Raw genomic sequence first — 144179 nt, 5'->3', positions numbered from 1 at the left:
GCAATCCAGCAGCTATGTTCTCTTCTGTGTACACAGGACCTGTGATGAGGTCACAGGAGAGGAGGAGTCAGGGGTCACATGATCAGGGGCCTCAGTGTATGCAGGACTCTGCTGTGCTGGTTGTCATCGTGCTGGATGAGGGAAAGTTTATGTGTGGGGTCAGGAGGGGTTTACAGGGTAGATGTAGCAGAGCCGTGAGTGTACAAGGTGTACGGAGCAGAGATGTGTGTGTACGAGGCGTACGGAGCCATGTGTGTATGAAGTGTACAGAGCGGGGCCCTGTGTGTATGAGGTGTACGGAGCAGAGCCGTGTGTGTACCAGGACTACGGAGCAGAGCCGTGTGTGTACGGAGCGGAGCCACGTGTGTACCAGGTGTACGGAGCGGAGCCGCGTGTGTATGAGGTGTACGGAGCGGAGCCGTGTGTGTACCAGGTCTACGGAGCAGAGCCGTGTGTGTACGAAGTGTACGGAGCGGAGCCACGTGTGTACGAGGTGTACGGACTGGAGCCACGTGTGTATGAGGTGTAAGGAGTGGAGATGTGAACGGAGCAGAGCCGCTTGTGTGTATGAGGTGTAAGGAGCTGAGCCACGTGTGTACGAGGTGTACGGAGCGGAGCAGTGTATGTACAAGGTGTACGGAGCGGAGCCGTGTGTGTACAAAGAGTATGGAGCTGAGCTGTGTGTATACAGAGTGGAGCAGAGCCGTGTGTGTACAGGGTGTATAGAGTGGAGCTGCATGTGTATGGAGTGGAGCCGTGTGTGTACGGGGTGGAACCGTGTGTATGGGTTGTACGGAGCAGTGCCGTGTGTGTACTGGGCGTACGAAGTGTACGGAGTGCAGCTGCTTGGGTATGGAGTGGAGCCACATATGTGTGAGGTGTACAGAGCGGGACAGCGTGTGTACTAGGTGTACAGAGCGGAGCCACATGTGTATGAGGAGTACAGAGCAGAGCCGTGTGTGTACCAGGTCTACGGAGCAGAGCCCTGTGTGTACGAAGTGTACGGAGCGGAGTTATGTGTGTACAAGGTGTACGGAGCAGATATGTGTGTGCAAGGTGTACAGAGCAGAGCCGCGTGTGTACGAGGTGTACGGAGCAGAGCCGCATGTGTACGAAGTGTACGGAGTGGAGTCGCTTGTGTGCGAGGTGTATGGAACGGAGCCGCGTGTATATGAGGTGTATGGAGCAGAGATGTGTACAGAGTGGAGCCGCGTGTGTTTACAAGGTGTACGTAGTGGAGCCGCATTTGTACGAGGTATACGTAGCGGAGCTGTGTGTATGAGGTGTATGGAGCGGAGCTGTGTGTGTACAAAGAGTACGGAGCTGAGCTGTGTGTGTACGGGGTGAATGGAGCGGAGCTGTGTGTGTACAGGTGTGTGGAGCGGAGCTGTGTGTATGGGTTGTGCGGAGCAGAGCCATGTGTGTACATGGCGTACGAAACGGAGCCCTGTGTTTATGAAGTGTACGGAGCTGAGCCATGTGTGTACAGAGTGGAGCCGCTTAGGTATGAAGTGGAGCAATGTGTGTACGAGATGTACAGAGAGGGACGGCATGTGTACGAGGTGTATGGAGCAAAGCCACATGTATACAAGGTTTATGGAATGGAGCCATGTGTGTACAAGGTGTACCGAGCGTGGCCGCATGTGTACAAGGTGTACGGAACACAGCCGCATGTGTACGATGTTTACAGAGTGAAGCCATGGGTGTACTGAGTGGAGCTATGTGTGTGCGAGGTGTACGGAGCAGAGCCGTGTGTGTATGAGGCATAGAAAGTGTAACCATGTGTGTATGAGGTGTGCGGAGCCATGCGTGTACAAGGTGTATGGTGGGAAGCATTCATACCTCCCAACCGTCCCGGATCCAGCGGGACAGTCCCAATTTTGAGATAGTCTGCCCCACTGCCCCAGCCGGGAGCTTACTTTTCCCGCGGACACAGGAGTACACGGCGGAGCCCCGAGGAGCACTTTAAAATTCTCACGTGACGTTCCACTGGAAGTGACGTGCTAGAAGCTGACTGGAAATGAGGTAATTTCGGGAGGAGATTGTGACGGAACCATGGAGGCACTTCAGGGAATGCTTCAGATCCATCACCGTGCCCTCCTCCGACAGCAGGATCGCCTTGGACTCGGGGATGTCGGCTATGTGAGCAGATCATGATATGTCCTGCATCGGGAGGCTCAGGTCGGTACTACAATAGGAGCCGGGCTGCTATAGTATCTTTATATCTTTATATAATCTTTCTTTCTTTCTTTCTGTTTCTTTCTCTCTCTCTGTTCTTTCTTTCTCTCTCTAATCTTTCTTTTTTCTTTCTCAATCTCTCTATTCTTCTTTCTTTCTTTCTCCCTGTTCTTTCTTTCTTTCTTTCTTTCTTTCCCCTCTTCCTTTCTCTCTCTCTGTTCTTTCTTACTTTCTTTTCCCTCTTTCTTTCTCTCTCTCTGATCTTTCTTTCTTTCTTTCTCTCTCTGTTCTTTCTTTCTCTCTCTGTTCTTTCTTTCTCTCTCTGATCTTTCTTTCTTTCTTTCTCTCTCTGTTCTTTCTTTCTCTCTCTGTTCTTTCTTTCTCTCTCTGTTCTTTCTTTCTCTCTCTGTTCTTTCTTTCTCTCTCTCTCTATTCTTTCTTTCCCCTCTTTCTTTCTTTCTTTCTCTCTGTTCTTTCTTACTTTCCTTCCTTGTTCTCTCTCTGTTCTTTCTTTTTTTTCTCTCTGTTCTTTCTCTCTCTTTGTTCTTTCTTTCTCTATAATGTAGCCCCCGTTATATGGTATAATACAGCCACCCCAAAGAATATAGTGTAGCCCCTTCAGAATATAATGCAGCCCCCCCTCATAGGGTATTATGCTGCCCTCCCTTATATGGGGTATCATACTACCCCCTCATACGGGGTATCATGCTGCCCCCTCCCTATATGGGGTATATTATGCTGCCCCCTCATACGGGTATCATGCTGCTGCTCCCATACGGGGTATCATAATCATACAACCAGGACTCACTATATAAATAAAAAAAAAAAAAAACCTATACTCACCTCTTCTTGCTCCCACGCTGATTTCGGCGGCTATGCTCAGATATCAGGAGCTGCGCTGCAGTCAGACCGGCACACAGCGGGGAGGGTAGTAATTGGAGAGGGAGCCATTATTGCGGCACGCACTGGGGGGGCCGTGCTGACGCCACGTCCCCCTGTCTTTTGGCTGGCCCCATGGGCTGGGGGCCCCTAGGGGGTGCGGGGGCCCTGGTCTGTGGGCCCATATAGAGGGCAGTGTTAGCCGCAGCCTGCGGCAAACACTGCCCGCTGAATATTCGTTTCACTTTAGCAGCGGGAACAGGCTTTGGCTTCCTGTCACCCGCCGCTGCTCTGCTGGCATCGGGGGCCCCAATAGCAGCTGCTGGTGTGCCGATATTAGCGACACACCACTGGCTGGGGGCCCCAGGAGCAGCGGGGACCCTAGGAAGCTGGCCCTATATGCCAGCAGGTGTCAGTGCCTGGGCCCACCGGAGAATCCTCCGGTTCTCTGGTGGCGCAGTCCGACCCTGAATGTGGGCACTTTTCTAAGGCACTTGCACCAAGCATTACTATATTCTAGAGAGTTGCTTTAGAATTTAGAGGTCCCACAAAACCACACAGCCAGTTGTTATGAATGAGTCACCGTAGGAGGCAAAAACAGAAATACTAGCTAAGTCCAGAAAACTAGAGAAGTTGGCAGCAATCGGATTGCAGACCCCTGAACCTATCAACAACAACTAGCAGTAGCCGTGGGGGGTTCCTACAGTGCCCTAGACCCCTCGATCACAGCTGGAGAACTACATAGCCTAAAGACAGAAAGGGAAATCTAAACTGCCCCAGAGCAGACCCCAAAGCAATAGGCAGCCCCCAACATATAATGACGGTGAAGCAAGATGAAAAAATACTCACACAGATAGAAAGATAGGCTGAGCAAATGATGGGGCCCAAGCTAACTAGATAGGACAGGATAGAAAAGCTGCTGTCTGTAATCCGCCAAAACCCTATCAAAACAAGAGCCAACAGCTGATAGGGAAAAAAGCCCTGAAGACGCTAGGCTTCAAAAAGAATATATCAGTACTCAGGTATTTTCTGAAGACAGAGCAAAAAGGAATTCAGCTCACCCCAGCAGGGAATGGCAGAAATTAAGGAAAACAATGCAAAACAAAACCAAAACACAAATGCAAAAAGTAGAGCAGAAAACTTAGCTTTTGAGGAGCAGGAATCAGACTGGTCTCCTAGAATCCCTCAGAGAGATCACCAGCAAGGCAGAAGGGCGTCGGCTGCCTTATATCCAGTCAGTAATTCCCGTCACCCAGTCATCATCATCCTGCCCAGGTGCTTGGTAATCAGCCTCACTACCTTCCTTCACCAGAAGAGGGAGTTCATCAGACCTCAATGGTGAAGGGGAAAATGAACTCACAACAGTACCTCCCCCTTGAGGAGGGGTCACCGAACCCTCATCCACGCCACCAGGGCGATCAGGGTGAGCCCGATGAAAGGCACGCACCAATCTTTTGGCATGAATATCAGAGGCAGAGACCCAGGAATTATCCTCCTGACCATAACCCTTCCACTTAACCAAATACTGGAGTCTCCGTCTAGCCAGACGGGAATCCAGTATCTTCTCTACCTCATATTCCATGTTACCTTCAACCAATACAGGGTCCGGAGGTGCCACCCCAGGAACTACTGGTTCAACAAACCTCTTCAACAAGGACTTATGAAACACATTATGGATTTTAAATGTAACAGGAAGAGCCAAACGAAAAGAGACCGGATTAATAATCTCCAAAATCTTGAAAGGTCCAATAAATCTAGGCTTAAGCTTAGGAGAAGCCACCTTCATAGTGATATTTTTTGATGATAACCAAACCATATCACCAACCTTAAACTGGGGACCAATGGTCCTATGTCGGTTGGAAAACCGCTGGACCTTTTCCTGGGAGAAAGATAACTTATCCACCACTTGGTCCCAGATCTGGTGCATTCTCTCCACCACAGTGTCAACACCGGGGCAGGCAGAAGGCTCCACCTGCCCTGAAGAAAATCGAGGATGAAACCCAAAGTTACATAAAAAAGGTGACATCAAAGTGGCAGAACTAGCTCTATTATTTAAAGCAAATTCGGCCAAGGGCAAAAATGAAACCCAATCATCCTGATCAGTGGAAATAAAACATCTCAAATACGACTCCAAGGTCTGGTTTGTTCTCTCCGTCTGCCCATTGGTCTGAGGGTGAAAAGCAGAGGAGAAGGACAACTGAATTCCCAGCTTGGAACAGAAAGTCCTCCAAAATCTAGACACAAACTGAACTCCTCTGTCAGATACAATGTTCTCAGGAATCCCGTGCAAGCGAACCACCTGTTGCAAAAACAGGGGCACCAACTCAGAGGAAGATGGCAACTTAGGGAGTGGTACAAGATGAACCATCTTAGAGAACCTATCACAAATCACCCAAATAACAGTCATTCTCTGAGAGACAGGCATATCAGAGATGAAATCCATTGAAATATGGTCCATGGCCTCCTGGGAACCGGCAAAGGCATCAACAACCCACTAGAGCGAGAACAAGGTTTAGACCGGGAGCAAGTCCCACAGGACTGCACAAAATTCCTGACATAACGAGACAAGGCGGGCCACCAAAAAGACCGACTCACCAGATCTCTAGTACCAAAAATACCTGGATGACCAGCCAATGCAGAGCAATGAACTTCAGACATCACTCTCTTCTTCCACTGGTCAGGAACATACAACTTTCCACTGGGACAACGCTCAGGTTTGTCCTCTTGGAACTCTTCCAGAGCACGTCTCAAATCGGGCGAGACGGCAGAAAGAACTACCCCTTCGCCTAAGATGGTAGCAGGCTTGGTCACCACAGGAGAATCAGCAAAGAAGCTCCTAGAGAGAGCGTCAGCCTTGACATTCTTAGTGCCAGGAAGAAAAGAGACCACAAAATCAAAACGTGTAAAAAACAAGGCCCATCTAGCCTGTCTAGGGTTCAAGCGTTTGGCTGACTCCAGGTAAATCAAATTCTTGTGGTCAGTGAGGACCACGACTTGATGTTTAGCTCCCTTCAACCAATGTCTCCACTCCTCAAATGCTCATTTCATGGCTAACAGTTCCCGATTCCCCACATCATAGTTACGTTCAGATGAAGAGAACTTTCGGGAAAAGAAAGCACAGGGATTCATTTTAGATGTTACAGGATCCTTTTGGGACAAAACAGCTCCTGCACCAATCTCAGAAGCGCCCACCTCTACCTGGAACGGAAGTGAGACATCAGGTTGCCGCAAAACCAGGGCAGAAGTGAATCTTCGCTTCAGCTCCTGAAAGGAAGAAACAGCCTCCGGAGACCAATTCAACACATCAGCACCCTTCTTAGTCAGATCAGTCAATGGCTTGGCAATACTAGAAAATTTTGCTATAAATTTCTGATAAAAATTAGCAAAACCCAAAAACTTCTGGAGGGCCTTCAAAGAAGTGGGCTGAACCCAATCATAAATGGCCTGTACCTTGGCCGGGTCTATTTCAATAGTTGACGGAGACAAAATAAATCCCAAAAAAGAAATCCTCTGTACCCCAAAAAGGCATTTCGATCCTTTGACATACAGGGAATTCTCCCTCAAGATCCGGAACACAGTCCGAACATGTTCCACATGAGAATCCCAATCCTTGGAGAAGATCAAAATATCATCCAGATAGATAATCAAAAATGTATCCACAAAGTCTCGGAAAATATCGTTCATGAAGCACTGGAAGACAGAAGGGGCATTAGTGAGCCCAAAAGGCATCACCAGGTACTCAAAATGTCCCTCCGGAGTATTAAACGCCGTATTCCATTCATCCCCATGCTTAATGCGGATAAGATTATACGCCCCCTGAGGTCAAGCTTGGTAAACAATCAAGCACCTTTAACTCTGGAGAATAGATCCAAAATCAGGGGTAACGGATACTGATATGTAATAGTAATTTTGTTGAGGGCACGATAATCAATACAAGGCCTTAATGAACCATCCTTTTTGGCCACAAAAAAAAACCCAGCACCTAAGGGTGAAGAGGATGGTCTAATATGACCCTTCTCCAACGCCTCCTTAATATAGGATCGCATAGCCTTGTGCTCGGGTACAGATAAATTGAAGAGCCGACCCTTGGGAAATTTACACCCCGGGCTCAGTTCAATTGCACAGTCATAACTCCTATGAGGAGGCAAATTACGCAGACTCATTCTCACTAAATACATCATAAAAATCCGCCAAATAGTCAGGAACATCATGCGACTGAGGAGAGGTGGAAAAAACCGGAGCCTCACTAAGGGCACACCGACAACCCCAACTCACCACAGACACAGATTTCCAATCCAAAACTGGATTATGAATTTGCAACCAGGGAAACCCCAGAACAATGGTATCATGCAAATTATGCAACACCAAAAATCTGCAATTTTCTTGATGGTCTGGGGCGACCCGCATTACCACCTGGGTCCAAAACTGAGGTTTATTTTTCGCCAAAGGAGTAGCATCACTCCCCCTCAAAGGGATAGGCATCCGCAGAGGTGTCATAGGAAATCCACAACGTTTAGCAAAATCCAAGTCCATTAGGTTCAGGGCTGCTCCCGAATCCACAAAAGCCTTGGCGGAAAATGTGGACAGGGAGCAGATCAGAGTAATTGCCAGAAGAAACTTAGGTTGAACACCACCCACAGAAAACGTGTGTGCAAAACGTTTCTCTCATTTAGGACAGACAGAAATAATATGCGAGGCATCTCCACAAAAAAAACAAAGCTTATTACGCCTTCTGAACTCCTGATGTTGCTCCCTGGACAAAACTCTATCACATTGCATAGGTTCAGACATTTGTTCAACAGGTGGCAACACCTCTCGTGCAGTCCTGCGTTCACGCAAACGCCGATCAACCTGAATGGCTAATAACATAGAATTGTCAAGACCAGAGGGAACAGGAAATACAGCTTCTGACAAACCCTTCCAAAAGAGAGCTGCCAAGGCATTATCATTCCAGGTAGTAAGGACGGCCCACTTTCGGAATTTTTGACAGTACAATTCTGCAGAATCTCGACCCTGGCTCAATGCCAACAGGGTCTTTTCAGCCTGATCAATAGCATTAGGTTCGTCATACAACAACCCCAAGGCTTGAAAAAATGCGTTCACATTAGTCAGAATAGGATCATCTGGTTTCAAAGAAAACACCCAATCCTGGGGATCGCCACGCAGCAAAGAGATGACAATTTTAACCTGCTGTGCGGGGCTCCCTGACGAGTTAGGCTTCAAGGCAAAAAATAATTTACAATTATTTTTGAAATTCAAAAATTTAGACCGATCCCCAAAAAACACATGAGTAGTAGGGATCTTTGGTTCAGCAGCATGTGAATGAGCAAGGTAGGCGGAAATTCCCCGCACTTCCGCAGCGAGCTGCTCCACACGATCAGACAATTGCTTTATCTCCATTGAGAGAAAAAAAATTCCCCCTACAGCCTCAGATATATAGAGGAAAAAATATACACACCTTTTTTTTTTTTTTTTACAATTCTTTCCTGCTATTGAGTACCCTAGGATCTGCAGTAGGGCTGGTGATTTTGTTATGAATGAGTCACCGTAGGAGGCAAAAACAGAAATACTAGCTAAGTCCAGAAAACCAGAGAAGTTGGCAGCTATCGGACTGCAGACCCCTGAACCTATCAACAACAACTAGCAGTAGCCGTGGGGGGTTCCTACGGTGCCCTAGACCTCTCGATCACAGCCGGAGAACTACATAGCCTAAAGACAGAAAGGGAAGTCTAAACTGCCCCAGAGCAGACACCAAAGCAATAGGCAGCCCCCAACATATAATGACGGTGAAGCAAGATGAAAAAACACTCACACAGATAGAAAGATAGGCTGAGCAAATGATGGGGCCCAAGCTAACTAGATAGGACAGGATAGAAAAGCTGCTGTCTGTAATCCGCCAAAACCCTATGAAAACAAGAGCCAACAGCTGATAGGGAAAAAAGCTCTGAAGACGCTAGGCTTCAAAAAGACTATATCAGTACTCAGGTATTTTCTGAAGACAGAGCAAAAAGGAATTCAGCTCACCCCAACAGGGAATGGCAGAAATCAAGGAAAACAATGCAAAACAAAACCAAAACACAAATGCAAAAAGTAGAGCAGAAAACTTAGCTTTTGAGGAGCAGGAATCAGACTGGTCTCCTAGAATCCCTCAGAGATATCACCAGCAAGGCAGAAGGGCGTCGGCTGCCTTATATCCAGTCAGTAATTCCCGTCACCCAGTCATCATCATCCTGCCCAGGTGCTTGGTAATCAGCCTCACTACCTTCCTTCACCAGAAGAGGGAGTTCATCAGACCTCAATGTGAAGGGGAAAATGAACTCACAGCAGCCAGTGCAATAATAGGGACACATACAGCAGCAGCGGCTCAGTATTGGGGTATCAGCAGGATGAGCAGTTTGTGCAGGTTGAGAATAGTCCAATTGGTGACAGTGCTGAAAATATGAGACGTGAAATGAGTCTTTGTTGTATTCTCTGTAGCCGAGTTCTGGCTGGAGGAGTCGTCATGTCGGTCTGGGCCAGATGGAAAAGACGGGAAAAGTGAATGATTCCATCAGAAAGAACGTCAGCGGTAAGACACTATCTGCAACTCTGCTGTAATCTTTTATATGTTCTGTAGGACTGGTATTATTTACCATTTACCACTGACCATATGGCGGTGATATCAATATTGGTCTTTTTATATATAGATTTTTTGGGCAACAGTGCAGTCATCTGCTGAGGTTCTCTGGTTAGGGGCCCACTCAGAAGTTTTGCCCCCCCCCACCCCCGAACCAAAACCCTAGCTACAACTCTGGTTAGGAGTCTAATATATTGCTAACAGGACCTCCTTAAATCTGGTTCCCATGTGTGATTTAAAAATGAAGAAGCCGTAATTATGATCAATTAAAGCTCTTTTGTAACAATTACATTTTTAACAATTTTTAAATAAAAGGGTTTTTCTAATACTATCAGTAATATTGGAAAATCCTAACACATACTAATCTATGGTGTTTGCTGTATTGAGCAGCTTAAAACCAGTCTTTACTGCCATCTTGTGTCTAACTTTTGTAGTTACACATATCTACTAGATAAGCCTAGTCTGCAGTGATGAGATTTGTTATGATGGGTCTATTACTGGATTTCAGAATACAAATTGTATACAATTTTAAATTAATCTCTTAGATCACCTGACATGGCCGATGAACTAAAATTGAAAATCCATGTCAGAATGGCTTTGTAATCTTTTTTTTTTTTTAATGTTGCCTTTCCTTTATCAGAATAAGTATGTTTGTTATACTCATTATAATGCAAAAGCTGGTAGGGCAGGATTCACAAAGTGCCCAGATTAAGATCAGGGTGATATAGCTATTCTGGCATGGATTGGATTTTCATAGTAAGTAAGTCAGCTTCATCATTCCCATTCGCTCACAAACTCCTGGAGCTGCACGTCCATGCTGAACTTTCCTCCCACTTCTCATCTAACTTGCTCTTTGACAACCTGGTTTCTGCCCCCATCACTTCACTGAGACAGCCCTGACCAAAATTACTAATGACCTACTTACAGCCAAATCAAATGGACAATACTCTATACTCCTGCTTCTAGACCTGTGCTCTGCATTCAACACAGTTGACCACTTCTTCCTACTACAGATCCTCTCCTCATTTGGCATCAGACCTCGCCCTATCCTAGATCTCCTCATACCTTTCCAACCACACATTCAGCGTCTCCCACTCCCACACTACCACCTCATCCCACCCTCTCTCTGTTTGAGTCCCCCAAGGCTCTGTTCTAGGACCCCTACTCTTCTCAATTTATTCCCTTGGCCTGAGTCAACGCATAAAGTCCCATGGATTACAGTACCACCTTTATGCTGATGACACTCATATCTACCTCTCCGAACCAGACTTCAACTCTCTGCTGTCCAGAATCCCGGAGTGTCTATCAGCCATATCCTCTTTCTTTTCCTCTCGCTTCCTCATGCTCAATGTGGACAAATCTGAACTCATCATCTTTCCTCCATCTCACAGATCTTCCTTACCTGACTTATCTATCACAATTAATGACATCATGCTTTCCCCAGTACCGGAAGTCCGCTGCCTCGGAGTAACCCTTCACTCAGCCCTGTCCTTCAAACCGCACACCCAAGCTATTTCTACCTCCTGTCGCCTCCAGCTCAAAAATATTTCCAGAATCCGTCCTTTCCTCAACCCTCAATCTACTAAAATGCTTGTGCATGCCCTCATCATCTCCCGCTTCAACTACTGCAACATCCTATTCTGTGGTCTCCTGGCTAACACCCTCGCACCCCTCCAGTCCATCCTTAACTCTGCTGTCCGACTAATTCATCTCTCTCCTCGCTTCTCCTCCGCTTCTCTCCTCTGCAAATCTCTTCATTCGCTCCCATTCCTTCAGCGTATCCAGTTCAAATTACTAATACTGACCTACAAGGCCATCTATAACCTGTCTCCCCCATATGTCTCTGAACTAATCTCCCGATACCTTCCTTCACATAATCTCCGGTCATCCCAAGACCTCCTTCTCTCCTCCACACTTATTCGCTTCTCACCCAACCACATCCAAGACTTCTCCCGAATAACTCCATCCTCTGGAATTCTTTCCCAACATGTCTGACTATCAACCACATTCGGATCCTTCAGACGGAACCTGAAAACCCACCTCTTCAAGAAAGCCTACAGCCTGCCATGACCCCGCTACCTCCTCACCACTACCGGAGATATTGCCTCAACCAACACCCGAACTGCAGCAACCCACCAACCTACTGTCTCCTTCCCCACCATCCTGTAGCATGTAAGCCCGAAAGGGCAGGGTCCTCTCTTCCCTCTGTATCAGTCTGTTATTGTAACTTTGTTTACTGTAAGTGATATCTGTAATTTGTATATAACCCCTTCTCATGTACAGCACCATGGTATCAATGGTGCTATATAAATAAATAATAAGAATAATGAGGTCTAATACATCAATTTAATAATGTTTATATGCTGTATTGTGAAATCCGCTGACAGATAACATATTAACATGTTTAAAGAGGTTTCTATTAATAACAATCACAATGAAATATTGGTTCCTACGTACAATAGACACCACCAGCACCTGATGAGCGCCACTTGTAGATGACAGATCCCAGAGCCTGATCAGGGTGTGTCAGGTTTCACCAAGGAGTCTTTTGATTTACCCCATCAACATCCAATGACGTCCATTGTCTGTCATTGGATGCCTCCCCCCTGCACCTTTTCCGGTACCTGACAGCTGATCTGATCTACTGTCAGGTGCCCCTAACAGCCGCAGCTGATCTGATATACTGTCATGTGCCCCTAACAGCCGAGGGTGGAATCGCAATTCACTTGCAGCTGTTAACATGTTAAATGCCACTGTTAAGCTCTGTCAGGAAGTGCGTCATTACCTTCTTCCATCATTGCCCGTGTCTCATGATCGCAGGTCGCCCAGTGGTCGTTTCATGGTTAGGACATGGTTAATGTCCTGTTCTCACAGGGTTAACTTTTGCCGGCCTCTCTTTGGATCTGGGAGGGGTATTTATACTCACTCCAGACTAGGATTCCCTGTCAGCTATACTGTTGTTCTGGCTGTGTGTCTGACCCCTAGTGTGCTTGTATACTGCATTGCTTGTTTGAGTCCCGTAAATAACCCGGTCTGTCCCCACACTCTGTTCTCTGTCTCACATTTTGGTACTATCGTCTTCTCTGATTCTGACCTCCTGGCTTGGCTATCATTACTTCATTACAGTTTGTCCCTATTGTACCGTCTATTGCCCGTTCTGGTTTTCTGATCTATTGCTATGTCCTGACTATCCGTTCTGTCTAACCCGTTGGTATTGTTGTGCTATCTTGTGCTTTGACCTCGGCTTAATCTGGTTTACGTCTCTGCCTATGCCCCTTAGTAACTTGTCCTGCAGTTACCTTTCTAGGAGTTTTCCTTCAGCTCCTAGCTCTGTGGAGCTTAGGCCACGCCCCCAGCAGTCACGTGCTTCTGGCCCTGTTAGTCTGAAGCATGCATCTTCACCACTGCTGCCCCGCTCCACAGGTATCTTTGAGTACCGTTTTTGTACTCAGGACACGCACACTGACAGGTTGGCACTCATAGCAAGTGAGCATTTCTGCTACATAGAGAAGGGCTGCAGCCCTCCTCTATGTAGCACAAACGATCAGATGATCGCAGCTTCTAGTCTCCCATGCAGACTATTGAAGCAAGTCAAAAGTAAAAGAAAAGTTTTAAAAATATTTAAAAAATAAAAAAATTATTAAAGTTCAAATCAACCCTCTTTTGCCCCATTCAAAATAAAACAATAAAAAATCAAATATACACATATTTAGTATCGCCGCATTCAGAATCAGTATATAAAAATAATTAATCCGATTGGTAGATGGCATAGCAAGAAAAAAATTCAAAACGACAGAATTACGTTTTTTTGTTCGCCACAACATTGCATTAAAATGCAATAACGGGTGATCAAAAGATTGTATCTGCACCAAAATTGTATCATTAAAAACATCAGCTCGGCGTGCAAAAAATAAGCCCTCACCCAACCCGAGATCATGAAAAATGGAGATGCTACAGGTGACCTTTTTTTTTTTTTTTTAAACAAACTTTGGATTTTTTTTTCACCACTTAAATGAAAAAGAACTTATACATGTTTGGTGTCTGTGAACTTGTAATGACCTGTGAAATCACAATGGCAGGTCAATTTAGCATTTAGTGTACATAGTAAAAAAAAAATCCAAAAACAATTGTGGAATTTCACGATTTTTGCAATTTCATCGCCCTTGGAATTTTTTTCTCATTTTCCAGTGCACAATATGATAAAATCAATGGTGCCATTCAAAAGTACAACTTGTCCTGTAAAAAACCAGCCCTCACGTGGCCATATTGACGGAAAAATGAAAAAGTTATAGCTGTGGGAAGAAGGTGAGCGAAAAACGGAAACGCAAAAGCGTAAATACCTCTGGTCCTTAAGGGGTTAAAGCAAAAAAAGAACACTGCATAGAGCACTGTTTTCCTCATCATTTATAAAGGAATCTGTGAGGTTGGCTCTGAATGGATACTACATGGCAGATGTGAACATAACCTACTATTTTTAGTTTTCTGTTAATTTTTAAGATTGTGTTTGGGAGATAAAATGAAAACATTGTGTTAGGCAGGACTAGACATGACAAGGACGGGGGAAAAAATCCAAAAAGACAACCTTAGGTCCAATACTTAAAATTACTTTATTAGTGGAAGGGCAAGGAGTAGTATATACATGCTAAAAGAACCAATAATCAACCTCAAAACTAAGGGCGCCGCACAGCAGACCATAGTCACCCCATAACATACAATAATCATCTTCGCCCCCTGATGAAGGTGTTCTGAAAGGCGTGTTGGGTCGGGCACATGGACCCTCTTTTGGCCTGCACTTGCCCATCTATCAGGTGATGTATTTAGTCTTATACTTTTTGTTCCTATATTTAACATGGAGGTCTGTTAGATAATATTCACATGACATTTTTGGTCAGTAGTTGTCTAAATTGTCCATCTATGTTATATAGGACTTACCGTATATACTCAAGCCCATTTTTAAGGCTGAAAGTGCCCCTTTCAGCTTATACTCGAGTCATATACCGGGGGTCGGCGGGGGAGGGAAAGTGTGGGTGTCAGAGATCATACTCACCCCCTCCTGGTGTGGTCTCTGCAGCCCCCCGGCTTCTTCCATGATCTCGGCACCCCAGCTCTTCCTGCATTCAGGGGTCACGTGGTACCGCTCATAAAAAGTCATGAATATGCGCATATTCCTGACTTTAATGAGCGGTACCACGTGACCGCTGAACCTGGAAGGGCTGCGACGCCGAGACCATGGAAAAAGTAGGGGGGCTGCAGAGACCGTGCGCCAGGAGGGGGTGAGTATGACTGGAGACGACGGGGAGCAGTGCAATATTCACCTGTCCCCGTTCTACCACCGCTCGCCGCTCTGTCCTCCGTGTCTTCTGACTGTGACGTTCAGGTCAGATGGCGTGATGACGTTGTCAGTGCGCGCCCTCTGTTGAACGTCACTGTAGATACCCGGGAGACAGAGTGGCGTGCGGCGATGGAACTGGGACAGGTGAACATCGCCAGTGCCGGGGGTCTGAGCCAGTGGCGACACCGGCACCTAGCCCAGATAGCATGCCGGTGTCCCCGCCTGCTCAGGACACGGACACCTGGCCCCCAGCGACGAGAGGTGAGTATGTTATTTTTTTAAAATGCAGCAGCGGCAGCAGCAATATATGGGCCGTATTTATCTATGGAGCATCTTCTTGGGCCACCATTAACCCTTGTGTAGCATTTTATGGGGGTATTTGGCTATGGAGCCTCTTCTTGGGCCACCATTAACCCTTGTGCAGCATTTTATGGAGGTATTTAACTATGGAGCAACTTCTTGGGCCACCATTAACCCTTGTGCAGCATTTTATGGGGGGTATTTATTTATGGAGCATCTTTTTGGACCACCATTAACCCTTGGGCAGCACCACCCTCAGCTTATACTCGAGTCAATAAGTTTTCCCAGTTTTTTGTGGCAAATTTAGGGGTTTCGGCTTATACTCGGGTCGGCTTATACTCAAGTATATACGGTAATTTATGGAATTCATCTATCACCTGATACCATGTTTATCGACTTAGGAATTATATCATATGATTATCGTATGTTATGGGCGACTCTCCATTGCTAACCTGTGTGTGCTTGATGTCACCTGACAATACAAAGGTGAAATCAACTCCACAAATATGAACCTCACTTGCCACCGCTATAGGGCAAGTGTGAAGAGCAAGGCTAAGTGCCAGAATTGGCGCATCTACAAGATGACCCATTTCTGGGATGACTGAGATCTAATGTTTTTAGCCTGGGGGGTGCCAATATGCATGGCCCCTTCTCAGGCTATTAATATCAGCTGTCTGCCTAGCCTTTGCTGGTTCGATTTTATAGGGGGACCCCATGTCAATTTTTTCCTGGGGTTCCCCTGTAAACTAGCCAGTAAAATATAAGCAAACATTGTCTCCTTCTCAGAAATATAACATCAGCCCTCAGCCATTGGCTTTCCCTCTGATAGTTATAAAAATTATGAGGGAACCCATGCAATTTTTTGAAAAATAAACAGATATTGCATTTCAAGCAGATTTCTGACAGTTGCTGTTTTGTTACATCATATGTAGGTTAATTATGTTAATGCTCCTACATAGGCTGGTGTGTCTGTGTGTCTTTATTTAACCCTTTATGTACTATTTTATTAATGAGCGTATCTGGCTGACACCTGTTCATTACTAAACCTCGGGCTTGGTATTACAGATATATTTAGGCTATGTGCACATGGTGCAGATTCTGCTGCGGATCCGCAGCGTTTCAGGCTCTGTGGGTCCCCAGCAGTTTCTGCTGCATTGTACAGTAGCATTGTTTTCAACGGTAATCTGAAAAACGCTGTGCACATGCTGCGGATTTTTCCGTGCGGATTTGCTGCGGGTTCAGATTTGCAGCATGTCAATCCTTTGTGCGGCTTCTGCTGCAGTTTCACACCTTCAACATTATAAAGGTGTGAAACCGCAGGGCTAAACCGCAGGCTAATCCGCAGGTAAACCGCAGGTCTTTTGACCTGAGATTTTACCCACGGATTTTTAGAAATTCGCGTGGAAAAATCCACAGGGCCAAAATCTACGTGTACACATAGCCTTATATTTGTTTTGTGTGTGTAAACATTACAAATTTGAACATGGTATGTAATGATATTATGGTCTTCAATGGAGAATGAAAAAGAAGAGGTTGAACAAGGAAATGAATGGTATCACAGTTCTTATTTTTTTTTTAATAATATATCTTTATTTAGCTCTGTGGATTTACAAAAACGCATGAAAATCTGCATGAAAAACCGCATCAAAACGCAATAAAAATGCATAAAAAAGCGCCTGATTTTCCACTGCGTTTTTCTGCCAAGAGATGCAGAAACTGTGCAGAAATTTCTGCAAGCAAATCAGCAACGTGCACACATAGCCTAAAGGTGTAATTTTTATAATTGTTAGGCTAGTTTCACACTTGCTTTTTTTTGCAGCGCGTTTTTCCCGCAAAAAAACGCATAGAAAAAACGCATACAAAAGCATACAACTGCTGCATTTTTTTCAAGCATTTTTATGAGCATGCATGGAAAAAACGCAGCGTTTTTAAGCGTTTGTATGCGTTTTTAGTGCGTTTTTACCGCGTTTGCGTTTTTTTCCAACATTTTTAGGTGGCCCCTCACACTACCCAAACCATGACTTTACTAACCCTAACCCTGACCCTAACCCTAACCCTAACCCTGACCCTAACCCTAACCCTAACCCTGACCCTAACCCTTAACCAAATCATACTTAACCCTAACCCAAACCCTAAACCCTAACTAACCCTAACCCTAACCCTGACCCTGACCCTAACCCTAACCCTGACCCTAACCCTAACCCTAACCCTGACCCTAACCCTAACCCTGACCCTAACCCTTAACAAAACCATACTTAACCCTAACCCTGACCCTAACCCTAACCCTAACCCTGACCCTAACCCTTAACCAAACCATACTTAACCCTAATCCTGACCCTAACCCTGACCCTAACCCTAACCCTAACCCTAACCCTGACCCTAACCCTAACCCTAACCCTAACCCTGACCCTAACCCTTAACAAAACCATACTTAACCCTAATCCTGACCCTAACCCTGACCCTAACCCTTAACAAAACCATACTTAACCCTAACCCTGACCCTAACCCTAACCCTGACCCTAACCCTAACCCTAACCCTAACCCTGACCCTAACCCTTAACCAAACCATACTTAACCCTAATCCTGACCCTAACCCTGACCCTAATCCTTAACAAAACCATACTTAACCCTAACCCTAACCCTAACCCTGACCCTAACCCTAACCCTGACCCTAACCCTAACCCTGACCCTGACCCTAACCCTTAACAAAACCATACTTAACCCTAATCCTGACCCTAACCCTGACCCTAACCCTTAACCAAACCATACTTAACCCTAACCCTGACCCAAAACCCAACCCTAACCCTGACCCTGACCCTAACCCTAACCCTAAACCCCCTTAACTAACCCTAACTCTAACCCAAACCCCTAAATTCCATGGTTAAAAAAAAAAACGCATATGCAAAAAAACGCTTACATGAGCATGCCAGTGCGCACATATGCGCATCCATAGGCTATAATGGCCATTTTTAGCGCAAAACGTGCGCATATGTGCGCATGCGCTTTTTTGCAGGGCCAAAAAATGCAACATGCTGCGTCTGGAAAATCCAATCGCACACCCCAAAAAAACGCAGCGCATGAAAATCGCATACATGCGCTTACAAGCGCGCAGGTATGCGCACCCATGTTAAATATAGGGGAAAAAACGCATGCGCAGGTTAGCGTTTTTTTCCAGCGCTAAAAAACGCAAATGTGAAACCAGCCTTACATGGGCTATGTCCCCTACAATCATGTGCTTAGTTTATACTGTCAGTCTGGGCTACGAGAAATGAGATGACTTGTAGCTACAGATAAGGTTTTTTTTAGTACCAACGCCTTTCGGTATTGGGTTGGCACCTTTCTCAAGATCAAATAACGAAATGAGCAGCTACAGTCTTTATAAAGGGTAAAGTTGGCAATAATAATAAACACCCATGAAGGAAGAGGGTGGAGAGACAAGAAAATTGAAGATACAGAGGAGGTGGAATAGTCAATAAAGAGCGGAAAATAAAAAACTCTCTTCTGTATCTTCACTTAATTATTTATTTTACTCACTTATATAGTGACATTAATCCCACAGATGCAGATACCATCTTTAGGTCAGGGTCACACGAGAAACTCACACGAGTCTCACGTCTCAATACCCGGCACTGCCACTGGCACTCGGGACTGGAGTGTGTGGCTGCATGTATTTCTATACAACTAAGCGCTCCGGTCCGAGTGCCAACAGCAGTGCCGGGTATTGAGACGCGAGACTCGTGCGAGTTTCTCGCAAGTGTGACCCCGGCCATAAGGTTGGACTTCAGAAAGGCAGAATTTAATGGACTCAGAAAAGGTTAGGAAAGGTCCAATGACTGAATGTTCTATAGGACAGAAATATCCAAGAAGGGTGGGAGATTTTGCCAAATGAAATTCTCACTGCACAATCGGTAACAATCCTGAAAAGTAGAAAAAATTTGGAAGCATTTAAAGAGACCAGGGTGGATGAACACAGAGCTTAATCACTTGTTAAAAGGAAAAAAAATAGATGTATGTTAAATGGAAAGAGGGGACATATCTAAAGAAGAATATAGTGCTGTTTGCAGGGAATGCAGGGCAAGAGTTAGAAGAGCCAAAGCCAGTAATTAAGTGAGGTTTGCAAGGGAGACCAAAAGCAGTAAAAAAGGATTTTGGGGTTATGTCAAAAGCAAAAGAAAAGTCAAAGATGCTATAGGGTTTTTACAAGATGAAAAGGGTGAAGTGGTCAAAAGTGGTCAAAAATGATGTTGAGAAAGTGGAACTTTTAAATTCCTATTTTGCATCTGTGTTTTCGAAGAAAACAATTGTAGCATCAACTGATCTTCATGGTGCCATCAAAGGAATAAAATAATACACACTATCTATAAACAGAGAGATGGTGAACACTCAGCTAATTTAAATTAATTTAAATCTTCTGGTCCAGATTAATGAAATCCTAGGGTATTGAAAGAATCAGCAGAGGAAATTGCAGAACCACTAGCCATTATCTTTGAAAAATCAGGGAAATGTGGTATATATAGTATATCTCTACTTCAGCAAAGCATTTGATAAAGTATCTCATACTACCCTTATTGAAAAAAATGACCAAGTATGGGATTGACAAGGCTATGGTTAGGTGGATTCATTACTGGCTCAGTGATCGCACATCCAATTGGAAGAATGTTTCTAGTGGAGTACCACAAGGCTCCTGGCAACATTGTTGTTCAGCATTTTTATAAACGATCTATATAAGGGAACTAAAGGTAAGCTAGTCAAAATTACAGACCATGCAATGTTAGGAGGTATAGCTAACACTAGAGAAGACAGAGAAAGGATTCAGAAGGATCTAGATAAGCTTCAACAATGGGCAACGACTAATACAGTGGTATTTTACAGGGAGAAATGAAAGATGAAAATTACATAGAATGGGAGGAATAGAACTAAAAGACTTTGGTATACTAATAGAGCACAGACTGCAAATTAGTCAACAGTGTGATGCAGCAGCACAAAAGGCAAACACAGTTCTAGGAGATATTAAGAGAAGCATAGTCTAGATCACATGAAGTAATTATCACTTTCTTCTCCTCAAGGGTCAAGACACATCTGAAATACTGTATCCAGTTCTGGGCACCACATTTTAAAAAAGACATTGAAAAACTGGAGCAAGTTCAGAGAAGAGCTACCAGGATGGTGAGCGGACTGCAAAGTATGTCCTATGAGGAACGGTTAAAGGATCTGGGAATGTTTAGCTTGCAAAAAAGAAGGTTAAGAGGAGACTTAACCCCTTTCTTACATCAGACGTACTATCCCATCCACGGTACCCGGGCCCATATGACCGAGGACGGGATAGTATGTCTAAGCGATCAGCGGCGCTCCCACAGCTGACACCCGGCACTATGTGTCAGGGACGGTCACGGACCGCCCCCAGCACATTAGCCCCTCGCACACTGTGATCAAACATGATTGCTGTGTATCGGGGGATTAGGGAAGCATCGGCAGGGAGGGGGCTCCCTCCGTGCTTCCCTGACACACCCAGAGCAGCGCGATGTGCTGCACTGCTCTGGGGGCCTCCTTCCCTGCAGGCCCCCGGATCAATATGGCCGCAGAGGCCTTCGGGGGCCTGCAGGGAGGCGGCTTCCTCAGTGCCTGCAGAGAGCAGGTAGTGAGGAAGCCTCTGCAGCGCCTGTCAGATTGCTGATCTGACAAAGTGCTGTCCAAACTGTCAGATCAGCGATCTGACACATTACAGTGATGTCCCCCCCGAGACAATGTAATAAAGTAAAAAAAGTGTAAAAATAATTTATAAAAAGTCGCTAAATAAATAAAAAAAGAATATTCCCTAATAAATTGATTTTTTGGAAATAAAAAAGCAAAAGTACACATATTTAGTATCGCCGCGTCCGTAACGAAGCGCCCTATAAAACTGTCCCACTAGTTAACCCCTTTATTAAACCCCTTAAAAAAATAAAAAACAAAGCAAAAAACAATGCTTTATCATCATACCGCAGAACAAAAAGTGCAAAAACGCACAATCAAAAAGATGGATATAAATAACCATGGTACCACTGAAAACGTCACCCCCTTAGGGTGAAAAATAAAACATGACATGACAATCAGAGGTCTCCTTGAGACCTTTATGTTTGTCACTGTCGGATTGCAATTAGCGCCACCCAGTGTTTGGCGTTCATGACAGCTTCTAGTCTCCCATGGAAACTATTGAAGCATGCCAAAAGTGGAAAAAAAAGTATTTAAAAATTAAAAAAAATAAAAAACATAAGTTCAAATCACCCCCCTTTTGCCCCATTCAAAATAAAACAATACAAAATATCAAAACTACACATATTTGGTATCGCCACGTTCAGAATTGCCCGATCTATCAATGAAAAAAGGATTAATCTGACCGCTAAACAGTGTAGCGAGAAAAAAAGACAAATCGTCAGAATTATGTTTTTTGGTTGCTGCGACATTGCATTAAGATGCAATAACGGGTGATCAAAAGATCATATCTGCACCAAAATGATATTATTAAAAACGTCAGCTCGGCGCGCAAAAAATAAGCCTTCAACCAACCAGAGATCATGAAAAATGGAGACGCTACGGGTATCGGAAAATGGCTCAATTTTTTTTTTAACAAAGTTTGGAATTTTTTTTCACCACTTAGATAAAAAAGAACCTAGACATGTTTGCTGTCCATGAAGTCGAAATGACCTGGAGAATCATAATGGCAGGTCAGTTTTAGTATTTAGTGATCCTAGTAAAAAAGCAAAACAGAAAAACATTTTGGAATTGCACTTTTTTTTGCAATTTCACCGCACTTGGAATTTTATTCCCATTTTCTAGTACACATCATGGTAAAGCCAATGATGTCATTCAAAAGGTACAAGCTGTCAGGAACACCGCAGTGAACTTGCTCACTGAGCCAGTGTGCGTGTCCTGAGTAAAGCGAATAGTGCTCAAAGATACCTGTGGAGCGGGCAGCAGCCGATTAGATGCGTACTTCAGAGCCGCAGGACCTGAAGCACGTGACTGCTAGGGGCGTGGCCTAAACTCCACAGAGCTAGGGGCTGTAAGATAACTCCTAGCAGGGTAACTGCGAGACAAAGTTACCAGGGGGCATAGACAGGGAGAATAGTCAAGACGTAGCCAATGAGTCACACTCAGAGATAGCTACAAAGGTACAAGAGGGGCGAGCAGAGAGTAGTCAGGTCACAGGCAATGAGTCATACACAGAGATAATAACGCAGTACAAAATCAACAGGCAAACTCACAACGGGAAACAGAACCGGGTCAGAACCATATAAACAAGCTATAGCAACAAACAGGCACACAGGGGTCAGCACACTAGGCCAAAGGCAAAAGTATAACTGGCAGGGATTGAAGCTTCCCAGGGGTTTAAGACGCTCTCCCAGAACCAGAAAGAGGCCACAAACATTAACCCCAGGCGTGCAGGTCAAAACCTGCACCGAGCTCCAGACATTAACCCCAGGTGTGCAGCTCAAAAACCTGCACTGGGATCAAGACAGTACCCCCCTCATACTCCAATTGACCCTCCACCAGTACTGGAGGAACAACAGACTCAGAGTTCTCTTTGACAGATCCTGCGGGTTTCAACAGAGATTTATGGAACACATTGGATATTTTTAAGGAGGCGGGGAGACGCAACCTATATGCCACTGGGTTGACTATCTCCATAATCTCTTACGGACCAATGAACTTTGGTCCCAACTTAGCTGATGGTACCTTTAAGTTGATGTTACATGTGGAGAGCCAAACCTTCTCTCCCACCTGAAACATGTCTCCCGAGGCTCTCTTTTTGTCAGCAAAATATTTGAATCTCCCCTGGGCCCGAGAGATATTACACCGGACTTCAGCCCAGAGGTTTTTTAACCGTTGAACGGACCCCTCTGCCCCTGGACAACTGGAATCCACCCGAGAAAACTCCCCAAAATGCGGATTAAACCCATAGTTAATCAGGAATGGGGACATGTTGGTGGACTGACTTACCCGGTTGTTAAAAGCGAATTCAGCCAACGGTAACGCATCACATCAATCCTCCTGTCTGGCGGAGGTCAGACACCTGAGAATTTGTTCCAGGGATTGATTGGTGCGTTCTGCCTGACCATTACTCTCCGGGTGATATGCCGACGAGAAGGAGAGTGAGATGCCCAATTTCATACAGAACGCCCTCCAAAATTTGGCCACAAACTGCACACCTCTGTCAGACACAACATTCAGGGGTACCCCATGCAATCGGACCACATGCTGCACAAACAACCTTGACAATGTTTCTGCTGAGGGTAATTCTGCCAAGGGAATGAAATGGGCCTGTTTAGAAAACCTATCCACCACCACCCAGATCACGGTATTGCCCCTGGAAGGTGGAAGGCCTGTAATAAAATCCATGGAAAGATGAGTCCATGGCCTATTAGGAACCGGTAAAGGTATGAGTCCCCAGCCGGTCGGTTATGCGAGCTTTTGGAACGGGCACACATGCCACAAGCAGAAACAAATTCCTTGACATCGGACCTTAATGAAGGCCACCAAAAACCCCTGGCTACTGCCTCTATAGTGGCCGTGATACCTGGATGAGCACTCAGCCTAGACTCATGAAACTCCTGCAGAAGTCTAGGCCGCAATTAATCTGGAACAAACAGTTTATCCCCTGGCCTGGTCGCTGGAGCTAGGGCCTGAGCCCTTAGAATTTCTTGTTCCAACTCAGTTGAGACCCCCGCTACTACCACCCCTGGGGAAAGAATGGAGGACGGCGGCTCAGGGGGGGACACTGGATCAAAACTTCTGGACAGGGCATCCGCTTTAACATTTTTGGACCCCGGTCGAAAAGTAATGGAGAACTGAAATCGTAAAAAAAAGTGACCAACGGGCTTGTCTAGGAGTAAGCCTCTTAGCAGATTCAAGGTATGCCAAATTTTTGTGATCCATGACAACCGTGATAGGGTGAGCCGCCCCTTCCAAAAAGTGCCTCCATTCCTCAAACGCTAGCTTGACCGCAAGAAGTTCTCTATTGTCTACATCATAGTTTTTCTCAGCTGAAGAGAACTTCTTGGAGAAGAAGGCACCAGGGTTTGAGATTGGTAAGGGTGGCCGGACTTTGGGACAGCACAGCCCCCACCCCCCCTTCAGAAGCATCCACCTCCCTAATGAATGGTTTGGACGGGTCAGGTTGTACCAACACCGGGGCAGACATGAAACATTTCTTAATCGCTGAGAAGGATTCCTTAGCGAGTACAGACCAATTTTTTACATCAGCGCCCTTCTGGGTAAGATCCGTGAGTGGTTTAACCACTTGTGAGAAACTTTTAATGAACCTCCGGTAATAGTTCGCAAATCCTAAGAAGCGCTGGAGCCCCTTGAGATCTCGAGGCTGAACCCAGTCAGCGATCGCCAGCACCTTCTTAGGATCCATATGAAACCCCTCACAGGACACAATCAACCCCAAAAAAGACAGCTCCTGTACAAAAAAACGAACATTTTTCCAATTTAGCGAACAATTGGTTCTCCCTGAGTCACTGGAGAACTGTCTTTAGATGTTGCAAATGAGATTGACTGTCCGGGGAATACACCAAAATGTCATCCAAATAAATAATAACAAAACGGCCTATCAGATCAGAAAACACAACATTGATGAAATTTTGGAAAATAGCGGGTGCATTAGTTAACCCAAACGGCATTACCAGGTTCTCAAAGAGTCCTTCTGATGTGAGGAATGCAGTTTTCCACTCATCCCCTTCCCGAACCCTTATCAGATTGTAGGCCCCCTGCAGATCTAACTTGGAGAACCATTGGGCCCCAGCTAACCGGTTACATAAGTCTGGGATGAGGGGAAGAGGGTAAGAGTTCCTAACCGTTATCTTGTTCAGTTCCCGAAAGTCGAGGTACGGCCGCAAACCACCATCTTTTTTCTTCACAAAGAAGAACCCTGCTGCCACAGGTGACACAGAAGGCCTGATATGCCCTTTGCGGAGATTCTCAGCTTTGTACTCCTTCATGGCTTGGCGCTCAGGCCCAGACAAATTGAACAATCGAGCCTTAGGTAACTTGGCTCCAGGTACTAAATCAATGGCACAATCGTAGGGTCTATGTGGTGGCAATGCCTCAGCCTCACTTACGGAAAAAACGTCTTCAAAATCCTTCAGGTACTCTGGAATACCTTCCAGACTGACAAACGACACAGACACGAATTTAACAGATGTCCCAGGTTACCACATTTATTATTGCATCCCCATTGAGTGATTTCCCCTGTAACCCAATCAATGGTAGGATTATGGCGTTGAAGCCAAGGCATCCCCAGTACCAGTCCTGCAGGCAAGTTATCTAGCACAAGACAACTTAGTTTTTCCACATGAGTGGAACCCACTCTTAGAGAAAAAAGTTTAGACCTGCAACAGATACCGTCTTGGGTAAGAGGCGACGAGTCAATTGCCACAAGTTTAACAGGATCGTGAAGCCTGACTGTCCCTATCTTATAAAGAGTCATAACCTTGGTATCAATCAGGTTCACAGCAGAACCGCAGTCAATAAAAGCAGTAGTCTGAACAGGACCATAACCAAGTTCCAGTTCCACCTGCAGCACCATTTTTGCACATGAGGAAAATTGTACCTGAAGGTCTGGGTAGCCTCCTCGACTACTACCCAGACCTAGTCATTTACCGCCAGGAGGGGCAGTCCTTCTTCCAATGTCCATATTTCCCACAATAGAAGCACAACTGCTTTTCCCGGTGGCGTCTTCTTTCCTTTCCCTCACAGGTGACATCGTTCACCTCCATAGCCATTGGAAGAGTCCGGGTCTCTTCTCCACTGAAGAATAATGGTGTTTCCCGTTGCATGTCCCTAGCCCGCAGCCTGCGATCCATGCGAACCGCTTGGATCATGGCATCCTCCAGGGAGTCAGGCGGAGGATGAAGTGCCAAAGCATCCTTCAGACATTCACACAGGCCTCTGTGGAACAGCCCCCGAAGGGCGGCATCACTCCAGGAAATCTCGGCTGCCCAACGTCTGAAATCAGTACAGAACCATTCGGCCGAGTGCTCCCCCTGACAGACACTCATCACCTTGTCCTCAGCCAACCGCACTCTATCAGGCTCATCATAAATAAGCCCTAAGGCTTTGAAAAACACATCCACAGACATTCTCTCAGGGGCAGAAGAGGAAAGCAAAAATGCCCAGGCTTGTGGGGACCCCCTAAGCAGGGACATCACCACCCCTACCCTCTGTTTCTCATCCCCAGAGGAGCGGGGTGTCAAAGAGAAAAAGAGCTTACAGCCCTCCTTAAATGCCCTGAAATCATCCTTGTTACCAGAAAATGTATCTGTCAATGTAACCGGGAATTCGGGTGGGACTAAAATGACATCTCTATTCCCCACCTTCTGGAAGCCTGCGGAAAGCACCCCCTGAACTGAGTCCTCCACCCGCCGTTGGGACTGGGCCAGAGCTTGGTGTTCCAAACTAAGCTTCTGCAGCGACTGAGTCAAGCATTTCACCTGCTCAGATAAAGCACACATTGGGTCCTTGCTGCAGAAGTGAGGAGAGAAAAAAAAATTGTAGGCCAGTTATAATGTCAGGAACACCACACTGAACTTGCTCACTGAGCCAGTGCGCGTGTCCTGAGTAAAGCGAACAGTGCTCAAAGATACCTGTGGAGCGGGCAGCAGCCGAGTAGATGGGTACTTCAGAGCCGCAGGACCTGAAGCACGTGACTGCTAGGGGCATGGCCTAAACTCCACAGAGCTAGGAGCTGTAAGATAACTCCTGGCAGGGTAACTGCGAGACAAAGTTACCAGGGGGCATAGACAGGGAGAATAGTCAAGACGTAGCCAATGAGTCACACACAGAGATAGCTGCAAAGGTACAAGAGGGGCGAGCAGAGAGTAGTCAGGTCACAGGCAATGAGTCATACACAGAGATAATAACGCAGTACAAAATCAACAGGCAAACTCACAACGGGAAACAGAACCGGGTCGGAACCATATAAACAAGCTATAGCAACAAACAGGCACACAGGGGTCAGAACACTAGGCCAAAGGCAAAAGTATAACTGGCAGGGGTTGAAGCTTTCCAGGGGTTTAAGAAGCTCTCCCAGAACCAGAAAGAGGCCACAATCATTAACCCCAGGTGTGCAGGTCAAAACCTGCACCGAGCTCCAGACATTAACACCAGGTGTGCAAAAACCTGCACTGGCATCATGACACAAGCCCTCAAAAAATAAAAAAGATATGGCTCTGGGAAGAAGGGGATCAAAACATGAAAATGCAAAACCAAAAATACCTCTGGTCGTTAAGGGGTTAAATGTGTCTGCCCTATTCTGTGTGCTCTGCCTCTCTCTAGAGTTCTTCTAGCAAAGTATTTGGCACCTAATGAGTTAACTTTTGTTACGTCCAAGTGGGTGTTATCAGATAGCAACTCATACAGGGAGGAGAAGCGCCCCACGCCCCCAGTGAGCTTGGTGAAGTTGACTCATTATGTGCCAAATACTTTTATTGTTAATATCTCTGCAATAGGGAGGCAAAAAGAGATAAAATGTTTTATTGTGCTCTGCAGCCAGTATTACATCGTGAGTCCATCTCAATATGAAAATTTTGGTGAAAAGTTCTACATCCTGTGGTTATTTAATTACTCAAAACTCCTACACTATCACATTCTGAATCCACATGTCTTTCCTGGAGGAGTCAGTACAATATTTTTCTGGTGACCATTAAATCTAGATGTAGAAGCTGGGATTACATTTATCAAACTGTTTATTGCCCTTTTATAATACTTGACTAAGGTTTGTGTGATCTGAGTGTACTTTGTGTTCTTGGATGATATCCTATGAGTCCGCCCCTTCTGAGATTGGCTTTTTACTTTAATGGTGTCACGTAATTATCCTCTTGGTCACAACTGTTTTTACTATAGTTTCTTGGCTCATATTCCTATGTGCTTTTATTTGTCTCCATTTGAATCATACACACCATCACTTTGTTCAGATCAATCGGTAACAGTACCATCACTGAATTCTCTGCCATGTTTCTAGATTTCAAAATAATATCATAAAAGGAATCAGTCCCATATAATTAAACATATGTTTCTTAGGTGATGTTCCTAAAAATGTGAAAAGTCAGCCACATTAATAAAATAATTCTAACTAAAAGAGATTCATAAAGCAAATTATTACTCTTTGACAGCTTAGGGTACCGTTACACTAGCGATGCACCAGCGATCCCGACCAGCAATATGACGCGGTCAGGATCGCTGGTGCATCACTAGGTGGTCGCTAGTGAGCTGCCACACAGGCAGATCTCACCAGCGACATCGCTGGGGACGGGGATCGCTACTTACCTGTCAGACGCGGCGATCCTGCGTCCTCCCGCCCGGCTCCATGCGTCGCTCGTCGTCACAGCAGGAAGCGCCGCAGGAAGTGGCCGACGAGGCATGATCCAGGAGCTTCTCGCGCGATCAGCGATAACCAGCGGGGGAGCCGGTCGGAGGTAAGTATCACATGCCGCGATATCGCTAGCAATATCGCTATAACGTCACAAAATCGGTGACTTTACAGCGATATTGCTAGCGATATCGCAGTTTGTAACGGGGGCTTTAGACATCTTCAAATTAAACAAAATTAGACTGGATGTGCCACATTTATCACACTATCTCATGATGATGATAAATTTGGTGCCTCTTTAGATGCCAGTGTCTAAATTTATACCACATCTTGGTTTATCTTTGTCAAAATTTTGGAGCAAAAATGGTCTTAGTATGTTGCATTATAAAACTATAACCCCTTTCACACTATAAACAAACCCAATAACAATGGAAGTGAAAAACCAACATAAAATATAAGGACCTTTATTTGTTAACTAATCAAAGGCAAAACATAGATGATATAGAGTATGAGACATAGTGTTCCCTCCCTCCCAGGAAGCCAATTGACAATAAAATTGCAAGTATACCATAATCATGCAATTATATAAAAAATCTGTATGAAGGTAATAAAAAAATAGGCCCAGTGGCCAATAAACTAACCACATACATATGTGTATAAAAACAGATAGAAAACTAACCACGGGTTCTGGTCCAGGTCTCGTCTATTGATTTATTATTATCTTATTCAAGCCACAGTTGGACACCATTGTGAATTGACGATATGTTTTTATTCACATATGTATGGTATGTGGTTAGTTCATTGGCCACTGGGCCTTTTATCTTTGTTATATACATATACATAGGTTTAAAAAGACCTAGGTCCATCAAGTTCAACCTTGCTCCACCAATTATACATTTATCTATAATCCACAATGTTCTGTGTACTGATGAAATTATCCCACCCTTTTTTAACAGCTGTTATAGCCATTAATAATAATCTTTCATTTTTTTTATATAGCACTAACATATTCCGCAGCGCTTTACATACATTATCATCACTCTCCCTGATGGGGCTTACAATCTAAATTGCCTATTAATATGTTTTTGGAAAGTGGGAGGAAACCCACGCATACACAGGGAGAACATACAAACTCCTTGCAGATGTTGTCCTTGGTGGGATTTGAACCCAACACTCCAGCGCTGCAAGGCTGCAGTCCTAACAACTGAGCCACCGTGCTGCTCGTATTACTACATCTTGTGGTCGGCATTCCACAGTCTGACTTCTCTAACTGTAACGAACCCTTTCCTATTTAGCTGTTGGAATCGCCTTTCTTCCATCCCTAATGAGTGCCCCCTGGTCCTTAGTAAGGAGTTAGGAGAGAATAAGTCATGTGCCAGTCCTTTGTATAGACCACATATGTATTTACACATGTAAATGAGATCTCCTCTGAGGTATCTTTTTCTAATCTAAACAAGCCAAACGTTGACAACCTTTCATCATATGAGAGGCCTCCATCCCTTATAATAATATAGTTGCCTGACTCTAACTTCTGGATATCATTTTTAAAATGTGCAGCCCAAAACTGGATCCCATATTCTAGAAGTGGTCTTACAGGTGATTTTATATAACAATACATTGGGATCACAGGATTGTATCTCTCTTTTTATACATCCTAAAATCTTGTTTGCTTTTGCAGCTGCTGCATGACATTGAGTACTGCTGCTCAGCTTTCTTGTAACCAGAATACCCAAGTCCTTCTCCTATTCTGTAGACCAGAGTATTCTCCCATTTAATATATATACAGATTTGCATATGAGTGTATTATTATGGTATAGATATTTATACCTTTCACACTATACCTGGTTTCACACATCCAATTTTCACAGTCTTAGTACAGACCGCGATGTCTGGACGCGTCACATGTTTCCTGTCCCATACTCACGAGTCACATATATACCTATTGGGACATACACAGCCGGTCCAGAAATCAGACCGTGAATTTCAGACTCACTCCTTTCCTACTAAGCCATACATCCATAAATGTCTAAACGCTTAATAAATGTGGTTCACAGCACGAATGTCTGAATTCTGGTTTGATATGAGCCACGATTCAGGTGAATTTTGAATGGTAAATTTGTCCTATAGTGTAATTTCAATATGTGGTGATGCTTCTTACTAACTTACCTTATGGACAAACAATACTTTTTGAAATTGCTGTCCTGAAGCTTAAAACATTATTTCTCCTGTATGAGCATATTCTGCCTCCTAACATGGACATTAGATCTTAATAAATCCTGATAGATTTCACTGACTTTTAATAGTCTTTGAGAGTTCCATTGTCCTTAATGGCCACAACAGCACTGCTCACCGTGCTATACAAGTTTTTGGTCAGCACCGTAAGTAATCAGCATTTATAAGCTGAGAGGTCCAAGATAAAATAAGAGTGAATCTTTCAATTTTCATTTTTCTCTTTGAAGGCCCCACTCCTGGTTTTGATTTACAATTACTGATGAAACACTGAGGAAAATAACAGACCTGACCCAAACATAATTCTTCCTTAGCCTGGTTTCAGATGTCCAGCACTCGTTGTCCGAGTGCAGTCCATGATGTGTGGACTGGCCGCCAGTCTCCTGAGCAGTCCGTCCAGATATAGTGGCTCGTACTCGGGCCATGAATAACCAAACTGCGAAAACGACCTTATAGTTTGTTTACCCCTGTGAACACTGTAAACTTGTTTTTGTTACAGCAACATTTTGCTATGCTATAATCTGCCGTAGTCAAGAAAGTCTTATAATTCACACATGTTTTGGCTACAGCACTGTCTGTAATACAGAATTTAAGAAAACAAGAAACAAGATATTGAGAAAAGTTAACTAATTTTGGAATTTGTCTGATTGAAAAACAAAGGTTTACTTTTGTATTGTTATATATGATGCAGTTTTCGAGAAGATTCTTTAGCCTTGCAGGTGAATTGGTGAATTCGACATTTTTACAAAATTCCATAGAATGTAATAATCTGAAATATATTGGTTCCCATTGATGCAAATAACAGTGCCGATATGCTGATTTTGGGGATTTGCAGTGTTTCTCTATTTTGTAAATCATAATTGACTCCCATTATATACGATACTTAACTTCATTTATTTCTTAACCCCTTAGCAACAGAGCCAGTTTGCAGCTTAATGACCAGGCCAATTTTTAGAATTCTGACCACTGTCCCTTTACGAGGTTATAACTCTGAAACGCTTTAATGGATCCTGCTGATTCTGAGATTGTTTTTTCATGACATATTGTACTTCATGTTAGTGGTAAAATTTCTTCGATAAGTCTTGTGTTTATTTATGAAAAAAATGGAAATATGGCAAAAATTTTGAAAATTTTGCAATTTTAAAACTTTAAATTTTTATGCCCTTAAATCAGAGAGATGTGTCACACAAGTTTCTTAATAAATAACATTTCCGACATGTCTACTTTACATCACCACAATTTTGGAAGCAAAATTTTTTTTTGTTAGGAAGATATAAGGGTTAAAAGTTGACCAGCAATTTCTCATTTTTACAACAAAATTTACAAATCCATTTTTTTTAGGGACCACATCATATTTAAAGTCATTTTGAGGGGTGTACATGACAGAAAATACCCAAAAGTGGCACCATTCTAAAATCTAGACCCCTCAAGGTGCTCAAAACCACATTCAAGAAGTTTATTAACCCTTTAAGTGCTTCACAGGAACTAAAGCAATGTGGAAGGAAAAAATTAACATTTAACTTTTTTTTGCAAAAAATTTACTTCAGAACCAATTTTTTTTTTCACAAGTGTTAAAAGAGAAAATCAACCACAAAATTTGTTGTACAATTTCTTCTGAATACGCCGATACCCCATATGTGGGGGTAAACCACTTTTTCAGCACACGGCAGAGCTCGCAAGGGATGGAGCGCCGTTTGACTTTTTCAACGCAGAATTGGCTGGAATTGAGATCGGACGCCATGTTGCGTTCAGAGAGCCCTTAATGTGCCTAAACAGTGGAAACCTCCAACAACTGACCCCATTTTGGAAACTAGACCCATTAAGGAACTTATCTAGATGAGTGGTGAGCACTTTGAACCTTCAAGTGCTTCACAGAAGTCTATAACGTAGAGCCGTGAAAATAAGAAATCCATTTTTTTTCCACAAAAATGATCTTTTTGCCCCCAAATTTTCATTTTTACAAGGGTAACAGGAGAAATCATACCCTCACAGTTATTGTGCGATTTGTCCTGAGTACGCCGATACCCCATATGTGGGGGGGAACCACTGTTTGGGCGCATGGGAGAGCTCAGAAGGGAAGGAGTGCCATTTTGGAATGCAGACTTTGATGGAATGGTCTGCGGGCGTCATGTTGCATTTGCAGAGCCCCTGATGGGCCTAAACAGTGGAAACCCCCCACAAGTGATCCCATTTTAGAAATTAGACCCCCTAAGGAACTTATCTAGATGTGTGGTGAGCACTTTGAACCCCCAAGCGCTTCACAGAAGTTTATAAATGCAGAGCCGTAAAAATAAAAAGTCTTTTTTATTTCCACAAAAGTGATTCTTTTAGACCCAATTTTTAGACCCAATTTTTAGACCCCCAAAGTTGGTAAATAGTGGAAACCCCTCAATTCTTGCTCCAACCCTAACCCCAACACACCCCTAACCCTAATCCCAACCCTAATCCCTAATCCTAATTCTAACCCTAATCCTAGTTCGCCCTAACCCTAATTCTAACCCTAGCCCTAACCCTAGTCCAACCCTAAACCTAGTCCAACCCTAACCCTAGCCCAACCTTAACCCTAGCCCTAACCCTAACCCTAATGGAAAACTGAAAAAAAATATATTTTCTTTATTTCGTTATGTTGGCCTAACTAAGGGGGTGATAAATGGGGGGATTATGTACTATTTTGTTTATTTTCATCATGATGATAGATTATCATCGTGATCAAAATGAATGAATGGAATCTGCCATTTTCTCCGGATCCAAGATGGCAGCGCCCACTGGAGGACGCGGGATCACCGGGAGGGGACCCTGGACCACGGAGAGGTACCTGGGGGAGATCGGGGACCCTAGTTCTCTCTCCTCTGATGAGCAATCACATCAGAGGAAAGAGAAATTTAATGCACAATCGCGGCTTTTTTTTGCGGTCGCCGTTATAGGGTTAATAACGGCGATCGCAAAAGCGGGGGCGGTAAAAACCGGACGATTCATGTTCTCTGGAGTCTCGGCTACCCCGGCAGCTGAGACCCCGGAGAAAATCCGACACTGGGGAGCGCTATTCACTTTCTCCACAGCGCCGTGAATTAGACATTGCTCCTACTGGCCAGTTTCCTACTCCACACTGATGAGGGGCAATACCCCGAAACAGCTGTCTGTGGATGGATACCATGTTTTGGCATAGGTGGTTTCCTTCATTGGAGACTACCCTTCCCGTGGTTTTTCCTTCCTGGGGAAAGACCTGGCTAGTCATTGCTTGCGTTGAGAAACATGTGATGGTGTCTCCGCGGCTTGTGTTTTGTATGTTTTTACATATTTCCCATAAGGGATGGGGGCATTGCTCTAGAATCACTGCGTTGAGAAACATGTGATGGTGTCTCCGCAGTGTTGGATGTTGATCTCCATGAGTTCATTCATCCTCACTTTTCACAGTCTTCTACTAGACATTGCTCCTACTGGCCAGTTTCTTACTCCACACTGATGGGGGGCAATACCCCGAAACAGCTGTCTGTGGATGGATACCATGTTTTGGCATAGGTGGTTTCCTTCATTGGAGACTGCCCTTCCTGTGGTTGTTCCTTCCCGGGGAAAGACCGGGCTAGTCATTGCTTGCATTGAGAAACATGTGATGGTGTCTCCACGGCTTGTCTTTTGTATATTTACCTTGTGGAGACGCTCAGTCTCCGGAAGGTAAATAGCCTACTCTATGTGTATGATGCGGTGATACCTCATATGTTCCGATGCACACATCTGGAATCACCGCACGTACAACAGGGGGCGGCGCTTTGGGTGGAACAGTCTTTCCGCTCCGTCCAAAGCGCAAGGAATGCCCTAAGTGGTAACATACCTTAAGGAAGTCAAAAGAGCTAACAAAAGACTGAACATGTGTACAGCAATGTCATTTTTACATTGTTCATTTTATTCAGCAGTTTTGTGGCGCTTTATCAGGCAGGTTCCAGACAGAATCCACCAGAAAAAGACATCATGTGCATATACCCTTAAATTGTTTTGGAAGAGTTTATTTCTGAAGCTTTTCTGCAGCCTTTTGACTGGCAGTGTTAGTTTGGAGAGGATTCCATTATGAACTGTGTCAAAGAAGTGACAAGCGCTTTCACTTTTTCCACAAGAAGTTTTTCAAAATTTGAAGCAGAAAAAAAATACCCAAAACATCTAACATCTGAACAGCAAAGTGGTTTTACAATAGTAATAAAGAGGAATAGGTTATTTTCAAGCGTTTTTAAGTAGACCCACTCCAGAGATAAAAATAAATTAATTCTTATGCACAAGCAAATAGTAAATGTTATTTAGCCTTTGCCAGAGTCACTATTTAAGGGGGTGATTCTGCTTTAATATGAGTTTATGGAGGCGGTCCTTTTTTCTTTCTGTAGAGTGGGAATAAAGATCTTCTCTCGACTTGGAGGACCTGTCATGTCCTGAATTACACAGACAACCCACTGATTTATGGAAATACTGAGTCATGCTTATTTTTTTCAGTGATGGTGCTATGCTGAAATTGAACAGGTTTCCTTGCAAATTACATCTGCTCACTGCTAATCACAGCAGGGGGACACTTGGTAATCATAGAACCATAGAATGTTAAGGGCCTTTTACACATAGCGATATCGCTAAAGCGTCACCGATTTTGTGACGCAACAGCGATATCGCTAGCGATCTCGCTACATGTGACACTTACCTCCGACCGGCCCCCCCGCTGGATATCGCTGATCATGCGAGAACATCCTGGGCCATTTTCTTCTTGCTGGCATGCCGCTGGCACCGACGAGCGATGCATTGATGCAGGAGGAAGTCGTCATCATCGCTGTGTGTGACAGGTAAGTAATGACCGCCGAGCATCGCTGCGTCGCTGGTGAGATCTGCCTGTTTGGCAGCTCACTAGCGACCATTTAGCGATGCACCAGCGATCCTGACCGGGTCATATCGTTGTCGGGATCGCTGGTGCATCGCTAAATGTAACGGGACCTTTAGAATTGGAAGGACCCCCCAGGGTCATTGTGTCCAACCCCTTGCTCAATGCAGGATTCATTAAATCATCTCAGACAGATGTCTGTGCAGCATCTGTTTGAAGTCTTCCATTGAAGGAGAACTCACCACCTATCGTGGCAGTCTGTTCCACTTATTGATCACCCTCACTGTCAAAAAGTTTTTTCTAATATCTAACCTGCCTTTTCTCCCTTTCAGTTTCATCCCCTTGCTTCTCGTGTTTCCATGTGCAAATGAGAATAAGGATGATCCGTCTACACCAGGGATGTCAAACTTAAATACAGAGAAGGCAAAAATTAAAAACTTGGACAAAGTCAAGGGCCAACTTTGATATTTATTAACACAATGTCTACAGTTGAGGATGTTTAGGATGTTTTTCCTTATCAACAAATTTAAGTACATTCATATGCTGTAAAGGAGTTAAAGGTATTGTTTGGTCTAAAATGACAAGTCTGCAGTCACTCTGCAAGTATGCATCATGCAAACTCCTGGCCAGAACCTGACTAGACTGTATTTGGCATGCTTAATGTTAGTATATTGCACAAAGCCAGAAACAGTCTAGTCAGATTCTGGCCAGGAGTTTGCATATCACTGCATACTTGTGGTCACGTGACCGGTGTTCCCAGCGCTGACAGCGGAGAAACCTCACAGCAAGCAGTACGCACTGGGAGGATTCACAAGTCTGCAGACAGATGTGTGACTTGTCATTTTGAACCAGACACCTCCTTAAAAGAATCTCAAGATGACTGAGGCACTGCAGTGTAGCTGATTGGGGTCTCCCAGGTGTGACACCAGGGAAATGCCATTACCCCTTCCGGTACACAACTCCACACTCACTATTTGTGTCAGGGGTGAGTGACCTCACAGGGAAGAGATCTAGATTCAGGCCCTTTATGCCTGACCCCACTGTATTGTGCTTTGCTACAGAACTTGTGTATGGGAGAGAGCGGGAGGGGTGGGTAGGCAGGGGTTATCCTGGGGGACTTCCTCTGGTGGTTTTTAAGATGGCAAATTTTGTATATTGAAGAAAACAAGTAAAACTTAAGCACACTAGAAATTTGACAAAACTTACATCAAAAGCCTCAAGAATGTAGTAAAGGAAGAACAAATGGTATGGAATGAAAATTTAAGCTAACCTACAGTGATGTAATCTTCAGCCCTGGAGAGCAGAACAAGTGAGGAATCCCTGATGTGTTTGTGAATGGCACAGGAGTGAGTACAATTCTCCCACCCCTTCCTCCCAGCAGAGGCAAGTTGTGGTCAGGTGGGGATTTACTACCTACAGAACAAAAAGGTCATATCTATTCTTACACAGAAGCATCTATTATGTGGTCACCTGCTGGGACTTCTCTTCTCCAATTGGGCAGTGCAGTGGGTGGTCTGAAGAAGTGCCAGCAAGTAACATTACATTCACTGTGCACAGGGCGCTTGCTTGTCTCTGATGCAGCTCCTTCAGACTGCAGGATGGGGGTGGGAGGGCTGCCTTCCTCGAGGGCCAAATGTCATCAGCCTGCAGGTATTTCCCCACAGGCCAAATGTGATAAGCCTGTGGGCCAGACTTGACCTGTGGGCCAGAGTTTGACACATGCCTTCAGATATTTGTAGACAAAGTCTTCTCTTAGCGTTTTTTGCACACTAAACATTCCCAGATCCTTTAACTATTCCTCATAGGACATAGTTTACAGTCTGCTTACCATCCTAATCTTTAATACTAGCCTGATTAAAGTATTAGCATGCTTGATATGAAACCTTACAATTGAAAAATCAAACCCACAGCAGCTATATTCCAGGTAAAACCAGTTCATATATTATAGGGTTGAAATAGAAACATATGAAATTGAATCTGTCTATCTTTATATATATCCATCTCATATCTATTTATTCCAAATCTATCAGATAGATGGCAGATAGAAATGAGATGATAGATATTTGTTTAATAATTCCCCTATAAAATACAAAAAGACAAAGAATATGGAGTAAAATTTGTTAGTATATTAGCAGCTCAAGCTGATGTTATAAATCACCTCAATATATTTATATTAGTCTAAATGGGGCCACTAAGACAGAACCAAAAACTGAAACGCACAATTTTGCTTTACAATCTTTAGATTTGATAATGATTATTATCAGACTATACATAATATACCAAACCTTAATTCTATATATACAAATACAAAGTTATATAAAGGTATTTCCATTAGTTCAACAAAAGTTCAACATAATGAATCATCTGTCTGTACAAGGAGATGACGAAATTCCACAGAATTTCTATGCGTTTATCTGTTAAAAATCCCGTAATTGTTTTGGGGTATCTTTTAAACCTTTTGAAATCCTTCATCAATTGTCTTTCCATTTAGACAAAGTGTACTATTCTGCAGATTATCCTTGGTCCCCTCATCTTCACTAAGTGCAGGTCTCTCTTCGTATCTCCTCCGGTAGAGCATTCGGCAGATCACTGTGGTCAGGAACATTTCAATGATTAGAAGTTGCTGATTCATGTCTGAAATAAAAATGACATTCACACAATATAAGATTTAAGGTGATTTATAGTCAATAGAGGTTTTACTTCTATTCACTGGAACTAAAATTTAATTTACCTGCAAATTTAAGTGTAAAACAGTTACATATTTGAACATAGTACTATAAAAAACAAATTCATAATTATTCTAGAGGCAGCTGTAGATATATCTTATATTTAAGATACAAGAAATTGTGTGTAATCACAATTTCAGGCAAGATATGCTCACAAGAATGGCCTCCAAGTGACTCCTGTGAGGTGGGGTATCATAGATAAAGAGTGTGGACACCATCTGTATGAATGGTAATTGCCCAGGTCAGCCCTTATTAAGGCTTGCACCCATAGCAAAGCTTCAAAAGGTTGTTTAGAAGTAAAATCTCCACTAAAGCCCCCGTTACACACTGTGATATCGCTAGCAATATCGCTATAAAGTCACCAATTTTGTGACGTAGCAGCGATATTGCTAGCGATATCGCTGCATGTGATACTTACCTCCGACCGGCTCCCCCGCTGGTTATCGCTGATCGCGCGAGAAGCTCCTGAACCATTCCTCGTCGGCCACTTCCTGCGGCACTTCCTGCTGTGACGACGAGCGACGCGTGGAGCCGGGCGGGAGGACGCAGGATCGCCGCGTCTGACAGGCAAGTAGCGATCCCCGTCCCCAGCGACGTCACTGGTGAGATCTGCCTGTGTGGCAGCGCACTAGCGACCACCTAGCGATGCACCAGCGATCCTGACAGCGTCATATCGCTGGTCGGGATCGCTGGTGCATCGCTAGGTGTAACGGTACCCTAAGATGTAAAAGTATAGGTAAGCATATGCTGGGCATCCTGAAAAATGGCCTCAGAAGGGAGTGTTGATTATAAGGGCCCACTGCGTCCTCAAGGGGGTAGAGGCCACAAGCTTTCAACCTTATAATTTAATGCTGACTCACTGGCCTACATCCCTGAGTGCCCAGCATTTTCCTCCTGCCTGCCACGCTTCTTTTCCTTTGCATCCCACTGCTCCGCATATGCCACTTCGTGACATTTTAAAGATCAAAAATCACAAATTGCCCCAGACTCTGACCAATGCCCACATGCCCAAGACTTCACAACAGTACTATTCTGGTCTGAAGCGATGAAGTAGATTTAGTTTGTGAGCCTGTTATGATGTGTATGTACCAACTCCAAATAGTTAAGACCTAGCTTATGTTCTTGACTTCAATTATCTGATGCACTCTCTGTTCTCTCCTTGGTCTTCACTTATGACTGATCTGTGCTCCTTCTGATTGTGATTCCTGCTCTCTGCTTTGTAACTGCAACTTGAACATTTCTTTTTTCCTCTCCTCCGCTATAAACCTGGGAATTCCCTGAGAAGGAAAGTCCACACTATCTTGTATAGGTATAACGTAATGTACGCAGAATCCCTTAGACTCCCTTCCCAGGTTTATCTCTAAGACAAATCCGTTAGTGACTCAGTGGGTAAATGTTTCCAGTTAGACAGTCATTTGGATTGAGATTGGACAATACTAAGTGGCTGGAGAACAAGGCACAAGGTGTTGTCAAGTGGCCTATTCAGATCTTTAAAACATTGTGTAAAAGGTATGGGTTCCTATTTAAGTTTCAATACATAAACTAGAATTGTACCACATGCTCCATATCAGCTGCAGTGTGTAGGTGCTAATCAAAATGTATTTGAAAATTGTACTTTTATAGACATTTATTATTTTCTTTCTTTCTTATCACCTCTCTCCCATGTTTTGTTGTGATGTGATAACTAATCATCGATCACACTTCCGAAGTGCAAAGTAGCCCTGTCTGGCTAACCCGCCCACTAATATCGTGTGTCAGAATGAGATGATAATAGAGAAAGGACAAGAACTATACAACAAGTTTGATTGTGTGTCTGACTGCATATTACATGTTTTATAGCTATTGAGAATAGTGTTAAACACGCAATCAACCTCTTCTATGGTTCCTATTAGTATTGTTACACAATGAAACATTTTCCAATTCTCTTTGTTACAAAATATACTGTAACTTTAATAACAAGTCAACATAATGATACCCCAGACTATCATCTGTGTCTAGGTGACATTTTCCATTTATATTGCCAGACAAATGTTATTTTATGTCTATTTAATTGTGTAATTTGCGATTTCTTGGGATTCAGTTCTAATTTTTGGTGTGATATTATTTCACATTGACTGTGTTGTTGTTGACTGTCGTGTTGTTGACTGTGGTGTAGAGATGAGCGACTTTGCCTTTTTTCGGGCCGAGTCGGGTTTCATGAAACCCGACTTTCGCAAAAGTCGGGTCGAACGAAATCGGCTGACTATAGGGAAAAGTCGGAGGCCGACTGAAACACGAAACCCAATGCAAGTCAATGGGGAAGCAAAGTCGTCAGGGAGTGGAAGACAGTAGACACACCTACAGTGCCCATTTCAATGCCAAAAACATCAATTCTTATAACTGAAGCTTGTGTTAGGCGTCGGGTTCCTGTTGCTGCACAGCGGGAATCCCGAGCCCTGCTCCCGGCGGTCTCCCATTCCTCCCCAGCCGCAGAGGAGGTTGCTCAGCAAACTCGTCGGTCCCGGCGCTCTGCCCAGACCACCTCCGTGGGTTTGCTTGCTGCTGCCACCTCTGGCACAGCTATGGCAATGCAGGCTGCTCAGCAGCAAAATTCTCCAGGGACTAAGTCCTCATATTGGGCCACTGAGCATGCCCGTGGAGTGATCTCTCATTGGAGATCGAAGGTCACGTGCTCAGGTCCTGCTCCTGTTCGGATTGGCCCATCCGAGAAGCCAGGAAGGTCCCGGATGCTCGCGGCTATAAAAGGTTCGCATGGCCGCTCAGCCATGCGCTAGGATACACTGTATTTTCAGACTATGAGGAGTGAGTGATGTATGCATGTATGAATGTCTCTGGTGACTGACTTATTATGAAACCCCTACCCTTGGTACGCATGTGTTGTGCAGCCTAGCCTGCTAGCGCCCAGGCTTAGGTGTATTTAGGGCAGAGTTGGAGTCAGGCATTAGTCCACATCGGTGACTCGGCATGCCTCAGTGCACGTGCTCCACCCTCCGTAGCCGGCGTCTATAGCGGCGTTCGCGGCAGCGACGCCATGCGCTCAGAGGGCCTAGAGGAACTCTAACCCCATGTCCTCGGGGTAGAGTTCTGTGGCCGCTTTCTGTGCGCTTTTTGGCCGAGCTCTGTGAGCTAAACATGCTCCGGTATTTGCGTTCAGCGGCTGTACGGCTCTGTGAGTCAACAGAGTTTGCTCCTGTTCACACTGGGTGACGTAACCCACGTGTGACTGTTTTCACGCCGCTCTATTCTTCCGCCATTACCTAGCAGCAGTGTACCACCTCTGCACGGTGGACCCCGGGCTACGAACGCACCTACTATTATTTATAATTTGGTGCGTTCCGCCAGCCCTAACAGCTTGTCAACCTTAATTTACTTCCTAATAATAGTTACGCATTGAAAACTGGGGGTTATTTGGCTAAAGTTGTGGGGGGGTTGGGCTGGCTCCAGGTTTTCGTGTGCCCTGGGCCAAAGAGTGTCAGTACGCCCCTTTACCACATACCACAACTCATGATGCTCCGATACACCACAGAAATATAGGTATAGTACAATGACACATACTTCACTGCTTACGTGACATGACTGATCTATTTTAAATTGTACAATAGCTCAAAAACAGGAGAGTATATTACTCCATACAGTGTAATGGCCACCACATTGTGCGCCATACAGAATAATGAGCCCCATATATTTCTCCATACCAAATAATTAGTCACATATAATGTTCCATACAGTATATGATGAGCTCCACATAATGCTCCATATATAATGGGCCCCATTTGTAATGCTCCAGTGTATAATGTGCCCCTTTGATGCTGCTTCAGTGTCTGATCTGCCTCATTTACATTGCTCCAGTACATGATGGGCCTCATGGATGATGCTCCAGTGTATCATGGGCCCTAATAATGCTCCATATATAATGGGCCCCATTTGTAATGCTCCAGTGTATAATGGGCCCCTTAGATGCTGCTCCAGTGTCTGATCTGCCCCATTTACATAGCTCCAGTACATGATGGGCCCTATTTTTAATTAACCCAGGCATGGTATGTGAAAAGAGCTCCATGGAGTAATCTGAGGTGTGTGCTTCCACATCCTTCACTTTTTTTGTGGGTGAAGGACACAAGGAAAGGGGTTGCTCCTGACCAGAAGCCTGCAGTTACGACTCAGTGCTTGCATTTTTTACAACTTCAGAAGAAGAGGCGATAGAGCTGGAGGCTGTTTCAGCAATGTAAGCCACAAACAGTTCCTGATACTTCGGCTTTAAAAGCAGTCTACCTACTCCCAGAAAAGGGAGTCTTACAGGCCTTCCAGAGCTACACCATGATGCTGGCTCAACAACTCCTGCCTTAGCTGCTATTGTGTTTTTGGCACTACCAGCAGATTCACCACCACCATCAGTACCAGGTGGCCCTCCACGCCAACATCCGCGTCCTCTTCGACCATACTTCCTCATTTTTTGGAAAATGGACCCAAAATACCAGCAGATATATGGTACTTTATCAGAAGCGTACAGCTCTATACAGTCTATGGATAACAGTAAATCTCTGTATATATTTCATGAGGCACACACAGATGCTCACAGGCTCAGTATGGATTACCCAATAAAATAACAAGTTGAAAAAGGGTACAGTATCACTAGATACAAGCTATATATAGTATAGTGTAAACATTCTGATTCTCCGTACAGTTGTGGCCAAAAGTATTGACAGCCCTGCAATTCTGTCAGATAATACTCAGTTTCTTCCTGAAAATGATTGCAAACACAAATTCTTTCGTATTATTATCTTCATTTAATTTATCTTAAATGAAAAAACCCAAAAAGAATTGTCCTAAAGCCAATTGGATATAATTCCAAACCAAACATAAAAAAGAGGGTGGACAAAAGTATTGGCACTGTTCGAAAAATCATGTGATGCTTCTCTAATTTGTGTAACAGCACCTGTAACTTACCTGTGGTACCTAACAGGTGTTGGCAATAACTAAATCACACTTGCAGCCAGTTGACATGGATTATAGTTGACTCAACCTCTGTCCTGTGTCCTTGTGTGTACCACATTGAGCATGGAGAAAAGAAAGAAGACCAAAGAACTGTCTGAGGACTTGAGAAACCAAATTGTGAGGAAGCATGAGCAATCTCAAGGCTACAAGTCCATCTCCACAGACCTGAATGTTCCTGTGTCTACCGTGCGCAGTGTCATCAAGAAGTTTAAAACCCATGGCACTGTGGCTAACCTCCCTAGATGTGGACGGAAAAGAAAAATTGACAAGAGATTTCAGCGCAAGATTGTGCGGATGTTGGATAAAGAACCTCGACTAACATCCAAACAAGTTCAAACTGCCCTGCAGTCCGAGGATGCAACAGTGTCAACCCGTACTATCTGTCGGCGTCTGAATGAAAAGGGACTGTATGGTAGGAGACCCAGGAAGACCCCACTTCTTACCCCAAGACATAAAAAAGCCAGGCTGGAGTTTGCCAAAACTTACCTGAAAAAGCCTAAAACGTTTTGGAAGAATGTTCTCTGGTCAGATGAGACAAAAGTAGAGCTTTTTGGGTAAAGGCATCAACATAGAGTTTACAGGAGAAAAAAGAGGCATTCAAAGAAAAGAACACGGTCCCTACAGTCAAACATGGCAGAGGTTCCCTGATGTTTTGGGGTTGCTTTGCTGCCTCTGGCACTGGACTGCTTGACCGTGTGCATGGCATTATGAAGTTTGCAGACTACCAACAAATTTTGCAGCATAATGTAGGGCCCAGTGTGAGAAAGCTGGGTCTCCCTCAGAGGTCATGGGTCTTCCAGCAGGACAATGACCCAAAACACACTTCAAAAAGCACTAGAAAATGGTTTGAGAGAAAGCACTGGAAACTTCTAAGGTGGCCAGCAATGAGTCCAGACCTGAATCCCATAGAACACCTGTGGAGAGATCTAAAAACGGCAGTTTGAAGAAGGCAGCCTTCAAATATCAGGGACCTGGAGCAGTTTTCCAAAGAAGAATGGTCTAAAATTCCAGCAGAGCATTGTAAGAAACTCATTGATGGTTACCGGAAGCCTTTGGTCGCAGTTATTTTGGCTAAAGGTTGTGCAACCAAGTATTAGGCTGAGGGTGCCAATACTTTTGTCTGGCCCATTTTTGGAGTTTTGTGTGAAATGATCAATGTTTTGCTGTTTGCTTCATTCTCTTTTGTGTTTTTTCATTTAAGACAAATTAAATGAAGATAATAATACGAAAGAATTTGTGTTTGCAATCATTTTCAGGAAGAAACTGAGTATTATCTGACAGAATTGCAGGGGTGTCAATACTTTTGGCCACAACTGTATACATTTCAGGAGGCAGACACAAACGCTCTCAGGCCAAGTATGGATTACACAAGAATATGAAAAGCTGTAAATGGGTAATGTAACACAAGTGTACAGCTGTATACAGTGTTGGGGTAATCTTAAAAGTTCCAAATATATTGCTGGAGTAACAGACAGACATTTACAGGCTCATTATGGATTACACCAGAAACTAAATAGCTAAAAAGGTTACTGTATCAGAAGCGTTCTGCTGTATACAGTGTTGGCCAAATTGAAAATATCGGTATATATTTCCGTAGTTACCCTCAGACGCTCACTCAGTTTGGTTTTGACCATAATAAAAAATGTTGTAAAAAAGGTCCGGGATAACAAGATAGCAAGTATATATTTTTAGGGTACAACTGAATTCTCCGTATAAATAGTCCCGAAAACACCAAAAAGGCCAAGCAGTCAAAAAGATCCATAAAGAACAATATTTTATTGATATTACATATAAAATGTGGACACTTACAGTACATGGAAATAGGGGGATAAAAAATAGACGTGCACAGTGGTGATGAGGGCCGGACACACTGTCAACACTGCGTTGGGAAAAATTACCCAAAATACAAGGTAGTAAATAAAAGTCAGGGAAGCATCTTTATAAATACATAGATCAATGAGTGCATTGCAGAATCATCACATAGAAAGTGCTACTGCCTATGATTAAACCATCAGGATTCCCTGACATGGTACAGACACAGAGCCATAACAGAGCTGGTGCTCAGAAGTAAATAAATGCCATACCAATTAGATCATTGCAATTGCGGTATAATTACCTGGGTGCAGTGAGAGCAGTGAGGTCGGTCCTGTCCCTGACGCGCGTTTCAGAACCTACAGCTCCTTCGAGCTGTAGGCTCTGAAACGCGCGTCGGGGACAGGACCGACCTCACTGCTCCCAGGTAATTATACCACAATTGCAATGATCTAATTGGTATGGCTTTTATTTACTTCTGAGCACCAGCTCTGTTATGGCTCTGTGTCTGTACCATGTCAGGGAATCCTGTTGGTTTAATCATAGGCAGTAGCTTTTGCTATGTGATGATTCTGCAATGCACTCATTGATCTATGTATTTATAAAGATGTTTCCCTGACCTTTATTTACTACCTTGTATTTTGGGTAATTTTTCCCATCTCAGTGTTGACAGTGTATCTGGCCCTCATCACCACAGTGCACATCTATTTTTTATCCCCCTATTTCCATGTACTGTAAGTGTCCACATTTTATATGTAATATCAATAAAATATTGTTCTTTATGGATCTTTTTGACTGCTTGGCCTTTTTGGTGTTTTCTAGTAAATGTGCAGTTATCCTGTTTAGTCCTGTTCTATATATGTGGGATTACAATACATATTATTGATCAATTTCTTGATCTATTTAGCCATGTGATATAATTTTTTGGCTTCCACATACAGCATGTCTATTACCTGCTTATTGTATAAATAGTCCCGTAGTCACTCTCAGACACTTACACAGTATGGATTTGACAAAATGCTAAATGTCGAACAAAGGTACTGTATTACAAGATACAAGCTGTATCGAGTATAGTGTAAAAATTTGTTTCTCCGATTCACCATATATATAGAAGGCGTAATCCACACACGCTCACTCACTATGGATGATGTAGGGAAGGTGGACTGACGGACAAACCAGCCTGTAGTGAGAAGCAGAGGTGTAGCGCAGTGTAGGTGTGAAACCACTAAGATAAAGAGAAAGGGTGCAGTGTTTTAGCTTGCCCATTGGAGTGCAGTGGAGAGTGTAGGAGTGTGACTGAATAACTGCCATTGGTCAGAGAAACTATTAGGTGATGGTGGGTGGAGTTACCAGAACTGGAAGTATAAAAGGCTGAGGGAAGGTTCTGGAAAAGTCAGTCAGCGAAGGGAGCACAGTAAAGAGGAAGTTCTGCTGAGGAAATAGAGACAGTGGAAAGGCTCCAAAGAGGACTGACAGTTGAGGCGGTCAGGGGGGGTGGCCCAGAGGACGGTAGCCACAGACGAAGACGGCCTGGGGCTATCATATGGACAGTGTGCTCAGACTGGTGCAGCGCTGTGGTGGTTGGGCCTAGGCCAGCCACAGTGGAAGAGCCACAGAGGATTCCACGATTATAGTTACAAAGGAAGTGAAGGTACCGGGGCCTGTGTACAGAGAAATGTGAAACGGCTGTGGTGAATTGCTGTTGTCGACAGAAGGATGGTCACTAAAAACGGACCTGTTCAATTCAAACTCTATCTCGTGTTTGTCTGCAGCAAGAAGAGGGTCCCCCCCACAGTTGGTTATCCTACAGATGATACCTTAATACAAATTTTTGAAACAAGGTACTGTATCAGCACATACCAGGTGTGTCCAGTCTAGGGTTAAATTTCCGTCTATACTTCCGGAGTCAGACACAGACACTCACAGGCTCACTATGTATTACACCAGAATTAAAAAAGTAGAAAAAGGGAAAGGTATTCATAGCGTACACCAGTGTACAGTGTTGTGATACTTTTAAATCTTCGTATATATTTCAGTCTCAGTAAGCCAGTCCAGAATCTCCGCTACTGGAAACTACATGTATACAAGTATAGACGCAAAGTCGAGTGTTAGCAGAAATTTTGGAATTACTCATCGCGGGAAAACCTCTCGGTAGATGTTGCAGAGGCGATGCAGACCCTCAATTACTGTGTCTGTGGAGGGAGAAAGCGAAAAAGGTTCTTTGTGAAGAAAGGATTGCTTTATCGCAGTAGCGTGGATCACATCACCGTTACTCGTCTCCATCAAATTGTGATCACAGGCAGAGATGTACCCATGGTCCTCACTGCCTATCATGATGTGTCTGGTCATTTTGGAGTGCAAAAGACAGAAGCCACAGGCCGTAGGCGATTCTTTTGGATTGGCATGAGAGGAGACATAATAATAATAATAATAATCTTTATTTATATAGCGCCAACATATTCCGCAGCGCTTTACAGTTTCAAAACACAAGTCATAAGTAACAACATTAATAATACAATAATTAGAGCAAAATAAGATGAAATAAGACGACCCTGCTCGTGAGAGCTTACAATCTACCATGAGGTGAGGGAGATACAAAGTACAGGTGTGTATTTACAATTGTATATTTACAATGAAGGTCCAGCCATCTTGAGGGAGTGAAGGATGGATGGAGATAGTGAATGGGCTTTACACACACACTTACACAAAGAATGACTTTGATTAGTGAACGTGATAAGCCGCTCTGAACAAATGAACAAATGTGTTTTGAGGGAGCGCCTAAAACTATGCAAATTGTTGTTAGTCCTAATTTCTTGGGGTAGAGCATTCCAGAGGACACTGAAAAATGGTGGCAGGAATGTCACACGTCTGTGACTATCCCAACTGAAAGGTGATCATAAACCACCACTGCATCCGCTTGTAGCCATTGATTATCTGAAGGTAAAGGCCAGCAGGACAGGCCATAGCTACATCTTAACCATCATTGATCAATACACCAAATTTCTAGTGGCCATCCCTGTGAAGGATTTAACTGCCCAGACTACACAGCGGTGGAGCAGGGAGAGGTAAATACTGCAACTTGCAAGTGCTGTGGCCATGACTAAACGGGGGGGCACAATCGTGGTCGACGGTACTGGCACAGGGCCCCTCATAGTACGCTGGTGTGTCTGATGGCGAGTGGGCCCTCCCACCGTCTGAGACACTGTATTGTACTATGAGGGGCCCTGTGCCATTGCCGTCGGCCATCAGTGGCCCATCCACCTGTTCAGAGCAGCGGCACTTGCCCGGGTGCACCAGGTCTTGACCCCAGCCGTTGGGGGAGGGGTGGGCAGCCCACTTAGGGAGGTTTTAAAAATGGCATACGTTGATGTGTTGGCTGGACATTCAGCTGCTGCAAAGGGCGTAATTGGGCAAGTCCGAGGAAGAGGAGGAAAACGAGGCACTTTTCTGGTAACCTATGTGTCATCAAGGGAAAGTGGGACAAAATCCTTTGTAACCCATGCATGGTTAATTTTAATGAAGGTTAGATCAGCAACATTTTGGGTCGACAGATGGGTCCTTTTTTCTGTCAGGATTGATCCAGCAGCACTGAAGACTCTTTCAGATAACACACTAGCAGCAGGGCAAGCGAGCTCCTGTAAGGCATATTGTGCCAATTCACACCAGGCGTCCAGTTTAGAAGCCCAATAGTCAAAGGGGAATGACCTGTGAGGGAGAACATCTATATGGGAGGAAAAGTAGTTTGTAACCATAGTTGACAACTGCTGCCTCCTGTCACTTTTAGTTGATGCAGTATTAGCAGTCGTGTGAGTGATACTTGAGAAATCATTCCACAACATGATCATTAAACCCCTGTCTCCAACGCCACTTCTGCTGTGTGCACCACGAACACCTCTTCCATTGTGCCCACTACGGCTTTTGGGAGAACCAGCACTGCTGCTGTGTGCTGGGAAAGCCTCAAACAAACGGTTTACCAGAGTTGCTTGTTTGTTTGCCAATATTATCTCTAGGTTCTCCTGTGGCATGATGTTGTGTAATTTGCCTTTGTAGCGTGGCTCGAGGATGCTGGCCAGCTAGTAGTCGTCATCCCTCATCATTTTGGCAATGCGGGGGTCCCTTTTTAGGATCCGCAAGGCATAATCACACATGTGGGCCAATGTTCCAGTGTCAATGATGCACTGCCCGTAGTGGGTGGAGGAGCAGTTTCTGGCAAATCCACATCCCTACAGTCACGCACAAACACTGTACCTGACCTTGGAATGCCAAAATTTTCTCTTGCCCCCTGAGAAACATCCTCCTGCCCAAAATAATCATCCCCCTCATCCTCATCTTCCTCTTCTTCCTCCACCTCGTCCAGGACAGTTCCCTGACCAGAAAATGGCTGACTGTCATCATGGCTTCCCTCCTCCTCCGCTGCAGACGCCTGATCCTTAATGTGCGTCAAACTTTGCATGAGCAGACGCATAAGTGGGATGCTCATGCTTATGATGGCATCGTCTGCTTTTACCAGCCGTGTGCATTCCTCAAAACACTGAAGGACTTTACAGAGGTCTTTCAGCTTTGACCACTGCACACCCGACAATTTCATGTCTTCCCTCAAACTGCCTGCCTGTGTATCCTCCCACAAATGCATTACAGCCTGCCTCTGTTCGCACAGCCTTTCAACCATGTGCAGGGTGGAGTTCCACCTTGTTGCAACGTCTATGATTAGGCGGTGCTTGGGGAGGTGGAGCAATCGCTGCAGCTTCTGCATACGACTGGAGTGTACGGCCGAGCGACGGATGTGCGAGCACAGTCTTCGCACCTTATGGAGCAGGAATGTTAACTCCGGATAATTATTAAGGAAGCACTGCACCACCATGTTCAAAGTGTGAGCCAGGCAAGGTATGTGTGTGAGTTTTGCACGGGCTATGGCTGCCACCAAATTACGGCCGTTTTCACTGACTACCTTGCCTGCCTCAAGATGTAGACTGCCCAGCCATGACTCTGTTTGTCGCTGCAAGTAGTCGGCCAGTACCTCCGCGGTGTGTCTGTTGTCGCCCAAAGACATCATCTTTAACACAGCCTGCTGACGCTTACCACTAGCTGTTCGATAGTGGGACACCTCGTGTGCAACACTGCCAGCTGCGGATGTAGTGCTCGTGGGACTGTGCTCTGTGGATGAGCTTTCGCTGATAGACGAGGAGGCGGGGGAGCGAAAGCTTACAGCCAACTGTTTCCTATACCGTGGGCTAGGCAGCACTGTTCCACCGCCGCTATCCCCAGTGGAGCCTGCATCCACCACATTAACCCAGTGCGCAGTGATGGACACGTAACGGCCCTGTCCATGCATCTGTTGTGAGGTGCACCTTTCCACTCACTGACTGTTTTAGTGCATGTACAATGCGGTCTTTCACATGCCGGTGGAGGGCAGGGATGGTTTTTCGAGAAAAGAAGTGCCGACTGGGTAGGTCATAGCGTGGGACAGCGTAGGCTATGAGGTCGTGGAAAGCTTCGCTTTCAACCAAACGGTAGGGCATCATCTCTAATGAGATTAGTTTGGCAATGTAGGCGTTCAAACACAGTGTACGCGGATGAGAGGATGAGTACTTTCTTGTCCTACTCAGAGTGTCTGGTAGGGTGAGCTGGACTGGAGAGGTGCATATGGGGGAAGTAGTGGTGGACCGGATGGAGTGAGAGGGGGTTGGTGATGGTATTGGTTGTGATGGCCTAGATTCAGTGTTGTGTTGCAAAACCATTGTGATTCCCTGAGTGCTTTGGCCTTGCGAAGACACCTCCACATTTAGTGCTGGTGGTGTGCTTAATGATGGCGGTGGTCTTACAGTGGGGGTAGCAATGGAGCGTTGTTGGCTACCTTCAGTCGGAGCAGGTGCACATGTGCTACCTGAGGTTTTGTAGTCCGTCCACGCTTGCAAGTGCATGTTGATTAAATGTCTAAGCATGCAACTGGTATTCAAATTTCTGAGTTGTTTACCTTGGCTAAAGGTCCTTCCGCACTTCTTACAGGTAACCTTTGCCTCATCAGTAGGATTTTGTACAAAGAAGTGCCACACTGCGCTCTTCCTACTATGGTAAACATTTTTTGGCTTTGCATGCTGTGCTAAGTTGACCGTCTGGTCAAGCTGTCCTGCAACTCTTTTAGTTTTATGCACCACCACCATCAGTACCAGCTGCGCCCCCCTGCCCACGTCCGCGGCCTCTTCTACCATACTTCCTCATGTTTGGGAAAATGTACCAAAATTACCAGCAGAGAGATGGTACTGTATGAGGAGCATTCAGCTGTGTAAGGTGTATTAAACAAATTAAATAAACGTATATATTATGTTAGTCACAGATGCTCTCACAGTATTTATTGGACCGTAATCCAACAAGCAGATATACGAAACTGTACCAGAAGTGTACAGCTGTAAACGATTTTTGTGCAACTAACAATCTCGGTATATGTATTTACGGAGTGTCACACACACACGCTGGTATAAAAGTGACTGCAAAGCGAACGGCAGATATACAATATTGTTGGAGAATCAGACAGCTCTATATGATGTGTGTATGTAAAATTGTCAAGCTCCGTGTATTTGTATACGGACTGACACACGCTGTCTCTGTCTAGTTTTGACCGTCATCAAACAGCAGATGTACGAAACTGTTTGAAAAACGGACAGGACTCTAAGGTGTAGGTCTGGAAAAACGGAAAAACTCCTTGGCTTTTTTTTCCAGAGTCACACACAGGTAACTTCTATTTGTCCATGCTAGAAGGCGGTACACGGTAGTGTGTGAGGAGCATACACCGCTGTACGGTGTGTGTATGGAAAATTGTCAAGCTCCGTGTATTTGTATACGGACTGACACACGCTGTCTCAGTCTAGTTTTGACAGTAATCAAACAGCAGATGTTCGAAACTGTTTGAAAAACGGACAGGACTTTAAGGTGTAGGTCTGGAAAAACGGACAAACTCGTCAGCTTTTTTTCCAGAGTCACACCCAGATAGCTTCTATTTGTCCGTGATACCAGCCGGTACACTGTAGTGTGTGAGGAGCGTACACCGGTAGATGGTGTGTGAAAAAATGAATGCTCAGTAACTCACCAGGACAAAATAATAAAATTTGGAGTGCTTTGAAAAAAGCAGTCTGAACAGCAGTGTGCACACAGCAATGCAGCTAGCAGGTAGCCTTAAAAGGCAGGCTAATCACCACCAACGCTGCTGCACACAACAAAAATCCTCCCCTTTCACTGCACACTAACTGTACAGTGAAAAGCGCTATTGGAGCGCCCGACCAGGGCTGTGGGGGGTACTCAGCACCGGGCCCGTTGATCTCAATGGGAATTGTTATGGAAGCTGTGACCCGGTCTGTGGCCCTGGGGCTCCATGGCAAAAGGGGGTGAAAGAACAATGAAATAGAATTGATGAATAGTTCGTGACACCACCTGTGGTGTTCGGCAAGGGAGATGTTAAGCTGACGCTACATGCAGATCCTCTGGGACTGGTGGTGTGTTGCAGCCAAGATGGTGAAGCTCCCCACAGGTGGAGCTGTAGTCCCAGGGCAGTGTAGATATAGGGGTAGCTGAGAGGCGCAGGCAGTGTAGAAGCTGGTACCCAGATGAAGCGGTACCAGGTGTGTTGGCGCAGGAATGAATGGAGGACACCAGGGTTTGTAGTTCCAAAGCTTTACTCACAGTCTGTAGTACACACAGGTGCCTGCCTCCGTGCTGTGTGCTCCGGGTCAGGGACTCAGTCGACCTCCAGGCAAGATAGGACGCTCCCTTCCAACACTCCGCCAACATGTGCCTTTCTGACCGTCTCCTCTATAGCGCCTTTAAGTGTGAAGATCTCCTAGTACTGAGTTACACTGGAGTTCCTCCTGACAGATGTTCCCAAGAACTCTACTTGTACAGCAGACAGCTGTAGCCTGCTTCGGGGAACCCTTACTCCTAAGTCCCAGCTCACTATCAATGTTGCTGTTGTGCCCCCAAGTCTTAGATGGAAGTAGTGCATTTACAGCCCACTACTCCACCGGTGTCTGCTGCAGAACCATTAGTGTCCATACAACCTCGGGGACCGGGCCCCGGCCTTGCGCTTAGAACGTCTAGGCAGTGTTCTTCAGCTAACCCACATCCTCTGTTCCCTTTTACTCCAACGTTCCGTCCTAGTCTTTCCTTCTTATGGAAGATCAGGTTTCTGTTCAATGTCTTTCTCTTTATTTCCTTTCCAGTGCCAGCTGGCTTAGATCACTGAGGCAGCTGCAGCACTCCTTCCTCCATCCCTCTCTCAGGGATCCTCTTCCTTCACTCCTCTCCGAGTGACTCTGACTGACTGACTGAAATTTTAAACCTTCCCACTCTTTTATGTATTCTAAACTCCACCCGCCTCCCAGCACTTTTCGTGTTCCAAGCAGGGAGCCACCAAAGGTGCTCTGCTACACTCTAAGCAGGGAGCCGCAATGTGGCTTTGCTGAACTACCGTGTTGTGTGGGATGCGAGTATTGGAGCGTGGTTAGGAGCCTCCAACTCACCTGGATGGTGGGGTACCACACCTCAGGAGAAGGTGCAGTACCTCTGTGGCAACTGAACCCTCAGGGGCGTCACACTATTAGCAGAAGCAGTTTTTTTTCTTCTTCCCTGCCTAACGCTTTCCCTGTTCAGAATCAGCAGCAGCACCTCTCCCTATTGTAAGATCGGCAGAAGTAAGATGGCGGTCGGCATTCACAGACTTTTATACCCACTGTGATGCCACACAAAGCCAGCCAATCACTTCAATGCCCTTCTCTAAGATGGTGCTAGCCGCTTCGCATGTCATCGCATTGCCCACAGTGTGTGTCCTCCATCATTGGATGAGAAAAGGCGCTGAAAGCATCATTTGAAACGCGACTTTGGTGTGCTGATCGGCGACCTCATGGCCCACCTCACGCTAGGGTCGGGTTTCGATCGGCAAAACCCGACTTTGGCGAAAGTCGGCGATTTTTGAATCTGACCGACCTGTTTCGTTCAATTCTACTGTGGTGTTGTTGTTAGTGAGCATAAGGAGACATTATCAGGTGTCAGGACCTGTCTTCTGTCTTATTATTTGGTTCTGGTTTTGATTGCACAAAGGTTTGAAACTCTGAAATAAAACTTAAAAATGGAGAAGACACTTAAAAGGGATATTCTCATTTTGGTAAATGGGTAAATTTTCAAAGTGCTTGAAAAAGCAAGGCCCTCTGAAATTTACTTGTTATTAAAAATTCTCTCCGTTCTCAAGAATGGAAGAATTTTTAATTGTATAGTTCACAACTTGTCTGCTAGGCAAGGAGAGAACGTGTGCTAGCTCTTTGCTGTAGGAGCTTACAACCTCCACACTGATGACGAGGCAAGGCTTCATTTGGTAGCATTAATACTGAAAAATATATACTAGTTAATGGGGACATGGGTGATCTCAGGGGCACAATATCTACACTCACTGGCCACTTTATTAGGTACACCATGCTAGTAAGGGGTTGAACCCCCTTTTGCCTTCAGAACTGCCTCAATTCTTCGTGGCAGAGATTCAACAAGGTGCTGGAAGCATTCCTCAGAGATTTTGGACCATATTGACATGATGGCATCACACAGTTGGCGCAGATTTGTCGGCTGCACATCCCTGATGCGAATCTCCCGTTCCACCACATCCCAAAGATGCTCTATTGGATTGAGATCTGGTGACTGAGGAGGCCATTTGAGTACAGTGAACTCATTGTCATGTTCAAGAAACCAATCTGAGATGATTCGAGCTTTATGACATGGCGCATTATCCTGCTGAAAGTAGCCATCAGATGTTGGGTACATTGTGGTCATAAAGGGATGGACATGGTCAGCAACAATACTCAGGTAGGCTGTGGCGTTGCAACGATGCTCAATTGGTACCAAGGGGCCCAAAGAGTGCCAAGAAAAAATTCCCCACACCATGACACCACCACCACCAGCCTGAACCGTTGATACAAGGCAGGATGGATCCATGCTTTCATGTTGTTTACGCCAAATTCTGACCCTACCATCCGAATGTCGCAGCAGAAATCGAGACTCATCAGACCAGGCAACGTTTTTCCAATCTTCTACTGTCCAATTTCGATGAGCTTGTGCAAATTGTAGCCTCAGTTTCCTGTTCTTAGCTGAGAGGAGTGGTACCCAGTGTGGTCTTCTGCTGCTGTAGCCCATCTGCCTCAAAGTTCGACGCACTGTGCATTCAGAGATGCTCTTCTGCCTACCTTGGTTGTAACGGGTGGCAATTTGAGTCACTGTTGCCTTTCTATCAGCTCGAACCAGTCTGCCCATTCTCCTCTGACCTCTGGCATCAACAAGGCATTTCCGGCCACAGAACTGCCGCTCACTGGATTTTTTTTCTTTTTCGGACCATTCTCTGTAAACCCTAGAGATGGTTGTGCGTGAAAATCCCAGTAGATCAGCAGTTTCTGAAATACTCAGACCAGCCCTTCTGGCACCAACAATCATGCCACGTTCAAAGGCACTCAAATCACCTTTCTTCCCCATACTGATGCTCGGTTTGAACTGCAGGAGATTGTCTTGACCATGTCTACATGCCTAAATGCACTGAGTTGCCGCCATGTGATTGGCTGATTAGAAATTAAGTCTTAACACACAGTTGGACAGGTGTACCTAATAAAGTGGCCAGTGAGTGTATATTATCTTATGAATATTAAATATTATATATTTCTCACTATTAATTGTAAAATAAAACCAAATAAAACCAAATTTCAGCAGGTGATATAAGGAGACCAAGGGATAAATAGCTAGGATATATGTATATACAGTATATATGGTGCTCATGGTAAATTTTAACTAATATCTCACTGAGCAGAAGGACAATTTCCAAAATTTCACCAGACTGAGTTTCGTAAAACTTTTAACTCATGACATGAAAGTAAGGTTAAAAATATAACTTTCAGTACAGAAACTTCAGTTTTACTCAGATTAGTTGATGCAAAAATAATTAAACTTAACCTCAAAAACTACTACATCTAGTGGTGTGTATGACCTCCATGATTGTTAAGGACAGCACCAAGTCTTCTATGCATGGAAGGAGCAAGTTGGCAACATATTGGAGCATCCATATTTTTCCATTCTTCAAGAATGACCTCTTTTAGAGTATGGAGGCTTGTTCGAAAGTGATGCTCAACTTGTCTCTTCAGAATTCCACATAGGTGTATGATTAGGTTCAGATCAGGACACTTCACCACCAAATCTTTCACCCTATTCTCCTTCAGAAATGCAATAATGGTAGTAGATATGTGTTTTGTGTCATTGTTAAATTGGAAAAGTGCAGGTCTACCAAGGGCACAAAGTGAACATAGCATCTTCTCTTTCAGTATATATACCCCCAAATACTTGATGGTTTGGACAAGAATGCTTTATGTCCCTCTGCTCCACTGAAATAACATGCAGGTTTGACCATGTCCAATCGGTATTTATTGAGTGCAACATGACTAGCAGGCCAGGGTCACACTTGCGAGTGTGATGCGAGAAACTCGCGCATCAATACTCGGCACTGCCGCTGTCACTCGGACCAGAGTGTGCGGCTGCCTAGAAATACATGCAGCCACAAACTCCGGTCCCGAGTGCCGGCGGCAGTGCCGAGTATTGATGCGCGAGTCTCACGCGAGTTTCTTGCATCACACTCGCAAGTGTGACCCCGGCCGTATGCCTATAATCTTACAGCACATTGCTGACCCAGGTCTATAACCAGTTTTATCTTTAAGTGCCTACTAGAGATTTCAGATCAGATATCCCAGATATCTGATCATCTTGTCACCATAAATGTATGGTTATCAGTTACAAATGTCTCTTATCATTTCTTATCTTATCAGTGGTTATCTCAGTCTCTGGGTCAAACCCACTGTATTCTTGGCACCTCTGTATGTACAGTGAAAAGTGCAAATAGTGATATACATGGTGTGCTTTGGTGGAGAAAGTGTCCTTTCTCTTTGGTATGAAAACAGAAGAGATTTCACTCCATCTTCAGGACACTCTAGAGCAGCTGCAAGAGCTCCTTAAAGGGGTTGCCCAGTATTTTATATTGATGGCCTTTCCTTAGGACAGGTCATCAATATTATATTGGTAGGGATGTGATAAGTTGCAGAGTAGAACTACAGAGCATAGTCAACTGCATAGTGGGCACAGCGGGCTATTGCAGATCCACTTTTATTTAAATTAAAAGATGTGGATCTCTACAGCACCCTGCTGTGGTCAATGTACAGTTGATGGAGCCATGCAATTACACCAAGCAACTGAACACATGTGGCCGCCGCTGACACCAAGAACAGATGATCAGCCCATTGATCTGATATTTATGACCTATCCTAGAGATAGGCCATCAATATAAAGTTCTTGACAATCCCTTTAAATAAGTTGTGAGCAATTGCTGGAGCTATTGTCAGGACGTCTATAATGGATAATGTGGTTGTTTTCAGGTGCTGGTCAGTTGACCTTTTACAAGGTTCATGGCGAGATGGACTTTAGAGAGAATCTGTCAGCTGTTTTTTGCCACCTAATAACACCCTTCCACACCACACGTGGAACTCCCCTACCCAACATGTGGATCTCCACCACCTCACATGTGGAATCCCACTGCACACATAGAACCCATCCCACATGTAGAACCCCATCCAACCCATAGAACATGACCACTAGAATCCCATCCCCCACACATAGAACCCTACCCTAACTTCTGACTGTCAGCTTTCTGTATAAATAGAAAACTGCCAATCAGTGGTATGGAGTTATACACAGCTCAACATTCAGAGAACTGGTAGATCTGCAACTGATAATACAGTGATTTTATCAGAACTGCAATAAACAAACCAGTACGTGACACATCATTGGAATTAGGGCCTCTCCCGCTACATTATGTTGCTCTCAGATGAGGTAGCAAAAGCCTACTGAAAGATTTCCTTTAATATTATTTGTATTGCTTTGCCATGAATAAGTAAAATGCATCCAGTAATTAATAAAATCCACTGTTGTTATGATACATTTAGTATTTAGTGGTGGCACTGCCCTGCTAAAACTCTTCCCAACTTAGAACATATGTAATAAGTTCGTGAGCGATATCTCTAATACAGCTGAAGATCATTGAATACATGGGATTTGTATTGCGCATCATTGTAATGCTCGGAATAGCAGTAAAAGCCATTACTGTAAATACTTTCTATTACAGGATCCATTTGCATAAGGCATTGTGCAGGAAAAAAAACAGGAATAATACAAGTGCTGCCAAAAAAATAAATGAATTAAAACTTGCTATGCATTTCCAAACCGATCCCTTTTCTTCATTAGGTAATGCCGAGAACCACGACAGCCTATGTGCAGTGAGCAAACTTTTATAGATCACTCAGTGCACATTGATTACTTTGGTCTCCCTGTGTAAGCGACCACTGATCAATACAAATTTACTGTTCAGCTACCATAACATGCCACAGTCGATCCATGTAAACAGACCTTAAGCCCTATTCAGTTCAAGCCCAGAGATCAGCAAATTATCATTAATCCTTTGGACCTGTGATAATTTTCTCAGTTGGGAATATCCTGTTATGTAAGTAAAAATTCCTTAGTTTAACGTCCCCTTATATAATTCAAACTAAGAAAGTTTATATATTCAAAACACAAATTGCCTAGAAGACAAATAGCTTCGAAAAATATGCATCCAAAACGAGCAAAAGTGAAGCAATGTCTTAAAATCAAACTTTATTGAAACATGATTAATCATAAAATCATTTCATGAGAAACGTTATACAAATGAAATGGAGGACACGACAAACAGATAACCGCACCATAAGGTAAGCAGCAATATTACAAATATGTATACAAATACGAGTGGATGAAAATCGCTCCTGTGGGAGTTTGCTATAAGATAGCCATATGTGTAAGTGCTATTGTAATCAAATAAAAACCAAAATTAGGCCAATGAAGTGCATAGATATGCTAATCATAATTACATAGCCGATATACACATGTGAAGAATACAGCAATAAGAGACTCCAAATGGATGCAATAAAGATCAAAATCTCTACCACAGGAACAAGCCAGAGAAAAATAAATACTAGGACTGTCTGAAATCAGTATGCGCATGTGCAAAAAGAAACATTGTGAGACCCAGTAAGAACCTCCAGGCTGGTAACAAAAAAAGGAAAACAATGATGTTATCAGAGCATGTTTACCTTGGGGTGCGGGCAGGAGGACCCCGACGCGCGTTTCGCGGTAGCTTTATCAAGGGGCGTGTGGTGGAGCTGTTTTTACGCCCTTTTATATGACAGTGAGATGTGAGAAGAAGGCGTAATGCAGCGCTTCTGGTGAGCGGTCCAGGCAGGCGCTGCCACTGGCCGGCGTCATGCAAAGCCGCGCCTCCTCCCAGCTCGACACGTCAGAGCAGGAAGGAGGAAGCGGCCGCATGGAGACGCGTCACCATGACGACGCCGGGAGCCGGACCACAAACAAAGCGCGTCCTGCTGCTGAAGAAGGAAGGAGTGGTGGAATTGTTTGAGTACTTGCAGTGAAGATGTGCAGAACATGTAAAAAAGGAAATTAACACGTGTAAGTGAATAAATACATATGTATGTATACACATCCTACTACCAGAGAGAGGGATAATGAGATTGATTGTGTGCTGTTATGGTGACAATATGCAAAACATAAAAAGACAATGTACAAAACAAGAGTGGACATAAATAAGTGAGTAAGTAGATTAATACATATGCACATAAAATAGAAATAAATAAATAACACAATTACATATGCTATAAAAAATAACATGAAAAATGTATATATTTATATATAGAGATCAGTAGTAAAGATCCCTGTATTAATTTATGGAAATTCACAAGATAAAAAGCAATAGTGCAATTATATATATTTATAATAAATAGTGCAATTACATATATATTGTGAGACCCAAAATAGAGGTCTATAATAGTGACTTCTACATTAAAAGATATAAAAATCCACTAGGTAAAAGAACTATGGTGTAATTGAGAACAACATGAATATATGGGGATCCATGGAGGAGACCCCTTCAAAGTCATGCAAGTCCATATATAATTCAATTCAAAGAAAGCCCAGATGAACGGCACTAAGGCTCTAATCCACCAGCAACAAGTCGAGGATCAATCACAGGCACACAGTGTGTAAAACACTGCTGGGAATAACGGTGCTCAGCATCAGAAAAAACATGCTAAATTTGTAAAACACCTGGACCTGTTGAAGCGTCTGTGTACGCGAAACGGCTGTCGTCCGTCTTTTTTCCCCGCATGCCTCATGTTATCTGCCTGTCCTTTATTGTGTGACCTTTAATGGTTGAATAAAGAAACACTGCACTGCAAATCTGGGTGAGTGCCGCATCTTTTTCCTTCTTTTACAAGTCCATATATAAAACAGCATATAACACAACAAACATATATGCATGAAAAATTCATAGAGAAAGATCCTTCCACATGGGACAGTCAGGGACAAGAAGCGTGGAACACCACATCCGACTTGGCATACAGGCAAGGGTAAAACAGCAACACCTCAATTGAACCAAAGAATCTATAGAAAGATAAATAAATACAAAGTTAAAATTCATGTATAAAAAATTAAAAAAAGGGAAAGAAAAACAGAGCTATAAAAAAGGGGCGAAACTAATGACCTCGTTAAGACCATTTGGCTGCATTGATCCAATTCTAGAGATTCATCGCGCCTCTAACTGTGCAAGCACCTTTCTCCAATTACCACCCCTGACATCGATGTGTACTAAAAAGTCCTGAAAAAGCTACATGATAAACCAAAAATAGGGGAAAATTAGACTGAAGATGAGCTGCGTGCCATTTCTATCCTTGAGGAATTGGGAGACAATTAACCAACCACAGTCATTACAGGTAAAGATAAATTTCACCCTCCTATCCCTAAATAATTTCCTCCTCTCAGTCTTTACCCCCACATAGAGCTCTTTGTCAAACTTGTGACAAAGGAATTTGAAAAACAAAAACGCTAGATTCCAGGGATAATTTAACTTTTTTACAGAGAAAAGCTTTGAATGAATTAAAAAATCTCAAAGAGGTCGTTATAAAACAAGCAGATAAAGGGGGTAACATAGTGATATGGCCAATCCCAATGTACGAAAGGGAAGCTTTCCGGCAGCTCAGAAATGAGACCTGCTACAAGAAAATAACATTCAATCCTACTCTCAAATTTAAAGGGGAGTTGCAAGATATCCTTGATCGAGCTTTTGATAATGGCATTATCACCAAAGATCTCAGAGATCATTTGGTGCCCTTTTATCCGAAAATGGCATGTATTTACTTTATACCTAAAATACACAAAAATGCCTCCACCCCGCCTGGACGCCCCACTGTCTCGGGCAATGGAAATCTTTGTGAAACTATTTCTAAATTCCTGGATTTCCATTTGAAACCCTTGGTTTCTGATCTCCCCTCCTATGTGAAAGATTCTGGGAAAGTTTTAAGAAAAATTGATGGTATCCCTCTTGATAAAGATATGTGGCTGGTCACCATGGATGTGGAAGCCCTATATACATCAATACAGCATCAGAATGGGATTTTGGCTGCCAAAACCTTCTTGTATATGTCTGAGCATAGCCCTGATTTCATTGAGTTCTTGCTTTTGCTGCTGAAATTTGCCTTGGAGCATAACTTTTTCATCTTTAAGCAGAGCATTTATCTACAACAGCAAGGGACCGCAATGGGTGTGGCCTTCGCATCTGCTTATGCGAACCTTTTCATGGGCATGTGGGAGCGAGAAATCTTTCTCACTAAGCCCGTAGCATACATCGAGGGAGTCCTGTTCTGGGCCCGCTACATTGATGACATACTCATGGTGTGGCAGAGCTCAGAGCAGGACCTCCTTGACTTTGTTGGGATCCTTAATGACAACAAGCTGAACATTAGGCTTACTTGTAAGTATCGCCAGTCCTCTATTGATTGCCTTGACATTCTAATCACAAATCCCCCAAGTGGTTTCCTGGAAACTAACATTTTCCGCAAAGAAATCTTCGTCAACTCGCTTTTGCACGCAACATCCTCTCATCCCCAATCACTGATAAGGAGTATACCCAAGGGCCAATTCCTTAGGGCCAAACGAATCTGCTCCAATAAGAACAATTTCACTGAACAGGCAGATGATCTGTTTCATAGGTTTCAGGAAAGGGGATACTCACGAAGATGTATTAAGAAAGGCTTGCAAGCAGCCAAAAAAGTTGATCGTAATAAACTTCTGAAACCGCAATCTAAGGCTACTTTCACACTTGCTTTTTTTGCAGAGCGTTTTTCCCGCAAAAAAACGCATGGAAAAACGCATACAAATGCTGCGTTTTTTCAAGCGTTTTTCTATGCGTTTTTAGTGCGTTTTTACCGCGTTTGCGTTTTTTTTTCAACATTAGTTGGCCTCAACAAAAAAAATCAAGATAGGGTTAGGATGAACACTAACCCAAACCATGACTTTACTAACTCTAACCCTAACCCTTAACCAAACCATACTAACCCTAACCCTAACCCTTAACCAAACCCTACTAACCCTAACCCTTAACCAAACCATACTAACCCTAACCCTTAACCAAACCCTACTAACCCTAACCCAAACCCTAACCCTAAACCCTAACTAACCCTAAACCCTAACCCTTAACCAAACCATACTAACCCTAACCCAAACCCTAACCCTAACCCTAAACCCCCTTAATTAACCCTAACTCTAACCCAAACCCCTAATTTCCATTGTCTAACCAATGGTCAACAAAAAAACGCATGCGCAAAAAACCGCATACATGAGCATGCCAATGCGCACGTATGCGCACCCATAGACTTACAATTGGTGTCTTGCTGTAAAAAAACGCATTGCGCTCGCATGCGTTTTTTTGAGGCAAGTCGGACGCCCAAAAAATGCAACAGGATGCATTTTGTGCGCCCGAGCACACACCACAAAAAACGCATGCGCATAAAAACGCATACAAACGCATGTGTATGCGCACATAAGCGCATCCCATGCAAAATATAGGGAAAAAAGCGCATGCGTTTTTTAGCACTAAAATACAGCGCAAAAAAACGCAAGTGTGAAACCAGCCTAAGCCTATTCAAGAATCAAAGGTAAGATTTATTACCACTTACAGCACTAACTGGCGTGGTATGCAGAATTCTTTAAAGAAATGTTGGCCTATTCTGCAGGAGGATGGGGGTTTGGCTAAATAACTGTTGGATTATCCATCTATTACATAAGAAATCTCCCAACCTTAAAAATCACATCGTCCGCAGTTACTATCCAGGACCTCAACCAGAGAAGGCCTTTAGATCCAAAGGCCCAGCTTGGGGCTTCTTTCCCTGTGGGGATTGTATTGCATGCACCAACATGACACGAGCTACCACGTTTCATTCCAGCAGCGGCAAGATTTTCACAATCACACAGCATATTGCTTGTGACTCAATTGGAGTAGTTTACTGTGCCTATTGCCCTTGCTCCAAAATCTATGTGGGCTTAACCTCAAGACCGTTAAAGACTAGAATTAGGGAGCATTATCGTGACATCATTAATGCCACCGATATACAATACATCTCCTCCTTAAAACCTATACCGCGGCATTTTAAATTGGAACACAATTGTAATGCGGGTCTTCTGAAGGCTTTTGGCATAGACAAGATACACATCGATGTCAGGGGTGGTAATTGGAGAAAGGCGCTTGCACAGTTAGAGGTGCGATAGATCTCCAGAATTGGATCAATGCAGCCAAATGGTCTTAATGAGGTCATTAGGTTTGCCCTTTTTTATAGCTCTGTTTTTCCTTCCCTTTTTTTTATTAATTTTTTATACATGTATTTTAACTTTGCTTTTATTTATCATTCTATAGATTCTTTGGTTCAATTGAGGTGTTGCTGTTTTACCCTTGCCTGTATGCCAAGTCGGATGTGGTGTTCCATGCTTCTTGTCCCTGACTGTCCCATTTGGAAGGATCTTTCTCTATGAATTTTTCATGCATATATGTTTATTGTGTTATATGCTGTTTTATATATGGACTTGCATGACTTTGAAGGGGTCTCCTCCATGGATCCCCATATATTCATGTTGTTCTCAATTACACCATAGTTCTTTTACCTAGTGGATTTTTATATCTCTTAATGTAGAAGTCACTATTATAGACCTCTATTTTGGGTCTCACGATATCTATGTAATTGCACTATTTATTATAAATATATATAATTGCACTATTGCTTTTTATCTTGTGAATTTCCATAAATTAATACAGGGATCTTTACTACTGATCTCTATATATAAATATATACAATTTTCATGTTATTTTTTATAGCATATGTAATTGTGTTATTTATTTAATTATTTCTATTTTATGTGCATATGCATTAATCTACTTACTCACTTATTTATGTCCACTCTTGTTTTGTACATTGTCTTTTTATGTTTTGCATATTGTCACCATAACAGCACACAATCAATCTCATTATACCTCTCTCTGGTAGTAGGATGTGTATACACACTTATTTATATATTCACTTACACGTGTTAATTTCCTTTTTTACATGTTCTGCACATCGTCACCACAAGTACTCAGACAATTCCACCACTCCTTCCTTCTTCAGCAGCAGGACGCGCTCTGTTTGTGGTCTGGCTCCCGGCATCGCCATGGCGACGTGTCTCCATGTGGCCGCTTCCTCCTTCCTGCTCTGACGCATTGAGCTGGGAGGAGGCGCGGCTTTGCAAGACGGCGGCCGGACCGCTCACCGGAAGCGCTGCATTACGCCTGCTTCTCACATCTCACTGCCATTTGAAAAAGGGCGCAAAAACAGCTCCACCACACACCCCTTGATAAAGCTACCGCGAAACGCGCGTCGGGGTCCTCCTGCCCGCACCCCAAGGTAAACATGCTCTGATAACATCATTGTTTTCCTTTCTTTGTTACCAGCCTGGAGGTTCTTACTGGGTCTCACATTGTTTCTTTTTGCACATGCGCATACTGATTTCAGACAGTCCTAGTGTTTATTTTTCTCTGGCTTGTTCCTGTGGTAGAGATTTTGATCTTTATTGCATCCATTTGGAGTCTCTTATTGCTGTATTTTTCACATGTGTACATCGGCTATGTAATTATGATTAGCTTATCTATGCACTTCATTGGCCTAATTTTGTTTTTTATTTGATTACAATAGCACTTACACATACGGCTATCTTATAGCAAACTCCCACAGGAGCGATTTTCATCCACTCGTATTTATATACATATTTGTAATATTGCTGCTTACCTTATGGTGTGGTTATCTGTTTGTCTTGTCATCCATTTCATTTGTATAACGTTTCTCATGAAATGATTTTATGATTAATCATGTTTCAATAAAGTTTGATTTTTAGACATTGCTTCTCTTTTGCTCGTTTTGGGTGCATAAGAAAGTTTATATATTGCTTTAATATGTACAAAGATACATATTTACTCACATGAGGCTCTGGCTGTACTGGGAAGTGGTGGAACGCAGGAAATAACACGAGTGGAGCCGAGAATGTTGATGGTTGACGTCTGAAGTTGGCTCAAAATAACAATGAACTAAAACAATGGAAATGAAAATATTACATCAGTTGTCTAAAAGTGGAAAATAATTACACATCATGGCTCGCCTCCTAGAATGTACTGTAACATGATTGTCATGGGTATATTGGATGGAAGATAGAAACGGATTATAGACATAAATATCTCTCTGGCCTAAATTTGGTTGGTTGTTAATGAATTTACATATAAATCCCAGCATTGTCAGACTGAGGTGCCAAGGACTCCCCAGGAACATTGATTCTACAGGTCCACTCTACAGCTACATGCTATTACCTGACCCTCAGTCTCAATTTTCCAGTCTCTCTACACCCTTAAATGAAAGAATGGCTGCAGCCACATCTCCACTAGAGTAAGCGAACATTTAAAGGTTTATTTTGGATCGGCGAACGTCCGAATGTTCGACGAACATGTTAGACGATCATACCCGATCCCCATTGACTTCAATGGAGGCAAAACCAAACACATAGACAACAACTTCATGGGGGGGGAAGCTGTCAAAACACCTCTCCATTACTAAGCCATGGGCTTGATGTCACTGGACAATAAAAAGATGACATCAACCTCACAAATATGAACCCCACTTGCCACCACCACAGGGCAAGTGGGAAGAACGCCAGCACCATTACATCTCTTTCCATGGTGCTCGCACTGACGTCAGTGAGTTGAACTGAGTTCGTTGGCTGTGAACTCTCAAGACCTTTCTGATGGCACCGTGAGCATGAGAACTTACTCAGACTCTCGGTGACATCAGTCATGCCATAGCAGTTCACAGCGAGATACAGAGCAGCAATAGCACATACTGCTCAGTGTCTTTGCTTGATGTAGAGTCGCATCATGCAAACAGTGCAGCCTACCACTTAGATGTAGCAAAGCTAGACCTGATGCGGGACATATGAATTGAAAATTGTTTATTATTTTAATTCTGTTACAGGAGGCCATGGCTTCTTTGGACTGGTCAATGAGTATGGTTTAATTTCAATTCATTAAAGGAGTCTGTGTCATTCTTTCAATTAAAGGACTTTATTCTGAGTGTGTGTTTAGTTACAATAATTAAAAAATACAGCGTGGGGACCCCTTTATTCTTGATAACCAGCCTTGCTAATGCTGACAGCTGAGGGTTGCCAACACCAGCTGTCAGTTTTGCCTGACTGGTAATCAAAAATACAGTGGAACCCCACGTCTTTTTTTTTTATATTTATTTATAGGGCAAGCGGCGACTAATGAATACTCCTATCAGTTGCATGCTGCTCTCGCTGTTAACAGTTGAATACAACTCTCAACATTGTCCCTTGCTAGCGCTGATAACAGGCTCTGGTACATATATTCATAAACAACCTGAGGCACAAAATTTTTTAGTTTTGCAGAAAAATATTTATTGACATGGAACATGAAAAATACAGAGTCCCCAACGTTTCGGCTAAACTAAGCCTTTATCAAGGGTTTATCTATAAAAAAGAATAACCATAACATATAATCAACATAATATGTTGGGAAAATTTTCATTGTCATACAAAATCAATTCATTAATCAGATTATATGTATATATATTTTTTGCCAACATAAATAAGAAAAATAAATAATTCCATCCGGTAGGTGTGTCATAATTTTCTGTTAAGAAGAAATCACATCACATATGTAAGTATATGCGCATATATAAAAAGTAAAAATGTACGTAAAATAGCAAAAAAATAATAAGAGTAAAAAACTAGGTGAACGCCAGAATAATACCTGTATAATTATGTGTTCCATTCTTAAATGTTCTAAAGAGCAAAACAAAAAGAAGAATTCTAAGCATCAAAAATAAAGATATAGCCCAAGAAAGTAAAAGGAGGATACCATAAACAGACCTGTATTAAATGAAAACACTAAGTACAGGGGACCACGGCGCCGTCTTGGTAGGAAGGAATGTTTACCAGACGGGGAGGAGGTTAATTTATTTAAGCCACAAAGATCACCAAAATAGACTGCAGCTGTGAATTGAGTGATCACACATGTGTTAGCGCAACTTGCGCATGCGCTGTCCGCCTAGCAGGACGGAAGTGGGGAAGAAGATGAGGAAGTGTGGCAAAGCGACTCGGTATACCTATGTGTCACGTTATTTTGTCAACCGCGCATGCGCGGTGTAGCTAATCGGACGGAAATGGGGAAGAAAGATACAGGAAGTGTGGCAGAGACTAAAAGACATAGGCGCATAGCGCTATCATATCTAAGACCATAGATATCATAACATCCTAATGGTACTCATATCACTTGCGCAATATATTTCAGATAGAGTATGGCATATTAGCGAAGATAATAAGAAAATATGACATCTCTGTCAATATAGTAAAGAAATATAAAAACAAAAAAATAGGAGAAAAAAGCACAAAGAAGAAAAACGGGAAAAAAAATATTTAGACGATAGATCTATTATGAATAATTGTTCAATACCTTGTTACAGCATATTATTAAGTCTGAAAAAAATAAAAAAATAAATATATACGCATATATATACATATGGACATACAATGTACAAATATATCTCCATTTCTATATATAATCGAATCAAAAACACAATAAATGTACATATACACACACATACACATATATATACATATATATATACACATACATATACATACACAAATACACCCAAACATAAATCAACATGTAAGCACAAAAATATATACCCGTATCAAATACACGCATATATCTGTGTGCCAAATAATATATCCTAACCTAAATAGTTTTCTATTGATCCCCCCCTTTTTTATAGAATTATGCCGATCTTAGTGTAGGTGTTTAACCTCTATTCCTTTTTAGGTTAGGATATATTATTTGGCACACAGATATATGCGTGTATTTGATACGGGTATATATTTTTGTGCATACATGTTGATTTATGTTTGGGTGTATTTGTGTATTTATGTGTATATATATACCCTGTTTCCCCGAAAGGAGGACCCCCCCGAAAGTAAGACAGGGTGGGGGTTACGGGGGGGTCCTTCAATGTAAGGCCTCCCCCCGAATGTAAGGCAGGGTTGGGGGCCGCTGTGAAATGTAAGGCCCTTACCTTTGGGCCGCCGCTGTCCCCCATTGGGTCCCCAGGCTCCAGAGGTGTCCTCAGGTGCAGCTGGGCGGGTCCAGCGCTCATGGGGTTAACTCGCCGTGTTAACCCCGCAATCCGCCCAGCTCAACAGCTCATTGGCCGCCCCTGTTCCCCACGTCACCGCCGGCCCCCGGCTCGAGCACTGATTGGTCCAGCAGCTTGGGCTGTAATTGGCCGCCCCAGCCCCACGTCACCGCTGTTTCCCTGCTGATTGGCACAGCGTTCCCTGCAGCACAGGCCTTCCGCACCCACAGCCGCACCGCAGAGGAAAACGTCCAGCATTTAAAAACCAAGTAGGGAAACATGTACTGTATAGGGTATGGGGCTGTGTGCAGTGGGATACGGCACTGTTATGGGGTGTGGGGCTGTGTGCAGTGGGATACGGCACTGTTATGGGGTGTGGGGCTGTGTGCAGTGGGATACGGCACTGTTATGGGGTGTGGGGCTGTGTGCAGTGGGATACGGCACTGTTATGGGGTGTGGGGCTGTGTGCAGTGGGATACGGCACTGTTATGGGGTGTGGGGCTGTGTGCAGTGGGATACGGCACTGTTATGGGGTATAACAGCATGTTAATAAATGTTAATTTATTGGTTAAAAAGAAATTGTCATTTTTTTTCGGCTAATGTAAGACCTCCCCCGAAAGTAAGACAGGGTGGGACTTTTTGGGGTAAAATTAATGTAAGACAGGGTCTTACTTTCGGGGAAACACGGTATATATGTGTATGTGTGTGTATATGTACATTTATTGTGTTTTTGATTTGATTATATATAGAAATGGAGATATATTTGTACATTGTATGTCCATATGTATATATATGCGTATATATTTATTTTTTTCAGACTTAATAATATGCTGTAACAAGGTATTGAACAATTATTCATAATAGATCTATCGTCTAAATATTTTTTTTCCCGTTTTTCTTCTTTGTCCTTTTTTCTCCTATTTTTTTGTTTTTTATATTTCTTTACTATATTGACAGAGATGTCATATTTTCTTATTATCTTCGCTAATATGCCATACTCTATCTGAAATATATTGCGCAAGTGATATGAGTACCATTAGGATGTTATGATATCTATGGTCTTAGATATGATAGCGCTATGCGCCTATGTCTTTTAGTCTCTGCCACACTTCCTGTATCTTTCTTCCCCATTTCCATCCGATTAGCTACACCGCGCATGCGCGGTTGACAAAATAACGTGACACATAGGTATACCGAGTCGCTTTGCCACACTTCCTCATCTTCTTCCCCACTTCCGTCCTGCTAGGCGGACAGCGCATGCGCGAGTTGCGCTAACACATATGTGATCACTCAATTCACAGCTGCAGTCTATTTTGGTGATCTTTGTGGCTTAAATAAATTAACCTCCTCCCCGTCTGGTACACATTCCTTCCTACCAAGACGGCGGCGTGGTCCCCTGTACTTAGTGTTTTCATTTAATACAGGTCTGTTTATGGCATCCTCCTTTTACTTTCTTGGGCTATATCTTTATTTTTGATGCTTAGAATTCTTCTTTTTGTTTTGCTCTTTAGAACATTTAAGAATGGAACACATGATTATACAGGTATTATTCTGGCGTCCACCTAGTTTTTTACTCTTATTATTTTTTTGCTATTTTACGTACATTTTTACTTTTTATATATGCGCATATACTTACATACAGTGGGGCAAAAAAGTATTTAGTCAGTCAGCAATAGTGCAAGTTCCACCACTTAAAAAGATGAGAGGCGTCTGTAATTTACATCATAGGTAGACCTCAACTATGGGAGACAAACTGAGAAAAAAAAATCCAGAAAATCACATTGTCTGTTTTTTTTTTCATTTTATTTGCATATTATGGTGGAAAATAAGTATTTGGTCAGAAACAAAATTTCATCTCAATACTTTGTGATATATCCTTTGTTGGCAATGACAGAGGTCAAACGTTTTCTGTAAGTCTTCACAAGGTTGCCACACACTGTTGTTGGTATGTTGGCCCATTCCTCCATGCAGATCTCCTCTAGAGCAGTGATGTTTTTGGCTTTTCGCTTGGCAACACGGACTTTCAACTCCCTCCAAAGGTTTTCTATAGGGTTGAGATCTGGAGACTGGCTAGGCCACTCCAGGACCTTGAAATGCTTCTTACGTATGTGATGTGTTTTCTTCTTAACAGAAAATTATGACACACCTACCGGATGGAATTATTTCTTTTTCTTATTTATGTTGGCAAAAAATATATATACATACAGTATAATCTGATTAATGAATTGATTTTGTATGACAATGAAAAGTTTCCCAACATATTATGTTGATTATATGTTATGGTTATTCTTTTTTATAGATAAACCCTTGATAAAGGCTTAGTTTAGCCGAAACGTTGGGGACTCTGTATTTTTCATGTTCCATGTCAATAAATATTTTTCTGCAAAACTAAAAAATTTTGTGCCTCAGGTTGTTTATGAATATATTACTCTTTTTCCTGGTGGCTTGGTTAGCTTTCCCCATTGTCTATAATTATAGGCTCTGGTACATGTCACACTGATGACACAGGGATGTCATCCGTTTGTCATCAGTGCGCATGTGTGCGGGACATCTTGCGGCCCTTGCTGCTACCAGAAACACTGATGTCTGAAAAAGCCCTTAGTGAACTCAGGTCATTTGCCAAAATTTGGCCGACTTTTGTCGTTTTTTAGGAGGAGCTCAGGAACCTGAACACAAATCCGAATATGTAACGTGTGTGCCAAATTGGAGATTGGCGAACGTTTTCCGAACAAGTTTGCTTATCTCTATGTACACTGAAATATATGCAGTGATGTGAAATAGGTGGACTTCCAGCCAGCTGACAAATGAGGATCCCAGAGGTGGCATACAGTATATGGCAGTTTTGATGGTACTTATTCTTATGATGGCAGGTGACATACCTGTTTATAGTGCACTGTGCCAAGAACTTATCAAATAGTGAGCCTGAGGGCCACTCTTGCATAAGAGACCACTGTGAGATTCACATATTCCCCTGTGGGCCAATCCAGGCCTGAATCACAGACATTGATGATTGATCAGGTATTATTTAATGTTTTTTTTCTATTCAATGTTAGGAAGAAACTGTTAATTGATGATTGTTCCGTATAGGATTTTTATGCATTACTTTGTAACAGATAAGCATTGAATAAAAGAAAGTCTAAGTTTTGTTGCAGGGCAGTAAAATTAATGCCTTGGTTATGATTTAGCCATGTTGAGACAAGAAATTAGTCATGTGGTATTGAATAAAGTTAACAGATCATCATGAACATAATATGGTTTTAGTGAATACAAGTATTATTGCATGAATTGAAAGCTGAAGCATCTTTTCTTAGAAATATTTGTTTTGCCATTCCTGTATTATTGCTCCTGAAAATGAATGAATATGAAATAATAAAACTTAACAAATGCGAATTGTTATCCACTTTGTCTATAACATATGACACTGACAGCACTGATTAGATTGTTGCAGTCAGTACAATGACATACGTCATTGAGGAGGAGAATGGGAACACCCAGCTGTTAAATTATTCTTATGTTTCCAGGGGGGATTACAGAGTTCTCAGAACAGATGCTATAAAATTGCTATGAATATTATTAAAATTGTTGATGAATGTATTTAGTACAGACAGACCAGTTGAGTTGCCAGGTCCTACCAACAAATTTTGCAGCATAATTTAGGGCCCAGTGTGAGAAATCTGGGTCTCCCTCAGAGGTCATGGGTCTTCCAGCAGGACAATGACCCAAAACACACTTCAAAAAGCACTAGAAAATGGTTTGAGAGAAAGCACTGGAGACTTCTAAGGTGGCCAGCAATGAGTCCAGACCTAAATCCCATAGAACACCTGTGGAGAGATCTAAAAATGGCAGTTTGGAGAAGGCACCCTTCAAATATCAGGGACCTGGAGCAGTTTGCCAAAGAAGAATGGTCTAAAATTCCAGCAGAGCATTGTAAGAAACTCATTGATGGTTACCGGAAGTGGTTGGTCGCAGTTATTTTGGCTAAAGGTTGTGCAACCAAGTATTAGGCTGAGGGTGCCAATACTTTTGTCTGGCCCATTTTTGGAGTTTTGTGTGAAATGATCAATGTTTTGCGTTTTACGTCATTCTTTTTTGTCTTTTTTCATTTAAGACAAATTAAATGAAGATAATAATACCAAAGAATTTGGGTTTGCAATCATTTTCAGGAAGAAACTGAGTATTATCTGACAGAATTGCAGGGGTGTCAATACTTTTGGCCACAGGAGCTGGGCCCTAGGCAGAGGGTCAGAGTCCGTCTAGACCTACTGTGCATGCGGTGTCGCAACTGCGGACGCCAAGAGGTGCTGCAAACTGCAGTGCGGCGACAGACACTGCCGCTAATCGACAATTCCCAGTAGCAGGCGCACTGTCGGACGCTAGCACTGTGGAGGATGCTGTTGTGGCTTGCTGCTTGCCAATGGCTGGTGCAGACTATAAAGCTAAGTCCCTATACACATTCGTAATATCAGAGGAAGGGGATCTTAATGAGTCATTCGCAGGTTCATGCATCCATCATCATTCACACAGTAGCAACTAGAGACTATACTAGCGCATGGCCGAGCGGCCATGTGGGCCTTTTATAGCTGTGTGCTTCCGGGACCTTCCAGATCTCTGAGATGGACCAATCAGATCAGGAGAAGGACCTGAGCACATGACTCCCAATCTCGTGCACCAGATAATATGCGTACGCGTGCGCCAGATAATATGAGACCGGGTATGACATCGGTATCTGGAGCATGCGCAATACAGAGGCGCGATAGAGCGCGGCATCTGAAACCCAGAAGCTGTTTGCAGCTGCAGCGTGGGATTGGTGAGTGCAGTGCTGTGCTCGATATGGGGGCTTCTGACTTGCTGGTTATCGATGCGCCCCAGCTAGGGCATGCATTCTGAGTATGGGGGATGGGCATTTGTGACGCCATGTCTCAGCATTGTGAGTGGGCAGTTCAGGATATGAGGATGGCGGTAGTTTTAAAAGGGAGTCTTTTCAGTATCCTTTAGCTGCTGCACCTACTTTTGGACACATTCTATCATGGTATCAGGCCTCCTGATGAGCCTAAGCAGGCGAAACGCGTTGAGACGCTAAGTACTACATGGCAGGTGGCGGGTGACACAGATGAGTATCGCTATATTGCAAGTCTGTGATGTGTATCTAACATCTGTTTTTTTCACACGGGTCTGAACATTTTCTGCATATGAGCTGGTAATATCTCAATAATATGGTGTCCACATTATCTCTGTGGCACAAGTGATAGGCTTTAGCGAGACCATTGTGATTTTCTTTCTGTGCCATTAGCTCTGGATAAGGGTGCTGGATTATAAAGGCCTTTTTTCTCCATTTGACACCATGCATCTGGCAAGATGTTCAGACATTTTGTGTGAGCCTTTATTGATTGACAGCAGCGTATTGCATCTTCTACTTAGCTGTCATTGGTCTTCAATATCTGAAAGGCTATGTTTTATGTTTGACTACGCGTTGGGCCACCTTATGCCAACTGTGTTCTGTTGTTTTTAAAAATTTTTAAAGGGAACTAGGATCCTCTTTAGAGTAGTAGTATCTATGTCTAGTGCAAGGGGTACCCTGAGATATCGGGTAGTGGGTCTCCCTTAGTGGCTGTAGGGTATATCAGGGCCCCTAGGGCAAGCCATCATTGAGCGGCGGTGCCACAACATTCCCCCCTAGGGTGCCAAACTCCGCTGCCAGGCAGGTGTAAGCTTAGGGGATACACCAGGGATTCCTAGTCTCTCCCTTAGGTGGTTTTGTTTGAACACATTTTGTTTTAGTTTTTGTCACGGTTTATGGTGTTTGACCAATTTTTTGGTTTTTAATCAATAAAGTATTTGCTTAGGGTATTTTTTCATGACAATACATTAAGGTCCTTGGTATATATATTTACTCTTTGAGTTGCCTAACAGTTTCAGAGTAAAACATTGACGGCTACAATTGCACAGAGAGTGTCTGATTCTGGCAGATTCCCTTTTTGAATGTTTTAGGTCTTTTGAATATTTTCCCCAGTCCTTGCAATGTGTAAAAGATGGCTTAATTTGTATATGTTCCAAAATTTTTCTTACGATGTTACAGAAGCTGACTGGTAATCATGTTTTCTCTCGCAGCTGTAAAATCTCATAAGATCCCTTGTGGGACTTTCTCTTTTTTCTCAAGAAACGTGTCTTGTTGTTTTTTCTTTTGGGTTTTTTTTTTTTTTTACAAAACACTTAATCAGGGATTCTGGGAAGCAGTTTTGGCACCATGACATACATTATTATCAGTAAGTAATATTTCTGATAATATTACTGACTTACATCATTTTAGCATGTGTTGTTTAAAAGAAGGTTGTGAACATTGTAGATTGTATTTTTAGACCCACAATATATTTGTATATTGAAATTCAAATTCAAAAACACAAATTATTGTCCCCTGATAAAGTAGCTCGTGAAACGTGCATTGGCCAATGTGATGTTTGGCAGATACAGCTTATTGTTGGTATGGGCCTATATTTAGGATGGTCAGTTGGTTTATGGGGTCTGATTGTGTTTATGTATAAATTGATATTGTCTTGAACTGTTGTATAATTTTTTTATGAAGTGGTCCTGTTGCTCTTACTTACATTTATTACCGTCTATAATATTAATTATTTTCAGAAACTTTATTGTTCAACTTGTATTAAGCCTGTAAACTGATAAGTACACTCTTCAATAAGTTTTAATTTTTTTTAATGGTGTTTTATTTAGCTTTTTTCTCGACAATTTGCATTTTTGTATATTGGATTAATAAAGTAATTGGATTTATACTATTTTCATGATTATTTCTATATGTTTGCAGCTGGAGTATATATAGTTTTTCATTTGCTTTTGGGACTCTTAGTTGCACATAATTACATACAAGTGTTTATGATGCTAAGGAATCAGATTCATTTTTTATGTGATGAAATGTTAAGCCTACATATTGCAAGAGTCCAAATTTTTACTGTGTCCACTCCAAGTTTTATAGCCTCTGTTGATTGTGTACTCTAAAGACTCATTCAGACATTTGTAGATCTTGATCCAATCTCGGATGACAATGTATGGACTGGCTGAGAACGGACTGACTTAAGGTGACAGCCTAATAGAAATATATATCATAATGTGCTTGGGAGATTTGCAGCCAGTTTGTACATTGTGATCCGAGATCAGACCAAGATCCACGGATTTCTGAATGAGCCCTTAGAAAAGCTCCTAAAGTATATGTTAAAAGAAAACTGTCTAACATTGGCATTCATCCATAGACTTCCAAATAAAAAACATTAATTTAATGGATATTTTTTATTGAGGTATGTGAAATCTAGTCTACTACAGTATTCTATTTTTTTTTCTTCAGAAAATTAGCATGTGCCAGCCAAGTAAAAGTCAATATTTGATTCCAACTAGCCAAAAAACCTTTTAGACATATTTACTGTGTTTGGTGATAGCTTTACTGGCATAGACATAAAACATAAGCAAACATGTGGTGTGAACATAGCCTTCATCACTCTTAGATATAATCTCGAAGGGTATCAAGAAGTGATGGACGAACCCATGAATGCTTGGGTCTGATAGGTTCTGCTGAACATTTTAAAAAAGTTTGGTTCGGGTACTAGAACGGTACCCGAACACGAACTTGAACCTGGACCCCATTCAAATGAAAGGGGGCCCGAACATCCAGTGTTTCCCACGCTGTCATCTTTATGACACAGCGAGAAGCGCTTTCTCTGATTGGTGGGAAGTTCGTTACCGCCAGTCAGAGCGCTGCGGTTCCCACGCTGTCATTCAGATGGCAGCATATGAGGCAGCATCTGTGGACGGCGGTAAAAAGGTTACAGCCCATCACACACTTCTGATGATAAGAGTATTACTCTCATTATAGACCAGGTCCACCAATGATGGTGTTTCTCGTGCTGTCACACAGATGACAGCGTGGGAAACACCGGATGTTCAGGGAGAAGTCCGTGTTTGGGGTCTATGCATGGACACTAGGTGTTCGGTACGGACCCCTAACTTTGACAGTCGGGTTTGCTTATTCCTATTATAAAGCCAAATTCATAGGCCTTTTTTCGTTGCATAGAATAATTTAATATGGCCACATATTAGGTTGCCAATACTGTTTATTAAGGGTTATCCACTATCCGCTCAGGCTGAATCGCTACGTTTCTCCTGGATTAATTGCAGAATTTAAATCATTTGGATCATACAATTAATATAAATAACTAAATAAAGATGTAGAATTAAAGGGGCTTTTATTTACATCATGTACCAAAACCTATATATTTTAGTGGATTCATCATGAGAAACGAGTCCAGTACTTTTGTCCATACTGTTGCAATGGCAGCACTTGTGTTAATGTGTGTTAATGTGCACGCTGGTTTCCAGGGTAAACAGCGGTTATCTAAGAGCCGCACGGCTCTTAGATATCGCTGTTTACATTGGAAACCAGCGTCAGCATCGCTGATCGCTGGTGTCAGGCTGCCACACGCAGCGATGTGCGCTGGCCAGCGGGAGACCAATGATCAAAAAAATGGCCCAGGACGATCGAGCACGATCAGCGATACCCGGCGGGTGGGGGGGGCGGTCGCTGATCCATGTCACTCAGCGATATCGCTGGCGAGATCGCTGTGGCGTCACAAAATCAGCGATCTCGCTGGCGAGATCGCTGTGTGTGACGGGGCCTTTAGGGTGTGTGCACACGTTGCGGATTAGTCTGCGGCTTTTTCTGCATAGAATCCGCATCTCTTGGCGAGAGAGAGATTTGTACGTCCCGGAACGTACAGTACAGCTGCGGTTCCGCAAAAAAGAAGTAACATGCTGCAGAAAATAAACCGCAGCAAATCTGAGCGGAATTTTCCACAGCATGTGCATAGCGGATTTGGTTTTCCATAGGTTTACATGGTACTGTAAACCGCATGGAAACTGCTGCGGATCCGCAGGACCAAATCCGCTGTGTATCCGCAGCTAAAACCGCAACGTGTGCACACACCCTTATAGTCACAGTTATGCAAGTTAAAAAAGTATAATAATTTGATATCTTACCTGGTAACAAATAAATTTTGGAATAATATTTCTGTCCACTAAGGAAGGTCTGACGAGATTAAACATGATTCCCACAGCCCAGAGTGCAACAATAGTGATCACACCAACAATTATATTAATATAAATTGTAGAAGATTCTGCACGTGCCTGCAAAAGACCAGAGCACAGTCATTAACAGAGGTCATGTTGTACTACGTTATTGCATGTTGATATGACATTGATTAAAGGGAATCTGTCACTGAGTTTTTGTTATCTCCTCTGAGAGCAGTAGAGTATAGAGAAAGAAATCCTGATTCTAGCAATGTATCACTTAGTTTACTGGGTGCAGCCATTGGGATACAACCAGAGTTTTTAGATGTAGCATGTAGCAGAGTTCAGAAAGCTAACTCCGCCCACACACCCCTGATTAGCAGCTTCCTGTCTACAATGTGTAGCAATAGTAAGCTGCTAATCAGTTCTGGGGGCGTGGTTGGACCAGGATGCACATGGCCACCTAGTCCGGCAATGATATTCTTCTGCTGAAAAAACACTCATTGTATTGAAACAACAGCACACAGCCTAATAAGTGACACATCTCTGAAATCAGTGTCTCAGCACCTAACTCATGCTGCCCTCAGATTACATAACAAAAACCTACTGACAGATTCCCTTTAAGCTAGATCTTTTCTTGAAGGAGCTGTATGCATTGTATAAGTCTCTATTGTAGTGCTAATTCAACTGTCCATAGACTGACATAATATTGACTAGTTTTTTCATTTTTTTTAATAACAGACTGTTTTTCTGTGATAGAAATACACACAATGGTCACAGAAATAGCTTGAATCTGACAAAAGTAATACATCAAAAATCTATGAAAATGAACAAATGAAAGTCAGACATTGCTTTTCAACAATGCTTCCATAGAATTAAAAAAGAAATGAAACTCGTGAAATAGGCCTGGACAAAAATGATGGTACCCTTAACTTAATATTTTGGTGCACAACTTTTTGAGGCAATCACTGCAATCAAATGATTCCTGTAACTGTCAATGAGACTTCTGCACCTCTCGACAGGTATTTTGGCCCACTCCTCAAGAGCAAACTGCTCCAGTTGTCTCGTGTTTGAAGGTTGCCTTTTCCAGACGGCATGTTTCAGCTCTTTCCAAAGATGCTCAATAGGATTTAGGTCAGGGCACATAGAATGCCATTTCAGAATAGTCCATTGTTTTCCTCTTAGCCATTCTTGGGTGTTTTTAGCTGTGTGTTTTGAGTTATTATCCTGTTGCAAGACCCATGACTTGAGACTGAGGCCAAGCTTTCTGGCACTGGGCAGGCAGCACATTTCTCTCTAGAATCCCTTGATAGTATTGAGATTTCATTGTACCCTGAACAGATTTTAGATACCCTGTGCCAGATGCAGCAAAGGAGCCCAAGAACATAACAGAGTCTCCTCCATGTTTCACAGTAGGGACAGTGTTCTTTTCGTGATATGCTTCATTTTTCCATCTGTGAACATAGAGCTGATGTGCCTTGCCTTAAAGTTCCATTATTGTCTCATCTGTCCATAGGACATTCTCCCAGAGGCTTTGTGGCTTGTCAACATGAAGTTTGGCAAATTCCTGTCTGGCCTTTTAATGATTTTTTTTTCCATTTTCAACAATGGTGTCCTCCTTAGTCGTCTCCCATGAAGTCCACTTTGGCTCATAGAACGATGGATGGTGTAATCTGACACTGATGTTCCTTGATCCTGAAGTTCACCTTTAATCTGTTTAAAAAAAATTTCTGGGCTCCTTTGTTACCATTCGTATTATCTCTCTCTTTGATTTGTCATCAATTTTCCTCCTGCGGTCACGTCCAGGGAGGTTGGCTACAGTCCATTGGAGCTTAAATTTCTGCAATATATATCTGCAACTGTAGTCATAGGAACATCAAGCTGATTGGAGAAGGTCTTATAACTTTTACCTTTACCATCTTTGTCTATAATTTTCTTTCTAATCTCCTGAGACAACTCTTTCCTTCTCTTCCTCTGGTCCATGTTGAGTGTGATACACACCATGTCACCAAACAGCACAGTGAGTATCTAGCCCTCTATACAGGCCACTCACTGATTGTAGACACCTGTGATGCTAAATAGTGGACACAACGCGATTTAACATGTCCCTTTTGTCACATTATTTTCAGGGGTACCATCATTCCTGTCCAGGCCTATTTCATGAATTTTATTTATTTTTTTTTAATTCTGTGGAAGCATGGTTGAAAAGCAATGTCTGACTACCATTTGTTAATTTTGATAGATTTTTGATTTATTATTACTTTTGTCAGATTCAAGTTATTTCTGTGACCATTGTGGATTTTTCTGTCATTTAAGGGGTACCAAAAATTTTGACCATGTGTATATTAGCATCTAGAGCAGTGTTCCCCAACAGGTCATGTTTTCAGGATTTCCTTGGTATTTCGCAGGTGATGGAATTCCTGCCTGTGCAGGTTAAGGAAATCCTGAAAACATGACCTGATGGTTGCTCTTGAGGACCGGAGTTGGGGAACACTGGTCTAGAGTGACATTCATGCCATATTTAATGGAAAAACAACTTTCCAGTATCTCTGATGAAATCATAGATAGAGAGTGCAGAGTATGATAGTTTAAGAATGCAAGTGATCATCCTAAAGAATAAATGAAGTAAAAAAGGAATTAATATATCATAGATAACATCACATTCTCATCACTGAACTTTATTCTGGAATGACCACTGATTTTTAGAATAAAAGAGCTTTATAGAGGGTCACATTTCCTCAAAGTAAACCGCTCATGTAATCAGCTAATGCGCGACAGTATTTTTCAGTACAGAATGACTGTTTAAACCATCAAAGGCCCTTGGAATACCCCTGCATCTTACAAAATTAAAATATCAGCAAAAAGTTTAATTTATTTCAGTTTTTCAATACAAAATTTGAACCCATATATTATATAGAGTCATTACAAACAGAGTGATCTATTTCATGTGTTTATTTCTGTTAATGTTGATGATTATGGCTTACAGCCAATGAAAACCCCAAATTCATTATCTCAGTAAATTAGAATACTTTATAACCCCAGCTTGAAAAAATTATTTTAAAATCCGAAATGTTGGCCTACTGAAATGTACTGTATGTTCAGTAAATGCACTCAATACTTGGTTGGGGCTCCTTTTGCATCAATTACTGCACTGGACCAAGGGAATGCAGTGGACGTGGTGTACATGGACTTTTCAAAAGCTTTCGATAAGGTGCCACACAAAAGGTTGATACATAAAATGAGAACAATGGGGATAGGGGAAAATAAGTGTAGGTGGGTTAAGAGCTGGCTCAGGGATAGGAAACAAAGGGTGGTTATTAATGGAGCACACTCGGACTAGGTACGGTTAGCAGTGGGGTACCACAAGGGTCAGTTTTGGGCCCGCGCTTCTTTTTAACATATTTATTAATGACCTTGTAGGGGACATAGAGAGTAGAATTTCAATATTTGCAGATGACACTAAACTCTGCAGGGTAATCAATACAGAGGAGGACAATTTTATATTACAGGAGGATTTATGTAAACTAGAAGCTTGGGCTGATAAATGGCAAATGAGCTTTAATGAGGTCATGCACTTGGGTAGAATGAACAAGATGTATAATTATGTGCTTAATTGTAAAACACTGGGCAAAACTGTCACTGAAAAAGACCTGGGTGTATGGGTGGATGACAAACTCACATTTAGTGGCCAGTGTCAGGCAGCTGCTGCAAAGGCAAATAAAATAATGGGATGCATTAAAAGAGGCATAGATGCTCATGAGGAGAACATAATTTTACCTCTATATAAGTCACTAGTGCGACCACTCTTAGAATACTGTGTACAGTTCTGGTCTCCGGTGTATAAGAAAGACATAGCTGAACTGGAGCGGGTGCAGAGAAGAGTGACCAAGGTTATTAGGGAACTAGGAGGTCTGCAATACCAAGACAGGTTATTACACTTGGGGTTATTTAGTTTGGAGAATCGAAGGCTTAGGGGTGATCTTATTACAATGTATAAATATATGCGGGGACAATACCAAGACCTTTCTAATGATCTTTTTACTCTTAGACCTGTGACAGGGACAAGGGGGCATCCTCTATGTCTGGAGGAAAGAAGGTTTAACCATACTCACAGACGCGGATTCTTTACTGTAAGAGTAGTGAGACTATGGAACTCTCTGCCATATGTAATGAGTGATTCCCTAATAAAATTTAAGAAGGGACTGGATGCCTTTCTTGAAAAGTATAATATTACAGGGTATATACCCTAGTTTCCTTAATATTGCGTTGATCCAGGGAGCTAGTCTGATTGCCGTATGTGGAGTCGGGAAGGAATTTTTTTCCCCAATGTGAAGCTTACTGTTTGCTACATGGGTTTTTTTTGCCTTCCTCTGAATCAACATGTTAGGGCAAGTTAGGATAGGATATGGGTTGAACTAGATGGACTTAAATTCTTAATTCAACCTTCATAACTATGTTACTATGTAATGTGGCATGGCATGGAGGCGATCAGCCTGTTATTTCTGATAATGTTGATGATTATGGCTTACAGCCAATGAAAACCCAAAAGTCATTATCTCAGTAAATTAGAATACTTTATAACACCAGCTTGAAAAATGATTTTAAAATCTGAAATGTTGGCCTACTGAAATGTATGTTCAGTAAATGCCCTCAATACTTGGTCGGGGCTCCTTTTGTATCAATTAATGCATCAATGCGGCGTGGCATGGAGTCGATCAGCCTGTGGCACTGCTGAGGTGTTATGGAAGCCCAGGTTGCTTTGATTGCAGCCTTCAGCTTGTCTGCTTTGTTGTGTCTGGTGTCTCTCATCTTCCTCTTGACAATACCTCATAGATTCTTTATGGGGTTAAGGTCAGGTGAGTTTGCTGGCCAATCAAGCACAGTGATACTGTTGTTTTTAAACCAGGCATTGGTACTTTTGGCAGTGTGGACAGGTGCCATGTCCTGCTGGAGAATGAAATGTTCATCTACACAAAGCTTGTTGTCAGAGGAAAGCATGAAGTGCTCTAAAATTTCCTGGTAGATGGATGGATGCGTTGACTTTTGTCTTGATAAAACACAGTGGACCTACACCAGCAGATGACATGGCTCCCAACACCATCATCGATTGTGGATACATCACACTAGACCTTGGAAATCAAGGTCCCAGAGTCTGGAGGAAGAGTGGAGAGGCACACAGTCCAAGCTGCTTGAGGTCTCGTGTGAAGTTTCTACAATCAGTACTACATCTGGGAAATAAAAATTATAAAAACATATACAGAATGGGCGGTATAGGGCTAAGCAACAGCCCATGTGAAAAAGACTTGGGTATACTAATAGATCATAAACTGAACATGAGTTAACAGTGTGATGGAGCAGCAAAAACGGCAAATGCAATTCTGGGATGTATTAACAGAAGCATACAGTCTCTAGATCATGTGAAGTCATTATTGCCCTCTACTCCTCTTTGGTCAGACCTCATCTGGAATACTGTGTCCAGTTTTGGGCACCACATTTTAAAAAACACATCAACAAACTGGAGCAAGTTCAGAGAAGAATGACCAGAATGGTAAACCTTGTCTTATGAGGAACGGTTACAGGATTTGGGAATGTTTAGCTTGCAAAAAAGAAGACTGACTTAATAGCTGTCTACAAATATCTGAAGGGCTGTCACATTGTAGAAGGATCATCTCTATTCTCATTTGCACAAGGAAAGACTAGAAGCAATGGAATGAAATTGAATGGGAGGAGAAACAGATTAGGCTAGTTCCAGCACCAAAATGCAACACGGTGCATTTGGCGCAGGTCGGCGCACCGTCAAATGGACGCATGCACTGGAAAACGCATACCTGCGCACGGCCTGCGTACCCAATGCTAAAGATAGGGTGCGCAGGTCGCATGCAGCGTCATGCACCCATAGGCGGAGCTAACAGGAGGAGGCGCGGCTGTGGGCGGAGCTTAGCAGCGGCTGGGCGCAGCCCGACGCAGCTCCAAGAAACGCTAGTGTGAAACTAGCCTTAGATATTCGAAAAAACTTTTTGACAGTTAGGGTGATCAATGAGTGGAACAGGCTGCTACGAGAGGTAATAAGTTCTTCTTCTATGGAAGTCTTCAAACAGAGGCTGGACAGACATCTGTCCGGGATGATTTAGTGAATCCTGCTTTGAGCAGGGGGTTGGACCAGATGACCCAGGAGGTCCCTTCCAACTCTACCATTCTATGATTCTATGATATATGGTCTTCAAGTATGCTGCTGATTTAAATTAATACGGTGGTTTATTGTCAACGCGTTTCAAAGTCAAATCTTACGTGGTTGTCCTGAGGAAGGAGTCAAATTTGACTCTGAAACACTTTGACAATAAATCAACTTATATTAATTTGTCTTCGGATCCGTTCGTTAAATCAGCAGCGCACTTGAAATCCATGTATCCTGATTCTTTATATAAGGCTAAGAATAATATTTTTCCATGCAGCTCAGCCTACAATTCTGTAACCCAATGGAAGGAAACTCCCCATTTTTTTCTCTCTCTTAGGGAACATTTTATTGCATACTAAAAATATGGTATTCAGAAGTAATCCTTGGATCAATGACCCATATCTAGTAATCTAGTACATGTAATTTGTAATATTTTTACATTCAACATGGGCATCCAGGACCCTTTTGAACCTTTAGTGACTTCATCATGACACTAAAATAAAGCAAAATTTCCCAGATTGCCTAATTTCAACCACCACCTGGACCCGGACAGTCTAAGATTTATGAAGGAAGGGAACAAGCAGCTAAAGGAGGGTTTGCAACATGATAAACAGACACATTTGTCATTGTTCTCATGCACATGGCTTAAATCAGACATCTTTATTGTCTTTTGATGGTGCAGGTAGTTGCCATACTTGTCCACATTAGACAGCTGGCGTCCAATTGTTTGACTGACAGCTATCTAGTCCAACTTACCCATACACAGGAGCGCTCACCACTGCAAAGAGTTCCTGATTTTTCTTTTAGAAACCTACTGCCAGACTCCTTGGAAAGAAGCTTAACTCCATCGAGAACAAAAGGAACAGCTTTGGAATTACAATGTATTAGGTTCTTCTCTACTCTGACATCATATGTTGGGGGGAGAGAGTCAAGACGTCCTCATACACATTATACTGTCGTCCAATCCCACCTTGTGTTCCACCTTCTTTACTCAGTCATACTCATCTCTTTTTGTGTGCTCTGTCCTAAAGAAGTAGATGAACATTGTACATCCAGTAACAGTACAATACTTACATCACCAATGGCGTATGTTCCATTAGTCCAAAGTACAACTGACAAAAACATAAATATTGGCCTCAACAAGGCAAACTGAAAGGTTCCCAACTTCAGAATAAATAAAGTACGACTGAAAAAATGGAAAACAAATCAAAATATTATATCGTAATATTTGTTTTTTTGCTTTATGTTGATAATTCATATCTTATAATTTTGCATCGATATCAAGAGAATTTCTGACACATTAAGTTTGAATGATTCTATACCATTTCTGTTATACATTGCACACATTATATACAGTGGGTACAGAAAGTATTAAGACCCCTTTCAATTTTTCACTATTTGTTTTATTGCAGCCATTTGGTAAATTCAAAAATGTTATTTTTTTCACAATACTGCATCCCATCTTGACTGAAAAAAACCTCAGAAATGTAGACATTTTTGCAAATTTATTAAAAACGAAAAACTGAAATATCACATGGTCATAAGTATTCAGACCCTTTGCTCAGTATTGAATAGAAGGACCCTTTTGAACTAGTACAGCCATGAGTCTTCTTGGGAATGATGCAACAAGTTTTTCACACCTGGATTTGGGGATCCTCTGCCATTCTTCCTTGCAGATCCTCTCCAGTTCCATCAGGTTGGATGGTGAACATTGGTGGACAGCCATTTTCAGGTCTCTCCAGAGATGCTCAATTGGGTTTAGGTCAGGGCTATGGCTGTGCCAATCAAGAATGGTCACAGAGTTGTTCCGAAGCCACTCCTTTGATATTTTAGCTGTGTGCTTAGGGTCATTGTCTTGCGAACCTTTGGCCAAGTTTGAGGTCCAGAGCACTCTGGAAGAGGTTTTCATCCAGAATATCTATGTACTTTGCCGCATTCATGTTTCCTTCAATGGCAATCAGTCATCCTGTCCCTGCGGCTGAAAAACACCCACATAGCATGATGGTGCCACCCCCATGTTTCACTGTTGGGATTGTAATGGGCAGCTGGTGAGCAGTGCCTGGTTTTCTCCACACATACCGCTTAGAATTATCACTAAAAATGTCTATCTTTGTCTCATCAGACCAGAGAATCTTATTTCTCATAGTATGGGAGTCCTTTCATGTGTTTTTAGCAAACTCTATGCGGGCTTTCATATGTCTTGCACTGAGGAGAGGCTTCCATCAGGCCACTCTGCCATAAAGGCCCAACTAGTGGAGGGCTGCAGGGATAGTTGACTTTGTGGAACTTTCTCCCAACTCCCTACTGCATCTGTGGAGCTCAGCCACAGTGATCTTGGGGTACTTCTTTACCTCTCTCACCAAGGCTCTTCTCCCACTATTGCTCAGTTTGGCTGGACAGCCAGGTCTAGAAAGACTTCTGGTGGTTCAAAACTTCCATTTAAGGATTATGGAGGCCAATGTGCTATTAGGAACGTTGAGTACTGCAGAAATTCTTTTGCAACCTTGGCCAGATGTGTGCCTTGCCACAATTCTGTCTCTGAGCACCTTGGCCAGCTCCTTTGACCTCATGATTCTCATTTGGTCTGACATGCACTGTGAACTGTGAGGTCTTATATAGACAGGTGTGTGCACTTCCAAATCAAGTCCTAACAGTTTAATTAAACACAGCTGGACTCCAATAAAGGAGTAGAACCATCTCAAGGAGGATCACAAGGAAATGGACAGCATGTGACATAAATATGAGTGTCTGAGCAAAGGGTCTGAATACTTATGACCATGTGATATTTAGTCTTTTCTTTTTTAATAAATTTGCAAAAATGTCTATATTTCTGTTTTTTTCAGTCAAGATGGGGTGCAGAATGTACATTAATGAGAAAAAAAAGAACTTTTTTGAAATTACCAAATCGCTGTAAAGAAACAAAGAGTGAAAAATTTAAAGGGGTCTGAAAACTTTCCATACCCACTGTATATTTATAAAACTGGATTTGTTTTTAGGAAAAATGGAGTACTTAATTTTAAATCAGTAAAATCAGAGAAAAAAAATACCAAACATCAGTGTCATCTGTTCAATGTCTCTTATATTGTTGATAATATCAAGATTTTTCTCTTGGATAATTTCAGTAGACAATACCATTTCAAATTATGCAATCTGATTCAACTAACTTGTTTTAAGGTGCCCATACAACTTGAACAAATATGTGGCAGACAGCTATTCCTCCTAACGCTAACCCTTTTTCACTCATATACAAGCTTGCTTGGCTTAAATGAGCATGCATGTATTCTCAGTGGAGAGAGGGGAAAAGAAGCTTCCATACACCTGAGACAGAAGCTTTACTCCCATTGAAACAAAGGATGGCTAATGTTGAGATGCCTTGCCATCGGGGCTAAAGTTGAGATGCCTTGCCATCAGGGCTAAATTTGAGATGCCTTGCCATTGGGGCTAATGTTGAGATGCCTTGACATCGGGGCTAATGTTGAGATGCCTTGCCATGGGAGCTAATGTTGAGATGCCTTGTGATGGGGCTAATGTTGAAATGTCTTGCCATGAGGGCTAATGTTGAGATGCCTTGCTATTGGGGCTAATGTTGAGATGCTTTGCTATTGGGGCTCAAGTTGAGATGCCTTGCCATTGGGGCTAATGTTGAGATGCCTTGCCATCAGGGCTAATGTTGAGATGCCTTGCCATGGGGGCTAATGTTGAAATACCTTGCCATGGGAGGTAATGTTGAGATGCCTTGCCATGAGGGCTAATGTTGAGATGCCTTGCTATTGGGGCTAATGTTGAGATGCTTTGCTATTGGGGCTAATGTTGAGATGCTTTGCCATCGGGGCTAATGTGGAGATGCCTTGCTATTGGGCTAATGTTGAGATGCCTTGCCATCAGGGCTAATATTGAGATGCTTTGCTATTGGGGCTAATGTTGAGATGCTTTGCCATCCGGGCTAATGTTGAGATGCCTTGCCATCGGGGCTAATATTGAGATGCCTTGCCATTGGGATTGGCCAACATTTTTCTAACGTGTTTTAGGTCTCCTGTAGAGGGAACAATGGCCTACTGATTCCTATCATTGCTGTAAAAAAGTCAGTGGCTACTAGAAAAACTGTCATGCAAAATCCATGTATATATCATGTGTATTATAATAATCAGATAACATATCAAAATCTATGTGTGTACAGCCAGCCGAGCAGATTATCTTCTGTGATAACAGAGTCGGGGAAGGGTAGGTATTAACACCTTGTACACCAACCTGTGAATATTTTTTCTCGGAAAGCACACACAGCAGCAGCACAGCGGTCCAGTGGAAAGCTCAAGCTTTGTGTCGGCATACTTTGCGAGGAACGCTCTGCTACCGCCACTTTCACTCACTAGCATCAGCTGAAATTTGTGTATGAGGACAGACAGAAACCTAAGAGAGAGGAGAAAACTCACATTATGGTGTCTTAATAGCCCCTAGTTATTCTAAGCAAGTGAATGTCCAACATCACATATAGAAATGGTGGCAGCATGGTAAATCCCAGCTATGCAGGGACAATGGGTGATAAGACTTGGCCGTGCCAAAGAGAAATGTTGTCAGACTGGTACTGTGGAAGTTGCAAATATGGCCATACTGATTATTCATAATATTTACTACAAACAGTTAACATCAAAATACCATCTTTTTAGGACATATGAACATGAAAGAGAACCTGTTTTATGGGTCTCAGCACAGAAATTTGCTCTGTTTGCCGAAGTGGGATCCAGGGCATTTTCACTTCAAGACTATGGTCACATATCCAGTAATGATCCATTAGAATGGATCCAGCAGTAATCCGTTGGCAAAAAAGTTCAGAAGACACAGCCTTTTAGGGCTTCACTTGCAATGAAATCGGACTAATTCAATCCGATAAAAAATTGGACTGAATTCGTACCAATGTTAATCTATGATGGTGTATATGATGGTGTAGTCATCTGCGTTTTTTTTCCAGCTTGCAAGGATCACACACATATATATACAGTTAGGTCCATATACAGTTGTGGCCAAAAGTATTGACACCCCTGCAATTCTGTCAGATAATACTCAGTTTCTTCCTGAAAATGATTGCAATCACAAATTCTTTGGTATTATTATCTTCATTTAATTTGTCTTAAATTAAAAAACACAAAAGAGAATGAAGCAAGAAGCAAAAAGCAAAACATTGATCATTTCACACAAAACTCCAAAAATGGGCCAGACAAAAGTATTGGCACCCTCAGCCTAATACTTGGTTGCACAATCTTTAGCCAAGATAACTGCGACCAACCGCTTCCGGTAACCATTAATGAGTTTCTTACAATGCTCTGCTGGAATTTTAGACCATTCTTCTTTGACAAACTGCTCCAGGTCCCTGATATTTGAAGGGTGCCTTCTCCAAACTGCCATTTTTAGATCTCTCCACAGGTGTTCTATGGGATTCAGGTCTGGACTCATTGCTGGCCACCTTAGAAGTCTCCAGTGCTTTCTCTCAAACCATTTTCTAGTGCTTTTTGAAGTGCGTTTTGGGTCATTGTCCTGCTGGAAGACCCATGACCTCTGAGGGAGACCCAGCTTTCTCACACTGGGCCCTACATTATGCTGCAAAATTTGTTGGTAGTCTTCAGACTTCATAACGCCATGCACACGGTCAAGCAGTCCAGTGCCAGAGGCATCAAAGCAACCCCAAAACATCAGGGAACCTCCGCCATGTTTGACTGTAGGGACCGTGTTTTTTCTTTGAATGCCTCTTTTTTTCTCCTGTAAACTCTATGTTGATGCCTTTGCCCAAAAAGTTTTACCTTTGTCTCATCTAACCAGAGAACATTCTTCCAAAATGTTTTAGGCCTTTTCAGGTAAGTTTTGGCAAACTCCAGCCTGGCTTTTTTATGTCTTGGGGTAAGAAGTGGGGTCTTCCTGGGTCTCCTACCATACAGTCCCTTTTCATTCAGACGCCGACGGATAGTACGGGTTGACACTGTTGTACCCTCGGACTGCAGGGCAGCTTGAACTTGTTGGGATGATAGTCGAGGTTCTTTATCCAACATCCGCACAATCTTGCGTTGAAATCTCTTGTCAATTTTTCTTTTCTGTCCACATCTAGGGAGGTTAGCCACAGTGCCATGGGCTTTAAACGTCTTGATGACACTGCGTACGGTAGACACAGGAACATTCAGGTCTTTGGAGATGGACTTGTAGCCTTGAGATTGCTCATGCTTCCTCACAATTCGGTTTCTCAAGTCCTCAGACAGTTCTTTGGTCTTCTTTCTTTTCTTTCAACTGGCTGCAAGTGTGATTTAGTTATTGCCAACACCTGTTAGGTGCCACAGGTAAGTTACAGGTGCTGTTAATTACACAAATTAGAGAAGCATCACATCACATGATTTTTCAAACAGTGCCAATACTTTTGTTCACCCTCTTTTTTATGTTTGGTGTGGAATTATATCCAATTTGGCTTTAGGACAATTCTTTTTGTGTTTTTTCATTTAAGACAAATTAAATGAAGATAATAAAAACAAAGAATTTGTGTTTGCAATCATTTTCAGGAAGAAACTGAGTATTATCTGACAGAATTGCAGGGGTGTCAATACTGTGACAGAGACAACATTTTTCTAATTTTGGTTCTAGACATTACCACAATGACTTTTAAACAAAACAATACAGATGCAGATGAAGTTCAGACTTTCAGCTTTCATTTGAGGGTATCCACATTAAAATTGCATGAAGGGTTTATGAGTTTCAGCTCCTTAACATGTACCACCCTGTTTTTAAAGAGACCAAAAGTAATTGGACAATTGACTCCAAGGCTATTTCATGGACAGGTGTGGGCAATCCCTTCGTTATGTCATTCTTAATTAAGCAAATAAAAGGCCTGGAGTTGATTTGAGGTGTGGTGCTTGCATTTGGAAGGATTTGCTGTGAAGGAAACAAGCGGTCAAAGGAGCTCTCCATGCAGGTGAAAAAAGCCATCCTTAAGCTGCAAAAACAGAAAAAACCCATCCGAGAAATTGCAGTTTGGTACATCCTGAGAAAGAAAGAAAGCACTGGTGAACTCATCAATGCAAAAAGACCTGGGCGCCAACGGAAGACAACAGTGGTGGATGATCACAGAATAATCTCCATGGTGAAGAGAAACCCCTTCACAACAGCCAACCAAGTGAACAACACTCTTCAGGAGGTAGGCGTATCAATGTCCAAATCTACCATAAAGAGAAGACTCCATGAAAGTAAATACAGAGGGTTCACTGCACGGTGCAAGCCACTCATAAGCATCAAGAATAAAAAGGCTAGACTGGACTTTGCTTAAAAACATCTAAAAAAGCCAGCACAGTTCTGGAAGAACATTCTTTGGACAGATGAAACCAAGATCAACCTCTACCAGAATGATGGAAAGAGAAAAGTATGGCGAAGGCGTGGTACAGCTCATGATCCAAAGCATACCACATCATCTTTAAAACACGGCGGAGGCAGTGTGATGGCTTGGGCATGCATGGCTGCCAGTGGCACTGGGTTACTAGTGTTTATTGATGATGTGACACAGGACAGAAGCAGCCGAATGAATTCTGAGGTATTCAGAGCCATACTGTGTGCTCAGATCCAGCCAAATACAGCCAAACTGATTGGTCGTCGTTTCATACTACAGATGAACAATGACCCAAAACATAAAGCCAAAACAACCCAGGAGTTTATTAAAGCAAAGAAGTGGAATATTCTTAAATGGCCAAGTCAGTCACCTGATCTCAACCCAATTGAGCATGCATTTCACTTGTTAAAGACTAAACTTCAGACAGAAAGGCCCACAAACAAACAGCAACTGAAAACCACTGCAGTGAAGGCCTGGCAGAGCATCAAAAAGGAGGAAACACAGCGTCTGGTGATGTCCATGAGTTCAAGACTTCAGGCAGTCATTGCCAACAAAGGGTTTTCAACCAAGTACTAGAAATGAACATTTTATTTACAATTATTTAATCTGTCCAATTACTTTTGGTCCCTTTAAAAACAGGGTGGCACATGTTAAGGAGCTGAAACGCCTAAACCCTTCATCAAATTTTAATGTGGATACCCTCAAATGAAAGTATGAGCTTCAACTGCATCTGAATTGTTTTGTTTAAAATTCATTGTGGTAATGCCTAGAACCAAAATTAGAAAAATGTTGTCTCTGTCCAAATATATATGGACCTAACTGTATAAATACAGTATGTATATCTTTGTATTTCATAGAGAGATACATAGTAGAGTAGCCGGTAATACATTTGTCGGCTTTTGTAAAATCATTAGAGAGATGGATTACATACAGTAAGCCATTGCAGAACACTTATATTTATATACAGTATGTCAGTGACTAATAGTGTTAGTAGTATATGTGGGTAAGACTTGGGACCTGTAGGTATTTAATAAAATAATGTATTCATGGGAAAAAATTGTGTGGGTTCCCGTGCAATTTTCTGCGCCAGAGAGGGAAATCCAGTGACTGAGGGCAGATATTAATAGCCTAGGAAGGGACCATGGATATTGCCCCCCCCCGGCTAAAAACATCTGCCCTCAGCCACCCCAGAAAAGGCGCATCTGTAAGACCAAAATCTTGTACTCACGCAAAAAACGCATGACACTCACATGATTGTGATTGCATTACGTTTTTCCGATTCTACTGCATCAAAATCAAACTGATTTTTAAATCGCTAGTGTGTCTCTGCCCTTAGTCCATTTTTATAACACTGATTCTGATGGATCTGTTTTTTTAACATTGAAGTCTATGGAAAGCGAATCCATTAATTTGCCTTCAGTTTTTCTTCCATTTGTAAAGAATCCGTTGTTTGCTTACTGGATCCACTTATTAGATCTGTTACAAATGGAAGAAAACGGATGGCAATGCGATTTTTGCAAAACAGATTGCCGCTGGATCCGTTCTAACGGATCAGTAAATGACATGCGAACTTAGCCAAAAATGGATTAGATAAGATGTGACTTTTCCCATTTGGGGTCCACTGTTAAGAATAAATATTTACATAATTTATTAGTTCAAACAGTTACACAAGCAGCAATACTAAATGTTATTTTTCTTTTTACTTTTTATATTTTGCTGTTCATCTTTGGGAAAAGGGCAGTGATTTAAGCTTATATTTGGGTTTGTTTTTCTTTATATACATTTTAATTATTTTTTTCCTTTTGTAGTTAGTCTGCTTAGGGGATTTGAATCTGTGACTGCTTGGTAGCATATACTATCGCAGTGTATTGATGTGAAAAAATGACAATAATCTATTAAGCCTAGCGTCATACTGGGATTTATAGGAGGTCTCACATAACAGACATAGGTGGGCCTTCAGAAAACCCCCAGCTGCCATGGCAACCTCAAAATCCCAAAAGTGATAGATGCCATTTTGAAACCTGTTAAACCTGTTAAATGCTATTGTCACACTTGACAGTGGCATTTAACAGGTTAAATGGATATGATTGGAGCTAGCTGCCTCCAATAGCATCACTAAATGTCAGCTGCTGAACATAGCACAGTTAGAGCTCTCACTGCCTAGAGCACGCTCAGTTCCTGAGCCCGCACCATACAATGACAGCACATGGATACCATAAAGTGTATGGCGGGCGGCACTAAGGGTTAATTATTAATATACGTAATAATACTTCTAACACTTACACCGAAGCAGTAAAATCTGTAAACATTGTACTCCTAGGAATCCACATTCCAATACAGCATGTTATCGCAATGACCTATAAGAGAGGAGAACGTTGCTAAAATATTCCTGTATTTATGTTTATTAGTTAATACTGATTTAATTAATATGCATCCTGCTGCCTCTTATACGTTGCTTACATCTTTGCCTAGTTCACAAATAATATAGTAGGGTTATGGAGGGAGCACACTTGGCTTCGATGTCACTAGGGCCCTGCGCTCCCCTCCTGATCACTAGCGATTTCACAGGACAGCACAAACACATTATTACATCTACATACATTCTAGAATATATTCACTCATTTTCAGGGGAGAGTCACACGGATGGCCGTCGGCTGTCCCGGTAGGAGAATGACAGCATGGAGTTACCCCAGCGCGACAAGCTCCGCAGCACCAGTGTCCCTGACAGCTTTAGTGCTGATAAACCTTGATAAAGGCCCCAATGGTCCAAAACGTTGATACATTTCTGTGATTGGCAAATTAATCACCATATTTTGCATCATTCTTTTGCGTGTACCAAATATTTTTTTTCAGGATTGACAGATATGTTCTCTCCGGGGCACCTATATGTCAGCAGTGAGCTAGCATATCCAATTATTTTATTAGTATATATTTCTATGCAGCTGTCATGCTGCTGTTGGTAGAGCCGGCCGCCAGTCCAAGCATTGTTTTGCGAGCCTCGTCCGAGTTATACAGTCATGTGACTCTCCCCTAAAACAGAAAAGCTCAATATTTATTTCACATTTTTATGGAGCCCATAGTACCTTCCTATAGGCAGCACATCATGGAACTGGAGGAAATGAGCAGGTTAAATATACAGTATACCGTAGTTCTGTGGGGAACACATGGTATAGCTTACACTTAGGAGTCCAGTGGGCGGTCCTAATGATTGACAGTTATTTTTAAATCACTCAATAGAACTTCCCACTGGAGTTCTAAGCAGAGAAAGAGTGTGGTTTTAAAAAAATAGCAAGTAATATTGAATATTTTCCCTCTGCTCAGCTCTTGCGCTATGCCATGCCTGCAGATCACACACCATGTTCAATATGATATAGATTACTTTAAATAAGTTTGAGTAAAGAATTGGTCCCTTTTTTTCTGAAGTTTATTCTAATTTCCCTTTTTACCTCTGGATGATATTGTACTGATTGTTCGTACGTACCGGTGCCGCAGAATTTATCCAGATAATTATTGCCTTTTTGGAGCCGGTCATTTTCTTGTACATGTAGTGCGCTTCTTCTAAGAATACCAGCAAAGTGACTAGTGTCATAAATGTTAACATAGCAAACAGCAGCATTGCCGTCACATCCATCTCTGCAGAAACAAATAATAAAACTGATTGTCAGCACAAAGGTAAAATGATACAGCTTGTATCCGGACTGCAGTCAGTCTTTTTACTAGCTGGAATATGATTGCATACTCACACTTACGAGCTGGGGAGAGGTCATTCACACTGTAACCATTTTAGTACCTTGTAAATTACTGTAACATTTTGTAGACTGCATAATTTTATAGGCCTATTCATACCTGACTGGTACGTTTTATAGAACATATATTAAATTCAATAAAATACATTTAGCATGACTCCAAAACCCTACTACACAAAGTCAGGGATTTTGTAGGATTATAGTCATGTGTATGGGTATCCAGTTATACCAAGCAGATGATAATGATCATCATTTTCACATGTTTGTTGGAAAACAGTCATTAACTGAAACAGAAGCAGATGTATGACAGGCTGAAAACTGAATAAGAAACCACCAAAACCCTAATACAGGGCACACACTACAGCAAAAGTGAGAACAGCAACAAGACACAAGGTAGTTATACTGCATCAGTAAGGTCTCTCTTAGATTGAGATTTCAAAGCAGACTGGGGTTTCAAGATTAACTCTTCAAGCTCACTTGAAAAAGCACAAAGAAAGCACAAAGAAATAGGAAACATTGAGGACCAAAGTGCAGTAATTGGCCCAAAAAACTTAGTGCAGCAGATGAAAGACACATCATGCCTCTCTTCAAAATTGGCAGTGCCATAAGCTCAGAACTGGCAGAACCCAGTTGTACCCAGATGCACCCATCAACTGTTTGGAGAAGTCTGGCCAGAAATGTTTTTTTATGGAAGAATTGAAGCCAAAAATTCACTCCTTTGACATAGAAACAAGCAACTAAAGTATTTAAGGCAAAGGGTGGCCACACCAACTATTGATTTGGCTTAGATTTCTTTTTGTTCATTGACTTAGCATTTTGTTAATTGTTAAAAATACATTATTAACACTTCCATTTCTCAAAGTTTTCTTACTGTGCAGCGTTTTATCACACCAGTCTATAACCTGTTCACAGTACCGTATATTTATCTATAATTCTTCAGTCCTGTCATATGTTGTGTAAAAAATAGATTAGATTTAGAAATACATTACTTTAATATGCTTTGAGTCAACCAATTTGACCTAATATCACAGATTACTGCGCACATCTCAGCATTACAAGTATCGAAAAATCTCTGAATATTTATCATGTGTAATAGCTGGTGACTGATGTTGAGTGAGAAGTCTGACAAAGGTTAAAGTTGACTTCTGCATGTGTCAATCACCTTTAATAGAGCCGAGGAACACCATAAAGGGGTGTGACAGTATGTTCCTCTATCATCGCAGGTTATTTACCTTTCCATCTTTCTCCTTAAGTACAGCTAAGTCAGTGCCAACGCAGAATAAAAAATGCATCAACCCATAAATGATATCTGTACTAAACCTAAATGTGGTGAGAACATAGAGGTTATAGATCACACACCTCAAGCCTAAAGAGTAACCATGATTTTAATTTTTTTTTTTTTTAGAAATCAATTGTACATGTGAAAATAAGAAACCATATCATTCTTTCTCCTACTGGACTGATCATTGAAGTTCCAAATTCTCAATTTATGAGTTAAATCTGTCTTCAGTGGATACAGACTTTCCCAGTACTGAGATAAGAGATGGCTGTTGGTGCTTATAAAGTTCTATGGAGAACAATACTGTCATTTTAGGAGAACTAGAATAAGAATATCTGACTCTGCCTCTATCTCTTTCCAACTACTCTTCCCCTTCATAGAATTTGAAATTTCTTTCCCCACCAGGACTTGGCACCTGTCTACACTGACAAAATTGCCAATCCCTGGTTTAAAAACAACAGTATCACTGTGCTTGATTGGCCAGCAAACTCGCCTGACCTTAACCTCATAGAGAATCTATGGAGTATTGTCAAAAGGAAGATGAGAGACAACAGACCTAACAATGCAGATGAGCTGAAGGCTGCTATCAAGGCAACCTGGGCTTCAATAACACCTCAGCAGCGCCAAAGGCTGATCGCCTCCATGCCACGCCACATTGATGCATTAATTGATGCAAAAGGAGCCCCAACCAAGTATTGAGGGCATTTACTGAACATACATTTCAGTAGGCCAACATTTCAGATTTTAAAATCATTTTTCAAGCTGGTGTTATAAAGTATTCTAATATACTGAGATAATGACTTTTGGGTTTTCATTGACTGTAAGCCATAATCATCAACATTATCAGAAATAAACACTTGAAATGCATCACTCTGTGTGTAATGACTCTATATAATATATGAGTTTCACTTTTTGTATTGAAGAACTGAAATAAATTAACTTTTTGATGATATTCTAATTTTGTGAGATGCACCTGTATATGGAGATAGTAGGATCTATTAGGCTGGGTTCACATTAGCGTTTGAATCTGCAGCGTGGTGCTGCGGATTTCTTTCCTTAAGCTCTGCCTACTTCCACATGACTCCGCCTACTTCTGCATGCATCCTGCGTACCTATCTTTAACATTGTGTATGCAGGGACATGCGTTGTCTGCGGATGCGTCTGCGTGTGGCGTTTTTATGTGCCTGCTGAACGCAACATGTTGCATTTTCTTGCGTTCAGTGGGCACGTCAAAACGCCTCACGTGGACGCATCCGCATACAACGCATGTCCCTGCGAACCCAATGTTAAAGATAGGTACACAGGATGCATGCAGAAGTAGGCGGAGCCATGTGGATATATAACACAGCCACATAGTATATAGCACAGCACCACATGGTATATAGCACAGCACCACATGGTATACAGCACAGCACCACATGGTATAGAGCACAGCCCCGCATGGTATACAGCACAGCCCCGCATGGTATACAGCCCCCCATGGTATACAGCACAGCACCCCCAAGGTATACAGCACCACATGGTATACAGCCCCCATGGTATACAGCACAGCACCCCCATGGTATACAGCCCCCCATGGTATACAGCACAGAACCCCCCATGGTATATAGCACCTCATGGTATACAGCCCCCCATGGTATACAGCACAGCACCCCCCACTGTGTACAGCACCACATGGTATACAGCCCCTATGGTATACAGCATAGCACCCCCCATGGTATACAGCACTATGGTATACAGCACCATGGTATACAGCACCCCCAGTCCTGGCTGTACTCACTGTTGCATTAAAAAAACTCTCCTCACCTTCTCCTCGTGCCCGCGCTGCTGGCTGCTCCTGTCTCCTGCTCTACCTGATACACAGTGATTGCGCAATGACGTCATCGTGCACCCGCTGTGTCAGAGGCAGAGCGGGGAATGATGGGAGAGGGAGCGTCAGCTGACGCTCTCTCCTCTATCATTGCTTTGAACTGTGCCGGTGTCATAGACGAAGGGAAAAGTTCAATGCGGCGGGGGGAGTCGGCGCTGACATGGTGCCTCTCTGACTCCCCCTCCCACCCAGCCTGCCCCGATGCGGGCCCCCTCTGCTCATAGGGGCTCCATACACCAGTCAGGGCATTAATGCCCTTACTGGTGGCCCTGGCGCCCGGGCCCCTAAGCGCTCAAGGGCCCCGTCGCAGCTGCGACCCCTGTGACCGAGGATGTTACGCCCCTGCTTGAATATATACCACAGCGTTTGTTTATTGGCCTATAATTGGCCAGTGTAAATGCCCTCTAATGCCGGGTGCCCACGATCCAAAACTAGCAGCACTTTGGACGCAGAGTATGTCCTCTGCATTCAAAGTGCTGCCTTCTATCGAAAGCAGGTGAATCCGCATGTGATCTCTGAACCGTGCAGATTCACCGCATCCAATATATTCTATTGATATAATTTCTCTTGCATAGGCTCGCATCTCTGCAAGATAAATTGACATGCGGCGGTCTGGAAAGACTCACCACATGTCCTTCTCCGCGGGTGATCTGCAAGCGACTATACCCACATAGTGGACATGGGAGTTGTAGAAATCCCATCCACTGAGCTGTTATAGCTGGACGCTGCAGGTTTGACGTTGTATAAATGCAACGCAGTGTCAAAACTGCAGTAGTTACTGGTCGTGTGCACATACTAATGGGCAAATACATAAAAGCATAATAAAGATAGTTTTTTCTGCCGTAAAACACTTTAAAAAGAGGAACAATTCTGGTGCCAGGACAGCCAGATAGAGCTGTGCAAATATTTTGCTAATTTCACACAAGTCCCAGCCAACTTCAGCAAAATGGGTTGGGCTGGAGCCGGACGAGGGCTGACAATGCTTGTCTATCTAATTCATCACCATATTTGCTTAACTTACACCAGAAATCATATTCCAGTCTGTGACTGGATTAAGATTCCCGGCAAGGTGCATGCCACTTGTAAAATGCGCCTGATTTTTTAATTTGGATATGCCTCTTAATGGGAATCCGTCAGCAAGTGTTTTGCTATGTAATCCAAGAGCATCATAATGTAGAGGGCGGAGATCCTGATTCTAGTGATGTCACTTACTAAGCTGTGTTTTGCTATTTCAATACAATTAGTGTTTTATGAGCAGGAATTTATAACTCATTTTTTCTGAGAGTCCAATGTTTTGAGAATCCCACTGATCCTTAGTATGATGGGCTTTAGCACTCTACACAGGGTTGCTCTCAGCTACACACTGCATGGGGCGACTGGCTGCAGTCCTGCACAGCCAAGTGGCCGGGAGCTCCGATGTGCAGTGATATGGTGGGAGTTACACAGGTCATTAGGTGATTGTATAACGCCTTCTACCCATCTTTAATCACAGGTTTTTCAGACAGGTAAATGGGGTGAAAACATGTACAGCCACATTCTTTCCCCGACTTTTTGGGGTGCCACACCATCCACTTTCTGTACGTGTTCTTTGAGTATGGAATTAGGCTAATAACAGTTTATCGCGCTAACGGGAATAACAGTTATCTGCTGTAATCTGTAGAGGAATGTGAGCGAGTGGTTTAGTTACCTTTTTTACACCCACTCTGGGGAAATGAAGCATTATCTGATTGCCATTGAATTCAGTCAGTGCCTGTGTAATGCATAGAAATGCTGGGTCCCATGGTGAGAGATACTCCTTGTAGAAGAGAACGCCTTGTCAACATCTTAAAATAGTACTTGCAAATGGGTTTTTTAAACCAGACATCCTCTGGAAATGTAGGACGCTCAACTCCCAGGCATTATTGCTTCCCATCCATCTGTGCACTGAAACTAAACCCAGCTAATTGAAAAGGCAATGGAGAAGCTCTGAACTGTCGTCACTTCACGTACAATCTTGGTACAGTTTTCGGAAATAAGCTTAAATGTTTGACATATTAATTCTAAAGATTGTGCTGATCAGCAAGGGTTGGACATTATCATCAAATCCTGATGTCCTAGATCCGTTATCACACATCCTTTCTGTTCTGCACTTGCAATAATAACCAATAAAATATGGCAGTTTGTGTAATGTTGTACAAATGTTAGGATAAATGACAATAAATACTCATATTTAATACACTCTAAGAAAATTACTGTTACGGTATATACCGTAAATGTAAAATACTGTTCGCTAGATCTTATAGACAGAATGAGATCACATTTATTCTTTAGTCAGATTCCTTTCCATCAGTCTGAAGTCACACATAGAGCAGGTGTTTAGAAGACTTCCTGGCCCATCTGGAACAAAAGAGGCTATCAGTACTATTAAAGGGGTTGTCCGGTCAAAATATATTGATGACCTATCCTTAGGTTATCAGATTAGTGGGAGTCAAACAACTGTCACCTCCACTGATCAAATATATCAGGCTCCAGCAGCAGCTGGACGTTAACGGAACGGAGCTGCACTACACTCTCTATTCAATAGAAAAACAAAAAACTGAACTGGAGTAGATTTTAATGACATGCATGATGTGAAAGCATGTTCACACTGGCCATAAAAGCAAGCAAAACCAAAGGAAAAAACAATGTGTATATACCCTAATGAAAATAAATAAGTAAAAAAGCAAGTGCATTAAATAACATAGGGTACTTGGTAAACACTGTTTTGATCAAAAAAGTATAAAGCTGTCCCATCACGGCAAGGTGTACCCATTTGAGACCGTAACTACACTAACGGTAAAACCTACCTAGTGTGAATAGTGGCAGAGTCTCTGGGTCCCAAACGGACACCCAGCTCTCTATTCAATGTGTAGTGGCCTCTGCCAAGTACTGGAGAACAGCTCCTGTTCTGTCCATGTTTTTACATCGAGCCAATGTTGGAGCTTGTACCATCAACGATCTGATCAAGTAACAGAAAATTCCATGTTTATTGTAACTTTATTCCATAAGTGCAAATAGATCCTGAAGCATCTGACGCGTTTCGGTAGTAAACTTCCTCATTCATAGCCGCTCTGATCTTGGCTTATCGGATAGGTCCATCAATATATTTTGATTAGACAACCATTTTAATAAGTCATATTAGTTTGGCCTCTGTTACAGATTTTTCTTCCAAAAGAAGGAGCTTTAGGGTATGCGCACACGTTGCGGATTTTGATGCTTTTCCGCAGCATTTTTGGACGCGCGGAATTGCCTCAAATCCGCAGTGCGGAGTGCACACAATGTTAATGAATGGGAAATGCAAAAACGCTGCGCACATGCTGCGGAAAATTCAGCGCGGAATCGCAGCGTTTTATTTTCCATGGCATGTCAATTCTTTTTGCGGATTTGCAGCTGCGGTTCTCTCTCTCTCTTCTCCAGAAGCACAAGGGAGAAAGTTCACAACAAATCTGCACAGCAAAAACGCACTATAATCTGCAGAAAAACCGCAAGGAATCCGCATCAATTCCACTGGAAAACCGCAAGCATTTTACCCTGCGTTTTCTGCCAAGAGATACGGATTCTCTGCAGAAAAATCTGCAGGCTAACTTGTGCACATACCCTTAAGTTTTGCCTAGTTGGGAAAGGATCAAGGGGCTGTTATGCATCTCGGGTAATTAATCTAATGTCTGACTATTTGATAAGATAGCTACCAGCCAAGTGTTCATTCAGACATAAAGCGATCTTCCCAAATCCCACACAGACATGCATGAAGCGTATATTTTTGACAGCACTTATGCTGGAAACCCCTCATTTCAGATTCTTGTATCCAGTGATGGAGGATGTTATGGTTATGCTAAAATTAGTGAGATACACTGGTATAAATCACAAGTGTATGGTCAGTGTATATCAGGATTATTCATAAAAATACACAATTAAACATCACATCCCTTGCTTTTCTCACTTCTACCTGGAGTCACAGCACCAACATTGCAATAGACTGGCAAGTAACCAACAGAAAAATAGCTACTACTGTATATGATGATTTTGATTGTTATTTGTTCTTCCAACTTTCACATTGTGAACATTTTCAGAAAAAAAAATATATTGGGTTAAGTTTACATTTTTATTGGAGGTTGTGTTATCAGTTTCAGATTGCAAAAACTATATCGGAATCTGGATAGATCCCCTTGTAAGGGCAGCTCTGGTATCTTTCAGATAAAGGATGTGGTACAACTTTATGGCAAGTCACATATATCATAGAATCATAGAACAGTAGAGTTGGAAGAGACCTCCTGGGCCATCTGGTCCAACCCCCTGCTCAATGCAGGATTCACTAAATCATCCCAGACAGATGTCTGTCCAGCCTCTGTTTGAAGACTTCCATGGAAGCACAACTGACCAACACTCATACAGATGCCTCTTTTCTACAGTCTAAGCTATTACATGGGGGATAACTGTGTAGGTTCCTAAAAAGCGATGACGCATAAAGCATATTCCACATGCTCTCCCCCATTTGAGTCTGAGGGCTCGTGCATATGAGCGCATACATCGGTCAAGTGCTGTGTGATGTTTTATGGGATAGCACTCGGCCCAATGATATACTATGGGGCAGTGCAGAGCTTATTCTCCTGCCGAAACAGAGTGAGTGGCTCTGCAAATCAGATCACGCGCACCCATTCAAGTCTATGGATGCGTGTAAAACATCGGACTGCGCTCGGACATCATCCCAGTGCAGTACGATTTACGCCGGCACAGACAATGGAGAAGATGGAGAAATTAAGTTCTCCATCTTCTCCGCACCTGTGCTGCAATATTCACAGTAAACTGACATTCGGCTCAAACTCTGACAGATTCTCAGAAGAGTATAAGCGAGCCCTTATTGTAAGACTCCATGTACATGGCCAAAAATTAGGTACAGAGACTTTTCTCCTTCTTACAATAATTCCGACACGGAAGAAGAAAAAAAAAAAGAATGATATATATATATGAAGCAAAAGTGTAAAGGGATTTTCAGTTTCCATGCCTATAATAATTGTGCAGTCCTGAGCTAGATATCAACTGTCTTTAGCTGAGATAAACTTATCTGCTGTCTCAATGACTCATATATGACTGATAGTCATTTGCTTCCTGGTGAGAATGGAATATCCTTACGGACAGTGATAGGGTCATCTGGTGGTAACAAATGTAATGTGACAACAAATCCTCTGTTTCTGGATTAAGCAATGTCTATTCTAACCACATCTAGATATTACATGTACTAAGCCTAAAATGTCATTAAAGTAGAATAAACTGTACTTACGTTCAATAATTTCATGTGCATATGGTGCCTGTCTGCTCCTGCAGATTGGGTTGAAAAGCGGTTTAGTTACATTTGGTGTCTCAGTGGGTATCACCTTTTGGGTTGTATCCATTTTGTTGTCTACTTGTTGGAGACTCTTCACTGGTTTCTCTTTCCTGTTCCTTGCCGTTCTTGTGCTATATCTGACAGTCCAGAGTTCTCTTCGGTGAGACTTCTGATTAGAAGACAATGCTGCTCTGATTTCTCTTTGTCTCCAGAGGAAGTCTGTGTTGTACAATGGGCAGATCTGCTAAAGAAATATCGTAATGAAAGAAAAAGTTTTCCCAAGTTGGGGCGGACTCTGCTTCTGCTGCTCTGAACTTCTTAAACTTGGATCTACAAGTCTTAAAGCCAAGACAAGTTCAGCTAAACATCAACCAGAGGAGATAAAAGGAGGCTGTAAATCAGTTATGCAGGTGTAATACACAAACTTGGGTTGTATATGACTCACTTTATAGTAGTAACAGAAGATGTACCAGACACAGTCACCAGGGGGACTCCGATCACTTCTTCACTTTATTACTTTTTTCTCTAATTTGACTTCAATTTGCAATTTGAAATGTAAAGGAATTCCCAAATGACCTCCGCATCCAATGCTCGGAACACGTGGCAATTTAAATCAATAAAACTAACTAAAATCCCACCTTGGAACAACAAAAAAGGCATATATTTACTCAAGGGTGGACACAGACAGAAGAGGGTCCCTGTGGAAGAACAATATACGGGCCCTTTGCAGTCCAATAAATCATAATGCCTGATTCCACTTCCTTTTGGGGTGAAAGTGGATCTGCTACCTCCTGGGCTCAGTGTGGATGCACAGGTTCCACCAATGGTATGTCCACCCATTTACTTTAATCGCATGAACATATATTTTAACATCATATAAGAATAAATAATGAACAATAAACAGTGATTGAAAAGAACAAAGAAGCAGAAATCAGTGTCGGATATCAAGGTTTTCTATGTATGCAATTATAAGGGGGTACAAAGGCGATACTGTCCTCCCCGCTCGTTCCAGTACCATGGGTTGTGCTATATATACAGTGACTTTTTGTATAATATGTTGCATATATTTGTATTGCTGCTGTGTATTGACTAAAATTTGATTTGTACATCTACTGTTAAGTAGGGAAAGCGTAGTACCTAAATTTAGCCACGAGATGGGGCACATCATAGTTGTAGATAGAGTACTGTACATAGTATAGTAGGAGTAGGAAACCAGTTAGTTACTAGTTAACTAGGAGGGGCTTGCTGTATTTTAAGCTCTAGGATTTCCTGAATAATATGGAGAAGGGCCTGGGTGCCTTCTGTCCTTAGGACAGAAGAACAATATTAAGCAGCAGTGTTGCAGCAGTTTGGAGGAGAAGGAGGAAAGTGGTTCGGGAAGAGTACAGGGCGTAGATGGTCCAATATGTGGCAGGTCATTGCATGGGCTGATGCCCTCAGATCCGGGGTGAAACTGATGAGGGAATCCCCAAATACAGTGGGTCTAGACAAGGAGGATGCTGCAGTACCGTCAAAGGCACTATTACCCCGAAATGTACTGGAGGATGTGGAAGGAGTGCAGGGAAAGATGAAGATACATGTAGTATGAAACCTGTGATTAATGCTGTGAAATACTCGGATGCGCTGAGAAATGAAAACAGTAAAGTTGTTCAGTTTCAAGTTGAAATGGACTGTGTCTCAATTCATGTGAAATCATCTGCAGACAGCCTTCAGTGGTGCAGAAGAGATCCTAACGATGCTGGACCTGAAGTCACAGGTATGCTGACTATTGGACATTGTTTTTATGTGATGGGAGGCCAGGGCACAGATGCCCCGGTGTCCTCGGCCATGACTATGGCCCTGGTCCTCCCTCACACATGGTGTAGTCAGCAGGATGCCAAAACCGTGCAGCATGGGAATGCTGTGAGTGATGAGATTGATGTGACAAGAAAAGATGAAACTGAAGATTTGAGGAAAGTGACAAGTGTTTCAGATGTGATTGAAACCCTGGAAAATTTGATTTGGACTGACACTCTACAATGCGTAGAAACAGATGCTTTAAATGAGACTGTGACTGATACTGGTATTGTGGCCAGGATGGCGGCCATGAAGATGGCGGAGTTTGGCGCCAAAAAGAACAATAACCTTGATGACACCCTTCGTGGGCGTGCTGACCCAAGTATGGCGCAAAAATTCTGCCTTAAGACACCCCCTGGTCCGCCCATGGTGGGCGCATATGAGAAGAAAGAGACCTAGCCCTCTACCAGCAAATGCTGCGCAATGGGTGGAGCAGCTAGAAGCAACCACACCCTGGAACGGTTGGGGCCCAGAAGAATATTCTGTGTGCAGCTGTGGCGGCCAAGGCCGCATTCAATGGAGATGGTGACAGATGGAGGAGGAAAAGACCTGACCTGGACGACTGAGAGGATCCACAGATGAAGTCCGGATTGACCGCTTCCCTCTACCTGTGGAGGAGTGCTGCCGGTGGCTGCAGGAGCCGGAACACCACCGGGAGCCGGAATATCATCGGGAGCTGGAACCTCTTTACCCAGAGCAAGTACTTCAGTCTCAACGGGGACCAGAAGTATCGACAGCCCCGGAGGAACCCGTGCGGGAAGCCAAGGCCGGCCGGATCTTTATCAGCAACTGGCGGAGTGCGCAGCAGCAGCCACGGAGGAATCCCGCAGTTCTGGGACAGGCCTGGCCAGCATACTGGAGCATGAAAGGGTGAGTGTACCTTGACCCTCAACCCCGGAGGGATGTTCTCTCCCTGGGTCCCTTGCTTCAAAAGCTGTCATATGGCGCCTTAACCCTGAAGGGTGGTCTGCGCCTTGACCCCGTACCCCAGATGCCCGGCCTGTTATCTGGTCTCCCGTCGCAGGTAGTGAGCCCCTGCATAGCAGTCCCATGCCTCACGGCCAGTCCCCAGCTCACCAGATTCAGGAGGCAGAGTTGGCCCCCTGTCCTCCAGTCCATGACCGGCCAGATTATGTCCCTATCCTGTCATTGTGGCGACAGGAGGACACAACACCTCTGGCTGCAGGGTCGTTTGCTGGAGTGCGGGCATGAAGCCCGATGCAGAGTGGAGTGACGTGGTTCGTGTACCGATGACAAGTGGATGCCATTGGAAAAATATATATATGACTCCTTTGTAACACTTTGTGACTGTTGCACCATATCACTGAGGAGATGTCTGAACTTTGAAGAATAGTTCTCGTTGCATAATATGATAATAAAATGGGACTGTTCCACGTCCCTATGGGCAAAGGAACCTTGAAGCACCACAGTCAGGTGCAGTGTGGCCGTTACATGCCACGGTTGAGCGTTATTTTTTCCACCTTTTGATTTCCCCTTCTGCTGGAAAGCAGAACCTTGCCCTCAGACTGCGTTGTGGACTACGTGCAAACTGCGGCAACAGACTGTTCCCAGGACAGGCAGTGCACATAGCGCATAAGGGCAGTGCCACCTTTAAAGGGAGGGGGAGCCCCTCCCCAAGGAATAAGGAACTGATGGACAGGTCATGTTAATGATGGACAACATATGTGCTTGGGTCCTGTAGATGGGCAGAACCGGAGCATAATCGACTGCAGGTGTCACCTGGAGGACTGTGAGCCAGGCACCTGTAATGATTCTATTGGACTTCCATGTGAAGCAAACAGGCGATCCCTGATGGTGGCAGGTGATGTCTGGAGCCTTCTCCTGGAATAAATTTACTGTCTGTGGCTGGGGCAGGTGATGTTCGGCACCCTCTGTTGAGACAGGAGACTTAGTGTAAATATTTGCCTCCCTGTGAGGAGTATATTATGTACAGAATAAAGGTTGCTCAGTACTTGTTCGGGGATGACCAATCTTAAAGGAAGGGGGAGTGAAAGGGGGTACAAAGGCAATACTGTCCTTCCCCGCTCGTTCCGGTACCATGTGTTGTGCTGTATATAACTATTTGTATAATATGCTGCATATATTTGTATTGCTGCTGTGTATTGACTAAAATTTGATTTGTACATCTACTGTTAAGTAGGGAAAGTGTAGTACCTAAATTTAGCCACAAGATGGAGTACATCATAGTTGTAGATAGAGTACTATACATAGTACGTTTGTCATACTGTGTTCTGTTTCTGTGTCTTACTTCTTGGGTGGTGTGAACAGGGTCTTATTGACCCGTTCAGTTTTTGTGCATGTGTCATGTGTTCTGAATCTATTGATTTCTTGCTTATGCAAGCTTTGGGAGATCCCCGCCTCTCTCTTTTGGGACATGCATAAAAAGCCATTTTGCCCAGCGAGCCCATACTGGGCAGCACCTTTCTGAACCCTGCTCATGAAGGTATTATTCACATGTTCAGGTTTTTAAATATATTAGATAGGACTGCTCCGAGAAGGGTATGCCTTGACGCGGCGGAGTGGCTTAGCGTACATTTTTTTGCAAAAAAACGTATCAACAAAATACCCTAGTTTTGTTAACATCTTTTACTAGCACTTGCTACTTACAGTTACATATATTTTACAACAGAGTATTTATGCACGTTTGTCATACTGTGTTCTGTTTCTGTGTCTTAGTTCTTGGGTGGTGTGAACAGGGTCTTATTGACCCGTTCAGTTTTTGTGCATGTGTCATGTGTTCTGAAACATAGAGTTGTTCAGCTGAGTGTCAATTGCATTCACATGACAACTATTCAATCATACTGGAGCACAATATTCTGCGGCAGAGTACACCAAGGCAAGGGTAGGCGTTCTCAAGATAGATGTTGAAGAACCCCAGGAGGATCCACAGAGTTTACCCCTTAATACCAGAGGTTAGATCATTATGACAAGACGCTTTTTGGGCAGGTCTAAGGCTATTATTTTGTTTTATATTTTTTTATACAATTTTAGTTATTTTTCGATCTATTTTTCCCCAAAATAAATATTTTTGTAATCTTTAATGCTTCTTGTGTGTAAATAGATACAATGCTCTGCTTTAAGCACACGAAGAAGCTCCAAACTAGTATTTTATTTGGGTCAACCATCACCTACCTTTGTTTAATAGATCGCAAAGCTGGTTTGGTACCATTGCTCCATATATGATTAGTGGAAGGGTGTTACTTGTTTCTATTGTTATTTGAAAACCATTTATGACGCGTTTACTTTCTTACGTCAGACGCCTCTTTGCCAGTGGAGCTTACCATTTAGCTTTATTTTTGGCTCTGTTTATACAAATTATATGACCACTGTAGACAATGATGTGCTTTTGAAGGAAACCATTTAATGCAGGAGAAATCCTTAGGCTGTGTGCCCACGATGAGTTTTTGGTGAAATTTTGATGTTGGAGATTTTCTGCACAAATTCTGCACCTATTAGGTAAATTAGGTCACTTGTGTTTTTTTCATTGCATTTTTTAGTGCATTTTTCTATATACAGTACATGTTCATTGCAATTTTGATGCTAAGGTTTTTTTTTGTCTCTTGGTGGTATGTTATGTTTTAAACAAATATTGGCAACAAAAGTCCCATAAATGAAGGGTATGAGGGAGACAAGGGACAACCCAGCTCCAACACCCTAACGCAAGCTCAAAACATACAATTCTTAGGAGAAGAAACACAAGAGCACGCAATAAATTCCATATAGAAAAATGTAAATTTTTTATTAAATAGTTAACAACGATATAAAAATGGATAGCAAAAGATGTGCTCATGAACAATTAGGACAATAGATCCCATGTACCGACCCAATCCCCTCCAGATGGAAAACCAGGTGAGTATGTATTAAGAGCCTCAAATCATATCTTAGAACAAAATACCATCCCAGCAAATATGAAATACATAATCAAGATAGCGGTGACTGATATTATCAATGTCAATACACGCAAACAGCGGAGATCAAAGTGCTGGTGGAAGTAAGAGATGACCTTCGGATCATGCCATAGATCAGAATACCACCCCAGCAGATGGAGAGTGGATAATCATAGAAGCGGTGACCGATGATACCAATGCCAACACACACTGCCAGTGGTGGTCAAAATGCTGGTAAAGATAAAGGATCAAAATAAGTAACAACTCACCAGGGAGGGGAAGAGGAAGGAGTCCAGCTGTGGAGGCCCCACTGCTGGACTCCTTCCTCTTCCCCTCCCTGGTGAGTTGTTACTTATTTTGATCCTTTATCTTTACCAGCATTTTGACCACCACTGGCAGTGTGTGTTGGCATTGGTATCATCGGTCACCGCTTCTATGATTATCCACTCTCCATCTGCTGGGGTGGTATTCTGATCTATGGCATGATTCGAAGGTCATCTCTTACTTCCACCAGCACTTTGATCTCCGCTGTTTGCGTGTATTGACATTGATAATATCAGTCACCGCTATCTTGATTATGTATTTCATATTTGCTGGGGTGGTATTTTGTTCTAAGATATGATTTGAGGCTCTTAATACATACTCACCTGGTTTTCCATCTGGAGGGGATTGGGTCGGTACATGGGATCTATTGTCCTAATTGTTCATGAGCACATCTTTTGTTATCCATTTTTATATCTTTGTTAACTATTTAATAAAAAATTTACATTTTTCTATATGGAATTTATTGCGTGCTCTTGTGTTTCTTCTCCTAAGAATTGTATGTTTTAAACAAAGTTGCATTATTTTTATACTTCCTGGTATTTGGGTTTGACAACATTTCTTTGATACGGTCATGTGTGGATTACATACATTTCTAGCGAGTGTCCGCAGCTGAAGTTCACTAAAAACACATACATTTTTTTACCTGCAGATCTTCCCCATCTAATGTAATTCAATTTTTACAGAAAACTCAGTGGACTCCTAAAAGAAATTGCAATATTGCGAATTTGAAACCCACTCTGCAGGTGAGTTTACTCCGCAATCCCATAAAATGTCCTCCTTTCTTGTACTTTTTCTCTTATACTCCCCCCTCTTAGCCCCTCTGCCCCCATGCCTCTATCTAAGAACCACCTATCCCTTCTCCTTTTACTCCCAGCCAATCCCTATCATGTAGGCCTCACTTTTTCAGCTCTGACCCATCCTATAGTAAGCTGAGTATATTTGGAAAACTGATACAAATCTGTCAGAGAACCTGCTCCTGCTTCTAATTTCTCTCTGTTCCCCCTTCCTTCAATCTTAAAGATATCATCTGAGAGGAGGATGGTGTGGTGAACAGATTTCCACTGCATGGAGAGGGAGAAAGTATCTAATGTCTTAGGGAAACCAGAGAAAACAGGCTATAAACAGGGAGAAAAGTAATAATACAGTATTGGAACTGTGTGGAACAAATGAAGGAAGCAGCATCCTGAACACTGAGGGGAAGATTTATTAAGACTGGTGTTTTTTTACACTGGTCTTAATAAAAAGCACACTAACATCATTTGCATCTAAATTATTAAGAAGTGAGTGCCTCTTCATATATTAGGCTCACTACATACAGTCTCTGCTGCAGAAATACAAATATATGCCTGCCAAGACATAGATTTGCACAATAGTACATGCCACTTTCTGGTATTTATTACTGTGGATTTTTGAGACTGTGTGGCCTCATCCCTTTCTACTAAGCTCTACTTACTTTTTTGAAACATGACATTAGGAGCAGTGAAAGCTCTAAAAGTCACAAATTATGACATACAAATGTTGTGCACAAAAAGTTTTTTTTCCCCTTTCTGATTTCTTGTTATTTTGCATGTTTATCACACTTGCTTCAGATCACCAAACAAATTTCAATATTAAACAAAGATAACCCAAGTAACCACAAAATGTAGTTTTTAAATGAAGGTCTTTATTATTAAGAGAAAAAGAAATCCAAACCTATAGGGCCATGTGTGAAAAAGTGATTGCACCCCCTCCCCTTAAAACATAAATTAACTGTTGTTTATCACATCTCTGGGAAGCCCATTTCAAATTCCCTAGTCTACCAAAAAATCCTGAAGGAGAACATCCAGCATTCTGTTCGTGACCTCAAGCTGAGGCGCACTTAGGTTATGCAGCAGGACAATGATGCAAAATACACCAGCAAGTTCAACTCTGATTGGCATAAGAAAAACAAAATTAAGACTTTGTGTTGGCTTAATCAAAGTCCTTATCTGATTAAGATGCTGTGCCATGACCTCAAAAAGGCAGTTTATGCCCGGAAACCACCCAAAGTGGCTGAATTACAACAATTCTGCAAATATGAGTAGGCCAAAATTTCTCCAGAGCCTTGTAAAGACTCATTGCCAGTTATCGCAATCGCTTAATTGCAGATGTTGCTACTAAGGGTGGTGCAACTAGTTATTAGGTAAAAGGGGCAATCCCTTTTTCACATAGGGCCACGTAGGTTTCATTTTCCCTTAATAATAAAGACCTTCATTTAAAAAAAAAGCTGTAAGTTTTGTCTTTTTTATGCCAGTTTCTGGCATAAATGCATTGCTAAATGTACCCCAGAGAGCTCACATCAGAATGTATTACAGGAAGGGACACTCTCAGAAGATAGAATTTTGAAACTTGAATCAGGCTGGAAACTGGAAAATGAATGAAGATTGTGCAAATGAAACTTTGTGCAATTTCATTAACTAAACATAACCACTAATGTAACTATTCTACCACTCACGGTGTCCTAGGGACGAAGTGAGTGACAACTCAGGCATCCTATAGAATCAGGGTCGAGCTGGGCTGTGAATAGCAGCCTAGCCGACCCAATATGCTGGAATTGCAGACCTTCCTCCAGGTGTTACCCTTTCTGGTGATTATCTGGTTATTTAGCTGGCTGACAATGGGCAGACTATTGCCAGTTGTAGCTTTGCTTGGGAGTGTGTGCATTGTGCTCTATGTTCAGCTATTCAGATCTCTGTTACCTGACCTTGGACTTTGCCTTTTAACCATTCTTTTGCCTTACCCTTTTGCCTTTGATGTGCTCTCCTGGTATCTGACCCCAGGGATTCCTTGACTTCCTAGTCTCACTCAGTGAGAAGTTATTTAAAGACACAACTAACATATGTAAAAATCATTTTTATCCATTTTAAAGAAAGGTGCCTATACTATTTAAGGATAATAACTTACTTTTTTTACAGCAGGTTTAAGAAATTAAAAGGTAGCATTTTAATTTTTTTTTTTTTGAGAATAAGCCCTTTGAACAAGCAAGGGATTTTATTGCAGGATGAAGGGTGTATGCTCTATAGTGTCTAACACTTCAGGATTCAGTCGAAGAGATTGTGTAAGGGTAGGTGCCCATGGTCAGTGAACCCGCAGAGTCCAGATGTTACAGTGTAGTACTCGCAGGCATGCAGGATGCAGTGACGAGGCGCGAAACGGTTTGTACTTCAAAGTGTAACTTTTATATATATAGTGCCTATAGGGGCTATCTTGAACAACCAAACAAGCTAACAATAATTGTCCTCGCAGGGATCAACACAAGAATACACTGGTAATGCAAACACGACTAACCTGGCAAAGACCGATCACTATAGGGCAGCAGTATGGCCGACTACGGGTCCTTAATTACAACGTGTCACTTATCCTCTCTGACATCTGGCAGAGTACTGATTGGCGATGCTTCGGCGTTTCAGCCTCTGGGCCCAGTCGATGAGGATTTGGCGAAGACTTCGGGTGTTCCTACGCCCAGGTGAGGTGGGGGCACAGCAGGCCCTTGGAGAGTTCATCAGCGTAGCACCCCCCAGCGGAGGCAGTGCGGTGTCGCCTGGGGACTGGAGAATAGAGGTCGAAGCCCTAAGATGGAAATGGGCAGCTGCAGCCTCGAGTGGCTGCAGGCAGGTCGCAGCCCAGAGCTGTGCTATGGTGACCATGGGTGGCAACGGACTGACCGCAGCTGGAGGGTGGCGGCGGCGACCGCGGACAGTGGTGGGCAGGTCGCAGCTGCGGGCTGAGGTGAGGCGGCGGTGACCGTGGGCTGCCGCGGGCAGGCCGCAGCCATGGGCTGGAGTGGAGCAGCAATGGCCGCGTGCGGCAGCGGGCAGGGCGCAACCACGGGTTGTTGTTGTGAAGTGGCGGCCACAGGCGGTAGCGGACAGGCCACAGCCGCGGGCTGAAGTGGAGCGGCGACAGCTGTGGGCGGCAGCGGGCAGGCTGCAACCGCGGGAGTGCGGCGGACGGTCGGTGTTCCTCTGCTTGACGGCTCGGTGCCGTCCCCCTTCTGCCCACAGTGAGCCTCCCTTCCGTCTCTCCTGTCGCTGCTCTCCTCTCTGGTCTCTGGCGAAGGCTCTTGCTCTGGCTCCCTGGCGCTCTCTATCTCCCTTGCTTCTTCTCTCCTGCTCCGTCGACTGCCCTCTGCTGGCGTCCTCAGCCCCTTTTATATTAGCTCCTCTCCCAACCTTTCTAGAAGTCTCTGCGGTCCGTCCCCTAATTATGTCCCCCGGAAACAGTCCCCCTAGGAACCTTGGTGACGGCCCCCTTGGTTCCGGGCCGGACACACAGCGGGGACTCCTCCTACAACAGCATAGTGGATGGGATTTCAAGAAATCCCATGTCCACTATGCGTGCACCGACATCCGCAACTTACCTGCGAGTTTCCGCAAGATAAATTTCACTCATACAATGTATTGGACGTGGTGATTCCGCACGGTTCGGTGACACATTCAATAGACGGCAGCGCTTTGAATGCAGTGGACATGTGCTGTGTCCAAAGCGCTGCCGATTACTGAACATACCCTAAGTCTTTTGCCCCATTAAGCAAAATTTGTACAATTTCAAAGAATTGGCAGATGGATATCCATTTTTTTAAACTATTCATCTCCATCCCCTAAAGTAAAGGAAATTAAACATCACATAAGACATATGTCTAAAAATCTGCTTGGCAGGTATAAAATTTGTTATAAAATATAACAATGAAAGCTCCATTCACCTGTTAGGAGAGTGATCTTGTGAGCAGGTTGCAAGATGCAGTAATGGTCAGGAGGCAGAGCAAGGGTTAATGTGTGATTTACTTTAACAGGGACTACTCCACGCAGGGAGAGGGTAGAGTAAAACAGACTTGCAAGAGATTATGCAAAATTAAATAAAACTAAGTTCAGTACCAATAAACTTATCAGTGCTATGACGTCAGAATGTGGAATCCTAAGTTCCAAGTGGCGTCAAGGCAGTGGCACGTGAGGGGTCCGGCGTGGTCCTGAAGAAGATGAGGATCCGGTTCCTGGCAGCAGTGGTACCTCGTTGTCCTGACGGAAGTCCTGGATCCAGGAGCTTTAGTGCAGGAACGTAAACAGTCTTTATCACTGACAGAGCTTAACACTGCTCGACAGTTGAATACGGGTGAATCAGGATACAGTTCACAGTGGGTCACCTGGTTTCTCTGTCTCAACACACTCTCCACGCTCGTCAATTATCTGGCTGGAGGTTTTGTCACTCCCGATCACAGGTGCCAACGGGCATTTTTACAAGTCTCTGTCAGCAGTCTATGCGCAAGGATCTTGGGCCCCTATGGAGTGGGCCTGCTCCATCCCCATGCTCAGAGGTCAGCGCACCAACACTGTCGCCGCGCGTTCCCACCAAGTCTCCCTTGTTTCCCATGTGCTGCGCCTTTTTAAGCTTAGCTGACCCCCTAACACTGAGTGCAAAGGTCGGTCTGGGGTTTAAGTTTTCCCCTGTGCAACATGGGAGACAGCCCCGACAGTTCCGGATCCGTCATGGAATAGGTACTCCGGGTCCGGTCCTTCTCCTTACAATCTAATACATGTGTGTATTACAGGTTAAGTAGGCCTATGGGGTCTTTGGAGGTCTACCAGTTTTTCTGCAGATTCAGCTCCTCATTTCTGCTGTTTATCAGTAGTTGAATTGTTGAGTTGACACTTGAGCCTACTAGCGTACTATCCACAGTTGCTTGGGCTACTTCTATGGCTGTGAAACGTCTTCTATGCTTTTTAATCAGTTGGGAATTATTCTAATCTCATCAGCTGCATTGACTGACTCCTGATTTATCTTTGAACTGCAATGGATTCCAATTCCGGTCTTGATGTATTCATGCCTTATTTTGTACAGACAATCCTACCTAATCACGTAAGTTCTTGTTACACCTGCTCCTACAAACACACTTTTCCCTCTCATCCCATTTGTTACTCTGTGTGTGTGGACAGCATCTAGAAGTGGCACAACATTGTATGCACACTGACGAGCAAAAGTGTAACAATGTTTTGAGCTTTTGACTTTCAGCTTCCATATCTCATCATCCACTACTGCTTCGAACATGAGACTGCCATCATTTTATAGACAATCATCTTGTCTATCTTAAACATTAAATTTGATTTGCAACTATTTAGCATATGATTAGTCATGCAGATTCTTGTCATTTCGCTATATTGATACTCTTTTGCTCCTGGTGGTGGAAAAATATTTTTCTTCCTGTTTACTACAAAATACAACCTGTTCTCACATTCCGTAATAGCTCAGTGGGTTATTAGTTTGATTCCCAAGTGAAAAGTCACTAGTTGTAATTGAGGAGAAGCCATGAAGAAGATTTACCAAGAAAAGAGAAACAGCATCATCCAGCTCAACAATAGCTGTCTCTGCCAGGAAAATTGCCAAAGTGCATCATATGTGTGCTATGACAGTTGGAAGAATGCAAAATAAAGTTTGTCCATCCATTCAAAAGCCAAAAGGTGGGCAACCAGGCAAAATATCAGAGTCAACAAGACGGCTCATCTCAAGGTCTATCAGTTCCGTCGTTACAAACTCAGTCCCTGGAGGTGGCCTGGTATGCTTCGTAATATTAAGATGACAGATATCTATGCAAGCACCGTGCAATGCATGTTATACAAGTCTGGAAAGGTAGCCCGAATAAAGGTGACGAGGCCTTGACTTCAATATCGTCATAAGAAGCTTCGGCTCAAGTTTGCAAAAAGTGGACAGTAGAAGATTGGAAACAGGTGATTTGGAGAAATGAGGCAAACGTTAACAGACTAGGTTTTAATAGGTGCAAATGGGTCTGGAATAAACAAGGGAAAAGGGGCTAGCAGATTTAGAAACTGTCAAGTTCGGTGGAGGAAGCCTGAAGATATGGGATTGTTTCACAGCCAAAGGCATTGGATACTTGAGCAGAATCAATACTTAATACTTAATAATCAGTCTTAATACTGAGCTATATGTGAATATCCTTCAAGACTCTGTACACTCTAGCACTATGGTTACGAAGTGTGTGGGTATGGAAAGGACTATATAGTGTTCCTGCAGTACAATGAACTGAAGCATACGTCGAGATGGATGAAGAAATGCTTCAATAACAATGAAGTAGAGATGCTGGATTGGCCCCAACAGTCCACAGACCTCAATCCAATCGAACACTTGTGGGGTAAAGTTGAAGAAAACGCTGTAAACATACCCAAGTAAGGCGACCAGTATGCACTAACTTTGGGAATGTGTAGAAGAGACCTGGGATCAGATTTTGGTTGAGATATGCTTGAATCTGATGCCCAGAAGGATTCAGGTAGTGTGGAAAGCCAAAGGTGGATTTACAAAATACTAACGGTAATAATACAGTGACATGACAAAAATCTGCATAACTAATAATATGCTAAATAATTGCAAAGCAAATTTATGTACAGTATGAGATAGCCAAGATGATAGTCTATATAATGATGGTAGTCTCGCTTTCGAAGCAATACTGGATGGTGAGATATGGAGCCTGGAAGTCAAAAGTTAAAGTTGTTTAGCGGGAGTCACACATAGCAATCTCGCTAGCAATATCGCTGCTGAATCACAACTTTTGTGACGTAACAGCGATCTCACAGCGAGATCGCTGTGTGTGACAGCAATCAGCGAGCGGCCCCCCTGCCGGTATCGCTGATCGCTGTAAGAAACCTCTGGACATCTTTTTGGTCGCTGGTCTCCCGCTGGCCAGCACGCATCGCTGCGTGTGACAGGCGGGAGACCAGCGATCAGCTGTAAAAAATAGAATTAGAATAAAAAATATTGTTGTTCTCACCTTCCGACGTCCCGCGCAGCTTTCCTCTCTCCACGCTCCGGTCCCTGTAATCCTTTGCACGAATGACCATGAGACTTTGCGCTCCCGCGAGACCGTGACGTCTCGTGGCCATTCTCGCAAAGGATTACTGGGACCGGAGCGTGGAGAGCGGCAGGAAGGCTGCGTGAGACGCGGAAGGTGAGAATAACAATATTTTTTATTTTAATTCTATTTTTTACAGGGATGGCAAACGATGCCGGGCGCTCGGCATCACTGTGCTGATCGCTGGTGAAGCTGTCTGTGTGACAGCTCACCAGCGATCACATAGCGACTTACCAGCGATCCTGACACCTTGATATCGGTGTCGGGATCGCTGGTAAGTCGCTATGTGTGACTCCAGCTTTACCCTTTTGCTTGTCACTGTAATCAGGCATTTGAGACTAGTGTGCAGACAGCACAAGGAAGTGGCACAGAAAGCTATAATTAGGCACATTGGTAAGCAGAGCCGAGTGAGCGGAACACATCGTGGAGCAGCAGGGCAATGTCAAGCAAAATGTTACAGCAAAGTTGAGTATGCAGGCACCACCTTAGAACTGTAACACATGTAAAAGTCATATACCAAGGATTCACAGAGCTTAGACAGCAGACAGGCACCTTGCTGTAGCAGAGCGAAGTTTGTGAGCTACATCCTTGAACACAAGAGTTGTGTTAGTAGTCAGGCACCCTGATTATTTAGAGTCGAGTGTGCAGGTAGCACCTTGCAACATTAAAGCTAAGCTGTCAGCCAAGGAACTAGATGTAGCAGAATGTGTAAAAGAGACCTGGGATCAGATTTCGATAAAAACATGTTTGAATCTGATCGAGAGCATGACCAAAAGGATTAATGCAGTGTTGAAAGCTAAACATGGATTTATAAAATAATAAAAAATTAAATTTAAATACATTTTTAGGAGCAAAACAGTGACATGACAAGAATCTGCATAGCCAATCATTTTGCCAAGATGATTGTCTATAAAATGATGATAGGCTCATGCTCAAAGCTGTAGTGGATGGTGAGATATGGAGGCTGGAAGTCAAAAGTTTAAAACATTGTTACCCTTTTGCTGGTCACTGTAAGGCTGCGTTCACATGTAGCGGAACTCTCGCGGAAATTACCGCAAGAATTCCGGATTCTATTCCGCTGGAAAATCGCATTTTAAATTCCCGCGATTTTCCTGCGGAAAAGCTAGCGTTTTGCAAGTGATCTGGAACATCGCTTGGAGAACTGATTGACAGGTTGGTCACACTCGTCAAACATAGTGTTTGACGAGTGTGACCAACTTTTTACTACTGATGCTGCCTATGCAGCATCAGTAGTAAAAGATAGGATGTAAAAAATAATAAAAAAATTAAAAAATATTGTTATTCTTACCTTCCGGCATCCCACGCAGCCTTCCCGCCTCTCTCCACGCTCCCGTTCCCAGTAGTCCTTTGCGAGAATGACCGCGATGGCGTCCGTTCTCCCGGGATCGCGACGTCTCACGGTCAATCGCGATGACGTCGTGCTCCGACGTCATCGCGAATGACCGTGAGACGTCGCGATCCCGTGAGAACGGACGTCATTGCGGTCATTCTCGCAAAGGATTACTGGGACCGGGAGCGTGGAGAATGGCGGGAAGGCTGCGCGGGATGCCGGAAGGTAAGAATAATAATATTTTTTACTTTAAATTCTATTTTTTACAGGGATATTGTGCCCAGAGCCCGGAGGACATTCTCCTCTCCTCCGGACCATGGGTACCATCCGCAAATGTTCTGCTTACTTTTCGCATGGTTGGCACAGCCACATGCGGAAAGTAAGCAGAACAATGCATTCCTATGGGTGCGGGATCGCCGCGATTCCGCTAAATTAATGAGCATGCTGTGTTTTTTACCGCAAAGCGATTCTGCCGCGGAAAAAAACGCAGCATTAGCACAGCATTGTGGAATCCCATAGGAATGCATGGGATGCTTATTTTTCGCGTTTTCGTGGCAAAATCGCGCGTTTAAAACCGCGGCGAAAAAAACGCTACATGTGAACTCAGCCTTACACTTGGAAATAGGAGATAACTTTATAAGGTAGGAATTACCTTTATTGTGTATGGGGGATTAACGGTTTTAGGCTTGTATCTATCTAATGATCATATCTCAATTTAGGAGTGCGACATTCAGACATTGTGGGAGAATTAACTGTTTTACTTAGGATATACAGTAGAAGATCCATTCTCTGTATCATCACACAGGGACGTATTGGTGAAACCTGTGCAGCCGCACAGGGACCCAAGAGGTAAGTGGGCCCATTTATACCTAGAAGCAGGTGCAATTTTAGGAGATCTTGGGCTGCACAGGACCCATGATTGTTCTTGCACAGGGGCCCTACAAAAGTAAATCTACATATATAATCGCCATAATAACCAACACAACCCAGAAAATATTACTAAGGCAAAAACTCAAAATTCAATTGATAAACCACAAGAAAAAAGTATAAATTGCCAAAAATTACAAATTTTATTAAATGCAATAGCATACCATACAGTATTTAATGAAACAAGAAATGACAAGGACACTGCTATCCAAAACAGGGAGCCTATATTGCACAATTGCCCAAATTAGCATACATTCATAAAGTACTATAAGAAATACTAAATAGTATATCATGGAGAGACATCATATATATGCTATACTAAAATGTCAATAAACACATTTGTATTAAATCCATATAAACTTATCAGGACTATAGGAGCTTTCCATAATGGAAACAGGCATGGCCTAACTACTATTTTATATAGAGCTAAAGTGCCCAAATTGTATCGCTACACTATTAGTAAATACCTCATAATCCCAAAAAGTGGTGTGTGACTAAAAAGACATTCCCCAAGAGGGCACTTACAAGATTAAAGTATATGGCGCTGGCTTCCCCGGGGTATAGCATATATATGATGTCTCTCCATGATATACTATTTAGTATTTCTTATAGTACTTTATGAATGTATGCTAATTTGGGCAATTGTGCAATATAGGCTCCCTGTTTTGGATAGCAGTGTCCTTGTCATTTCTTGTTTCATTAAATACTGTATGGTATGCTATTGCATTTAATAAAATTTGTAATTTTTGGCAATTTATACTTTTTTCTTGTGGTTTATCAATTATATATAATCGCCAGTTGGGACTTTTGGCTGCTGTCCCCGAATCCCTTAAGGCATTGCGGCATTGTCACTTGCGCAGGCGCAACAGCGGCGGTTTTTACTACGCATACGTGGGAATAGCAGTGACGTGTATTCACATCACCGCTATTCCCGCACATGCGCAGTAACAGCCACAACTGCACGCTCTACCCATGCTTGCGCGGTAACGACGTGGCTGTTACTGTGTACTCCCGATGAGGTAGCATCGGACCTATTTCTAGTATAGCATAAATGTCTGTTAGGTTCAAATTCTACTTGCACAACTTTTACATTCACCAATCCTAACACTAATGGCATATTGTTGCAGAGTGTTTATGAGGATTTCTGGTAGACCTGCACCACTTGACAGTAGGTAGGGGCCAACATTAAAATAGGCTAAAAAAATTTCAGTCTGCAGATAGGTTTTAAGCAGTTCACTTTGTGAGGGTGTTTTCACCTGAGTTTTTGGAACAGAAATTGTGAAAAAGCTTTCCAAATCCTCCTAAAAAATTTCATTTTTTAGGAAGATTTGAAGAGTTTTCTGCTCTCTAACCGTAGTATGGACACACTCAACATACAAGCTTTCCCCCACACTGCTCCACTCCATACTGTTCTCCCAAGCTGTTCACTCTCTATATTGGAACGCCTCGCACACTTTTCCCCCTTCTGCATACTGCTACTACCACTCTCTGCCCTTACATTAACATCTCCCCGTCTCCAGTAAAAATCCCTACAATCTTTGACTCCATAGAGCTTTGACTTTCCCACTGACTTTGCTGTCTTTTCAGTGCACTAGTAATGGCTGCAGTTTGATGAGGTTAGATAGGATCTGATTAGCGCTCCTCTGCCCAAGTCCTGGTGCTAACATCTTCAACTGAATTCACGTCTGATAAATGCAAATACAGTTGAATGCAGAAAAAGGGAATAAGCCTTCTACTGGTTCTCTGAGTGGGCCATTAGAAATCCTTTGGTGGACTGTACGTAGCCTACATGACATTTGTTATGCAGGTGTGTTCAAGAGAAACTTCATGCATTTATTGAAACTATTACAGTTACCACATCACCATCTTCTGTCTGCTCAAGATGGTCCCTTCACCACATAAGCCTTCTGCTGTTGTCTACTGAAAGGATATACTTTGGTTAGGTCTCCTTTAACACTAGAACTACCGGAGGGGTCATTTTGACCCTTTTCCTATTTCTTTTTCTTATAATTTCTAAAATTTTAACAAATGAGTTCTGACTTTTTGTGACTTTTATTTATTTATGGTAGTGTATATTTTAGGACACAAAAATGAATTGTAACTTTTTCAGAGGCCCAGATTTTACAATTCATACCTATAAGTACTGAAGGGGTCAATTTGACCCCATACATAAAAGTAGTAGTAGGCAAGTCACCTAATATTACAGAGTACAGAAAATCACAGTGCTTCTCCCTAGTTGTAGAGTGTAATTGTATCTTTGCATATCAGGGATGATTCAGCATTTTGTTTTGTCTAAACTTGTCTGAACATGTTTGATCCATGTCTCTTGTAGCGATTTCTGTCTGCACTTCAGTAGCAAACATTACAGTTGAAGCTACAACTCTGCATGTTTGTACAGTGTCGTTTTATTACTTCTGCAATCTTACAAGTCCCTTTTTGTGACGTATATTTGAAGCATGAGTAAGCAGAGGGGTCTGACAAGTGATGAAATTTTGAAATGTCTTCAGTAGAGTTGAGCGACTTTTGGTTTTTTAGGGTCGCGTTTCGTTTCGTGAAACCCGACTTTTCCAAAAGTCGGGTCGAGCAAGATCGTCCGATTATAGGGAAAAGTCGGGGTTGTCCCGAAACACGAAACCCAATGTAAGTCAATGGGGAATAAAAGTCGGCAGTGAGAGGAGGACAGGAAACACACCTACAGTGCCCATTTGAATGCCAAAAGCATCAATTCTTCTTTCTTAAGCTTGTCAACCTTAATTAACTTCATAATACAAGTTACGCACTGAAAAATGGGGGTTATTTGGCTACAAACTGTGGGGGGGGAGGGCTGGCTCCAGGTTTTCATGTGCCCTGGGCGAAAGAGCGCCCCTTTAACACATACCACAACTCATCATGCTCCGATACGGCAGAGAAATAGCGGTATAGTCCAATGAAAAATACCTCACTTTTTACATCTCATGACGAGGCCCATCTATTTCTCCATACAGAATCATTGGTCCCATATAATGTTTGAAACAGTATATGATGAGCTCCACATAATGCTACAGTATATGTTGGTCCCCATGGATGAAGCTCCACTGTCTTATGGGCCCAAATAATGCTCCAAACATAATGGGCCCCATTTCTAATGCTCTAGTGTATAATGGGCCCTGTAAATGCTGCTCCAGTGTCTGATGTCCACCTTTGGAATGTTCCAGTGTATGGTGGGCCCCATCTATCATTCTCCAGAGTATAGTGCTCCCCAAAAATTGCTGTCCCAACATTGAAAACAATCAAATAAGTCTCCTCGCTAGGGAATCCCTGTACTTGTCTGGACAGGTGCTGTAGCTTGCTTAACAGCTCGCCAGCCGTTCTCACGCCCAGTATGGATTACACGTGATTGCACAAAGGTTAGAAAGGGTACCGTATCCCCGGATAACATGTATGGATAGCGTACACATTCAAAATATATGTCTCAGGAGGCAGGCTCAGATGGTGTTAGGCCCAGTATGGATTGCACGTGATTGCACAAAGGTTAGAAAGGGTACCGTATCCCTGGATAACATGTATGGATAGCGTACACATTCAAAATATATGTCTATACAGCATGAGGCAGGCTCAGACGGTGTTAGGCCCAGTATGGATTGCACGTGATTGCACAAAGGTTAGAAAGGGTACCGTATCCCTGGATAACATGTATGGATAGCGTACACATTCAAAATATATGTCTATACAGCATGAGGCAGGCTCAGACGGTGTTAGGCCCAGTATGGATTGCACGTGATTGCACAAAGGTTAGAAAGGGTACCGTATCCCCGGATAACATGTATGGATAGCGTACACATTCAAAATATATGTCTATACAGCATGAGGCAGGCTCAGACGGTGTTAGGCGCAGTATGGATTGCACGTGATTGCACAAAGGTTAGAAAGGGTACCGTATCCCTGGATAACATGTATGGATAGCGTACACATTCAAAATATATGTCTCAGGAGGCAGGCTCAGACGGTGTTAGGCCCAGTATGGATTGCACGTGATTGCACAAAGGTTAGAAAGGGTACCGTATCCCTGGATAACATGTATGGATAGCGTACACATTCAAAATATATGTCTATACAGCATGAGGCAGGCTCAGACGGTGTTAGGCCCAGTATGGATTGCACGTGATTGCACAAAGGTTAGAAAGGGTACCGTATCCCTGGATAACATGTATGGATAGCGTACACATTCAAAATATATGTCTCAGGAGGCAGGCTCAGACGGTGTTAGGCCCAGTATGGATTGCACGTGATTGCACAAAGGTTAGAAAGGGTACCGTATCCCTGGATAACATGTATGGATAGCGTACACATTCAAAATATATGTCTATACAGCATGAGGCAGGCTCAGACGGTGTTAGGCCCAGTATGGATTGCACGTGATTGCACAAAGGTTAGAAAGGGTACCGTATCCCTGGATAACATGTATGGATAGTGTACACATTCAAAATATATGTCTCAGGAGGCAGGCTCAGACGGTGTTAGGCCCAGTATGGATTGCACGTGATTGCACAAAGGTTAGAAAGGGTACCGTATCCCTGGATAACATGTATGGATAGCGTACACATTCAAAATATATGTCTATACAGCATGAGGCAGGCTCAGACGGTGTTAGGCCCAGTATGGATTGCACGTGATTGCACAAAGGTTAGAAAGGGTACCGTATCCCCGGATAACATGTATGGATAGCGTACACATTCAAAATATATGTCTCAGGAGGCAGGCTCAGACGGTGTTAGGCCCAGTATGGATTGCACGTGATTGCACAAAGGTTAGAAAGGGTACCGTATCCCTGGATAACATGTATGGATAGCGTACACATTCAAAATATATGTCTATACAGCATGAAGCAGGCTCAGACGGTGTTAGGCCCAGTATGGATTGCATGTGATTGCACAAAGATTAGAAAGGGTACCGTATCCCTGGATAACATGTATGGATAGCGTACACATTCAAAATATATGTCTATACAGCATGAGGCAGGCTCAGACGGTGTTAGGCCCAGTATGGATTGCACGTGATTGCACAAAGGTTAGAAAGGGTACCGTATCCCTGGATAACATGTATGGATAGCGTACACATTCAAAATATATGTCTCAGGAGGCAGGCTCAGACGGTGTTAGGCCCAGTATGGATTGCACGTGATTGCACAAAGGTTAGAAAGGGTACCGTATCCCTGGATAACATGTATGGATAGCGTACACATTCAAAATATATGTCTCAGGAGGCAGGCTCAGACGGTGTCAGGCACAGTATGGATTTGACGGCCCAGATTACACAGCGGAGGAGCAGGGAGAGGTAAAGATTGCAAATGCTGGGGCCCTGCCCAAGCAAGGGGGGCCCACTCGTGGGCGTCGGTACTGGCACTGGGCCCTTCATAGTACAGCGGTGTGTCTGACGGCGGGTGTGCACCACCACCGTCAGAGACACTTGATTGCACTATGAGGGACCCTGTGCCAGTGCCCGCGCCCAAGAGTCGGCCTACCCACCTGTCCAGGGCAACGGCACTCGCACGGTGTCGTGCGGTAGGTGGTGACCCCGGCCATGGGGGGGAGGCAGCACAGTTAGGGAGTTTTAGAAAGTGGCATATGTTGATGTTGGACATTCAGCTGATGCAAAAGGCGAAATAGGTGAAGTACCAGTAAGAGGTGGACCAAAGCAAGCCATTTTTCTGTCACCCTATGTGTCATCAGGGGAAGGTGGGACAAAATCCTTGGAAACCCATGCGTGGTTCATTTTAATGAAGGTTAGATCATCCACATTTTGGGTTGACAGACGGGTCCTTTTTTCTGTCAGGATTGATCCAGCTGCACTGAAGACTCTTTCCGATAGCACACTTGCAGCTGGGCAAGCGAGCTCCTGTAAGGCATATTGGGCCAATTCAGGCCAGGTGTCCAGTTTAGCGGCCCAATAGTCAAAGGGGAATGACCTGTGTGGGAGAACATCGATATGGGAGGAAAAGTAGTTTGTAACCATAGTTGACAACTGCTGTCTCCTGTCACTTTCCATCGATGCAGTATTACCAGTTGTGTGAGCGGTATTTGAAAAATCAGTCCACAACATTGTCATGAAACCCCTGTCTCCAACGCCACTTCTGCTGTGTGCACCACGAACACCTCTGCCAAGCTGCCCCCGGCCCGTACGGCTCGTGTGAGAACCATCACCGCTGCTGTGTGCTGGGAATGCCTCAAGCAACCGATTTACCAGAGTTGCTTGTTTATTAGCCAATATTAGGTCAAGGTTCTCCTGTGGCATGATGTTTTGTAATTTGCCTTTATAGCGTGGATCCAGGATGCTGGCCAACCAGTAGTCATCATCGTTCATCATTTTGGCAATGCGGGGGTCCCTTTTTAGGATCCGCAAGGCATAATCTGACATGTGGGCCAATGTTCCCGGTGTCAATGATGCACTGCGAGTGCTGGGTGGAGGAGCACTTTCTGGCAAATCCACATCCCTCCAGTCACGCACAAACCCTGTACCAGACCTTGCCACGCCAACATTTTCACTTGCCCCACGAGATGCATCCTCCTCCCCTAAGTAATCATCCCCATCATCATCCTCCTCCTCCTCTTCTTCCTCCACCTCGTCCAGGAGAGGTCCCTGAGCAGACAATGGCTGAATGTCATCAAGGATTCCCTCCTCCTCTTCCTCCTCATCAACATTGGCTGCAGACGCCTGCTCCTTAAGGTGCGTCAAAGTTTGCATGAGCAGACGCATAAGTGGGATGCTCATGCTTAGGATGGCGTCGTCTGCGCTTACCAGCCGTGTACATTCCTCAAAACACTGAAGGACTTTACAGAGGTCTTTCAGCTTCGGCCACTGCACACCTGTCAACTCCATGTCTGCTCTCAAAGTGCCTGGCCGTGTATCCTCCCACAAATGCATTATGGCCTGCCTCTGCTCGCACAGCCGCTCCACCATGTGCAGGGTGGAGTTCCACCTTGTTGCAATGTCGATAATGAGGCGGTGGTTGGGAAGGTGGAGCAATCGCTGCAGCTTCTGCATACGAACGGAGTGTACAGGCGACCGGCGGATGTGCGCGCACAGTCTTCGCACCTTCTGGAGCAGGGCTGTTAACTCCGGATAATTTTTGAGGAAGCACTGCACCACCAGGTTCAAGGTGTGAGCCAAGCAAGGTATGTGGCTGAGTTTTGAAAGGGCTATGGCTGCCACAAAATTACGGCCGTTATCACTAACTACCTTGCCTGCCTCAAGATGTACACTGCCCAGCCATGACTCAGTTTGTCGCTTCAAGTACTCGGCCAGCACCTCGGCGGTGTGTCTGTCGCCCAAACACATCATCTGCAACACAGCCTGCTGACGCTTTCCACTAGCTGCTCGATAGGGGGACACATCGTGTGCAACAGTGGCAGCTGCAGATGGAGTGCTCGTACGACTGCACTCTGTGGACGAGCTTTCGCTTCTGGAGGAGGAGGAGGAGGAGGAGGGTCGAACGCCTACAGCCAACTGTTTCCTATACCGTGGGCTAGGCAGCACTGTCCCACCACCGCTGTCCCCTGTGGACCCTGCATCCACCACATTAACCCAGTGCGCAGTGATGGACACGTAACGGCCCTGGCCATGCCGACTGGACCATGCATCAGTTGTGAGGTGCACCTTTCCGCTCACTGACTGCTTGAGTGCATGGACAATGCGGTCTTTCACATGATGGTGGAGGGCTGGGATGGCTTTGCGAGAGAAGAAGTGGCGACTGGGTAGGTCATAGCGTGGTACTGCATAGGCCATGAGTTCGCGGAAAGCTGTGCTTTCCACCAACCGAAAGGGCATCATCTCAAACGAGATTAGTTTGGCAATGTGGGCGTTCAAACCCAGTGTACGCGGATGAGAGACTGAGTACTTTCTTGACCTACTCATAGTGTCTGGGAGGGTGAGCTGGACTTGAGAGCTGCATATGGTGGAAGTAGCGGTGGACAGGGTGGACTGAGAGAGGGTTGATGATAGTGATGGAGTTGGTGTTCTTTCTCATGGCCTAGAATCAGTCTTTCGTTGATATAACAGTGGGATTCCCTGACTGCTGTGGTCTTGCAACGACACCTCAACATTTCTGCTGTGCTAACCGGTGGGCTTACAGTGGGGGAAACAATGTAGCGTTGCTGACTACCTTCGTTGTGATCAGTTGCACATGTGGCACTTGAGGTTTGGTGTTGTGTCCACGCTTGCAAGTGCATGCTGGTTAAATGTCTAAGCATGCAACTGGTATTCAAATTTTTCAGATTTTTCCCTCGGCTAAAGGTCTTTGCGCACTTCTTACAGATAACCTTGGCCTGATCATGAGGATTTTGTTCAAAAAAGTGCCACACTGCACTCTTCCTACTTTGGCAGACATTTTGCGGCCTAGCACGCTGTGATCTTTTGACCCTCTGGACAAGCTGTCCAGCAACTCTTTTGATGTTTGGAACCTGTCTTTGGAGTGCTCCGGGCCTGCCAGATAACAGCTGTTGCGATGTCGATGTCTGCTGTGGATGCTCCTCATCTGAGCTATTGGAAGCAGCACCCTCTTCCCCCAATGGATGCCAATCTGGGTCAACAACTGGGTCATCCATCACCTCCTCTTCTATGTCATGTGCACCTTCCTCTGTGTCACCGTGTATGGTGGTATAGTGTGCGGGAAGGGGCACCTGAGTCTCATCAGGGTCAGAATCTGGCTCTGTACACTGCGAGGACAATGTAGTGCTCTGAGTGAATGTACCAGCAGAATCATCCATCAGCGGCTGTGCATCAGTGCACTCCATGTCAGATTCATCTTGGCCTGGGTAATTCACCATTTGACTTGATAATCCAGGCATGGTATGTGAAAACAGCTCCATGGAGTAATCAGTAGTATGGCCTGCGTCATCCTTCAATCTTGGTTGGGGTGAAGGACACAAGGAAAGGTGTGGTTCATGAACATGAGCCTCCAATGACGACTCAGTGCTTTTACTTTTTACAACTGAAGAAGAGGAGGCGATAGAGCTGGAGGCTGAGTCAGCAATGTAAGACAAAACTTTTTCCTGATGCTCTGGCTTTAAAAGCGGTTTGCCAACTCCTAGAAAACTAAGCGTTCGAGGCCTTATGTAGCCAGACGATGACGCAGGGTCAGCACCTCCTGCATTCGGTCCTATTTTGCTCTTGCCACTACCATCAGATCCACCACCAACACCATCATTACCAGCTGCCAACCCCCGCCCAATTCCACGGCCTCTTCCACCAGCCTTCCTCATTTTTGGTAGAAATGTAGACAAAATCCAACAAACTATATAGTAATGTAAAACAAGGTACAAGGTGTCTATAGGACAGGGGAGATTTTGAATTTCTGCACACACTTTTGGACACTGGACACTTTTGGATTGTGTGAGGCCCACTGATATCTGAGCGCTATGTGACAGGCTCGATGGCACTGCTGTGACAAAAGTGACTAGAGGATAAGGGAGATTTTGAATATCTGCACACACTTGTAGACAGTGGACACTTTTGGATTGTGTGAGGCCCACTGATATCTGAGCGCTATGTGACAGGCTCGATGGCACTGCTGTGACAAAAGTGACTAGAGGATAAGGGAGATTTTGAATATCTGCACACACTTTTGGACACTGGACACTTTTGGATTGTGTGAGGCCCACTGATATCTGAGCGCTATGTGACAGGCTCGATGGCACTGCTGTGACAAAAGTGACTAGAGGTTAAGGGAGATTTTGAATATCTGCACACACTTTTGGACACTGGACACTTTTGGATTGTGTGAGGCCCACTGATATCTGAGCGCTATGTGACAGGCTCGATGGCACTGCTGTGACAAAAGTGACTAGAGGATAAGGGAGATTTTGAATATCTGCACACACTTTTGGACACTGGACACTTTTGGATTGTGTGAGGCCCACTGATATCTGAGCGCTATGTGACAGGCTCGATGGCACTGCTGTGACAAAAGTGACTAGAGGATAAGGGAGATTTTGAATTTCTGCACACACTTTTGGACACTGGACACTTTTGGATTGTGTGAGGCCCACTGATATGTGAGCGCTATGTGACAGGCTCGATGGCACTGCTGTGACAAAAGTGACTAGAGGATAAGGGAGATTTTGAATATCTGCACACACTTTTGGACACTGGACACTTTTGGATTGTGTGAGGCCCACTGATATCTGAGCGCTATGTGACAGGCTCGATGGCACTGCTGTGACAAAAGTGACTAGAGGATAAGGGAGATTTTGAATTTCTGCACACACTTTTGGACACTGGACACTTTTGGATTGTGTGAGGCCCACTGATATCTGAGCGCTATGTGACAGGCTCGATGGCACTGCTGTGACAAAAGTGACTAGAGGATAAGGGAGATTTTGAATATCTGCACACACTTTTGGACACTGGACACTTTTGGATTGTGTGAGGCCCACTGATATCTGAGCGCTATGTGACAGGCTCGATGGCACTGCTGTGACAAAAGTGACTAGAGGATAAGGGAGATTTTGAATATCTGTACACACTTTTGGACACTGGACACTTTTGGATTGTGTGAGGCCCACTGATATCTGAGCGCTATGTGACAGGCGCGATGGCACTGCTGTGACAAAAGTGACTAGAGGATAAGGGAGATTTTGAATTTCTGCACACACTTGTGGACAGTGGACACTTTTGGATTGTGTGAGGCCCACTGATATCTGAGCGCTATGTGACAGGCTCGATGGCACAGCTGTGACAAAAGTGACTAGAGGATAAGGGAGATTTTGAATATCTGCACACACTTTTGGACACTGGACACTTTTGGATTGTGTGAGGCCCACTGATATCTGAGCGCTATGTGACAGGCTCGATGGCACTGCTGTGACAAAAGTGACTAGAGGATAAGGGAGATTTTGAATTTCTGCACACACTTGTGGACAGTGGACACTTTTGGATTGTGTGAGGCCCACTGATATCTGAGCGCTATGTGACAGGCTCGATGGCACAGCTGTGACAAAAGTGACTAGAGGATAAGGGAGATTTTGAATTTCTGCACACACTTGCGGACAGTGGACACTTTTGGATTGTGTGAGGCCCACTGATATCTGAGCGCTATGTGACAGGCTCGATGGCACAGCTGTGACAAAAGTGACTAGAGGATAAGGGAGATTTTGAATCTCTGCACACACTTTTGGACACTGGACACTTTTGGATTGTGTGAGGCCCAATGAATATCTGAGCGCTATGTGACAGGCTCGATGGCACTGCTGTGACAAAAGTGACTAGAGGATAAGGGAGATTGGATTGCTTTTAAAAAAGCAGTTTGCGGAGCAGTGGGTAAACAGCAATGCCAGCCTGTCAGGAAGCCTTAGAAGGCAGCCCAACAACCAACACCACTGATACACCACTATATAGCCTCCCCTTGCACTGCACACACAGTGACTGGTGTGTTGTACAGGCCAAATTGCTAGCAGCAGAAGCAGTTTTTTTTTCTTCTCAGCAGGACAAAAAAAAAAAATTGGGATTGCTTTTAAAAAAGCAGTTTGCGGAGCAGTGGGTAAACAGCAATGCCAGCCTGTCAGGAAGCCTTAAGAGGCAGCCCAACAACCAACACCACTGATACACCACTATATAGCCTCCCCTTGCACTGCACACACAGTGACTGGTGTGTTGTGCAGGCCAAATCGCTAGCAGCAGAAGCAGTTTTTTTGTCTTCTTCCCTGCCTAACGCTCTCCCTACAGAATCAGCAGCAACCTCTCCCTATACTAAGATCGGCAGAAGTAAGATGGCGGTCGGCGTGCACGCCCTTTTATACCCCCTGTGACGCCCACCAAAGCAAGCCAATCACTTGCATGCCCTTCTGAAAGATGGTGGTGACCCGTGCCTAGGTCATCACGTTGCCCACAGTGTCCGTGGATCCTGATTGGCTGAAAAAGAGCGCAAAACAAACTTTTGAAACGTGACTTTGGCGCGTAAGTCGCCGACCTCGTGGCCGACCTCATCCTAGGGTCGGGTTTCGTTTCATGAAACCCGACTTTGCCAAAAGTCGGCGACTTTTGAATTTTTTCGACCCGTTTCGCTCAACTCTAGTCTTCAGAATTTATCTGAAAATGAGTCAGAAGTGGCCCATCATCCGCAATATCTGAACCACAAACAAAAGGACAAGAAATCCTCAAGCGTTGAAAATGTGGAGTTGGAAGATGCAACGAAAACAAAACAACTAAAACTTGCGCAAGCTGTAACAAACCAGTTTGTGGAAAATGCACTGGGAAAGTGGAAGAAAGTCCTGCTTGTGTTAACTGTTGGACACCACATGCTATGACCATGTAAAAGGAAAATGCGTGCTGTACTTGATATTAAAACACTGTTCCTACTAAATTAAAATAAATGTTCTTTAATTTGTTGGCAGCAAAAAAGTTATTTTTACTCCAGAGTCAGTACTTTTGAATGGGGGTCAAAATGACCCCTAATGGTAGTTATAGGTATTATGAAACATGCGGTAGTTCTAGTGTTAAACCTATGAGCCGAATTCTTCACAAATCTGGATATGTCCCTCAGTTGGCTGCAGATAAACAGATATTTGAGCCTTGTAACATTTATGTGGATAATCAAAGCGTCTATTGTCACAAAACAATAACTTCTGATGAGCAGAAATTTAGTGCATTAGTGGAATATTATTGGACTTGTGTATATTTTTTTCTCGACATATTTTCATTATTTCTATAGTTGTGATGTTTAATGATAATCAGCAGAAAATGTACTGTTCCATTATATTGAATCTTTCGTGCCAATGACATGATGTTTTATGGTGGATGTTCTGATCACAAATTTACAGAGAAATATCACAAAACTTGTTATAACTGAGCCACTTTGGACAGAATTTAAGCTTAAAAGGGTTGTTCCATCAGATTCAGTGATCAACTGTTTTTCTTCAGTTGATGTTCCCTAATCCACAGTGATCAGTTGTAATTGCCTTCTTGAGCTCCATGTCAATATAATTTTTTTTAAATTTTTACATGTCATTCATTTAACTGAATGTGGAACATTGTAATAAATGACATGTGAGTATACCAGAGCTGGACTTGACCTATCCATTGGCTTGCAGCTTTGGCTCATATAGGGGGGGTACTAAGCTCCCTGTGACATCCATATGTTCTCAGAAGGCATATGCAAAGAAGTTGTCTATATAATACAAACTTTTTAGAGCATTTTATATTTACCGTATATACTCAAGCATAAGCCGACCCGAGTATAAGCCGAGACTCCTAATTTTGCCACAAAAAACTGGGAAAACGTATTGACTCGAGTATAAGCCTAGGGTGGAAAATGCAGCAGCTACTGGTGAATATCAAAAATAAAAATAGATGCCAATAAAAATAAAATTAATTGAGACATCAGTAGGTTAAATGCTTTTGAAAATCCATATTGAATCAGGAGCCCCATATAATGCTCCATACAGTTCATGATGGCCCCATAAGATGCTCCATACAAAATACGCCCCATATAATGCTCGATAAAGTTCATAATGGGCCCCATAAGATGCTCCATACAAAAAATATCCCCCCATATAATGCCCCATAAAGTTCATGATGAGCCCCATAAGATGCTCCATACAAAATATGCCCCATATAATGCTGCACAAAGGTTGATGGCTCCATAGATATATATGCCCCATATGCTGCTCCATAAAGGTTGATGGCCCCATAAGATGCCCCATATAATACATAAGGGTTAGGGCTCCATAAGATGCTCCATAGAATATGCCCCATATGATGCTCCATATATCTTGATGGCCCCATAAGATGCTCCATAGAATATGCCCCATATGCTGCTCCATAAAGGTTATGGCCCCATAAGATGCTTCCTAGAATATACCCCATTTGCTGCTCCATATAGCTTGATTGCCCCATAAGATGCTCCATAGAATATGCCCCATATGCTGCTCCATAAAAGTTATGGCCCCATAAGATGCTCTATAGAATATGCCCCCTATAATGCTCCATATATCTTGATGGCCCCATAAGATGTTCCATAGAATATGCCCCATATGCTGCTGCGATTAAAAAAAGACATACTCACTTCTCCATCGCTGGGGCCAGGTGCCGGTGTTCTGAGCAGACGGGACACCAGCCTGCTTTGGGGACCAGGTGCTGGTGTCGCCGCTGGCTCAGGGCCCTGGCACCTGTGATATTCACCTGTCCCCATTCCACCGCCGTGCGCGGCTGTGTCTTCTGGCTCTCTGCAGTGACTGTTCAGGCAGAGGGCACGCAATAACCATGTCATCGCGCCCTCTGACCTGAACGTCACAGCCAGAGGACGCGGAAGACACAGCCCGTTGGTGGAACAGGGACAGGTGAATATTGCATGGCTCCCCCGTCCTCCCAGTCATACTCACCCCCTCCTGACGCATCTCTGCAGTCCCTGCTTCTCCGATGGTCTCTGGCAGCTCTTTCCAGTGTTCAGCTGTCACATGGTACCGCTCATTAAAGTAATGAATATGCGCATATTCATTACTTTAATGAGCGGTACCATGTGACAGCTGAACACAGGAAGAGCTGCGGTGGCGGAGACCATCTGAGAAGCAGGGACTGCAGAGACGCGCTAGGAGGGGGTGAGTATAATCTGACAGCTGCGCTCCCCCTCCCCCGCCGACCCCGGGGACAATGACTCTAGTATAAGCCAAGAGGGGCACTTTCAGCCTAAAACAATGGGCTGAAAATCTCGGCTTATACTAGAGTATATATGGTAATACTTTAACCTCTGAACTTCTTCACCTATTTCAATAAAATATTGCCTGCCTGACTAATTGACTAATTCAGCACAATAAGCAGCTGCCCAAACTCTACTTAAACTTACTGGGAACCTGCCATGTAAATAAAAATACTACTAACCTGCTTACATTGGGTTAATCTACAGGTTAATAGTGTTCTAAAGCTGACCGGCCACCGCACTAGTAGACCAACTACGGGGAGGAAATTAATTTTATTTCTCCTGACAGCCTCCGGCTTTTAGTCATAGAGGTAGGCCTTCACACACCGCCCAGTACATAGTGAGTGGCGGCTGTAAAATCACTACTGGCAACCGACTCGTGTAGCTTAACCTCATATCTGCAGGCTAATCGTGTTTTTTACATGATATATTCCTTTTAAAAGGTGTAAACAAATTATTGTATTAAGTTGAACTATTTTGCTATAAGCCCAGCAAAGCTCTCTTGTCCAACGAACTTTTTCTAGAACTCTTTTCTCCTACCATACAGCACTATCACTCCATCACTACACTGATGAGTAAAAGAACTTTTGAATTTCAGGCTCCATATGTAACCATCCACTATTGCTTTGAATGTGAAAGAATCATCATTTTATAGACAAGCATCTTGGCTGATATATAAATTTGACTTGCAACAATTTTGCATATTTTGTTATTTATCATATTGCATATGATTTATTAGATTTTAATACTAGAGGCTAGGACAATCCCGAATTTGGGTATACCTTCATGCTGGTGGTATGGCTTTTATGTTTTTTTTATAAAAATGTTGTTTATTAAGTACCCAACGTTATTTATATGCATTATTGCTTATTTGCTTACAGCAGGTTATAAATTTATTTTGACTGTCTAATTGCCAATAAGAACATATTCCTGTTTGGCATGCATACCAACTTATACTTCAGTAAAAAAAATTTCAGTTTAGTTATATGATTAGCTATGCAGATTCTTGTCATGTCACTGCATTGTTATTGTTTACGCCCAAAAATCTAAATTTAAATTTTTATTATTTTGCTAGTATTAGTAAATCCACCTTTGGTATTCAACACTGCCTGAATCATTCTGGGCATGATCTCAATCAGATTCAAGCATTTCTTGACTGAAATCTGTTCCCAGGTTTCTTGTACACATTCCTAAAGTTTGGGCATACTGGTCGCCTCAATTGGGTATGTATACAGCTTTATCTTTAAGTCTACTCACAAATGTTTGATTGGGTTGAGGTCTGGGGACTGTGAGGACCAATCCAGCACCTCTACTTCATTGTCATAGAACCATTTCTTCACCAATGATTTGGGTCGTGGTCCTGCTGGAACACTATGTTATACTTTTTATATCTATAGTACTCGAGTGTACGAAGAATTTTTCTTGTAGGATATTCACATATAGCTCAGCATTGAGACCACCATTGATCCAGGTCAAGTATAAAATACCTTTGGCTGTGAAACAAACCCATATCATCAGGCTTCCTCCACTGAAGTTGACAGTTCCTTAAATTTTTTGATCCATAAGCCGCTTTTTCCTTGTTTCTAACTCGAGCCGATGCTTCTTATCACAAGATTGAAGTCAAGGCATCTTTACCTTTTTTCGAGCCAGTATTCCAGACTTAAGTAACATGCATCGCATGGTGCTTGCATGTATGTCTGTCATCTTAATATTATGAATCATACCAACCTCCTCCACTGCTGTGTTTGTTGTGCCAGAACTGATAGACCTTGTGATGAGCCAACTTGTTGACTCTGATCTTTTGCCCTGTCGTCCACTTCTTGGCTTTGAATGGATGGAATTCATTTCATATTTTTCCAACTGTTCTGGCACTCACATGAGGCAGTTTGGCACTTTTCTTGGCTATTTGACTGCAATGGATGAGCTGGATGATGCTGTTTGTCTTTTCTTGGGAAATTTTCATGGCTGTTCTTCGAATTGAACCAGTGACCTTTCACTTGAGAATCAATCTAATAACACACTGAGTTGTTAGGGAAGAGAACAGCTTGTAATTTTTATTATGCAGTAAAAAAAATTCCACCATCAGGAGCAAAACAGTAACAATGCAGTGACATGACAAGAATCTGTATAACTAATCATGTGCAAAATACGGTAGTTGCCAGTCATATTTATGTATGAGATAGCCAAGATGATTGTCTATAAAGTGATGGTAGTCTCACATTGGGAGCAGAAGTGCATGGTGAGATATGGAACCTGAAAGTCAAAAGTTAAAAACATTGTTACCCTTTTGCTTGTCAGTGTGTAGCGTAATTCTACACAACATATTAGGATGTGAAAAGGAGAAACTGAGTCCAAAGCTACGATAAGGCAATATAATTTATTGAGAAGAAGCAATGTGGAAGCAAGACAAAAAAGGCCTAAAATAAATTCAAATGAGATAGCATAGTCATCATCACCGGATACAAAAAGCACCCTGAACAAAGGTGGGTGTTAGGCTAAATTTTTCCTCTATGTCTTTTTGCTCGCCCGTTATGCATCAACTTTTATACATAGGCTGAATGAGGGTATGTATAAAAGTTGACGCATAACGGGCGAGCAAAAAGACACAGAGGAAAAATTCAGCCTAACACCCACCTTTGTTCAGGGTGCTTTTTGTATCCGGTGATGATGACTATGCTATCTCATTTGAATTTATTTTAGCCCTTTTTTGTCTTGCTTCTGCATTGCTTCTTCTCAATAAATTATATTGCCTTATCGTAGCTTTGGACTCAGTTTCTCCTTTTTTCATGGCCCTTTTGAGTCGTTCCTTCGTCTCTATCTACATTTGGGGCTTTTTTGTGCACTTGCACAGCATGCATTGAAAATGTACTTTGAGGGTTTTTTCTTTTTCTTTGTCTTAATCATTTCTGTGTTTTTCACAGCTACCCGATCAAAGCCCCATATGGACTATAAAGCACGGGAGCAAGCATGGCTGTCTCATATTGATGAAGTGTTTAATGATACCTCCGGAACAAATGTGGCTAGTGGTGGTCGAGAGGTCAGGGAGGCTGGTAGAAAGCTCAAGTCTCTATTGAATAGACGCACTAGGGTCTGGTGGAATTGCGCCTTCCTCAATAAATATATTGAGAGAGGTTTGATTCAGCGTGGCCTAAGGGTGCAGGTGTTTCCTTCCTTTTTGGTTGAGGATGCAGATATACGGCAGAAATGGGAAAATTTGGCCAGCGCTTGCTCCAGAGGTTTTATGGAGTTGCTTATCCAGTTGAATAGGAGTACTATTACTGCTTTGGACGTTGAAATTGAGGAATTACAAAACATATTAAAGAAGGATATGTCGGGGGAAGAATTGAGAGCCCTCAATCGCGAATTGGATGCCGAATTGTTGAAATGGGAAAAAGATATCTGTGAAATGAAAAGTAAAAAATTCCAGAGAGATATAGGTGATCATCAAACTAACTCTGTATATCGGTGGAACCGCAGATCTAAAAGATCCCGGAATCCCTCTCGCACAAGGTCTATGTTGGTTACCTCTCTTGCCTCTAGTGAGGGATCTATTCGATCCAATTCTAAATTTGTTGGGTCACGTTCTGGTGCCACTCGTGACTCCCACAATGATAAAGTCAAAGTGATTGTCTCCAAAAAGACAGATAAAGCTAAAAATCAGATTCCACAGGTGATTAACCTTTCCACCCATAATTTAACCCCTATTCAGATTGATGTGCTGTCAAAAGGGTTAACTTTTTCCCCGACTAACCAATTTGAAGTGATTAAACAGAGTCAGCATGGGCTTGTAACTAATAAGTCATGTCAGACTAACTTAATTTCCTTCTATGACGGAATCACTGATTGGGTGGATCAAGGAAATGCTGTAGATATAGTATATCTTGACTTCAGCAAAGCATTTGACAAAGTATCTCATACAATCCTTATTGAAAAAATGACTAAGTATGGAATGGACAAGGCAACTGTTAGGTGGATTCATTACTGGCTTAGTGATCGGACCCAAAGAGTGGTCGTAAATGGCTGCTCATCCAGTTGGAAGAATGTCTCAAGTGGGGTACCAGAGGGCTCTGTCCTGGGCCCTGTATTGTTCAACATCTTTATCAACGATTTAGATGAAGGAATTGAGGGTAAACTGATTAAATTTGCTGATGACACAAAGCTTGGAGGGATAGCTAATACTAGAGAAGAGAGAGAGAGGATTCAAAAAGATATAAATAAACTGGAGAAGTGGGCAGCAACTAACAGAATGGTTTTTACTAACAGAATGGTTTTTAACAGGGAAAAATGCAAAGTACTACATCTGGGCAATAAAAATGAAAAAAGCATATACAGAATGGGAGGAATAGGGCTAAGCAACATCACATGTGAAAAAGACTTGGGTATACTAATAGATCACAGACTGAATATGAGTCAACAGTGTGATGCAGCAGCAAAAAAGGCAAATGCAATTCTTGGATGTATTAACAGAAGCATACAGTCTAGATCACGTGAAGTCATTATTTCCCTCTACTCCTCTTTGGTCAGACCTCATCTGGAATATTGTGTCCAGTTTTGGACACCACATTTTAAAAAAGACATCAACAAACTGGAGCAAGTTCAGAAAAGAGCAAACAGAATGGTGACCGGTCTGCAAACCCTGTCTTATGAGGAAAGGTTGCAGGATTTGGGATTGTTTAGTTTGCAAAAGAGAAGATTGAGAGGGGACTTAATAGCTGTCTACAAATATCTAAAGGGCTGTCACATTGTAGAAGGATCAACTTTATTCTCATTTGCACAAGGAAAGACTAGAAGCAATGGGATGAAACTGAATGGGAGGAGACACAGATTAGATATTAGAAAAAACTTTTTGACAGTTAGAGTGATCAATGAATGGAACAAGCTGCCACGAGAAGTGGTGAGTTCTCCTTCAATGGAAGTCTTCAAACAGAGGCTGGACAGACATCTGACTGGGATGATTTAGCGAATCCTGCTTTGAGCAGGGTGTTGGACCAGATGGCCCAGGAGGTCGCTTCCAACTCTTCGATTCTATGATTCTATGATCCTTTTGTAGCAATAAAGGATCTATATTTGTTCTCCCGCAAACTGGTGTGCAAGAAGTTATTTGGGGGTGGAAAATTGAATGTCCCCACTGAAAGTCATATGGAAGATGAGGCACTGTCAGCATTGGAGGAATTACTAAGGGAGCAAGATGTTGGCCGTGCAGGTATGTTTCCCTCGTCAATATTACCTCGGTCTACCAAATTCCTCCCCTTATCTTTATGTCCTGCTGTGGAAATATTCACCAGATTGGTGGTGGATGACTTCCGGAAAATCACCACAAAGCGGAGGTCAGATAATCTGACCGCTAAGCAACGTTTTACTTTAAATGAGTTACGATCTTATCCTGATATAGTGATCAAACCAGCGGATAAGGGGGGGAATGTGGTAATATGGCCTCAAAATATGTATGAAAAGGAGGCTTTGCGACAATTAAGAGATGAGGGAACATATCTTAGATTGGACCACAACCCTGTGAGGACCTTTTCCAATGATCTGGAGGAAATCCTCGCTACAGCCTTGGATAGGGGGATTATTCCAAAAAAGATTCATGATGGCTTCATAACCAAGTTCCCCAAGATACCTACTATATACTTTCTGCCAAAAATTCACAAGAACCCATTGGATCCTCCGGGGCGTCCAATCGTGTCGGGCATTGGAGGCTTGTGTGAACCAGTATGTAAATTTATTGATTACTATTTCCAACCTTTGGTTGAGGCACTGCCTTCCTTTGCACGTGACACGTTGGCCGTCCTGGGGAGGATTGATGGAGTTTCCCTTGAACTTGACATGATATTAGTCACAGCCGACATTGAATCTCTATATACCTGCATTCGCCATGAGGATGGCATTGAAGCCTGCAGATATTTTTTGAGGGGCAGCAACTGGCATGGCCCTATCTGTGAATTGGTTTTGGAATTGTTGGAGTATATTTTAACTCATAATTTTTTCATTTTTAAAAACTTTTTTTATTTACAGCAATGCGGCACTGCCATGGGCGCAGCCTGTGCGCCCTCTTTCGCTGGCCTCTTCTTGAGGTTCTGGGAAAGGGAGGTGTTTGGGGGGGGGAGGGCGTGCCGGCCGCGGACCATGTGCAGTGCTGGCTACGTTATATAGATGATGTTTTCATCATCTGGCAGGGGTCGCAACATCAACTTCAAACTTTCATGGAGGAGTTGAATTCTAATAGATTTAACATCAAGTTGACATATAATTATAGTCAGACGGAGGTGCATTTTTTGGACATTAAAATCCTTGTGGATCAACAGCTATGTCTGCAGACAGATGTATATAGGAAACCCACCTCCATCAATTCTCTCCTCCATGCCGACGCTTGCCATCCATATGCAACGATACGGGCCATCCCAGTTGGTCAATTCTTGCGAATGCGTCGCATATGCTCCACGGACCAGAGATTTCAATTACAGGCTGATGATTTAAGGGAGCGTTTTCTTGTGAGGGACTACAGCCACCGTAGCATCAAGTGGGGCTTCAACCGTGCTAGGAAATTTAAACATTCGGCTCTGCTGCATCCTCGGCCTAGGAGGAAGGATTCACAGGACACGGTGAGATTTATTTCCACCTTCAATGGGGAGTGGGATACCATGAGGGAATGTCTCGATAGACATTGGGACATCTTGCGGACAGAACCAAGTCTGAACCGGTTTTTGTCGGGACGTCCTCTCATGACATACCGCAGGAGTCCCAATTTGGGAGACCTTTTGGTACACTCCCACTATATTCCCCATCAGAAAAATGTCTTTGATTCCCGTGGCCCTCCACAGGGGTGTTTTCCCTGCGGTCATTGTGTCGCTTGTAAAAATATATTACGGACGTCCACCTTTCAGTCAGCTGATGGAGTACGGACCTTTTCCATCCGCCAACACATCACTTGTAGTACAACCCAAGTGGTTTACTATGCTACTTGTGGATGTTCGAAAATATATATTGGCCTAACGTCCCGTCAGCTGAAGGTGCGTACTAGAGAGCACGTCAGGGACATCATGGCGGCGGCAGACGTCTCTGACGTTTCTCAATTGAAAACTATACCCAGACACTATAAAGTCCATCATAGTTGTGACCCCAAATCATTTTTGGTGAGGGGTATACAACATCTAAGGAGTGGCATCAGGGGTGGTGATATTAAACGCCTGCTAGCACAAGTTGAGTGCAGGTGGATCACCATCCTTGGTACCATGACCCCCCATGGACTCAATGAGTCCCTGGGCTTTGCGTCATTCCTATGATGCTGATGTCAGTATTATTATTACTATTTGACCTCCTGTGTCTTCTGGTCCCCTCGACCCCATTGTGTGTGTATATATGTTGTGCATGTATTGTTTTTAAACTTTTTTTTATATGTTTTTAATTATTTTTTCTTGTGCCCACAGTTACTCATTTGGTTGTCTTATACCATACACATTGTGATTCGAGATCATCCATCTTTTTCCATGACTTTGGACTTTTAACAGATTGCCAGGCCTCTGGTGTTTCTTCAAACCTTTTATCTCCTTATTAAGAAAACATCAAGAGACAGTACATTGGAGAGAAGGAGAGAGAAGAATTCTTTAGACTGCTTACTAATTTATAACAATTTATGCCTTTGGTATTTACTTGCAATTGGACATATTAGTATCTAGGTGCTGTTACAGATATAAATATTCATTGTCTGTATTGTCCTTCTTTTATATGAGCAGCCATTTGAATAGGACACTTTCCTTCCCCTTCTGTCCCGTTTATGAGGATTATCAATGTATATAACTTGATAAAAGATTGTCTTTTTGTATTATATGTGCATTTTTTTATGTATGGTATCTTGTTGTTGCTCTTATAATCAATATATGGCTATATTTTTTAATATGCGCCTTGGTGGATTGACCCCTTTCTTCCCTCCCTTGCTGCCACCGAGCGGGTGCAGTTGCTGGGTAACGGCCTTTTTTGGCCATCCCGCCTACTGCACGGCTTCCTGTTGGGCGGCTGGGGCGGTGGGGTTGAGTTTACATTCTCCACCTTGCAGATGTTATTAGCCTTCCCGTGATTGGACACTAGGCGCACGTGATTGTGAGGCGCTTGTGGGCGGAGTCTCCTCTTCCTGTCCAGCTGCTCCTTCTGGCGTGCGCCGTTGCTGGGTGACGGCTAGGCGCCAGCCGTCCCTCCGTCGGCGTCACTTCCGGTTGGGGCAGTGAGGGCGGAAGTCCCCACTCCTGTTCAGAGCGCAGGCGCCAATGTCTGCCTCCATGATTGGTTATTTGCTTCCTTGTGACTGACTCCTTTGAGTATTTAATTGGGCACTTGTCATTACTCAAGCCACGCCCCCCGAGGAAGCGGTTATACCGCGAAACGTGCGTCGGGGCTCTCCTGGACAGTGGCGGGTTGGAAGCTGCAATGATGGGTATGTTTTACATATTGTGAATATCCTGGGCTTAATGTTTAAACCAATGGATTATGTCTCCTTCACTCCACTTTACTATTTATGATGATTGCATTCATATGGGATGGTCACCTTTTGGATGTGGATTTTGGAGGGTGTTCATTTTTCCTCTGTGTCTTTTTGCTCGCCCGTTATGCGTCAACTTTTATACATACCCTCGTTCAGCCTAACACCCACCTTTGTTCAGGGTGCTTTTTGTATCCGGTGATGATGACTATGCTATCTCATTTGAATTTATTTTAGGCCTTTTTTGTCTTGCTTCCACATTGCTTCTTCTCAATAAATTATATTGCCTTATCGTAGCTTTGGACTCAGTTTCTCCTTTTTTCATGGTCTTTTTGAGTCGTTCCTACGTCTCTATCTACATTTGGGGCTTTTTTGTGCACTTGCACAGCATGCATTGAAAATGTACTTTGAGGGTTTTTTCTTTTTCTTTGTCTACAGCATATTAGGAACCAGTAAAAGATTACATTCTGAAGCAATGAATTATCACGGAACCCCAGACTTGTGGGATTTAAGATTTCACAAATGGGCTGGACTGAAATTCATTATGGGAAGCTGAGTTAACTTTGGAAACTTTCAAAACAGGTTAATAAGGCATTCTAGCAAAAATGTGCAAAACACATATCTAAGTATAAAGTCTGCACCTAGGGATTACTTAAAACTCTCTCATTAAATAGTTATTGTACAATAGAAGGATATTCCCTGTAAAGTCATTGTAGTACTATCACGCATAGGTGGCGGGGATGCTGGGAAGTAGCTGGGATTAACAGGATGTCTCTGCATTTTTGAAGACCCTCTCCAGGAAAGGCCATTTCTTTGAAGCATTTTATCAATTGTAAATCTGAGTTGAATTGTCCTTTTTTAAACTGGTGAATAAATCCAAATCATTTACTGATGTACAACATTTAATGTTTCACAAGACTAGGCTTTACATGGTTTGATAATGTGTGCAATTTACTGACTTGACTGCTTGTTCAACCGGAGCTTGTGATTGAAAGAGTACAGTCCATCTTTAGATGGTCTGCTTCTTCAATACAGTTGAAATAGTACTCACAAGGTAAAGAAGC

At 43.2% G+C, this 144179-nt stretch overlaps 1 protein-coding gene across 1 annotated transcript; it reads right to left on the bottom strand.

Annotated features, from left to right (window-relative positions):
- Nucleotides 1–36182: 36182 nt before the first annotated feature.
- LOC141080583 (organic solute transporter subunit alpha-like) lies at nt 36183–104138 on the bottom strand. Its single transcript, XM_073565899.1, has 8 exons — nt 103714–104138; nt 95004–95155; nt 93806–93879; nt 88417–88575; nt 85243–85354; nt 77964–78110; nt 65707–65812; nt 36183–38368 (listed from the first exon to the last, which is right to left on the bottom strand). Exons 1-8 carry the CDS (start codon nt 103823–103825, stop codon nt 38184–38186), a joined length of 1047 nt encoding a protein of 348 aa, XP_073422000.1. The 5' UTR covers nt 103826–104138; the 3' UTR covers nt 36183–38183.
- Between the last annotated feature and the right edge of the window lie 40041 nt (nt 104139–144179).

The sequence above is a fragment of the Dendrobates tinctorius genome, unplaced genomic scaffold, assembly GCF_039654945.1.
Source record: "Dendrobates tinctorius isolate UK_male_01 unplaced genomic scaffold, ASM3965494v1 ptg000016l, whole genome shotgun sequence".
NCBI lineage: Eukaryota > Metazoa > Chordata > Amphibia > Anura > Dendrobatidae > Dendrobates > Dendrobates tinctorius.
The sequence above is the reverse complement of the archived record's forward strand: the minus strand, read 5'-3'. Positions and strand labels throughout refer to the sequence as shown.

What these genes read in the sequence shown, in the direction of transcription:
- LOC141080583 (XM_073565899.1), bottom strand. Translation starts at nt 103,825, where the DNA reads ATGGATACAACCCAAAAGGTGATACCCACTGAGACACCAAATGTAACT. An exon ending in GAACATACGCCATTGGTGAT is followed by an intron (nt 78,111 to 85,242) that starts GTAAGTATTGTA and finishes GGTCTTTTGCAG; the next exon opens with GCACGTGCAGAATCTTCTAC. An exon ending in CAGTACAGCCAGAGCCTCAT is followed by an intron (nt 38,369 to 65,706) that starts GTGAGTAAATAT and finishes TTTTTATTTCAG; the next exon opens with ACATGAATCAGCAACTTCTA.